This window comes from Nycticebus coucang, chromosome 6 (genome assembly GCF_027406575.1).
Source record: "Nycticebus coucang isolate mNycCou1 chromosome 6, mNycCou1.pri, whole genome shotgun sequence".
Taxonomy (NCBI): Eukaryota; Metazoa; Chordata; class Mammalia; order Primates; family Lorisidae; genus Nycticebus; species Nycticebus coucang.
This window is the reverse complement of record NC_069785.1, coordinates 112,531,064-112,673,846: the sequence shown is the minus strand read 5'-3', so window position 1 is coordinate 112,673,846 and position 142,783 is coordinate 112,531,064. Positions and strand designations below refer to the sequence as shown.

General features: G+C 38.4%; 2 protein-coding genes across 2 annotated transcripts; both read left to right on the top strand.

Moving 5' to 3' along the window:
• Window positions 1-2,643: 2,643 nt before the first annotated feature.
• On the top strand, window positions 2,644-38,005 carry POGLUT3 (protein O-glucosyltransferase 3). The gene is made up of 8 exons (XM_053595475.1): window positions 2,644-2,888; window positions 23,141-23,338; window positions 26,174-26,460; window positions 28,450-28,666; window positions 30,926-31,122; window positions 32,469-32,663; window positions 34,443-34,547; window positions 35,871-38,005. The coding sequence occupies exons 1-8, from the start codon at window positions 2,687-2,689 to the stop codon at window positions 35,994-35,996; spliced, it is 1,527 nt and encodes a 508-aa protein (XP_053451450.1). The 5' UTR covers window positions 2,644-2,686; the 3' UTR covers window positions 35,997-38,005.
• A 25,358-nt stretch (window positions 38,006-63,363) lies between these two features.
• C6H11orf65 (chromosome 6 C11orf65 homolog) lies at window positions 63,364-124,701 on the top strand. The gene is made up of 8 exons (XM_053593924.1): window positions 63,364-63,444; window positions 92,039-92,131; window positions 110,172-110,225; window positions 110,357-110,557; window positions 111,760-111,890; window positions 115,005-115,175; window positions 120,468-120,523; window positions 124,296-124,701. The coding sequence occupies exons 1-8, from the start codon at window positions 63,364-63,366 to the stop codon at window positions 124,445-124,447; spliced, it is 939 nt and encodes a 312-aa protein (XP_053449899.1). The 3' UTR covers window positions 124,448-124,701.
• The last annotated feature ends 18,082 nt before the right edge of the window (window positions 124,702-142,783 follow it).

Below are 142,783 nucleotides of genomic sequence, written 5' to 3'. Positions count from 1 at the left end.
ACATTAATGTAAAGATTACACGGGCCAGTGCGATTCACAGAAGGATATTGAATCTAGACCTCCCAGAGTCACACATTGACTACAATTCTATGTGTTTGAGACTGGCACTGAATATAGAGATGAATATGAAAGTGAGTCGTTTACTTCAGATTTTGTACATGACATCTCTCCTAACCAGAATGCTTTCCTCCCCCTTTCAAGTGGTTGATTCTTACTTGACCTTCATGGTCATCTTTTTCAGGAAGGCTCTCTTGAATTCCCCCAAAACCAGATTAACTGGTCCTCTCCTGTAGTGTATGGTATGTATAGTATGCTGTATTTACGTTGGAACAGGCAATCTACCATAGACCTTGAACTTCCCTGAACATTCTTTTTTTTTTAGACACAGAGTCTCACTGTACCGCCCTTGGTAGAGTGCCGTGGCGTCACACGGCTCACAGCAACCTCTAACTCTTGGGCTTACGCGATTCTCTTGCCTCAGCCTCCCGAGCAGCTGGGACTACAGGCGCCCGCCACAATGCCCGGCTATTTTTTTGTTGTTGTTGTTGCAGTTTGGCCGGGGCCGGGTTTGAACCCGCCACCCTCGGCATATGGGGCCGGCGCCCTACTCACTGAGCCACAGGCGCCGCCCTTCCCTGAACATTCTTGCTGGGTATGTCAAGAATGTTAAGTCCCCTACTGGTCTTTACCCAGGCCATTTCTCAGGGTACTGTGTGTAGGGATGAGATAACATCTCCCCACTCACAGAGTAGGAATGATTCTGTTTAAGAAAGGTAAATTCCCTACAATCAGTATTCCTCTCTTGTAGCCCACTTCAGGCATCCCTCATAGGCCATTTGCATTGTCCCTGTAGGACCTGGGAGGCATTGGGAACAAACACAAACCAACATAAAGCTCTGGTTACTGTTTTTGCAATGCATAGTAAAGTCCACAGTCTCTGACCCAGGAGTCTTGTGTCCTTTGACAGCTTGCATGAAACAGTAACTGACTAACTTGTTAGCTTGTTAATGCAGTTCTTGCTGCCTGTATTTTAATACCTTATACACTATTTACATTGGTCTTTGTCTTTCTTCTCCACTGAACTACAGGCACTTGGACACCAAAGTGCAGTATCTACTATAAAATATAGTAGGCATGGAATAAATGTTTGTTGAATGAATGAAATTTGACTAACGATAAAGAATTAGTAAAGGCATTGGTTGATCTGAAAAGACATGCTCTTTAAAGTTAGATTAGGATGAGAAAGAAAACAGGCTGTTACAGACTTAGTGTTGCTAAACAAGAACATGTTCAGATACAATTATACAACTTCCTGGACCTGTTCTCAAAATAAACTGGGTGGTACCCCGAGTGTATATAATTTAACAGGCCATATTTTACTATCATCCTGTACTAGTTAATGATTATTTCTCTGGAAAAGTCTCACTTTGAAAGAGTATGAACAAAATGTGTTTCATATAATTTTTTAAAAGTGATTTTTGGAACAGAGTAAAGCTTTCCAAGTAAAGCTTTCCATGCAGACACCCCCATGGAACAAAATGTATCAATGAAAGTGATAACAAATAATGCACTTTCGCCCTACAATTTACCAGGACTTGATTACCTCTTTCCAAAGGACAAAGAACACTGCCTACAACCTCTGCTCAGCATTACTAAAATAGGTCAAGAACACTGGGGCAAATGTGGGAAAAAATTTGCCCTGGTAAAACTTGGTCATAGCAAGAATGCTGAGTAGCACAATTAAAGCCTTGAGGTGGACAGAGGGCTGTGCAGTTCTGGTTCTGACATTTTTGGATTGATGTCTGCCAAGAGGGTGTAGAGACCCCGTGCTCATTCTGGGTGTAAGCTCCCTCTGGCTCACTTTGCCTGAGGACAATCTTTATTTCCTTTAAACAGTTTCAATAAGTAGATAGAAAGAAGAAAATAGTAACAAATGTGGATTAAATGGTCACAAAAGAGGCAGACAGGGCAATAAGGGCCCGTGCCAGTCTCTTCCTGGGTCCAGCGTCCAGCTCCTGGAGAATGGTGGGAATGGCCAAAATCAAACGTCACCCTCATAGCTGACAGCGAGAGAGCTCTGGGCTGCATTCCCGCGGGTCAGCGGTTCACTCTCGGCTTGGCCCAAACTCTGTCAAGGGTCAGAAACCTTTTGCCGAAAGAAGGGAAATGTGGGGGCAAGAAGGAAAGGGGAGAGGTGGAGGGAATCCTAGTGAGGAAGTGAGGGAGCCTGCTGAGCAGAAAACTGCAAATAGGCGACAGCAGGACGCGGTTGGTGCCGGCGCAACAGGGACGTGAGAGGTGGCGCGGGAGGCGGGAGGACGTGACATTAGCTCATGTGAACTGGGTCGTGCTCCTTTCGGGAAGTATTTCCCCGACGCGCCCCGAAGTTCTTCGCGGGGGGCCCTTTCTCACGGTGATCACCGCTCGGCCCGTGTCCGTTAGAAACCCTCGGCGTCTTGGCGCTGGCCCCCAGGCCCCTTTCCTCCGAGGGCCCCGCAGGCTGCCGCGGGAAGGCGCTTCCAGGCCGATGGTGCGCGGCGCCCCCTGCGGGCGAATCCGGCCCAGCCCGCGCGAGAGGCCTGGGGCGGGACCGCGGCGATCGCGCTGGAGCCCGCCCCGGTGGGCCCCGCCCCGGCCGGCCCGGCCCTTCCCGCCGCGGAGCTGGACGGCGGCGGCCGGCCCGACCATGCGCCGCCTCCTGCGGGCCCTGCTGCTGCCGCTGCAGCTCGCCCTGCTCGTGTCCGCGGAGGCCCCGGAGGCGCCGGTCAGCGCGCGGCGGAGCCTGGTGTGGGGGCCCGGGCTGCAGGCGGCCGTCGTTCTGCCCGTTCGCTATTTGTACCTGCAAGCGGTCAACTCAGAGGGCCAGAACTTCACTCGCTCGCTCCCAGGTAGCGTCGAGCTGCGGGCCTTCCTCGCCCGCTGCCCGGTCCCCACCCCGCGCTTGTCCCCGCCGCGACTGCGCAGTTCCGAATCCGCTGCGGCCTGCGTGTCCTTCCTGCCCCGGCTGTGGGGCCCTTTCTTGGGGCAGGTCAGAAAGGGGAGAGAAACCGCCACAAAAGTTTGCTAAATGAATGAATGCACAAACTCCAAGAGGTCTTCCACATGGAGAGTGCAGGGGCTGACGGCGCCGGGGTGTTCCGCGAGCGCGGTGTGAGTCGCTGGTGGGGGACGGTCTTTCCATCCCTGATCGAGTTGTCTGAGCGGTTCCCGCCTGCAGGGAGCGCCTTCAAGTGAGGAGTCATCCAGCCCAAGATTCGCCGGGATCACATTGCCCAGGCCTGCTGTGCTTGAAATTAGGAACTCGTAGGCAGAGGAAATGGCCCTGCAGAAGGCAGAAAGGAGGCGGCAGTTTGGCACACTACGCTTTTGTTTTCTTTAGAGTTTTAAGCTATTGAAAGCAGATTACATGGTTTCATGAAACTCAGTAGAAGTCATTCGATTTTCTTGGGTGGATCTCTCCCTGAACCCCGTTTTGCCAGGTCCTCCCCCTCCACGTGCTCCTTCACATCTTACCTTTGCAACTTCTTGCAACTTGTTCTGCTACTTTCAAGTCGTTGCCACTAGGATTTACTAATTTATGTCCAAGCACCCTGTTTCATCCACAAAGAAATAGAACAACCCCGTGCATGTTCCCTGCCCGTGCGGCCGGGGAAGGTCACTTAGAGGCCCGAATGGGCCCCAGCTTGGGCATGGTGGGTGGTAGGGTGGCAAAGATCGGTCCAGTCAGAGAATTTAGGAAGTAAACACACTTAACTGAATTTTGGATCTCATTTCATTCATTCAACAAATATCTATTTGCTGTATACTTGGATGTGATTGGTAATGTAAAAATAAAAAGTGCCTGCCCATGAAAAATTTTACAGTCTGAAGCAGACGTGCAAATAACAGATCACTGTACTAGGTAGTTGATGTAATAAAAGTACCTGCAGGATGCAAACACTGCCAGAGTCTGCCTGGTGAGCCCAGGAAGATTTCAAGAGCCGACATTTGAAAGATCAGACTGTTTGCTGGGCTGGCGGCAGGAGGGTGCTCTTGGTGTGTAGCAGCACAGAGGCATAAAAGAGGGTGGTGGTTGGGAAAATGAGTAATGTAATTTAATGATGCTGAGCTGAAAAGACTAGTCAAATTGTAGCCAGACATCTTCAGGGGACTTGAATGCCAAGCAAAGGATTGTAGGAGTAAATGAGGGAGAGCCGCTGGAGAACCTTGAGCTGCGGAATGACAAGAATCTTCTTTTGCTTAACCCACCTCAGTGGCTTGGACTCTAGATTTGATTCAGAACACTACTCTGAAAGTTGTCTTTGATCATCACTTTAATAACATGTCTACCAACCTAAATCCTCAGACAACTGGTCTTATATAATTTATATTCATTGGGATAAAATAATTCTGACTCTTGACAAGGACTCCTCAGTGTTTATAAGAGTTCAGCAAACTTTTTCTTTAAAAGGCCATATAGTAAATAATTTAGGCCTTGTAGGTCATACAGTCCCTGTTACATTTACTCAGCTCTGCCTTTGTAGCTGTATGTGAACAAAGAGACCTGTATGAGTTCATTAAAACAATTTATGGCCTTGTTAACGAGGCTTATACCTGTAATCCTAGCACTTTGGGAAGCCAAGGATGGAGGATCACTTGAGGCCAGGAGTTCAATACCAGCCTGAGTAAAATAGGGAGACCTGTTTTCTACAAAAAAATTTAAAAACTAGCTGAGTGTGGTGGTGTGTGCTAGTAATTCTAGCTACTCAAGAGGCTGAGACAGAAGGATCAGGTGAGCCTAGGTGTTTAGGCTTGTAGTGAGCTATGGTGACATCACTGTACTCTAGCTGGGTGTCAGAGCAAGAGACCCTTTCTCAAAAAGTAAAATAAAATAAAACTATTTATGCTGGCTCACACCTGTAATCCTAGCTTTCTGGGGGGCCAAGGTGGGTGGATTGCCCTGAGCTCACAAGTTCAAGACCAGCCTGAGCCAGAGTGAGACTAAAAATAGCCAGGGGTTGTGGTGGGTGCCTGTAGTCCCAGCTACTCAGAAGGCTGACGCAAGAGAATGGCTTAAGCCCAAGCATTGGAGGTTGCTGCTACACCATGGCACTCTACGGAGGGTGACAAAGTGAGACTGTGTCTCAAAAAAAAAAAAAAACTATGGTCACTGAAATTTGAATTTCATATAATTTTTCATGCATCACAGAATTTTTTCTCCGACTATTTTAAAATGTAAAAGCCATCCGGGCAGCGCCTGTGGCTCAGTCGGTAAGGCGCCTGCCCCATGTACCGAGGTTGACGGGTTCAAACATGGCCCCAGCTGAATTGCAACCAAAAAAATAGCCGGGCGTTGTGGCGGGCACCTGTATCCCCAGTTACTCAGAAGACTGAGGCAAGAGAATCACTTAAGCCCAGGAGTTGGAGGTTGCTGTGAGCTGTGTGATGCCACGGCACTCTACCCAGGGCCATAAAGTGAGACTCTGTCTCTACAAAAAAAAAAAAATGTAAAAGCCATCCTTAGCTCATAGGCTTTACAAAAACAGGGCAGTGAGCTGTGTTAGCCATAGTTTACCAACCTGTGAAGTATATTAAAAATCCTCAACTAAAATACAGGTGACACATGACATAAAGTTGTATGTACACATATGCATACAAATATATATATATACATATTTTTAAACAAACCAGAAACAGTTTACAGTGTCTATTAAATATCTTTTTTTTTTGGCCGGGGCAGGGTTTGAACCCGCCACCTCCAGCATATGGTACTGGCACCCTACTGCTTGAGCCACAGGTGCTGCCCTAAATATCTTTTTTTTTTGGGGGGGGGGTGGGATTCATTGTGGGTACAATAAGCCAGGTTACACTGATTGCAATTGTTAGGTAAAGTCCCTCTTACAATCATATCTTGCCCCCATAAAGTGTGACACACACTAAGGCCCCACCCCCCTCCCTCCATCCCTCTTTCTGCTTCCCCCCCCATAACCTTAATTGTCATTAATTGTCCTCATATCAAGATTGAGTACATAGGATTCATGCTTCTCCATTCTTGTGATGCTTTACTAAGAATAATGTCTTCCACTTCCATCCAGGTTAATACGAAGGATGTAAAGTCTCCATTTTTTTTAATGGCTGAATAGTATTCCATGGTATACATATACCACAGCTTGTTAATCCATTCCTGGGTTGGTGGGCATTTAGGCTGTTTCCACATTTTGGCGATTGTAAATTGAGCTGCAATAAACAGTCTAGTACAAGTGTCCTTATGATAAAAGGATTTTTTTCCTTCTGGGTAGATGCCCAGTAATGGGATTGCCGGATCAAATGGGAGGTCTAGCTTGAGTGCTTTGAGGTTTCTCCATACTTCCTTCCAGAAAGGTTGTACTAATTTGCAGTCCCACCAGCAGTGTAAAAGTGTTCCCTTCTCTCCATATCCACGCCAGCATCTGCAGTTTTGAGATTTTGTGATGTGGGCCATTCTCACTGGGGTTAGATGATATCTCAGCGTTGTTTTGATCTGCATTTCTCTAATATATAGAGACGATGAACATTTTTTCATGTGTTTGTTAGCCATTCGTCTGTCATCTTTAGAGAAAGTTCTATTCATGTCTCTTGCCCATTGATATATGGGATTGTTGGCTATTTTCATGTGGATTAATTTGAGTTCTCTATAGATCCTAGTTATCAAGCTTTTGTCTGATTGAAAATATGCAAATATCCTTTCCCATTGTGTAGGTTGTCTCTTTGCTTTGGTTATTGTCTCCTTAGCTGTACAGAAGCTTTTCAGTTTAATGAAGTCCCATTTGTTTATTTTTGTTGTTGTTGCAATTGCCATGGCAGTCTTCTTCATGAAGTCTTTCCCCAGGCCAATATCTTCCAGTGTTTTTCCTATGCTTTCTTTTTTTTTTTTTTCCTATGCTTTCTTTGAGGATTTTTATTGTTTCATGCCTTAAATTTAAGTCCTTTATCCATCTTGAATCAATTTTTGTGAGTGGGGAAAGGTGTGGGTCCAGTTTCAGTCTTTTACATGTAGACATCCAGTTCTCCCAACACCATTTATTGAATAGGGAGTCTTTCCCTCAAGGTAAGTTCTTGTTTGGTTTATCAAAGATTAGGTGGTTGTAAGATGTTAGTTTCATTTCTTGGTTTTCAATTCGATTCCAAGTGTCTATGTCTCTGTTTCTGTGCCAGTACCATGCTGTCTTGACCACTATGGCTTTGTAGTACAGACTAAAATCTAGTATGCTGATGCCCCCAGCTTTATTTTTATTACTAAGAACTGCCTTAGCTATACGGGGTTTTTTCCGGTTCCATACAAAACGCAGAATCATTTTTTCCAAATCTTGAAAGTACGATGTAGGTACTTTGATAGGAATGGCATTGAATAGGTAGATTGCTTTGGGAAGTATAGACATTTTAACAATGTTGATTCGTCCCATCCATGAGCATGATATGTTCTTCCATTTGTTAATATCCTCTGCTATTTCCTTTCTGAGGATTTCATAGTTTTCTTTATAGAGGTCCTTCACCTCCTTCGTTAAGTATATTCCTAGGTATTTCATTTTCTTTGAAACTATGGTGAAGGGAGTTGTGTCCTTAATTAGCTTCTCATCTTGACTGTTATTGGTGTACACAAAGGCTACTGACTTGTGGACATTGATTTTATATCCTGAAACATTACTGTATTTTTTGATGACTTCTAGGAGTCTTGTGGTTGAGTCTTTGGGGTTCTCTAAGTATAAGATCATGTCGTCAGCAAAGAGGGAGAGTTTGACCTCCTCTGCTCCCATTTGGATTCCCTTTATTTCCTTGTCTTGCCGAATTGTATTGGCTAGAACTTCCAGCACTATGTTGAATAGTAAAGGTGACAGAGGACAACCTTGTCTGGTTCCAGTTCTAAGAGGAAAAGCTTTCAGTTTTACTCCATTCAGTAAAATATTGGCAGTGGGTTTGTCATAGATAGCTTCAATCAGTTTTAGAAATGTGCCACCTATGCCTATACTCTTCAGTGTTCTAATTAGAAAAGGATGCTGGATTTTATCAAATGCTTTTTCTGCATCTATTGAGAGGATCATGTGATCTTTATTTTTGCCTCTGTTAATATGGTGGATAATGTTTATGGACTTGCGTATGTTAAACCAGCCTTGCATCCCTGGGATGAAGCCTACTTGATCATGATGAATGGCTTTTTTGATGATAAGCTGTAATCTATTGGCTAGGATTTTGCTGAGAATTTTTGCATGTATGTTCATGAGTGAGATTGGTCTGAAATTCTCCTTTTTGTTTGGGTCTTTTCCTGGTTTTGGTATCAGGGTGATGTTTGCTTCATAGAATGTGTTGGGGAAGATTCCTTCTTCCTCAATTTTTTGGAATAATTTCTGCAGTACAGGAATAAGCTCTTCCTTGAAGGTTTGATAGAATTCTGGATTGAAGCCATCTGGACCAGGGCATTTTTTGGTTGGAAGATTTTTTATTGTTTCTTTGATCTCAGTGCTTGAAATTGGTCTGTTCAGGAGGTCTATTTCGTCCTGGCTAAGTCTAGGGAGAGGGTATGATTCCAAATATTGATCCATTTCCTTCACATTGTCAAATTTTTGGGCATAGAGTTTCTGGTAGTATTCAGAGATGATCTCTTATATCTCTGTGGGATCAGTTGTTATTTCCCCTTTATCGTTTCTGATTGAGGTTACTAGAGATTTTACTTTTCTATTTCTAGTTAGTCTGGCCAATGGTTTATCTATTTTATTTATTTTTTCAAAAAACCAACTCCTTGTTTCATTAATTTTCTGAATGATTCTTTTGTTTTCAATTTCATTGATCTCTGATTTGATTTTGGATATTTCTTTTCTTCTACTGAGTTTAGGCTTAGATTGTTTTTCTTTTTCCAATTCCATAAGATATCTTGTGAGATCGTTGATGTGCTCTCTTTCTGTTTTTCGAATGTAGGCATCTAAAGCGATGAATTTTCCTCTCAAAACTGCTTTTGCAGTATCCCACAGGTTTTGGTAGCTTGTGTCTTCATTGTTGTTATGCTCAAGGAAGTTAATGATTTCCTGTTTTATTTCTTCGTTCACCCATCTGTTATTCAACAGAAGATTATTTAATTTCCATGCCTTTGGGTGGGGTTGAGCATTTTTGTTAGAGTTGAGTTCCACCTTTAGTGCCTTATGGTCTGAGAAGATACAAGGTAAAATTTCAATTCTTTTGATTCTGTTGATATTTGTTTTGTGTCCCAGGATATGAGCAATTTTGGAGAATGTTCCCTGGGGTGATGAGAAGAATGTATATTCTTTATCTTTGGGATGGAGTGTTCTATATGCGTCTATCAAGCACAGTTGTTCTAGGGTCTCATTTAAATCTCTTATATCTTTGCTTAATTTCTGTTTAGAGGATCTGTCCAGCTCTGTAAGAGGAGTGTTAAAGTCCCCTGTTACGATGGTATTATCAGATATCATATTGCTCAGACTGAGTAAGGTCTGCTTCAAGAATCTGGGAGCATTTAAATTGGGTGCATAAATATTTAGAATCGAAATGTCTTCTTGTTGTAGTTTTCCCTTGACCAATATAGACTGACCATCTTTGTCTTTTTTGACTTTAGTTGCTTTAAATCCACATGTATCTGAAAATAAGATTGCAAATCCTCTTTTCTTCTGAATTCCATTTGCCTGAAAAATTGTCTTCCAACCCTTGACTCGGAGCTTTAATTTGTCTTTTGAAGCCAGGTGTGTTTCTTGCAGACAGCAAATGGATGGCTTGTGTTTTTTAATCCAGTCAGCCAATCTATGTCTCTTCAGTGGGGAATTCAAGCCATTAACATTTATTGAGATAATTGATAATTGTGGTAGTATTCTATTCGTCTTATTTGGTGAGAGTCCATTGCTTAGTTTTATCTTTTGCATCAGCGTGGAGGTTAGGTTCTGTCCTTTGATTTCTGAGTTCTTACTTTGCTGCTGATCCATTGTGGTGGTCAGTGTGCAGAACAGGTTCAAGTATTTCCTGTAGAGCTGGTCTTGTTGTGGCGAATTTCCTCAATGTTTGTATATCCGTAAATGATTTGATTTCTCCGTCTATTTTTAAGCTTAGCTTAGCAGGGTACAGAATTCTGGGCTGAAAATTTTTCTGTTTAAGTATATTAAAGGTAGATGACCATTGTCTTCTTGCTTGGAAAGTTTCATTAGAGAAGTCTGCAGTCACTCTGATGGATTTGCCCCTTTAGGTCAACTGGCGCTTACTCCTGGCAGCTTGCAGAATCTTTTCTTTTGTCTTGACTTTGGACAGGTTCATCACAATGTGTCTTGGAGAAGCTCGGTTAGAGTTGAGGTGACCTGGGGTCCGATATCCCTCTGAAAGCAGGGTGTCAGAATCTTTGGTAATGTTTGGGAAATTTTCTTTTATAATATTCTCTAGTATGGCTTCCATTCCTCTGGGGCATTCTTCTTCCCTTTCTGGAATTCCTATAACTCGTATGTTGGAACGCTTCATAAAATCCCATAATTCTGACAGTGAACGTTCTGCTTTCTCTCTCTTCTTTTCTGCCTCTTTTACTGTCTGAGTTATCTCAAGAAGTTTGTCTTCTACCTCTGAAATTCTTTCTTCTGCATGGTCTAACCTGTTGCTGATACTTTCCATTGCATCTTTAAGTTCCCTAATTGACTGTTTCAGTTACTTCAGCTCTGCTATATCCTTTTTATATTCTTCATGTCATTCATCTCTTATTTGATTCTGTTTTTGGATTTCCTTTTGGTTATTTTCCACTTTATTAGCAATTTCCTTCATTGTTTCCATCATTTCTTTCATTGTTTTCAACATGTGTATTCTAAATTCCTTTTCTGTCATTCCTAACATTTCTTTACAGGTGGAATCCTCTGCAGTAGCTACCTCATGGTCCCTTGGTGGGGTTGTTCTAGACTGGTTCTTCATGTTGCCTGGAGTTTTCTGCTGATTCTTCCTCATGAGTGATTTCTTTTATCTGTTTCCTTGCCCTAATTTTCCGTTCACTTCCTCTTGCTCTTTAAGTTCTTGTGCCTGTGGACTAAGGGTTACAGGACCAGAAGGGTGAGAAGGTTGAAGAGCAAAAAAGGGATGAAAGAAAGGAGGACCGAGTGATAAGAAAAAAATGAAAGATAGAGAAAGGAGAGGGGGTGGGTATAAGGAATATTGACAAAAAGAAGAGAGGCACAGAAAGAGGGAGACAGGGCAATATCGGTGTACAGTAGGGTACTTTGACACAACCTTAAAAAAACCCCACCTGCTGGGGGTGCCCATTTGGGTGGTTCCCTTGAGGTCAGCAACTCTTTGCTAACCTGATCAGACACAGTACCCCACCTCCACCAAGTAGGGAGGAAAGACAAAAATGCTATAAATCAAACCAAAACAAGCAAACAGAAAACTTTGCAGGGATAAATTTGGGTGAAAAACCAAATGATAGCGGTAGAAACACTAGCAAAAATGAAGTTCTAGTTATTAAAAAAGGCAGCAATGGGAAATTATAGTTAAACTAGAAAAATTGAGAAAGAAAAAGGATCTGTATGGAAAAGACTGAAATTAAAAAACAAAAGAACATCAACAACGTCAAAATAAACCAAAAAAAAAAGAACCAAACAAAAAAAAAGAAAAAAATACACAACCAAAAACAAAGCAGTTTGTATATGTCATTGAATGTTCTCTGGGCAACACGTGGTCTTCTGGGGTATGAGATGTTAATCACAGTTCTGATACGACTGGAGGCTGCTGATTTCTCAAACCCCAGCAGGTAGACACCCTAAATCTCTCTTCAGCCCACTTAAAAGGCACTTTGAACTTGTAAACTTGCTGAGCAGAAGCTTTCCCAGCTTTCTCGCTGGAATCACTGCTGAAGTGGCTATCCACTTACCCAGTGTGCCAAAACCAGTCTCACTCTGCCCCTGAGGGTTAGGGCTGCAAGGCGGCTCAGACCCCACCCTTAGGCTACTTGGTTGCTGGGTTACCAGCTCCCACCGGTTTCTAGCTCTGCGACCCTGAGGGCGGAGCTTGCCGGGGCAGATCACTGACAATGGTTCCGTGTGACCCACCGCCAAACACTATTAGCTCCGTCTGGCTCAGCGGCTCAGACTGGGGCCCTAGACTACGGCCAAAGTTCTTCGCACTCCCGCTCAGGCCCTCCCCAAGGCAGTTCAACTCAGTGCCAAGTCCAAGGACACCAAAACAGTTCACAGGTAAGGCCTTTCTGGTTTGCAGTCTCGCTGCTACTGAACTTACAGTTGTGGGCGGGTTTAGAAGGATTGAACACACCCGATCACTTGCCGGTTTTCCACTGTTTTAGTCCTCCTCTTGGGGTCCAGAAGTCTCTCGCTGACTCCCTGTATCCTCATAGGAGTGATGATAGGCAGATCCCACCAGCCAGAGATGCCTGGAGTCCTATCTCCCCAGACTCACGGTGCCCAGATGTAAGGAAGCTGTTACTCGGCCGCCATCTTGCTCCGCCTCTTGCCCTAAATATCTTAATGAAAGGGGAGTGACATCTAAGTTTCTGCATGGTTTACCCTTGCAAACTATGACTTTACTTTTTTTTAGTTGCAGAAAGACTTTCCATTATCTTAAGGAACCAAAGAAACCATTCTTAAATCCAAGCTCAAAGTCTTTCACTATGTGGTGTATTTTCTTCTTTATAATTTTCTTTGTTTTCTAAAATTAATTTTATAACATTATATTGAAAGGGAAATTTAAAAAGAAGATGAAAACTAATAAATTATTATGAAAAAAGAAAATTACATGATCCAAATTAAAACACCATTAATCTTACTATTAATGAAAGGAATACAAATTCAAATAAAACTCAATTTTTTTATCTAAAAATAATTGGCAAAATTTTTTTCTTTTTTTTTTTGTTTTAGATGGAGTTTAAAATTGTTTAAAAAGTAACATTTCTACAGATTATTTAATAATCTTTATACAAGGTTAAGGTGGAATAAATAGGAAAGAAATTATATGGTCTCATTCCAATTTAGTAATGAACACCTGCACTTATCAGTGGTTATAGCCAGAGTGAGGAATTTCTTCTTTTTGATACTCTTATCCCCTCCCCCCAAAACAGTTTCCTCCAAAATGATCATGATGCTTTTAGAACCAGAAAAAAAATCATAAGAAAAAAATGTTAGTTTTTTACCAGGGCACCAAAAACTTTTCAGACAACCTTACCCTTTCATTCTTTGCAAGCCACTTAATTTCTAGCTTCCAGTTAAAAGCTGCTTTGTATATAGTTCTGAAAAGCTCATCCAACCAGTTTCTTATGTTTTCTGCCACTCATCATCTACTTGCAAGTCCTGAGATCTTTCCTTCTTCAAGAACTAACTGATAAAGAGGGAAAGTTTTCTCAAGCTGTAGTTTTTTGAACACAACGTAGGAAGATTCCTTTATTACTCCCATTTAACAGCGTGGCATTCATCTGAATATCATTATTGTGCTGCATATATCCGAATACCTAAATAACAAAAATATTGTGAACTTTGGTGGTCTAAAGCAGAGGATCTGAAACTGGGGTCCATAGACAGAAAGTATGGGGTGCTTTGACCTTGGGTAGAGGAAGAACTATATTTTTATTTTCACTAACCTCTGACTTAAGTTGAACATTTCCTTCAATTATGAATTTAGGGAGACCCTGTTGATGCTGTTAGATTCCCAGCATCTGGCACAGTGCTCGGTAGAGAGATGCTGAGCAAATGCTGTAGGTGAAAATAAAGAAGAGGTGGAAGAGAGATGGTTCACATATGTTAAGATGAAAGGATGTAAATACTGACTTTCTACTCACTCTTCTACCTTCGTCGGCAGTGATATCTTCATAAAATAATCTACCTCCTGGTTGCATAGTACTTTCATGTTGTAAACCATGCCGTATTTAATTTGTTCTCCAAAATAGTCTGGTAAGGTAAGAATGGTATCATTCTGTTCACGTTCGGCATAAGAAAGTGGGCTCCGTGGAGGTGAGATGGCTTGCCGTGGGTTCCCTGGCTAATTCGTTCTATCAGTCACCCTTAATACATTGTCATCAAGCAACCAGAAATTTTTGCAGGACTTCCATTTAAGTCTCAGGGCATAACACATTGGCCTTCTAGGAGTCTGTTCACTCGGCCATGTGGGGTCAACACTTTTGTTGCAGTTATTAAACTTCCTAAAAATAGAGCAGGAGATGACTCCCTTGTACCAGAAGTGTCAGAACTATTCCTCCAGCTTTAAATTCTGTGAAGCTACTTTCAAATATTGGCTCTGCTACTCATTACATATGTGACCTTGGGCAAGTTATTTAACTTGTTGGAGCCTTGGTTTCTTGACCTGTAAAATGGGGCTGACAGATACTTACCTTTCTTGTAGAAAGTAAATGAGATAGAAAATACATACGAAAATCACAAGCTCAGAGACTGTCCCATAGTAGGTACTAAGTGAATTTCTAGGAATGATTTTGTTTCTTTCCAAATTAATTGTGTCCAAGATTTCTGATTCTAATGATGTAAGACGTTGGTACTGTCTACCTTGTTTTTCTACATAGTTACTGCATTCGCATCCGAGTAGCTATTTCTCTTAGAGAAGTTGGAATTTGTGGAGGATAATACTCAAGCTGAGCGTCAGTTCTGTTCTATCGTATTATCCCCCGGGGCAACTAAGAATTCACATTCCTTCCATTTGAAGCAATTTGAAATTTTACTTTTCTCATTTTGTCTTTTATGAGTTTAAAATTGCTTATTTCTATTTCAGTCCTGATCAATATTATGTTGTATTGATTCTAACATTAACTTTACACCAACAATGACACAGCCATGAAATATTATAAAAATAACTAAACATTTAAAATATGTATTGCCAATGGTTACATTGTAGTTTTATACTTACATTTTGAAATATAAGCATTTGCCAGCTTATAAACATCTGACTTACGTACAACTCACACTTAACAAACAGGGGCTATTAACAGGTAAAAATACCTGTTCCAGCTTAAATACAAATTCAACTTGAGATGTTCAAACCTACAGAAACTATCTTGTTTGTAACCTGGGGGCTGCATGTATAACTTTTTTTTTTTTTGAGACTATCGCCCTGCATAGAGTGCCATGGCGTCACAGCCTACAGCAACCTCAAACTCTTGGGTTTAAGTGATTCTCTAGCCTCAGTAGCTGGGATGACAGGCACTGCTACAAGTCTGCCTATTTTTTTTCTTGCAGTTGTCATTGTTTAGCAGGCCAGGGCTGGGTTGGAACCCACCAGTCCCAGTGTATGTGGCTGGCACCCTACCCTCTGAGTTATGGGCACCGCCCTGCATGTATAACTTTTAAATGCTATTTCAGAGACCAAAAAATGTTATAAAAGGAAGCAAACATATTGATCCAGTCCGATACTCTCAATTTACAAATAATGAAGTATTTTGGAGCTAGTTTTTTTTTTTTCTATAAGTCTACCTCTTTCCAAAAAAGATCACAGAGTAATATGTCTTACATCTGTTTTGCTCATTTAAAGCAATAAACTTAAGGAGAAGAAGACTATCTGATTAGGAGATAAGCAAACCTTTTTGTACATGTCTGGTTTGGGGAAAGAACACTGGAAACAGCTTTCTAATCCTCAAATTCTGTGCTCCTGGTTATCAATCTACTGTGCCACATTGCCTTTCTGAACCCAAGTGGGAAATAATGCAAAGCTCTGATGTGTGTGTTTCATTTATACATTTCAGGTAATTGGCCAACATTTCTAATAATTTCATATTATATTATTAACTTTTATATTGCATCTCCTATGTTTACCTATTAGGGTTGACTTCTGTTAACAGGTTTCTTTCATAATTTTATCGTACTTGTTTCAAGGATCCTAAAATATATGTTTTGGGTACTTAATTATTTAATAATAACAGGGTGTCACATAATACATTGCTGTTACTAACTTGAAGAGACTGAGAAACATTCTTCCCCACCCACAAGAAAAAAAGGTGGTGACAACTTGCTATTTGCTAGCGGTGTGGATTTCACAGGATTCTCCACCTTTTGATATGGTATGTGAATATACATACCACCATGGTCCACTGCATTCTCACAAGAAAGGTTTCAAAATTTATCACTGGGCCACAGTAACATTAACACAATGGTGGTATTTTATTTTATTTTATGTTTTTCTTTTTTGTTGTTGTTAAATCATAGCTGTGTACATTAGTGCAATCAAGGGGTACAATGTGCTGGTTTCATATACAATCTGAAATATTCTCATCAAACTGTTCAACGTAGCCTTCATGACATTTTCTTAGTTATTGTATGTAGACATTTGTATTCTGCCTTTAGTAAGTTTCGCCTGTACCCATTGTAAGATGCATCATAGGTGTGGCCCCATCCATTTCCCTTCCTCCACCCTAACCTCCCCCCTTCCTTCCCCTTGCTTGGCCCTTTCCTCATAGTCTTGTGCTATAGTTGGGTTATAGCCTTCATGTGAAAGCTATAATTTAGCTTCATAGTAGGACTGAGTACATTGTATACTTTTTCTTCCATTCCTGAGATACTTTGCTAAGAAGAATATGTTCCAGCTCCATTCATGTAAACATGAAAGAGGTAAAGTCTCCATCTTTCTTTAAGGCTGTGTAATATTCCATGGTATACATGTACCACAATTTGCTAGTACATTTGTGGGTCGATGGGCACTTGGGCTTCTTCCATGACTTAGCAATTATGAATTGGGCTGCAATAAACATTCTGGTACAGATGTCTTTGTTATATTGTGACTTTTGGTCTTCTGGTTAAAAACCTAGTAAAGGAATTATAGGATCCAATGGCAGGTCTATTTTTAGGTCTCTAAGTATTCTCCAAACATCCTTCCAGAAGGAACGTATTAGTGTGCATTCCCACCAGCAGTGTAGAAGTGTGCCCTTTTCTCCACATCCACACCAACATCTCTGGTTTTGGGATTTTTTTATGTGGGCTACTCTTACTAGGGTTAGGTGATATCTCAAAGTAGTTTTGATTTGCATTTCTGTGATAATTAAGGATGATGAGCTTTTTTACATGTGTTTGTAGATCATGCATCTGTCTTCTTTAGAGAAGTTTCTCTTCAAGTCCCTTGCCCACCCTGAGATGGGATCACATGTTCTTTTCTTGCTACTACGTTTGAGTTCTCTGTGGATTCTGGTTATTAGACCTTTATCGGAGGTATAACCTGCAAACATTTTCTCCTATTTTGAGCGCTGTCTGCTTGCTTATTTACTCTGTTCTTGGCTATGCAGAAGCTTTTTAGTTTGATCAGGTCCCAGTAGTGTATTTTTGATACTGCTTCAGTTGCCTGGGGAGTCCTCCTCATAAAATATTCACCCAGGCCGATTCTGTCAAGAGTTTTCCCTGCACTTTCTTCAAGTATTTTTATAGTTTCATGTCTTAAGTTTAAATCTTTAATCCAGTGAGAATCTATCTTAGTTAATGGTGAAAGGTGTGGGTCCAGTTTCAGTCTTCTACAGGTCACCAGCCAGTTCACCCAGCACCATTTGTTAAATAGGGATTCTTTTCCCCACTGAATGTTGTTAATTGGCTTGTCAAAGATCAAATAACGGTAAGTAGCTGGATTCATCTCTTGGTTCTCTATTCTGTTCCAGACATCTACTTCTCTGTTTTTGTGCCAATACCATGCTTTTTTGATCACTATTGATTTATAGTACAGTCTCAGGTCTGGTAGCATGATTCCTCTTGCTGTGTTTTTATTACTGAGTAATGTTTTGGCTATTTGAGTTTTTTTCTGATTCCATATAAAATGAAGTATTATTTTTTTCAAGATCTTTAAAGTATGACAATGGAGCTTTAATAGGAATTGCATTAAAATTATATATTGCTTTGGATAGTATAGACATTTTAACAATGTTGATTCTTCCCAGCCATGAGCATGGTATGTTTTTCCATTTATTAACATCTTCAGCTATTTCTTTTCTTAAAGTTTCATAGTTCTCTTTGTAGAGATATTTCAGTCCTTTGTGAGGTATACTCCCAAATATTTCATCTTCTTTGGCTCTACTGTGAAAGGAATAGAGTCCTTGACTGTTTTTTCAGCTTGGCTATTGTTGGTATATATAAAGGCTACAGATTTATGGGTGTTGATTTTGTAGCCTGAGACATTGCTATATTCCTTGATCACTTCTAAAAGTTTTGTAGTAGAATCCCTAGTGTTTTACAGATAAACGATCATATCATCTGCGAAGAGTGAAAGTTTGATCTCTTCTGACCCTATGTGGATACCCTTGATCACCTTTTCTTCCCTAATTGCAATGGTTAAAACTTCCATTACAATGTTAAAGAGCAATGGAGACAATGGGCAACCTTGCCTGGTTCCTGATATAAGTGGAAATGATTTCAATTTAACTCCATTCAATATGATATTGGCTGTGGGTTTGCTATAGATGGCCTCTATTAGTTTAAGAAATGTCCCTTCTGTACCAATTTTCTTAAGTGTTCTGATCATGAAGGGATGCTGGATATTATCAAAAGCTTTTTCTGCATCAATTGAAAAAATCATATGGTCCTTATTTTTTAGTTTGTTTATGTGCTGAATTACATTTATAGATTTATGTACATTGAACCAGCCTTGAGACCCTGGGATAATTCCCACTTGGTCATGGTGTATAATTTTTTTGATGTGTTGTTGGATTCTGTTTGTTAGGATCTCATTGAGTATTTTAGCATCAATATTCATTAGTGATATTAGTCTATAATTTTCTTTTCTTGTTGGGTCTTTCCCTGGTTTGGGGATCAAGGTGATGTTTGCTTCGTAGAATGTGTTGGGTAATATTCTTTCTTTTTCTATATTTTGGAAGAGGTTTAGTAATATAGGTACTAGTTCTTCTTTAAAGATTTGGTAGAATTCTGACGTAAAGCCATCTGGTCCTGGGCTTTTCTTTTTAGGGAGATTTTGTACAGTTGATGATATTTCACTTTTTTCTGGCTAAGTCTTGGTAGGTGGCGTACTTCCAGGTATTGGTCGATTTCTTTAAGATTTTCATATTTCTGAGGGTAGAGTTAAGGATTTTTTGAATTTCTGAGGGGTCCGTTGTTATTTCATTGTTACCATTTCTGATTGATGAAATTAGAGATTTTGCTCTTTTTTTTCCTGTTCGGTTGGCCAAAGGTTTATCTATTTTATTGATCTTTTAAAAAAAACCAGCTTTTGGATATATTGATCTGTTGTATAATTCTTTTGTTTTCAATTTCATTTAATTCTGCTCTGATTTTGGTTCTTTTCTTCTGCTGGGTTTGGGGTTGGAGTGTTCTTCCTTCTCCAGGTGCTTGAGATGTCCCATTAAGTTATTAACTTCCTCTCTTTCCGTTTTCTTGAGGAAGGCTTACAGTGCTATAAATTTCCCTCTTAGGACTGCCTTTGCAGTATTCCAGAGGTTCTGATAATTCGTGTCTTGATTGTTGTTTTGTTCCAAAAATTTGGTGATTTCCTTCTTATCTTGTCTATAACCCATGTATCCTTCAGCATAAGGTTGTTTAGCGTCCATGTTTTTGTATGGGTATGCAGGTTCCTGTTGTTATTGAGTTTGATTTTTATTCCATGATGGTCTGAAAAGATGCAAGGAATAATTTCTATTTTTTTTAATTTGCTGAGGTTAGATTTGTGGCCTAGGATGTGGTCAATTTTGGAGTATGTTCCGTGGGCTGCTGAGAATAATGTATATTCAGTTTTTGGGGGATGAAATGTTCTGTAGATGTCTGTTAAGTCCAGATGTTGAATGGTGCAGTTTAAATCTAAAATTTCTTTGCTTAGCTTCTTTTTGGAGGATCTATCCAGCACTGCTAAAGGGGTGTTAAAATCTCCAACTACTATGGAACTGGAGGAAATCAAGTTGCTCATGTTTGTTAGAGTTTCTCTTATAAATTGAGGTGCATTCTGGTTGGATGCATAAATATTAATAATTGAAATCTCATCATATTGAGTATTACCTTTAACAAATATGAAGTGTCCATCCTCATCCTTCCTTATTTCAGTTGGTTTAAAGCCTATTGCATCTGTGAATGGGATTGCAACACTTGCTTTTTTCTGCTTTCCATTTGCCTGGAGTATAGATGACCATCACTTCACCTTGAGTCTAAATTTGTCTTTTAATGTAAGATGCGATTCTTGGATGCAGCAGATATCTGGCTTGAGTTTTTGTATCCAGTCAGCCAACTGTGCCTCTTTAGAGGACAATTTAAACCATGCACATTAATTGAGAATGTTGATAAGCCTTTCGAGAGTCCAGTGGACATTTTTAATCTTTTTGCAACTGTGGAAGTTGGAATTTTATCAAAATTTTCTGGGTGAGTTTACTTTTGTGGTGGAGGATTACACTGGTCTTTATGGAGGATAGGTCTGAGAATATCCTGGAGATCTGGTTTAGTTATGGCAAATTTCTTCAACATGTGAATGTCATTGAAGTATTTAATTTCTCTGTCATAAATGAAACTCAGTTTAGCTGGGTACAGGATCCTGGGTTGAAAGTTATTTTGTTTTAGGAGATTAAAAGTCGATGACCATCCTCTTCTAGCTTGAAAGGTTTCAGCAGAGAGATCTGCAGTTATCGTAATATTCTTGCCCTTGTAGGTGATGGTTTTCTTTCGTCTGGCTACTTTCAGAATTTTCTCCTTCATATTAACTTTAGTGAAATTGATTATGATGTGTCTGGGGGATGTCTTATTTGGGTTGAATAGTGCTGGAGTTCTGAAACTGTCTGCTATCTGAATTTTGGAATCTCTTGGCACGTCTGGAAAGTTCTCCTTCGTAATGTCATGGAGAGGAGACTCTGGGCCTTGTGAAGCTACTTCGTTGCCTTTGGGGATCCCTATGAGGCGAATATTGGTTTTCTTCTAATTATCCCAGAGTTCTCTGAGAGAGTGATCTGTTTTTGCCCTCCATTTCTCATCCTCTTTGAGAGTTTGGGAGCGTTCGAAAGCTTTGTCTTCAACCTTTCTTCTGCTTGCTCCATTCTGTTACTGAGGGATTCTACTGTGTTTCTCAGATCTTTGAGAGCTGCAACTTCTTGTCTCAGTGTGTCAAAATCTTTGGTCATTTGGTCTTTGAATTCGTTGAATTCTTGAGATATCTTTTGGGTTACTGCTTGGAATTCTAATTCAATCTTATTTGCTATCCAGATTCTGAATTTGATTTCTGACATCTCAGCTATTTGTTTGTGTGTGGGATCTTGTGCTGTGTCTGCCCCATTGATCCTTGGGGGAGTTTATCTACTCTGACTATTCATATTGGCAGAGTTTTTCTGTTGATTTCACCTCATGATTGTTTTTCACCATTGCCTCTGGCCATCCTCAGAGTTGGGGAGGTGTTTCTTCAAGATTAGATCTCAGCAGGATCACTCTATTGTTGCTGGATCTTTGTAGGGAGTGGCCCTGTGTAGTTCCTCTGGGGCTGCAACAGCCAGGGAGTTCTGGTTGTGGAAGCAGCTCCAGAGTGTGACACACCTGGATCCAGGAGCAGGGTGTGAGGTGGTGCGCACAGTTCTGGGAGTGCCTGGCGCCCAGTGACTTTGGCACATAGACCCCAAGGCTCCAGCAGTCTCTGGCCAGGAGAAGGGCTCTGCATAGATGCAGGAAGGGAGGGCACACAGCTACCAGAGTGCCTGGCCAGATAAGCGGGCCGGTGTGGAGGCAGGGAGGGTTCAGGAGGAAGGATGCAGGGTTGCGCAGCTCCCGCAGTTCCTGGTCAGGGCATGTGGAGGCCCGGCGGGCGTGGGGCGCAGGTCGGGAGTCACAGTGCAGCTCTTACGGAGGTCTGGGCGGCACCAAGCCCAGGAGTTTGGGGTTGCTATAAGCTGTGACACCACAGCACTCTACCCAGAGCAATAGCTCGACGCTCCAGTGTGCCAAAACCGGTCTCACTCTGCCCCTGAGGGTTAAGGCTGTAAGGCAGCTCAGCCCCCGCCTTTAGGCTGCTCAGTCACTAGGTTACTAGCTCCTGCCCTATCCTTGCTCTGTGACCCTGAGGGCGGAACTTGCCCGGGCAGTTCTCTCTCAGTGGCTCCCTATGGCCCACAGCCAAACACTATTAGCTCCATCTGGCTCAGCAGCTCAGTCTGGGGCCCTAGACAATGCCCAAAGTTCTCCGCACTCCTGCTCAAGCTCTGACCAAAGGCAGTTCAACTGAGTGCCAAGTCCAAAAACACCAAAACAGTTCACAGGTAAGGCCTTTCCGGTTTGCAGTCTCACTGCTGCTTGTACTTACGACTGCCGGCGGGATTAGGTCGATTGGACATACGCAACCACTTGCCAGTTTTCTACTGTTTTTGTCCTCCTCTTGGGCTCCAGAACTCCCTGCTGACTCCCTGTATCCTCAAAGGGATGATTATAGGCAGATCCCACCAGCCAGAGATGCCTGGAGTCTTATCTCCCCAGACTCACCGTGCCCAGTTGTAGGGAAGCTGTTACTTGGCTGCCATCTTCAATGGTGGTATTTTAAAGCCTATATAAGTCAGCTAAAGGAAAAGGGAAAGTTTCTTAGTTAGGTATTGTTTACCTACAACGGAAAACCCACAGAATGTTGGAGTTGGAAGGAATCATCACAGTATAACTTTCATTTCAAGCTGAGCAACTGAACTCAGAGAAGTTAACTCTAGTATTTACAAAGATGTGTGTTTTAGGGTATATGTACTTGTGCACAGATTCTGGTAACTAACCATAATCTTTCTCTACCTGAAGAAATGGGCTGAGAAGTATCACTTGAATTTGGGCTTAAAAAGAGGATAAATTTTCTCAGAAAATAGGGTTAATAGATATTGAAATGGCATACAAAGAAAGCTGACATAATTTTTATAAGGAGGAAATTGGATTACTGTAGAGATATGTAATGCATAGTTCCTGGATTTTAATTTTACCCAAAGCAGAAAAGATCAAATAAGTAAAAAGTTAATTTCTTCTTTGCTTTTTAGAAATGAATGGGTTTTGTTCATTCAATAAATCTTTGCCAAATGACTGATGGAGGAAATGTTGATCCTTGGTTTGAATATATGAACCAGGCATAGTTCTTGGCCTCACATGTTTTCCAAACAGAAATGTTTTCCTTTGATGTTATAGGAATATACTATAAGTATATAGTAACTTATATATTTTATATAGCCATCTATCCAATAATTGTTGAGGAATAATAATTGTGATGTGGTAGTTATTTATATTTCTTTTTATTTCAGGTCAAACATCATTCAAAGTAGTAATCAGATCTCTTTCTCCAAAAGAGTTAGTCCGGGTTCATGTTCCTAAACCTTTGGACAGGAATGATGGAACATTTTTGATAAGGTACAGGATGTATGAAACTGTCAGTGAAGGGCTGAAGATAGAAGTGCTTTATGGTGATGAACATGTGGCTCAGTCTCCCTATATCTTGAAAGGTAAGTGATTATCATAGTCTTCAGAGGCAGCCCTGTGCCTGCAGGTCCCAAGCCTTTCCTGTGCAACATAGTAAATGTCTACATACCTCCTGGAGTTCAATTTAACTTGACATTTTAAGGGAAGGCAAAGAGATTTAAATGATGAGAAAAAATCTTGTGTACTTATCCATGTACTTGCCATTTCTGGTACTCTTCATTCATTTGTACAGGTCTGTATTTCTATGTAGTAACATTTACCTTCTGCCTAAAGCATTTCATTAATGTGTCTTTTAGTGTGAGAATGCTGGTGGTGAATTCTTCTAGGCTTTGAATGGCTAAAAAAGTCTTTATTTTGCCTTTGTTTTTAAAAGACATTTTCCCTAGTTATAGAATTATAGGTTGATGGGGTTGTTTTGTCTTTTAGTACTTTAAAGATTCTGCTCCTCACTGTATTGTTTCCAATAAATCTACCATTATGCTGCCTTCTTTCTCTACTGCGTTTAAGGTTTTCTCTTTATTAGTTGTCTTGAGCAGTTTGACTATTATGTGCCTTGCTGTTGTTTTCTTCATGTTTCTTGTATTTGGGGCTATGGAGCTACTTGGATCTTTAGGGTTTGTGGTTCTCATCAAATTTAGAAAACTTTTGACCATTATTCCTTTAATATTTCTTTTTCTTTTCTTTTTTTTTTTTTTTGAGAAAGAGCCTCAAGCTGTTGCCCTGGGTAGAGGGCTGTGGCATCACAGCTCACAGCAACCTCCAACTCCTGGGCTCAAGCGATTCTCTTGCCTCTGCCTCTCCAAGTAGCTAGGACTAGAGGTGCCCGCCACAATGCCTGGCTAATTTTTGGTTGCGGTTGTCATTGTTGTTTGGCAGACCCTGGCTGGATTCGAACCCACCAGCTCTGGTGTATGTGGCTGGTGCCTTAGCTGCTTGAGCCATGGGCTCTGAGCCTCCTTTAGTATTTCTTTCTGTTCCATCCCAGCTTGCCTTCAGGGATATTAATCACCTGTATATTAGGCTTGAATTATCCCATGGTTCATTGACAACTCTTTATTTTTTAATTCTTTTTTTCTGTTTCATTTTTTATAGTTTTTGTTGCTGTCTTTAAATTCACTTGTCTTTTCATCTGCAAAGTCCAAAATTTGTCATTAATTTTATATGGTATATTTTTTACCCTTGATGCTTTTTCATCTTCTTTAGTTTTTTCCTGGGAGGCAGTTGAGTTACTTGGAAGTAATTTAATCCTTTCAAGTTTTGCTTTTATGGTTTATTAGGTGAGACTAGAGCCATATTTAGTCTCGGTCTAATTATTCCTCACTACTGAAGGAATACATTTCTATACTAAGCCCCAGGAATCAGGAGGCTTTCCGGTCTGGCTGGTACCCACTGGCACTATTCCCAGCCCTCTGTGTGCGGTAGGCACTATTCCCTCTGACCATTTTTGATGTTTCTTACCCTGCCTTGGAAAGTTTCCTCCTGGATGTACACTGATTTTGTTCTGCTAAATATTTCAGGGGGCCTTCTCCAGATCTCTGGAGTTCTCTCTCTGTGCGGTACTCTCTTTTCAGATACTCTGTCCTACAGATTCTAGCTGCCTTGGTCTCCCCGGACTGTCAGCTCTGTTTCTTCAACACACTGAGCCTGCCTGGCTTTACATCCCCCTCCCCTATACTGCAGCCTTGAAATTCCCCTAAGCAGTAAGCCATAGGAATTATAGGGTTTACCTTATTGTTTCCCATCTTTCAGACTCACTGACCTTCATTGAGTCTGAAAGACACTGATAATCCAGTGTCTTAAAAACTGTTTTGTATATTTTGTCTGGGAGATTTTTGGTTGTTTCAGGTGGGAAGAAAAATCAGTTCCAGTTACTGATGTTGGCCTGGAGTAGAAATCCTCAAAAAAGTGGTGGGCGCCTGTAGTCTCATCTACTTGGGAGGCTGAAGCAAGAGAATTTCTTAAGCCCAAGAGTTGGCTCAGTGCCCATAGCACAGTGGTTATAGCACCAGCCATGTACACTGAGGATGGTGGGTTCGAACCTGGCCCCATCCAGCTAAACAACAATGACAACTGCAACAGAAAATAGCCAGGCATTGTGGCAGGCACTTGTAGTCCCAGCTACTTGCAAGGCTGAGGCAAGAGAATCGTGCAAGCCCAAAGTTTGAGGTGTGATGCCACAACACTCTACCCAGGGCAACATAGTGAGATTCTGTCTCAAATAAAAAAAAAAAAAAAGAAAAAAAGAAATCATAAAAAAACTTAAATAATTTTTAAAATATTTTTTATATTGAAATATAGATATATCTTGAAACAACATATAAAATTTGCATAAGTTTTTTCTTAAATCAGTCTTCAGAGACGTTCCATACTTAAGTATGTCTCCTTAAAATTACCCTGCCAGACCCCCTGGGTTATACATTTCTTCCTTAGGATGTGCTGATTTTAAGGGCTCAGAGGAGACCCCCACCTTGTCTTTAAAAATCACTACCCTTACTACATTGAATGCCTGAAAGTTAATACATTCTCTTTTTCTTTGTAAGTTTTTTGTGTGTTTATCAACCATGTATACCTCACTAGAAATACATTTATCAGCCTATCGACTGAGAGTGGGTTAGATTAGGAGAGGTTATCCAGGGTGGTGCGTGTGAGACGGGGACAGCGTAGAAGAGGAGGACTCTGACGTAACCATGTCTACCACTGATTTAATGAGGGCACTGATTAGGGAGGGGAATGTAAAATTATCCTCTGTCTGGATGATCTTAGAATCTTAGAATTTGCCAAGCCGCAGGGGCAGAAACAATCCCTGTGTTGGTGCTTATTAACAGAGCCTGGCATTGTTTGTGCTTTACCTTTCCTAGGGCCAGTGTACCATGAATACTGTGAGTGTCCGGAAGAGGATCCTCAGGCTTGGCAGAAAATTCTTTCTTGTCCAACCAAGGAGCCACAGATTGCAAAAGATTTTGCTTCCTTCCCCAGCATCAATCTCCAGCAGATGCTAAATGAAGTCCCCAAAAGGTTTGGGGATGAGAATGGTGCTATTGTTCATTACACAATTCTCAATAACCACATTTACAGGAGATCTTTAGGGAAATACACAGACTTCAAAATGTTCTCTGATGAGATTTTGCTGTCACTGGCCAGAAAGGTATGAAGAATAAATGAAATGATTCCAAAAATAACATATTTAGTTGTTACATTTAAATCCTTATAATTATCATGGCAAATGATGAAAATGGATTTCTGGCTCAGAAATGTACATCTGAAATGTTTATCACCCAAGTGTTCATAAATTCTCCCTCTTTGTGGATCTCATTTCTCTGTAAAATTTAAATTAACTTAAATCCCTATCCCAGAGAGGGCAAGGGATACAGTGAGTTCCCAGATGTTTACAGCCTTGAAGTCATCTACGTTCTCTGTTCTTGCTGAATACACCCTCCCATTCAGATTTCACCTTCTCTAAGCTGTTTTCTTCTTTTTACCTCAAAATAACTTGAACTTGGAACACATTTTCTTTCTTTTACCCTAAGCACATCTAGAAGATAGTGTGTGTGGCACATTTTGTTGAAGGTTGGGGTAACACAGAGAGGTTATTTTGTATAATGCATACTGAAAAACAAAGAAAACCCCAGACATTTAAAAATAGACATCTCTGTACCAGTGAGACTCTAAGTCATCTTTGCTTCTGGGAATTTCACTGTCTCTTCTTGATCTTCCGGTCTTAACCTCTTACTAGATGTGGATTAGCCCACAGTCTTTCAGGCTGTTCACATTGCCCAACACTATCCTGCTGTTCACCCCCTATTTCCACATTTGCAGAACTCTAAATTACTCTTAAGCAGAGCAATTCAAACGACCTTTTGTTTTTTCTTATTCCTGGTCATGCAGGGGTGGAGGTGAGCAATTTTTATCTTTCTCACCCTGACAGATCATCAAGATAGTTTCTAAGCCAAGACCCAACTGTTGCACAATAATTCCCCAAGTGTACTGAATTTGTGTGTGCAATCAGTTCTTACTTCTAATGCATTCCCCTCCCCTTCCCCCAGCCCACAGAGTAACATACACATATATCACAGGCATCTGATCCTAAAGGCAGTGCTCTCCTCCTCGGCTTCCACCAGTCTACCCTGCCTGCCTCCTGGCATCTGGTACTCAAGTTGCTGGCTCCACAGTAGTAGTTCTTAACCAGGACGATTTTGCCCTGAAGGGAACAATTGGCAATGTCTAGAGACTTTTGGTTGTCATAAAAAGTCCAGTGGAAGTTGCATTTCATGGGTAAACATCCTACAGTGCACAAGACAGCCCACCGCCTCTCATTCATTCATGCCTCTCTATACAGTTTCCACTCCTGTAATACTAAATTTGAAATGCCACCTGTGGATAGAGACAGCTGATGCCTGGTTAAGTGAATTTCTCATTCACCATCCTCACCTGTGATTTCCTGATGTTACTGATAATTGAGAGGCATTCTTCTTTCCTGTCTTAATGTTTTTTGATAATCAGCTCTATTAGAAGTATGGCTCGGTGCCCGCACCTAAGGCGCCAGCCACATACACCTGAGCTGGCGGGTTCCAATCCAGCCAGGGCCTGCCAAACAACAATGACGGCTGCAACAACAACAAAAAAATGGCCAGGTGGGGCGGCGCCTGTGGCTCAGTGAGTAGGGCGCCGGCCCCATATGCCGAGGGTGGCGGGTTCAAACCCAGCCCCGGCCAAACTGCAACAAAAAAATAGCTGGGTGCTGTGGTGGGCACCTGTAGTCCCAGCTACTCGGGAGGCTGAGGCAAGAGAATCGCTTAAGCCCAGGAGCTGGAGGTTGCTGTGAGCTGTGTGATGCCACGGCACTCTACCGAGGGCCATAAAGTGAGACTCTGTCTCTACAAAAAAAAAAAAAAAAAAAAAATGGCCAGGTGTTGTGGCGGGCGCCTGTAGCTTCTTGGGAGATGGAGGCAGGAGAATCGCTTGAGCCCAGGAGTTGGAGGTTGCTGTGAGCTGTGATGCCACAGCACTCTACCCAGGGCGACAGCTGAAGGCCGTCTCAAAAAAAAAAGTATTTTAGAAAGCAAAAAAACTGAAGTATTTAGTACCAAAGACCAAAGATTTCCCAGCACTGATGTTTATACTTTTGTTTATGTAGGTCCTTCTTCCAGACTTAGAATTTTATATTAATCTTGGAGATTGGCCCTTGGAGCATCGAAAAGTCAATGAAACCCCCAGCCCTGTGCCTATCATTTCATGGTGTGGCTCTCTGGATTCAAGGGACATTATCCTTCCAACGTATGACATCACCCATTCCACACTGGAAGCAATGAGGGGAGTTACAAATGATCTTCTCTCTATTCAGGGAAATACAGGTAAAGTCAGTTTAATTCTCTAAGAATACGATTAGAAGTAAAAAAGTAAAGGAAATATTCAGTTAGAGTAAATGTGTATATATATTTTAAAACCATTCTTCTTATTTTCTTACTAGGAGTGTATTAAATGCAAAAGTGGGGTGGCGCCTATGGCTCAGTGGATAGGACGCCGGCCCCATATACCGAGGGTAGTGGGTTTGAAGGCAGCCCTGGCCAAACTGAAACAAAAAACAGCCGGGCACTGTGGTGAGTGTCTGTAGTCCCAGCTACTTGGGAGGCTGAGGCAAGAGAATTGCCTATGCCCAGGAGTTGGAAGTTGGAGGTTGATGTGAGCTGTGACGCCACAGCACTCTACTGAGGACAATAAAGTGAGACTCTGTCTAAATAAATAAATAAATAAATGCTAAAATGACTTGTTTAGGATTCATCTAATCTAGAAATTGAAGAGGCATGGTTTGGGCCAATAACTCCCAAACCTGCCTTCACTAAGTCTCCTTTGAATTGGTCACTTGTAAATAACATTTGGTATTTATAAAATATCACATACAAAATACCATATTTTGTAAAGTTATCACTTAATTCAGACTCCAATGCCTTTATATTGCTGGATGAAATGATAAAGAATTTTGAAAAATATAAAATTTTATGCAAATGAAATAGAATTGTGATAATAGTGTAATTTAGATATTCCTACCTCCAACACTTTATAAGGAATTCTCCCCTTTCCTTTTTCTGGTTCCCCTTTTTTAAATTAATTAATCAATTAACGTATGTATGAATGTATTTGTGTATTTATTTATCTTTAGAGACAAGGTCTTACTGTGTCACCCAGGCTGGAGTGCAGTAGCGTAATCATAGTTCATTGCAGTCTCAAATTCCTGGGCTCGACGTATTTTCCTGCCTCGGCCTCCTGAGCAGTGGGGACTATAGGCACTGCCACCACTATGCCCAGCTAACTTTTTAAATTTTTGTAGTGACAGAGTCTCCGTGTTGCCCAACTTTATCTGAAACTCCTTGCCTCAGGGGATCCTCCAGGTTTGGGGCTCCCGAAGGGCTAGGATTACAAGGCGTGAGCTACAAGGCCCACTTTTTCTGCTTTTCTTGATCTTTTAAAATCTGAATTCCTTTCTGCCTGTTTGACAGGTTTAGATTTATGATAATGCACATGTTTTTATTAAACCAAACTCCCCGAGTAGAAAAAAGCCTTGCCTTGTCTTTATAGACTCTATTTCTATTTACTGGGGTCTAGTGGACTTACATGGTAGAAGACCAGAGACTTTTTTTGTTGTTGTTGCAGTTTGGCCGGGGCTGGGTTTGAACCCGCCACCCTCGGCATATGGGGCCGGTGCCCTACTCACTGAGCCACAGGCGCCACCCAAGACCAGAGACTTTTTATAAGTTATATTTCGTAACTATCTATAGATAATATGAAGTGAAAACTGACTTACTTCTAATTTTATAACAGTTGAGTTTTTTTAATTTTCGTACTAAAACACCAAACAGATTAACTCCCTCCAAAATTCCTATATTTTATGATTTATTCCTTAAAACACTGACCAGTGATAACCAATGACTTCTCTCTTTAGAATAATAGCAATAGATTTAAATTAATTCTTCCAGAATATTTCCCCTCCAGGAAAGATAGGATATAAGCATATGTATATAGTGGAGTTACAGATATGTACATATTTGCATTTAAAGACATATTAGAAAAAAAGGCTTCCCTGTATTCAAAAAAGATGTGCTCAAAATTCTGAGCAACCTAAGAACTTATGGGTATTACTTTGATACATAGTTGTCTAAGAACAAAAGCCTACTTCATGTGATTGTGAAACACATATACACAAAACAATGGAAGAAGCTAATAATGCCTTTGTGAGTAAGCCAAGTTATTGAATCTCTTTTTGCTTTGAACATAGTCGGATATTATTTTGGGTTATTTCCTAGTGTTGTATAACAAAAAGCACCAATACTTGTGTATTGGTGAGCTCTCACTAGTGGGCAAATGGGTAAAATTAGAGCATTCTTTTACCTAATACAACACATGAAAAGACTTTTCTTGAAAGTCTAAACTTGAAAATATCTCTGATAAATTGAAACTCAATCCCATACTTTCAGAAATAGCATCTACTTTAGAAGATGAGTTGATAAAAGAACTTGAACATCTTCAACGATGGTGGTAGAGTAAGGATTATTATGCTTGCCATATAGAAACGTCAAATTCATAATCATAATTTTTTTGTGGCCTCAAACTTCTAGGTCCATCCTGGATCAATAAAACAGAGAAAGCTTTCTTCAGAGGTAGAGATAGCCGAGAGGAGAGGCTCCAGTTGGTACAGCTATCCAAAGAAAATCCACAACTCCTAGATGCAGGAATTACAGGATATTTCTTTTTCCAAGAGAAAGAAAAGGAGCTTGGAAAAGCCAAGTTGACAGGTTTCTTTGATTTCTTCAAGGTATGCATTTGAGTTTTCTTGTATGGATATGAAGTGATAAACTTGTATTAAAAGTATATGAAATAGGTGGACTTAGGTGAATCTATCCTGTCTTGTGAACTAACACACTTTCGCACTTTCTTATCAGACCCTAGGATCACAAAACTCTGTGTGGTTTCCTTCTTTTGTTGTTGTTGACTTTGTCTACCAAAGAGCTCAGAAATATACTCAGTGCTCAGAAAATAGAACAAGGATTAACCTGAGGTTTTGATGATTTATTTCTCATCTTTCATTCGTGTGTGTGTTTAACAAACGGAGAATATAAATATTTTTTATGTGAAGTGATCTCAGATGTCTTTTATAAATAGGAAGAATATAAATTCCATATACACAAAATAGGAGCTGGAATTGGGGTTCAAGTTCTGCTTCTGATCCTGCCTGTCTACCAGCTCTGGGACCTTTCTCTCTTAGTACCCTGGTCTCTAAACACATGTGATGTCTGCCTAGCTCCGTCAGAGCATTATCACTAGGCTCAAAGGAGATAAAGAGGTGAACAATGTGACAAAACCTGAGTGGCTAGAAAATTCCTTGGTACCAATTATTTAAGAAAAAATTAATGACCAGATCTGAGAGTACGCTTCTTCATCACAGTGTGATACAATGAAAAGAAGAAGGTGTTTGTACTTAGAATAGAGGTTTATAAATTTCTCTGAGTTTTTTCATTTATAAAAAGAAAGGGCGGGGAGGAGCAGAGGTTAATAATACCTGCTTCACATTATTATAATTGAATGAGGTTTAATGCCTAGGAAAAGTGCTTTCAAAATGTAAAACAAAATGTCCAACAAATATGCCAGTAGAGTTCCTGCTGTTTTGCCAGCATTGCTGAGTTCTTACACTTCCCCAGGATTCCATCTCCTCAGTTCTGAAACTATAAAATAGAAATGCCTTCCTATTTCATAGACTGAGTATGAAGTATAAGAAACTAGTGAAATAATGTACAAGTGAAAATATAAATTGTTATCAGTATTCAACTTTAGTAAACATAGAACTTTTGAAAATAGTGTTCCTGTTTACAAAAATCTGTGTATTCTCCATTACGTAGAGATAACTGAAATATGAATTTATTACTGTTTCCAAAAATTGTTTATCATCATACCATTAAATGTGTTATATACCTTAAAATTGATTTGCTAAAGGCTGCTTCTGATTTTAATACAAAGAAAGAACTTAAGTTATAGAATACAACTTTTAAACATGAAAGCTGGAAAATAATTTTTTTGTACGTGTATTTAGTATGACAGTGTTAATGGGAAGCAGAAGTGCAGCAAATAACGGTTAAAAGTTGTTTGTTGTCTTTAATCTTTCAGTATAAGTATCAAGTGAATGTGGATGGGACTGTGGCTGCTTACAGATACCCATATCTCATGCTGGGTGACAGTCTGGTTCTAAAACAGGATTCACCATATTATGAACATTTCTACATGGCACTAAAGCCTTGGAAACATTACATTCCGATTAAAAGAAATCTTAGTGATTTACTAGAGAAAGTGAAATGGGCCAAGGTATGTTTCCTGCAATTTTCATTTCTTTAGACAATAACAAATTCACCGGAGTTAGGTATACAAGTTCTATCACAAGTTAATTTGACATAATGTAATTTTTCAAATGTTATTTTTTTTAATTTTTTTCCCTTGAAATATTTAAAGAATCAGCATCAGCATCATCTTATATACCCTTTATCAACATTTTTGAGGATGTTTGGAAGATTTGAAACCCAGCGTTATATAAAGTATAAATTTACTAGATAAATCACTAATCATGCTTACACACACAAGTAAGATGCACAAAATGCAAATTACTGATTGAAAAGACCCAGAGTTGGCTCAGCGCCTATAGGTCAGTGGTTAGGACGCCAGCCACATGCACCAGGGCTCATGGGTTCGAACCTGGCCCAAGCCTGCTAAAAACAAACAAACAAAAAAATACCCAGGCACTGTGGCTGACACCCATAGTCTGAGCTACAAGGGAGGCTGAGGCAAGAGAATTACTTGAGCCCAAGAGTTTGAGGTTGCTGTGAGCTGTGATGCCACAGCATTCTACCAACGGCAACATAGTGAGACTCTGTCTCAAAAAAAAAGAGACCCAGAATTAAAGTGCTTTATGCCCAAGAAAACATACAAGGCAATTACAGTACTCTTCTGCAGTTAGAAAAAACACACAAGTTCTTAACGATGCATGCTATATACCATTCCAAGAATCACAAGTTTCCCAAAAAATAGGAGTTCCTTTTTTAAAAGAAAGAGTATGTAAAAGCTGATATGTTTATTATAAAACAACAAAAATTTACTCTTTTGTAATAAGAGTTTATTCTAAGTTTCTAAGAAGCAAAATGTGTTTATAGAAATAACTATGTAAGGTGGGCACAGTGGCTCACACCTGTAATCCTAGCACTTTGGGAGGCCACAGCAGGTGGATTGCTTGAGCTCAGGAGTTTAAGACCAGCCTGAGCAAGAGTGGGACCCTGTTGAAAATAGAAAAACTATCCAGGTGTCGTGACAGGTGCCTGTAGTCCCAGCTACTGGGGAGGCTGAGGCAAGAGTTTGAGGCTGCTGTGAGCTATGATGATGCCATGGCACTCTACCCAGGGCAACCCAGTGAGACTCTGTCTTAAGAAAAAGAAAAGAAATAACTGAGTGCCCAAGGCAGAATCGTTTTGTGATGCTTTATAAGAGCCGCAGTTGCTTGCAAATTGGCTTTTTTGTGGGCAGCATGATAGAATATTAACTTTTTTCCAAAAGTATAATTAGGAAGACTGACTATTCCTGGTAGTGAATGAACAGGCTCTGGGTACTGAATATTTTCTTATAAAAACATTATCATCTTTCCTAGCTACATTTAAACACAGCTTTTTGGCTCTGACTATATATTTACATGGAACTTATAAAACATGTTATAACATGAAAACGGATTCATTCTACTGTCAAGCAGAGAAGGCTAAACTGGGGAGACAAATGATGAACCCCAAGCTTACTTCCTGGATGGCTGGAAAAGTGCCAAGATAGTCACAACAGAGGCTGCATGTGGGGCGAGGGGAGGGTTTACTGGAGTGGTGGAACAGGGGTCCAAACACATATGATTTGTCTCTCACAGAGATGTCTAGGAAAGTACCCTGTCTCTTTCCACAGCTTCATTAATAAGTTATATTCCATTTTATGTTCCATCACTCCCATGCTGTTCACATTCAGCCCCACATCTGCCTTGCTTCATGCTCAGTCTTCCTTTCTTTGTGGGGTACAGAAGTAATTTTCATTCACTGTTTTGTTTTCTTTTAAACCTTTCAGGAAAATGACGAAGAAGCCAAGAAGATTGCCAAAGAAGGGCAGTTGGCTGCTAGGGACCTCCTCCAGCCACACAGGCTTTACTGCTATTATTACGGGGTTCTGCAGGTCAGTCCAGAGCGTCCGCCCTGCTGGGCGAGCATACTCAGACCAGGCGATGGGCCTGAGCACCTCCTGTCTTGCTTCCAGACGTATTCAGAGAGTCAGCCTATGGACTGGCTGGCTGAGCCAAGGCATGGGCCTGGGGACAGACAGGGCTTCTGCTAAGTCTGTGGCCTCCATGTTTTTTTAAATCTCTATTCCATATCATGCACAGCAATGCTTGGGGCCTCACAGATGCATGGTAGAAGCTCCTTCCATCTTGTCAGTGCTCTCTTTTATTAAAGGCCTCATGAAATTCCTTGTTTCGGTGTTCTTGAACCTCTGAGAACAACCTTTTCTTTATTTGGAAAATAAGAGGCTTGGCCATCTCTATCTATTAAAAATTGTTCTCCTTGATACTTAAGACCCATGCCTTTTACAGCATAGGTATTTAGCTTGCTATATAAAACAGTCAAACAAATGAAAAAAATTATAATAGTTCTAATACCTTATGGTTAATCCTGAAATATAAATGTTTATTGAGAATCAGAGGATTGGTCCTTAAGTAACTACCCTCTGTTTTACTGAGTACAATCTAGTCAGGAAGGAAAAAATAGGAAATCACATTTGTGTTTTTAATCTAAGCTTATTTTTCTATGGGCAGAATAGAAGTAAATTTTGATGCCTATGGATGCTACCCTTTCATATTTTTATTCTCATAGAAAAATAAAAATGATAAATTGTATCATTTACTAGAAGCAGCCCTTTCTTCCCTTAAATTGGTCTGTCCCTCTGCTGGTCTAGCTTGAATTTTAATAGTAGGAATTTCTCCCCCTACAGTATTAATCAGGCTTCTCTACTCATGCATAATTTTGTTGGGTCTGGCTCAGTATCAGGAATATGCAGCTAAATGGGCACAGAACCACTGAACTGAAATACCCAATTTATGGGAATATTTTAGTCAGTGGCCACTGTACAGGAACATTTCACAAACATGTCATCATTTTTAAAAGTTATGTGACTACAGGCCTAAAAATGTGAGACTACCAACTTTATTTTGAGAAGTCTATCAGCTTTGTTTGCTGATTTGGTATTCAAAAAATCAATTATTCCCTTAAAAGTGGAGGATAAAAGCTGATGATACCTATACATAAAACTGTGGATTGGGGGTCCTTGATAGATTGTGAAATATTGTGCTACTGCAGTAGGAGCTAAAGTTAAAATGTAACTTTAAGACTGGAATAAACCAGTCTGAAGATACGCAGCATGATTGGGAATGGTGGAAGGGGGAGGAGTCAATGGAAGGAAATGTGGACTAATCTTTCACTTGCCTTGAAACACACCTTTCAGAAATACGCCGAGCACCAGGCCAGCAAACCTGAAGTACGTGATGGAATGGAACTTGTTCCTCAGCCAGAAGACAGCACATCTCTCTGTGAGTGCCACAGGAAAAATCCTTTAAGAGAAGAGCTTTAAGTCATCCCAGAACCACACTCCTGTGAATACTGATGACATCTTTAAGAAAGCCTTAAGATAGAATCTGAGCTGCGAAGAACAGCACTAAAGACTCTACCCAGCAGACTGGTTTTTTCAGTGGCTTTATATAATGTGGATGGATAAAGCAATATAGGTTGAGTAGGCCTTATCTGAAATGCTTGGGACCAGAAGTGTTTCAGATATCACTTTTTTGTTTTTTAGATTTTAGTGTATTTGCATAGACATCATAAGATATCTTAGAGATGAAACCGCAGTCTAAACATGATATCCACTTACATTTCATATATATCTCATAACCTAGAGGTAGTTTTATACAGTATTTTTAATCATTTTGTGCAAGAAACAAAGTTTGTGTACAACGACCTATAAGAAAGCTGTCACTATGTCAGGCACCCATTGGATGGTGCCATGGTTTTTGGAATATTTCAGATTTTGGATTTTTGGATTAGAGATGCTCAATCTGTATTTGAATAAGTATCACCAAATGTCTTTGGATATTTAATATCTTTTGAGTAAATACTGCTATTATCAGCATCACAGTTTCTCTAAAATGAAAATTTGGGGATTATAGCAGATAGACAGACTTGCCAAAATATAAATCAGCCTCTGTGAAACTATTTACATCATACTTACTGGTTTCTTTCTGTCACCACTCACTGCCTATCTTCCACTTGCAGTTATGAAGAGACAATATTTGTGCCAGGCCCCCAGCCTGACTGCACACTTCCTCCTCTTCAAAGCTGCCTCTGGCATTCAGGGACAGCAGCCTCCTTTTGGAAGGTCTCATAAGGATACTTCAGGAAGAAGAAGATGACTCTTGTTAAAAGTAGCATTGAGACTTGTGGAGGGAATATTTTTTAAAGCAATGCTCATATCTTTTAAACTAAATTTTGCTAAGGCCTGAGACAAAATTTATGAGAAATTTTGCCTTAAGCTAGTGATGCCCACTCTACCCGTTATATACTCATCCAGGACAACGCTGTGTTGTCAACGTAGATGAAGGTGTGCTGTCAACATGATGTCCTATGGACATCTATCATTATCTACTGCATATCTACTGAATAGAAAAAAATAACTATAGTCAGATGAAGAACTTTAATTCTCTTTAACCTTTAAAAGGCATCCTTCAAAACATTGAAAACCTCTGCAACAAGCTCCAGGAAGCCTGGTGTCTTGGGAACCACTGATACACCAACAGCAGAGCCAAGCACCTCACACAATCACTCCTCTGTTTCAGTGGGTTTTGTTACTAAGATAAAGACTTTGGTAATTTCCTCTGCCTTTCAGGACAGGACCATAACTTAGGACTCTTAGCCCAGTTCATTACATACTCCTTGTAGTACCACCAATCCAAGATTCAGTTCACTATCTGTACCTTTATGATCTAAAAAGAAGAGCTAGCCACACTCCCAATTTAAAAATGTTTACTCGCCTAATGGAAATGTTTACTTAATCTGAAAAACAATGTAGCCATTTAAAAGTGGTCATACCTATTCTTTCTGAAGAATGATGAGATGATAGGGTTGTTTTTTTTTTTTTAACTGAGCAAAACCAAATTTCAGAACAATCTAATCAAAGCTAAGTATCTGAGGCAAATTTTAACATCCATCAATTGTTAAAAACCACAAGTGTACAAGTATAAAACAAAGGCCAAGCTGCTCTGAGATCACACTCCAGTGAATCTATGTCCTGTGTATATTGTACATAGTGTTTAGGGCTTGTCAAAATTGGGATTATGACAAGAGAAATTGCCTCCTTCGTTCCTCCCTACCCTGAACCTGAGGACTTCAAGTCCCCAGGCCCCAAGATGTTAGAAACACCTTAACATTTTTTAAATGTACATTGCTTTCTGCCAAACCAGGCCTAATAGTTAAAAGCAAGTTGAGTCAAGTGCAGCAGCTTTAAGGAATGGAACAGAAATGATGTACTTGAGAAATAAAGTGAAACTCCTCAAATTCTAAAGGGAGAGGGTTACCTTTTTGGCCATAGCCTTTTTTTTTTTTTTGTAGAGACAGAGTCTCACTTTATGGCCCTCGGTAGAGTGCCGTGGCCTCACACAGCTCACAGCAACCTCCAATTCCTGGGCTTAAGCGATTCTCTTGCCTCAGCCTCCCGAGTAGCTGGGACTACAGGCGCCCGCCACAACGCCCGGCTATTTTTTGGTTGCAGTTTGGCCGGGGCCGGGTTTGAACCCGCCACCCTCGGTATATGGGGCCGGCGCCTTACCGACTGAGCCACAGGCGCCGCCCTTGGCCATAGCCTTTGAAAAGACTCAGTTTTACATGGCTTTCTGGTTTGTAAACAAAAATGTATCTGTGTGGTGGAAAGTTTGGAAGGAGATTGACCAGTATCTGAGGAGAAGATGGAGAGGAGAGAATTTTTACTTGTTGCCTTATATCTTTCCATAATACTTTAGTTGCTTTTACTATAAGTATGAATAAAATTGCAAAATAAAGAAAAACTCCAATCTAAGAAAAGACAATCAATACACAATAGATACAAATAGGAAAAGAAAATGGATATTTATATGTTTCGTTATACTGTTTTTAAATATACTATGTCTAGAATTTTATATTATGGGACATATATGTACGTTATAAATAAAGTAAATTTTCTAAAAATAAATTAGAAAAAAGTACCTTTTGTTTTGTTTTGTTTTTTTGAGACCCGAGTCTCGCTTTGTCACCCTGGGTAGAATGCCATGGCATGATATAGCTCACCGCAACCTGAAACTGTTGGGGTCAAGAGATCCTCTTGCCTCAGCTTCCCAAGTAGCTGAGACCGCAGGCATGTGCCATCAAGCCTGGCTAGTTTTTCTCTTTTTAGTAGAGATGGGGTCTTGCGCTTGTTCAGGCTGATCTCGAACTCCTGAGTCAAGTGATGCACCTGCCTCTGCCTCCCAAAGTGCTAGGATTACAGGCATGAGCCTGGCTATCTTTTGTTTCTTTAAGAAAGAGATTGTAAAAAAAAAAAGAAAGAAAGAAAGAAAGAGATTGTAACTACCTATAGCCCTGATAACTGAATTGGCCTAATTTTAATTCTATCTTTATGAATAAATGAACCAAAATTTCTATCACTGCTACTCAATCCCTAGTGGGCAGAAATTGATTAGAGAAAAAAATATTTAACCTTGATATTATTTTCTGTTGGTAGTGAAAATACAAGAAGAGTAGGTAGAAGACAAATGGTCCCCTGACATGGTGTGGCCAAAGTGAGAAGAAACATAAAGTTCTTGATTGGAGGTAAAGGAAATCATCCTTGTCCTAATGAGGTATGCTTCACTTCAAATAGTTGAGTAGAAAATTAGCCCGACTTTAGGGTAAAGCCTGACTTTTATGCACGGAGCCCCAGTGTATCCTTTCCCAACCACTGCTGTCCCTACCCCATTTCAACCTCTTGTGGAGCCATTCTGGAAACTGAGATCAAAGCCAACTCTCTTCAAGAAAGAGGGAACCATTAACTTTAAGCTGATACCTTATATTACAACATTTCTTAGACACAAGGAAAGTAAGAGATGGGAGTTTCTTTATTCTATTGAAAGAAACAGCAAAACTTGAAAGTAGTAGGGAGAGGCAGCTTTGGGGCTGGTAGCATACATAATAGCGGGAGACAAGACAGTCAGAAGTGAGGAGAGGAGGGGAAGAGAATTGGAAGAAAGAAATATTTTTGCGAGACACCGCTTCTGTTTCATTCCCAACTGGGTGGACTTTGACACATTTCTGAGGCTAATTACCTGTAATAGATACCAGCTGCAAGTGAGATTCCCAGGCTACTCCCACTTCTGACCAGTTGGCCAAAAGTTCAGGAGTTCCCATGATGCCCCACGGAGGTTTGGTGATTAACTAGAATAACTCACAAAACTCAAGAAAGTGCTATACTTATTGATTACAGTTCCCTGCCCTCTCAGGAAGGAGTCAGGGCTTGTCACCTTTCCAGTACACCACTATGGTCACCAACCAGTAAGCTCCACTGAGTTTTGATGTCTAAAGTTTTCATTACTTAGGCATAACTGATGAAATCATTGGCTCTGTAAATTGAACTCACCTCCAGTCTCTCTCCCCAACCTGGAGTGTGGGTTGCTTAAAGTCCAACCCACAAATCACATGCTTTGTCTTTCTGTTGACCATCCTCCATTGGGAAGCTATCTTGGGGCCCACCACAAGTACCCCAGTAACATAAAAAGGCACTTCTATCACTCAGGACATTCTAAGGGCTTTTGAAGCTCTGTGCCAATAATCAGAGACAAAGGCCAGATGTATTCTTTTTCTTTTTTGTAGAGACAGTCTCACTTTATGGCCCTCAGTAGAGGGCCATGGCATCACACAGCTCACAGCAACCTCCAACTCCTGGGCTTAAGCGATTCTCTTGCCTCAGCCTCCCGAGTAACTGGGACTACAGGCGCCCGCCACAACACCCAGCTATTTTTTGGTTGCAGTTCAGCCGGGGCCAGGTTTGAACCCGCCACCCTCGGTATATGGGGCCGGCGCCTTACCGACTGAGCCACAGGCACCGCCTAGATGTATTCTTTATAATTGTAGTCCCCAGCCTCCCAGGCCATGGAACCCAGGCCCATGGAAAAAATTGTCTTCCATGAAACTGATTCTGGTGCCGAAAGGATTAGGGACCACTGCTTTATAATATCACAACACCCCAAGGGTTTGAGAACTAAAGACCACCTAAGCCAAGAGGCTTGACATAAGGGTATGAGGCAGCATACTTCTTACTCCAGAAGGTTTGAGACAAATACCTGAGTCTTTCAGGACAGATGCATTAGCCAAATTCCATGTAATTTAATACAGGGTATGTAGTAGGAATATTTTAAATAGGCAGAGAATAAGCCTCCCTCTATGGCCTCTAAGGGTTAGTATCCACACCTTTATTATAGAGGAGTGGGCAGTAAGACATACCAAGCTTCAGATGGCAATGAACCAGCTAGATAAACATGAAGGCTATTTCCTCTTCATACTCTACTCCGTCTGCTCAAGGTAGTATATCTTAAATGTATTTTTATTTATTTATTTTATTTATTTTTATTTCAGGTTAATGTGAGGATGCAACAACTAGGTTACAGCATTTGAGTTTGCTAGGTAGAGTCCCTCTTGTAGTAGTGTCATGCACCCAAAAGGTGTGCCATATACTCTTACATTGTGCCCATTAAGTGGAAGCACACCAATCCCCTCCCTTCCTCCCTTCTCCCCCAACTCGAATGGAATTGTCATTTATTTGTTTTTTTAGAGGCAGAATCTCACTCTGTCACCCAGGCTAGAGTGCACTGGTACGATTATAACTCAGGAAAGCTTCAAACTCAATAGCTCAAGTCATCCTCTTACCTCAACCGCCTAAGTAGCTGGAACTACTGGTCCATACTGCCATGCTTAGCTAATTTTTTAAATTTTTTATAGAGACGGGTCTCACTAAGTTGACCAGGCTGGTCTTATAACTCTTGGGTTCAAGTGATCCTACCACCTCAGCCTCCCAAAGTGCTAGGATTACAGTCATGAGCCACCTTGTGGAGGCTTCATAATGTTTCTTTCCATGACTATGTTTTTACAGTTTATTATTCATAACTACTGTGTATTAATTCATCAAGATAAATACATGAAGAGGAACTAAAGCTCCTGTTTATGCTTGTGAAAATAATTTTAAAGAACTCTGAAAGTTCAGTGAGTCACTGAATTAACTTATAGGGAATTTCTTCTGTACAAATGTTTTTATATGGGGAAATTTTTCTTTAGATTTTTTTTTTCCATTAGAAGATCTTCTTCCTTACAAACGAATTATATATATTATATGGATGAGCATAGAACGGAAATAGCAGAACCAGGCAGTTCTGAATTATTTTACATTGTTGTTAATCTGTGACCAACTAAGGCATTACCTGTCAAAGATACTCAGAATTCAAGCAAATCAAACTTGCTTTAGATACACAGTATTTGTAGAATTTGAAAACTCATTTCGTAACTCATCTGTTTTCACTTAAAAACTGGCTTAGGTGGGTGACACCTGTGGCTCAAGAAGTAGGGTGCCGGTCCCATATGCCAGAGGTGGAGGGTTCAAACCTAGGCCCGGCAAAAAAAACCACAAACAAACAAAAAAAACTGGCTTAGGCTTTACCAGCTAAAGAGACTAAATTTAGAAACAGTATTGGACTGCAGTGACTCTGTACTTATTCTTTGAACTTGAACAAGACCTGTTACATCACTAGAAAGATCCGTTTTCTTACTTTCAAGTTTTCTTATTTGCACAGAGAGCCACCTAGTTGGGATCAGCTCCTATTGTAAGGAATAAATTGGGTTAAGTAGAAAATATTTCATTTATTTCCCCTGCATCTTTAACCTTCTAGGGTGACGTGATGGGGCTTTATAATATATTGAGCTCAACTTCATAGACAATCGCTTTGGCGTCCCTTTAAAAATTTTTTGCCTCAAAGCCGTTGACAAGCCAAGCGAGGGCTCTAACAGAACCGACCCCCTTCGTAAACTGTCGTTTCACATGGCGGGGAGAAGCCGGCAGTAGAGAAAACCTCCGAGCCGGAAAGGCGGGCCCGGGGAGGCGGGGCCTGACAGGGCACGTGGGGCGGGACAGAACGGAACGAGGTTGCGTCATTTCCACTCGCTACGTGACGGAAGAATCCGGCGGAGCCGGGCCGGGGCGATCGGCAGGTGAAGGAAACGATGTCCCCGCCTTAACCCGTATCATTCCTCTTCCGCAGCTGTGGCGGTTGTTTTTAGACTCGCCTGAAAGGCATGTATCGCTGATGTCTGTGCCCTATCTGCCCAGTTAAAGACGTTGCGTTCCTTTAAAGCTCCTTCACCCCGCGAGGCCTCCAGCCGGAGATTAAGGCCTCATTTGGGGCCGCCTTTCCTCGCCCTCGGTGAAGTCGCAGCAGTCAGGTAGAGAAGCCCTCATTGCCCAGCCCCCGAGTCCTCAAATCCCTGCTGTCTGCAGAGAGGCTGCTGCGTCCATCTTCCACTGGGAGGGAAATACTTGTTAACCTGGCCGCGCGTTTTTTCTGACTCCCCACCACCTCGCCCGCTCCCCATTTCGACTCTTGAAATATCTTTACATCTTTCCGCTTAATTATTTAGAGATTGCTAAGATTTTTGTTATTTAGCAGGCCCGGGCCGTGTTCGAACCCACCGACCCCGGGGCATGTGGCCGGCACCCTAACCACTGAGTACGGGCGCCCAGCCTGATAAGGCGTTTTAAAGGAATAGGTAGTTTTTCCTCTTCCTCCCTCAGTGTAAAGGACCACAGGTAAAAAAGCGAAATTACGGAACTGATAAAAGACCACAAAACATATTTGTTTATTCAGTAAAATATAGTAGAAACAAAACAGGAAGTATAGATTCCAATTCCAGAAAATTAATTTTAAAAATTGTTACAGGCTTTTAAAGTAAGTGAAACTGAGAATCCAAACATCTGGTGGACTTCTCACGTAGCCTAAATTAGTGGAAACATGGTCTGTGATAATAAAAGCTTTCATTGATTTGGAATAGTATCTCCCAAAATAGGTAATAAGTTTGTAAAATACTTACCTTTCACTCTGCAGGTGGCCCCTGGATGTAGTAAAATACTTCCTTACCTGAACAGTGGTGTGAAAATACTTTTTAATATCTTACAACTTATGAAGTGTTTTCACATTGTTTAATTTACTTGGAGCCTAAAATAATTAGTAGGTATTGAGTTTTAAGTATTTGTTATATTTTAACGATGTAAAATCAGTCGTCTTTCTTATCCATGGCCAGCAACTCTCCTTTCTGCTCTGGTCTACACCTACTCAAAGTTTTACTTTTTATCTCTCTCCTCTGGTCTCCTACACCTACTCAAAGTTTTACTTTTTATATCTCTCCTCATTTAATTTCTCCTTCAGTTTAATTTCTTCTTCACTATTGGATCAAAAATCTTAACGTGCTTTAGTATTTCTCATATTATTAAAAAAGAAAAAGCCTGTAATGCATTCCCACCCCACTTCTAACTCCCTTACATCACTCCAAAGAATTATTTTACTGTCTCAATTATTCTGCTTCCTCTACATTCTTCAGGCTTCCTTCTCTACTAACTCCATTGACAGAGAACTTGTCAAAGTCTCTAGTGCCTTTATCTGATCAAAGCTAATACTCAATTGTCAGTTTAACCCCAACATTTGACACATTCATTCTTGAAATATGTGGAACGTCATTGTTCTTCACTGATGTGAGTGATTTGTTTCTGAATTAGATAATTTTGAACACTGGAATATATTCAACATTTTGTGCTGTTTATAAAAGTAATGGCGACATGATACACTTGTAAGTTTACCTGTATTACTAACATTTTCAACATCACTTTCTTAAATCTAGATAACCAGAAAAACAATCAAGTGCTGATTTGTAGCATTTGATGATTTCTATGATGTAAATACCATGGCCGATTTCAGGCTACGAACATGGCCTCGGAAACTGGGAAATGATGTTATTATATAATATTTCCACCATGCAGATACAAGAGAGTAATGGTTCTCAACACCTGGAGATCTTTTTATTTGTCACAGCTGTGCTGTACTAGCATCTTGTAGATAGCGGTTCTCAACCTGTGGGTCGTGACCCACAGGAACTGTATTAAAGGTCCGCAGCATTAGGAAGGTTGAGCACCACTGTTGTAGATTAAGGAGAGGAATTCTACCAAACATGCTACCTTGCACAGGGAAGTCCCCATTACAAGAAGTTATCCAGCTCAAAATATCAGTAGTGCCACTATTAAGAAACCCTGCAATCAGTGTAAATAACCTTGAGAAAATAAATAATAAACTGTAGTAAAATAATTAGTAGGTGATGAGTTTTGAGTATTTGTTACATTCATTTAATTGTAAGTTTAAAAAAATTACTGATTGAATTTAAAAACCAACTCATGAAATTTCTGAAATTTAAAATTTGACTCTGCTGAACCACTACAAGCCAGCTCCAGCAAACCTAAACCACTACAGTAGTCTGGCTCCCACCTGCTTTCTTGACCCTGTCTCCCATTAAGTATCCTCTAAGCTTTAGGGACACTGTTTTCTTCCTTTCAGCCACTTGAATGCAGAAAGTTCCTTACCTGAAGGCATTTTTATCTGCTATTCCCTATGCCTATAACCAGTTTTCCTTAGATTTTCCTGTAGTTGCTTCTTTGCAAAATGAAAGTAATGTCCATGTTAGTAAGGCCTTCTCTAACTACTTATGCTAAAATACCCCTCAACATTCTCTATTCCATGATTATGTCATAACATCTTCATACACAGGCATTTTTTGATTTTTACCTTCATATTTTAAGCAACACGTTATTCATAGACTTAGCCATTATCTGGTAACTTCTTACAATATGAAATGAAGATTTATCTCTCTTACACCAAACTAACCATAACACACACATACACACTCATCCCCTCCCCCCTTCTTCCTAGTTGAAAACAAATCCGTAACACTAAATAGAGTCCAAACTTTCCATTGCATGCAATATAGGGTTGAATTATTTTAAAATTAATTAAATACCCAGAGTGAACCTGTTTTGGAGATAGGAGCCAGTAACCAATCATACTATATCCAAATTTGGTGGTGGTGTCATGGAGCATGTAATTACAGGGTAATAGATACATTTTGGTAATATTATTAACTTTGTTATGACTGTAATTATTCATGGTTGAGCCATAGCAGTAGCTTAGGGGGCTTTTTGTTTTCTTTTGTGTCTCTTCAGAGTGATAGTTTTTTGTTGGATTTTTTTTTTTTTTTTTTTTGCAGTTTTTGGCCCAGAGCTGGGTTTGAACCCACCACCTCCAGCAGATGGGGCCAGAGCCCTATTCCTTTGAGCCACAGGTGCTACCCTTCAGAGTGATACTTTTAAAAACACAAGTGAGATCTCAGGGGGTTACAGACCATTACTTTTGTGAAATAAAGTAATGAATTACTGGAAAAAGGAAGAAAACCCCACAAAGACATAGAAACTACAAGCCAACTGTCATTTGTTTAGACACCACAGCAGTGCAAATTGCTATAAAATTTTCTAACTAGTCTCACTTTTTTTTTTTTGGTAGAGACAGAGTCTCACTTTATCACCCTCAGTAGAGTGCCATGGTGTCACACACCTCACAGCAACCTCAACTCCTGGGCTTAGGTGATTCTCTTGCCTCAGCCTCCCAAGTAGCTGGGACTACAGGTGCCTGCCACAAGGCCCAGCTATTTTTTGTCGTCGTTGCAATTTGGCCAGGGCTGGGTTTGAACCTGCCACCCTTGGTGCCACAGGCACCACCCTAGTCTCACATTCTTTATCTCTTCTGGTAACATAGAGTTTAGGGACTGGCCTGGGTCCATGGACTACCCTCAGAGTAGCACAACTTTTAGAGATCCAGTCTCCCCTCAGGTCCCAGCCCCCACCACCCAATCTCTGTTTATTTTTCAGGTCAAGTCTGCAATGTGGTGATGTCCTGCTTATGGCAAACTAATTTAAAATCCATTTTATTACTTAAATAATACATGTTCATTATAGAAGTAAGCAAAAATAAACTTTTAAATTATTCTATCATTTAAGACTCATACATACTCATACATAGATAATACACACATACACATGTATGTATGTGTATATGTTTGAATAGGGAAAGGAAGAACTAACACAAGTACCTTATTACTGATTTAATAAATTAGAAATGAAACACTGGCGTGAATTATCTTCCATGTCAACATATACATTTACAGCATCACTTTCAACATTCTCACAATATTCTATTGTATGAATTAATCATAATTTATTTAACCAATCTATTCATTCAGCTAAATAATATATTTTAGTGATCACCTACTATTTGCTAGAAATGGGAATGTAACAAACAAGAAGAATCAGTTCTGAGGGAACTTACATTATAGGTGAAAGAGCTAGATAGTAAACATGTTCAACAAATAAGGATATTATTTCTTTCCTTTTTTTTTTTTTAATAGAGACAAAGTCTCATTTTATCACCCTCGGTAGAGTGGTGTGGCATCACAGCTCACAGCAACCTCCAGCCTCTGGGCTCAGGCGATTCTGCTGGCTCAGCTTCCCGAGCAGCTGGGACCTCAGGTGCCCACCACACGCTGAGCCATCTTTGTGCTGCAGTTTGGCCGGGCCAGGCTTGAACCCGCGACCCTCAGTATATGGGATGGTGCCCTACCCACTGAATCACATGCGCCGCCCAGGATATTATTTTATTTCAAAAGGCAATATTAATAACTTTTGGCAGTCTCTAAACACCTTTTAGTCTATATTAGAAGAAGGAAGCAGGTGTCTGCAGAAAGTGGGTGGGGGAAATTATTTAGATCAAAGTGCCCAATAAACTGGTTCAGACATGTTTACACAGTCACTTTAAAGGGATTAAGACCCAGTGTTAAATTTTTACTTAGAAGATTGGAACGCATTTGTGAAATGATAAAATTTTCATGAATTAGTGCCAGTGCTACCATGTTGTTTTATACATATAAGTTGAATCTAGTCACTTTGCGTTAACAGATAAAAAAAAAATCACACAGTTCTTGGAAATAATATTAAAAGACCCAATATACTCCTAATGTCCTATTTGTATTTAGTTTTTCAGTTTTGCTTTTGCAAAATCTAGAATTAAGCACTCCCATAGAAGGTTTATGGCTATAAGTTGAAAAACATTTTTGAGGAAAGTTTGACAGTGTCAAAATTTTAACATGAGTTCTTTTTTTTTTATTAAGTTATACTTTATACACCTGAACTATATGCATTTTGTGAAAAAAAAATCAAACAGTATAAAAGAGTATATTGGAAAAAATGACTTTTTTTTCCATGAACCCAGGTCCCTCAGACTTCTGGTCCCTCTCTAGAGACAGTCCCTCTTAGTAGTTTCTTGTATCCTCTTCCAGAAAGAGTTAATGCAAATATTTATGTGCATACGTTTTGTCACAGCAGTTTCACTCCAAAAATAGTCACACATGGAGGGGCGGAGGCAAGATGGCTGACTGAAGCCAGCTTTCCACAGTGGTTCCTGTCCAGAAGGAGAGTTAAAGGACAGAAATTTAGCAAGTAACCTGGTGGATTAGAGCTGTACCAAGAGAGAAGGTTGAAGAATGCACATCGACCCTGCTGAGGCGAGCTGCGACCCCAAGGATACAAACAAATGTACAAAATCCATTGCTAAGCTTACAGGAGTCCCCTCCCCCATGAGAATGGTTCAGAGTACTCCATAAACAGACAAGCAGTACAAAACTCCTCCCATTATATCCCACAGAAGAGACCCTCTAAAAACTGGACCTACATCCCCTACAAGGGTGCCATGGCATTCTCTTGCCAGGCATAAAACTATATTCTCTACCTGCAATTCTGAGCTCCCAGCACTCCCCTCCCTCTCACTCTGAGGACTGGAAGCCTGTCTCCCAGGAGTCCAGATTCTTTTTTTTTTTATTAAATCATAGCTGTGTACATTAGTATGATCATGGGGCACCATACACTTGGTTCATAGACCATCTGACACATTTTCATCACACTAGTTAACATAACTTTCCTGGCATTTTCTTAGTTATTTTGCTAAGACCTTTACATTCCACATTTACTAAGATTCACATATACCCTTGTAAAATGCACCGCAGGTGTAATCCCATTAATCCCCCTCCCTCCCCTCCCTTTCCCCCTTCTCCCTATTCTTAGGTTGTAATTGGGTTATAGCTTTCATGTGAAGGTCCTAGATTAGTTTCATAATAAGGGTGAGTACATTGGATACTTTTTCTTCCATTCCTGAGACACTTTACTAAGAAGAATATGTTCCAGCTTTCATGTAAACATGAAAGAGGTAAAGTCTCCATCTTTCTTTAAGGCTGCATAATATTCCATGGTGCACATATACAACAATTTATTAATCCATTTGTGGATCGATGGGCACTTGGGCTTTTTCCATGACTTAGCAATTATGAATAGGGTTGCAATAAATATTCTGATACAAATATCTTTGTTGTGATGTGATTTTTGGTCTTCTGGGTATATGCCCAGTAGAGGGATTACAGGATTGAATGGCAGATCTATTTTTAGATGTGTAAGTGTTCTCCATATCTCTTTCCAAAAGGAATGTATTAATTTGCATTCCCACCAGCAGTGTAAAAGTGTTCCCTTTTCTCCATATCTGCGCCAACATCTCTGGTCTTGGGATTTTTTCACTGGAGTTAGATGGTATCTCAAAGTAGTTTTGATTTGCATTTCTCTGATGATTAAAGATAATGAGAATTTTTTCATATGTCTGAAGGCCGTGCGCCTGTCTTCTTCAGAGAAGTTTCTCTTCAAGTCCTTTGCCCAGCCTGCGATGGGATTCCTTGTTCTTTTCTTGCTAATGCGTTTGAGTTCTCTGTGGATTCTGGTTATTAAACCTTTGTTGGAGACATAACCTGCAAATATCTTTTCCCATTCTGAGGCCTGTTTGCTTGCTTTACTTACTGTCTTCTTGGCTGTGCAGAAGCTTTTTAGTTTGATCAAGTCCCAATAGTGTATTTTTGAAGCAGCTTCAATTGCCTGGGGGTCCTTCTCATAAAAAACTCACCCAACCCAATTTCTTCAAGGGTTTTCCCTATACTCTCTTACAGTATTTTTATAGTTTCATGTCTTAGGTTGAAATCTTTAATCCAGTGAGAGTCTATCTTCGTTAATGGTGAAAGGTGTGGGTCCAGTTTCAGTCTCTACAGATTGCCAGCCAGTTCACCCAGCACCATTTGTTAAATAGGGAATCTTTTCCCCATTGAATGTTTTTAATTGGCTTGTCAAAGATTAAATAATAGTAATTAGCTGGATTCATCTCTTGGTTCTCTATTCTGTTCCAGACATCTACTTCTCTGTTTTTGTGCCAGTACCATGCTGTTTTGATCACTATCAATTTGTAGTATAGTCTGAGGTCTAGTAGCGTGATTCCTCCTGCTTTGTTTTTATTTTTGAGTATTTTTGAGTAATGTCTTGGCTATTCGAGGTTTTTTCTGATTCCATATAAAACAAAGTATTGTTTTTTCAAGATCTTTAAAGTATGACAGTGGAGCTTTAATGGGGATTGCATTGAAATTATATATTGCCTTGGGTAGTATGGACATTTTAACAATGTTGATTCTTCCCAACCATGAGCATGGTATAAATTTCCATTTGTTAACATTCTCAGCTATCTCTTTTCTTAGAGTTTCATAGTTCTCTTTATATAGATCTTTCACGTCCTTTGTTAGATAAACTCCCAAATATTTCATCTTCTTTGGCACTACTGTGAATGGCATAGAGTCCTTAACTGTTTTTTCAACTTGACTGTTGTTGGTATATATAAAGGCTACCGATTTATGAATGTTGATTTTGTAACCTGAGACGCTGCTGCATTCCTTGATCACTTCTAAGAGTTTTGTAGTAGAGTCCCTAGTGTTTTCCAGATGTACAATCATATCATCTGCAAAGAGCGAAAGTTTGATCTCTTCTGACCCTATATGGATACCCTTGATCGCCTTTTCTTCCCTAATTGTGGTGGCTAAAACTTCCATTACAATGTTAAAAAACAATGGAGACAATGGGCAGTCTTGTCTGGTTCCTGATCTGAGTGGAAATGATTCCAATTTAACTCCATTCAATATGATATTGGCTGTGGGTTTGCTGTAGATGGCCTCTATCAGTTTAAGAAATGTCCCTTCTATACCAATTTTCTTAAGTGTTCTGATCATGAAGGGATGTTGGATGTTATCAAAAGCTTTTTCTGCATCGATTGAGAGAATCATATGGTCTTTGTTTTTTAATTTGTTTATGTGCTGGATTACATTTATATATTTAAGTATATTGAACCAGCCTTGAGACCCTGGGATAAAACCGACTTGGTCATGATGTATGATTTGTTTGATATGTTGCTGGATTCTGTTTGTTAGAATCTTGTTGAATATTTTTGCATCTATATTCATTAGTGATATTGGTCTATAATTTTCTTTTCTTGTTGGATCTTTTCCTGGTTTGGGGATCAGGGTGATGTTTGCTTCATAGAACGTGTTGGGTAGTCTTCCTTCTTTTTCTGCCTTTTGGAACAGGTTGAGTAATATAGGTACTAATTCCTCTTTAAAGGTTTCGTAGAATTCTGACGTAAAACGATCTGGTCCCGGGCTTTTCTTTTTGGGGAGATTTTGTATGGTTGATGTTATTTCCGAACTTGATATAGGCCTGTTCAACATTTCCACTTGATTTTGGTTAAGTCTTGGAAGGTGACGTGCTTCCAAGTAACTGTCAATTTCCTTCAGATTTTCATATTTCTGAGAGTAAAGTTTCTTGTAATATTCATTAAGGATTTTTTGGATTTCTGAGGAGTCTGTTGTTATTTCGTCTTTGTTATTTCTGATTGATGAGATTAGAGATTTTACTTTTTTTTCCTGATTAGGTTGGCCAAAGGTTTATCTATTTTGTTGACCTTTTCAAAAAACCAGCTTTTTGATTTATTGATCAGTTGTATTATTCTTTTGTTTTCAATTTCATTTAGTTCTGCTCGGATTTTGGTTATTTCTTTTCTTCTACTGGATTTGGGGTTGGAGTGTTCTTCCATTTCCAGTCACTTGAGATGTCCCATTAAGTTGCTTACTTTCTCTCTTTCTGTTCTCCTGAGGAAGGCTTGCAGTGCTATAAATTTCCCTCTTAGAACTGCCTTTGCAGTGTCCCAGAGGTTCTGATAGTTCATGTCTTCATTGTCGTTTAGTTCCAAAAATTTGGCAATTTCCTTCTTGATCTCATCTCTGACCCAGCTATCTAAGGTTATTTAACTTCCACGTTTTTGTATGAGTATGCAGATTCCTGTTGTTACTCATCTCAAGTTTTATTCCATGATGGTCTGAGAAGATGCATGGAATAATTTCTATTCCTTTAAATTTACTGAGGTTATACTTGTGACCTAAGATGTGATCGATTTTGGAGTAAGTTCTGTGGGCTGATAAGAAGTATGTGTATTCAGTTTTGTTGGGATGAAATGTTCTGTAGATGTCTGCTAAATCTAAATGCTGGATTGTTAGATTTAAATCTAGAATTTTTTTACTCAGCTTTTTGTTGGAGGATTGATCCATCACTGCCAAAGGAGTGTTAAAATCTCCAACTATTATGGAGTTGGAGGAAATCAAGTTGCTCATGTCTGTTAGAGTTTCTCTTATAAATTGAGGTGCATTCTGGTTGGGTGCATAGATATTAATAATTGAAATCTCATCATATTGAGTCTTACCCTTAACAAATATGAAGTGACCATTCTTGTCCTTCCTTACTTTTGTTGGTTTAAAGCCTAGTGTATCCGCAAATAAAATTGCAACACCTGCTTTTTTCTGATTACCATTTGCCTGAAATATGGATGACCATCCTTTCACCTTGAGTCTGTCTTTGTCTTTTAAGTTAAGATGTGACTCTTGTATGCAACAAATATCTGGCCTGAGTTTTTGTATCCAGTGAGCTAACCTATGTCTCTTTAGAGGGCAGTTTAAGCCATTCACATTAATGGAGAGTATTGATAAGTTTGGTGAAATTTTGGGTATTGAGTTTTTCAAAAGCCCAGTGGACATTTTTAATCCTTTTGCCATTGTGGAAGTTGGAGTTTGATCAGAAGTTTCTGAGTGAGTTTACTTTTGTAGTAGAGGATTGGGTTGGTTATTATGGAGGATAGGTCTGAGAATATCCTGAAGAGCTGGTTTGGTTATAGCAAATTTCTTCATTATATGAATGTCATTAAAGTATTTAATTTCTCCATTATAAATGAAACTCAGTTTAGCTGGGTACAAGATCCGGGGTTGAAAGTTATTTTGCTTTAGGAGATTAAACGTTGATGACCACCCTCTTCTGGCTTGAAAAGTTTCAGCAGAGAGATCTGCAGTCATTCTTATGTTCTTCCCTTTTAAGGTAATAGTTTTCTTTCGCCTGGCTGCTTTGGGAATTTTCTCCTTCATATTAACTTTAGTGAAGTTAATTATGATATGCCTGGGGGATGTCTTATTAGGGTTGAGTCGTGCTGGGGTTCTGAAGCTATCTTCTATCTGAATTTCAGGTTCTCTAGGCATGTCTGGAAAATTCTCTTTCATAATTTCATGCAGAAGGGCTTCTGTGCCCAGTGAGGCCACTCATCTGTTTCAGGAATTCCTATGAGTTAGATATTTGCCTTCTTCAAGTTATCCCAGAGCTCTCTGAGAGAATGATCTGTTTTTGCTCTCCATTTCTCTTCCTCTTTGAGAGTTTGGCAATGTTCAAAGACTTTATCTTCAATGTCAGAAATCCTTTCTTCTGCTTGGTCCATTCTGTTGCAATCGGATGCTGGCTTGGCCCCAGGGTATGCAGTCACCTCTCTGGCCACCGCAATTGCCTCCTATTCCCTGGAGGGGGTGTGGACTCAGGAGTCCAGATTCTTGGGTATTTTCTCGAGAGGTGGGGAAAGAGCATGGACTGCTGCTAGTCAGTGCTGATTCTGCGGCACGGGAGTGAGGAGAGGACAGTCAGCTGAGAGGTAACCACACAGGAGCGGCAATACCCCGAGGCACAGAGCAGCAGCCATTTTTGGCAACAATAGGGCTCACCCCTGGATATTCTGGAGTCACACCCCTTGTCTCTCTGGGCACCCAGAGGAGGCCAGGCATCTTCTTTGGTGGCAGCCACTGGCAGAACAGATCTGGGACAGAAACACAGGCTCTGTGAGTAAGGCGTTTGTTAGAGGCGGTACTGGCCTGGGTGGAGCACGCAGAGTAGAAGACCCACGCTCAGAGCCGGCAGATTCCCACAGCAGGGCTGACCCAGGGGACCGCTTTACTGAGCCTCAGATGCACCCAGACTTCAGGGGATCATTAGCCCAGAAAAAGGAGGGCAGGCAGAGGCTGGAAATGACAGCTAACCATGTGCCGCTGAAATACAAACGGCAGTGAGACTGGGTATCGGCACAGAAAGGGCCTGAGGCGCAGGTTCTGTGAACTCTTAACAGCCTCTCTTCTGCAAGGGAATATAACTGGGACAGAAAAAGAAGTTGTTCTGTTCTGTCAGTAACATCAATCAGCGGCATGGCTGGAACTGAGTGAACAGCCTCAGCCTCCATTAAGCACCTGAGGTTGTCAAACCCTCACCTCCCCTGCCGGATAGTGGCAGAGAGCAGTGGCCTGGCCTGAGGAGACATAGATCTCCCTGTGATTCAGGCAGGTACAAACCCCTGGAATATCTGCTCATAGGAGGCAACTGGGTCACAGCCCTGTGGGGTTGTCAGTGACTGGGTGTGACAGAGGTGCAAAGAGGGGAAGGAGGCATCAACCTTCCAGACTAATCTATTTGGTGAGTGGGTCCTCCAGACCTCACGGAGTACCAGAGCAAGTCACATTTGAGTTGTCAGCAGACCCCTGTGATCTAGTTGCCAGAGACCTTTTAAACTCTCCCACCTGAGACAGGTGCTGACTGAGACAATTGATTTGGACCTCTTGAACTGGACCAATCACCTGAGAACTATCCAAGTGGTATGCTGTGTGTGTGGTTGTGGGAAGGTTTATTGTCCTTTTCCAATTGTTGTCTGTGGGGGGCAGGATGACTTAATTACTTATATTTCTCCACAGCTGAGACTTCAACCCAGAGCAACTGATTCACTAGCGTCGGACAGAGACCAGGTGAAAACAAGACAGAGCCACTTAGCCCCACCACACCAAGCAGGTCCCCAGTTTCTGAGACCGTAGCACTGTATGGGTCCTTGGCCAAGCTCCAGGGGAAAAGGTATAGACACCAGTCCCAGCTTTTGGGCAAAGGGCTGGTTAATCACTACTCCAGGAGTCCCCAAAGCCAACTTCACTTTATCTGCTCATCTAGCCAAATGGTGTAAAATAATCATGGGGTGGAATCAGTGGAAAAACATTGGTAACATGAATAACCAGAGAAGATTAACTCCCCCAAGGAACAATAGGGGGAACAGAACTGAAGATCGCATTCATAGACAAATGGCTGAGATGTCAGAAATCAAATTCAGAATTTGGATTGCAAATAAGATTAATAGAATGGAGGAAAAGTTGGAATTAGAAATTCAAGGAGCAATTCAAACACTGTCTCAAGAATTCAATGAATTTAAAGACAAAATTACCAAAGATTTTGACACATTGAGGCAAGAATTTGCAGCCCGCAAAGATCTGAAAAATACAATAGAATCCCTCAGTAACAGAGTGGAGCAAGCAGAAGAAAGGATTTCTAACAGAGGAAGACAAAGCTTCTGAATGGTCCCAAACACTCAAAGAGGAAGAGAAATAGAGAGCAAAAATGGATCATTCTCTCAGAGAGCTCTGGGATAATTTGAAGAAATCTAATATTTGCCTCATAGAAATCCCTGAAAGTGATGAAATGGCTTTGCAAGGCACAGAGGCTCTTCTCCATGAAATTATGAAAGAGAATTTTCCAGACATGCGAAGAGATTCTGAAATTCAGATAGCAGACAGTTTCAGAACCCCAGCATGACTCAACCAGAATAAGACATCCCCCAGACACATCATAATTAACTTTACTAAAGTTAATATGAAGGGGAAAATTCTGAAACCAGCGAGACTTAAATACATAACCTACAAAGAGAAGATTATTAGAATGACTGTAGATTTCTCTGCTGAAACCTTTCAAGCCAGAAGAGGGTGGTCATTGACTTTTAATCTCCTAAAACAAAATAACTTTCAACCCAGGATCCTGTATCCAGCTAAACTGAGTTTCATTTATGATGGAGAAATTAAATACTTAAATGACATTCACATGTTGAAGAAATTTGCCATAACTAAACCAGCTCTTCAGGATATCCTCAGACCTATCCTCCATAATGACCAGCACAATCCTCTACCACAAAAGTAAACTCACTCAGAAACTTTTGATCAAACTCCAACTTCCACAGTGGTGAAAGGATTAAAAATGTCCACTGGGGACGGCGCCTGTGGCTCAGTGAGTAGGGTGCCAGCCCCATATGCCGAGGGTGGCGGGTTCAAACCCAGCCCCGGCCAAACTGCAACCAAAAAATAGCTGGGCGTTGTGGCGGGCGCCTGTAGTCCCAGCTGCTCGGGAGGCTGAGGCAAGAGAATCGTGTAAGCCCAGGAGTTAGAGGTTGCTGTGAGCCATGTGATGCCACGGCACTCTACCCAAGGGTGGTACAGTGAGACTCTGTCTCTACAAAAAAAAAAAAATAATAAAAATAAATAAATAAAAATGTCCACTGGACTTTCGAAAAACTCGATACTCAAAATTCTGCCAGGCTTATCAATATTTTCCATTAATGTGAATGGCTTAAACTGTCCTCTAAAGAGGGACAGGTTGGCTGACTGGATACAAAAACTCAGGCCAGATATCCGATGCATACAAGAATCTCATCTTACCTTAAGAGGTAAATATAGACTCAAGGTAAAGGGATGGTCATCTATATTTCAGGCAAATGGTAATCAGAAAAAAGCAGGTGTTGCAATTCTATTTGCAGATACAATAGGCCTTAAACCAAAAAAAGTAAAAAGGATAAGAATGGTCACTTCATATTTGTTAAGGGTAATACTCAATATGATGAAATTTCAATTGTTAATATTTATGCACGCAACCAGAATTTGCCTCAATTTATAAGAGAAACTTTAACAGACATGAGCAACTTGATTTCCACCAGCTCCATAATAGTTGGAGATTTTAACACTCCTTTGGCAGTGCTGGATAGATACTCCAATAAGAAGCTGAGCAAAGAAATTTTAGATTTAAACCTAACCATCCTACATTTGGATTTAACAGACATCTACAGAACATTTCATCCCAACAAAACTGAATACACATACTTCTCATCAGCTCATAGAACATACTCCAAAATCGATCACATCTTAGGTCACAGGCCTAACCTCAGTAAATTTAAAGGAATAGAAATTATCCCTTGCATCTTCTCATATCACCATGGAAATAAAAGTTGAACTCAGGAACAACCAGAATCTGCATATTCATACAAAAACATGGAAGTTAAATAACCTATGCTGAATGATAGCAGGGTCATAGATGAGATTAAGAAGGAAATTACCAAATTTTTGGAACAAAACGACAATGAAGACATGAATTACCAGAACCTCTGGGATACCACAAAGGAATTCCTAAGAGGGACATTTATAGCACTGCAAGCCTTCCTCAAGAGAATGGAAAGAGAAGATGTTAACAACTTAATGGGACATCTCAAGCAACTGGAAAAGGAAGAACATTCCAACCCCAAACCCAGTAGAAGAAAAGAAATAACCAAAATTAGAGCAGAATTAAATGAAATTGAAAACAAAAGAATTATACAACAGATCAATAAATCAAAAAGTTGGGCTTTTGAAAAGGTCAATAAAATAGATAAACTTAACCTAACCAGGAAAAAAAGAGTAAAATCTCTAATTTCATCAATCAGAAACTACAGAGACGAAATAACAACAGACTCCTCAGAAATTCAAAAAATCCTTAATATTACAAGAAACTTTATTCTCATAAATATGAAAATCTGAAGGAAATTGACCAATACTTGGAAGCTCGTCACCTTCCTAGACTTAGCCAGAATCAAGTGGAAATGTTGAACAGGCCAATATCAAGTTCTGAAATAGCATCAACCATACAAAATCTCGCTAAAAAGAAAAGCCCAGGACCAGATGGCTTCACGTCAGAATTCCACCAAATCTTTAAAGAGGAAGTAGTACCCATTTACTCAACCTTTCCCAAAATATACATAAAGAAGGAATACTACCCAACACGTTCTATGAAGCAAACATCATCCTGATCCCCAAACCAGGAAAAGACCCAACAAGAAAAGAAAATTATAGACCAATATCACTAATGAATATAGATGCAAAAATATTCAACAACATCTTAACAAACAGAATCCAGGAACACCAAATTATACATCATCACCAAGTGGGTTTTATTCCAGTATCTCAAGGCTGGTTCAATATATGTAAATCTATAAATATAATTCAGCACATAAACAAATTAAAAAACAAAGACCATATGATTCTCCCAATTGATGCAGAAAAAGCTTTTGATAATATCCAGCATCCCTTCATGATCAGAATACTTAAGAAAATTGGTATAGAAGGGACATTTCTTAAACTGATAGAGGCCATCTAGCACAAACCCACAGCTAATATTGTATTGAATGGAGTTAAATTGAAATCATTTCCACTCAGATCAGGAACCAGGCAAGGTTGCCCATTGTCTCCACTGCTCTTTAACATTGTAATGGAAGTTTTAGCCATCACAATGAGGGAAGAAAAGGTGATCAAGGGTATCATATAGGGTCAGAAGTGATCAAACTTTCGCTCTTCACAGATGATATGATTGTATATCTGGAAAACACCAGGGATTATTCTACAAAACTCTTAGAAGTGATCAAGGAATACAGCAGCATCTCAGGTTACAAAATCAACATTCATAAATTGGAGGCTGTTATATATACCAACAATAGTCAAGCTGAAAAAACCATCAAGGACTCTATTCCATTCACAGTAGTGCCAAAGAAGATGAAATATTTGGGAGTTTAATCTAACAAAGGATGTGAAAGATCTCTTTAAATAGAATTATGAAACTCTAAAAAAGAAATGGCTGAAAATGTTAACAAATGGAAAAACATACCATGCTCATGGCTGGGAAGAATCAACATTGTTAAAATGTCCATATTACCCAAAGCAATATACAATTTTAATGCAATCTCTATGAAAGCTCCACTGTCATACTTTAAAGATCTTGAAAAAAATAATACTTCATTTTATATGGAATCAGAAAAAACCTCTAATAGCCAAGACATTACTCAGAAATAAAAACAAAGCAGGAGGAATCACACTACCAGACCTCAGACTATACTATAAGTCGACAGTGATCAAAACAGCATGGTACTGGCACAAAAGCAGAGAAGTAGATGTCCGGAACAGAATAGAGAAGCAAGAGATGAGTCCAGCTACTTACTGTTATTTGATCTTTGACAAGCCAATTAAAAACATTCAATGGGGAAAAGATTCCCTATTTAACAAATGGTGCTGGGTGAACTGGCTGGCAACCTGTAGAAGACTGAAACTGGACCCACACCTTTCACCATTAACTAAGATAGACTCTCACTGGATAAAAGATTTAAACTTAAGACATGAAACTATAAAAATACTTGAAGAAAGTGCAGGGAAAACTCTTGAAGAAATCGGTCTGGGTGAATATTTTATGAGGAGGACCCCCCACCCCGGGCAATTGAAGCAGCTTCAAAGATACACTACTGGGACCTGATCAAACTAGAAACCTTCTGCACAGCCAAGAACACAGTAAGTAAAGCAAGCAGACAGCCCTCAGAATGGGAGAAGATATTTGCAGGGTGTGTCTCTGACAAAGGTTTAATAACCAGAATCCACAGAGAACTCAAATGTATTAGCAAGAAAAGAACAAGTGATCCCATGTCAGGCTGGGCAAGGGACTTGAAGAGAAACTTCTCTGAAGAAGACAGGCGCATAGCCTACACACATATGAAAAAATGCTCATCATCTTTAATCATGAGAGAAATGCAAATCAAAACTACTTTGAGATACCATCTAACTCCAATGAGAGTAGCTTGTATCACAAAATCCCAAGACCAGAGATGTTGGCACGGATGTGGAGAAAAGGGAACACTTCTACACTGCTGGTGGGAATGCAAATTAATACATTCCTTTTGGAAAGAGATATGGAGAACACTTAGAGATCTAAAAATAGATCTGCCATTCAATCCTATAATCCCTCTACTGGGCATATACCCAGAAGACCAAAAATCACATCATAACAAAGATATTTGTACCAGAATGTTTATTGCAGCCCAATTCATAATTGCTAACTCATGGATAAAGCCCAAGTGCCCATCGATCCCCAAATGGATTAATAAATTGTGGTATACGTACACCATGGAATATTATGCAGCCTTAAAGAAAGATGGAGACTTTACCTCTTTCATGTTTACATGGATGGAGCTGGAACATATTCTTCTTAGTAAAGTATCTCAAGAATGGAAGAAAAAGTACCCAATGTACTCAGCCCTACTATGAAACTAATTTAGGGTTTTCACATGACAGCTATCACCCAGTTACAACCTAAGAATAGGGGAAAAGGGAGGGGAGGGAGGGGGGAGGTGAGTAGAGGGAAGGGGATTCGTGGGATTACACCAGCGGTGCATCTTACAAGGGTATATGTGAAACTTGGTAAACGGTCTATGAAGCTAGTGAATGATGCCCCATGATCATATCAATGTACACAGCTATGATTTAATAAAAAAAAAAAGAAAAACAAAACAAAACTACTTTGAGATATCATCTAACTCCAGTAAGATTAGCCTATATCACAAAGTCCCAAGACCAGAGATGTTGGCATGGATGTGGAGAAAAGGAAACACCTTTACATTGCTGGTGGAAATGCAAACTAATACAGTCCTTTTGGAAAGATGTTTGGAGAATACTTAGAGATCTAAAAATAGGTCTGCCATTCGATCCTACAATTTCTCTACTAGGTATATACTCAGAAGACCAAAAATCACATTATAACAAAGATGTTTGTACCAGAATGTTTATTGCAGCCCAATTCATAATTGCTAAGTCATCGAAAAAGCCCAAGTGCCCATCGATCCACAAATGGATTAATAAATTGTGGTATATGTACACCATGGAATATTATGCAGCCTTAAGGAAAGATGGAGACTTTACCTTTTTAATGGTTACATGGATGGAGCTGGAACATATTCTTCTTAGTAAAGTATCTTAAGAATGGAAGAAAAAGTATCCAATGTATGAAGCTAATTTATGGCTTTCATATGAAAGCTATAACTTAATTATAACCTAAGAATATGGGGAAGGAGGAGAGGGAGGGAATGGGGGAAGAATGGGTGGTGGGAGGGTGATTGGTGGGATCACACCTATGGTGCATCTTACAATGGTACATGTGAAACTTAATAAATGTAGAATATAAATGTCTTAACACAATAACTAAGAAAATGCCAGGAAGGCTATATTAATTAGTGTGATGAAAATGTGTCAAAGGGTCTATAAAACCAGTGTGTGGTGCCCCATGATTGCATTCCTGTACACAGCTATGATTTATTACTAAATAAATAAAAAATAAAAAAATAGTCACACATGTACACATGTATATACATACATACATATGTATAAGGGTATTCCTTTTGGAATCATAACAGAAAAAAGAAACAATCTGAATGTTCAATAATGGAGGAAGGATTAAGTAAATTAATATACATCCATACTTTTGTAGAGACAGAGTTACACTTTATCACCTTCGGTAGAGTGCCGTGGTATCACACAGCAACCTCCAACTCCTGGGCTTAGGTGATTCTCCTGCCTCAGCCTCCCAAGTAGCTGGGAGGCTACAGGCACCCGCCACAACGCCTGGCTATTTTTTTGTTGCAATTTGGCCAGGGTTGGGTTTGAACTTACCACCTTCAGTATATGGGGCTGACATCCTACCCACTGAGACACAGGCACCACCCTAAGTGACATATCCTTTAGAAAGTTTTTCTTTTTTTTTTTTTATTAAATCTTAGCTGTATACATTAATGCGATCGTGGGGCACCATACACTGGTTTTATAGATGGTTTGACACATTTTCATCATACTGGTTAACATAGCCTTCCTGGCATTTTCTTAGTTATTGTGTTAAGACATTTACATTCTACATTTACTAAGTTTCACATATACCCTTGTAAGATGCACCGTAGACAGTTTTTCTGTTTAGCTCCTGGCTCTCTAAACATAATAGACACATTAGTAGATGTGTATTATGTGTTTAAATAGTTCAGAGCTTTGAGATTTATAAATCCTTCTGCATCTTACAAGCAACAATTCAGAATTTTAAATTTTTTAGCAAAGTTTAAAGCATGATAAAGCATCTCAGAATCCTATTGCTATTATAAATGCAATGAGTGACATTAGATGTACTGTGAGGTATTAGTAACTGAGATGAAGTGAAAATCCATGTTTCTCCCTTTGTTCAGTGCAGGACCTGTTCCCCAACCCCGTCTATATTTGAGTATTAGAAATTTATGTGTTTTGTAATGTAAACTCATAAAGTTGTGAAACTGGAACTTTGGAGTTAATTTACCATAATGCTTCACTTTACAAATGATGAAATTGATGCCTAAAGATGGTAAACATTTGTTCAAGGGTATATTAAGTAGCAGTATGAACTAAAACACATCTTCAGTCATTTAGTTTATTAATGCTCCTTCTTCTGTTATATGTAAGAAACTACCAAAAACAATGAGTTGCTTGCAAATCTTATTCTTCTCGTAAGAATGCTTGCATTTCTTATAAGAAGAAATATAAGACATTTCTTCTTTCATTACATATACTTTCCTTATATATACTGACAAATGAGTAAAATTGTTGTGCATAATTTATATAATCTACACAAACAGAAAATTCTTGCATATCACCCTCTGATAACACTGGAGCAATATTACATTATGTGATCTAATTAATCATTTAGTTTTGAAAGAGATGCTTCTTTAGAGTTGTAAATGCTTATGCAGTGTAAATCAGAATTTATGCTATAATTTTTTAAAGGACTCGAATTATAATGTCTTTTTGACTTCTCTATTACTAAAATCTTCACAGTATTAATAAAGAGTGTGAATTAGAATTAGTGATTTTGTTTTTGCTCTTTAATATTCAGGCTTCATCTTTTTTCAACATTTTAATGCATGATGTGTTAAGTAGCCTATGTACATAAGAGTTACAAAGAAAGAAGAAGTCTGTAATCATCTCTCATTCTAGGTTAGGGACCTGGGCAATTTTGTGGATGCAAACAGGGGTGTCTAACCTTTTGTTTTCTCTGTACCACATTGGAAGAAGAGTTGTTTGAGGCCACACATTAAATTCACAACTGCTAATGAAAGCTGATGAACAAAAAACAAAACAAAACAAAAAGTCCATGCATAATTTTCATGATATCTGCCACCACAGATAAGCAAAAAAGTCCTCACATAATCTTCATGCAGCCAATGGGCTGTAGATTGGACATCCCTGACTGAAGAAATACAACAGTGTAAGTGAAGATCATGGACTAAAAAAAGCTGACTTGATTTTAACACTAACTTAATTACTCCATTGTTTAGCCTTAATCTCCCCATCTCTAACGTAAGGATATTATAAAATCTGCTATGCAAGGTTGTTACTGGAATTAGAAAAAAATAAACAAATTGGAACATATTAAGCAATCAATAATAGATGTCTATTTTATTTTTATTTTGATACCAAATTTTATTTTCATTATTTCATTTATACAACTCTAATTTTCACTGAGTTATAGTGATAAGTTTTGTAACAGAGCACATAAAATAATTTTAAATGTGCCCTTTTTTCTTATTTTCTTTTAGAAATTTCAAATGCCTGAGAAACAGGTATCAGAATTTACAAATGGGGATAAAGCTGCCAGAGTCATTCAGCAGGCCTGGAAAAATTTCCTTGTGAGTTTATTTAGCAGTTTGAGATACAATTTACATAGCAAAAAATTTCACCTGTTTAAAGTAAACAGTTTAGTGGTTTTTACTATAAATTATACAATTTAATAGTTTTTAGTATATTTATAGAAGTTTGTTCCACCATTCACTTTACAAGCAGTGTAATGGAATAATTAATTGGAATAATAACTAATGGAATAATTAATTGTAATTTGGATTGTGATTCAAATTATAATTAATACAATCATAAATATTATTGAACCCCTAGTCTTGGCCAGGCATTTTGCTAAGGCTGCTGTCAATTAGAGTATCACTAAGGGGCTTATTTGACTTTCACCTCTAAACACTTTATTTCTTTACTTAGAAATCAGGTCTGTGAACAGGTGTTAGGAATATATTCCCTCCTTAAATATTTGTTGAGTACCTACTCTTGAGGAGTTTGAATTTTCTTTTTCTTTTTTTTTTGTAGAGACAGAGTCTCACTGTACCGCCCTCAGGTAGAGTGCGGTGGCGTCACACGGCTCACAGCAACCTCTAACTCTTGGGCTTATGCGATTCTCTTGCCTCAGCCTCCCGAGTAGCTGGGACTACAGGCGCCTACCACAACGCCCGGCTATTTTTTTGTTGCAGTTTGGCGGGGGCTGGGTTTGAACCCGCCACCCTCCGCATATGGGGCCGGCGCCCTACTCACTGAGCCACAGGCTCCGCCCCGAGTTTGAATTTTCTTAATACCCTGTATCTGGGGGTAATTTAATAGTCACTTACCATGCTCTTATATGGGTAGAGCTGGCCTCATGGCTGTAAGGAATATTCCAAGTTGACTTACTGGATTGGCTGAGAGCCAGTAGCTAAAATGACTTAATTCTTTTCTGTCTGATAGCAGTAGTACTCTGTGCCTGGCAGTTGTGTGTGAAGTGATACAGCTGTTTCTAGCACACAAGACCACCTTTGTACCAGTTAATTAAATATTGCAAAATAGCTTCCATTATTTGCCTCTTTTGCCTCTACATGCCATAAAAACCTATGCTGAGGCAAAACTATATTGATTTCTAATACTAAAATAAGAATGTTTTTCTGAGACAGGGGTCTTATTGTGTTGCCCAGACTAGTCTTAAATTCCTGGGCTCAAGCTATCATCCTGTGTCAGCCCCTAAGTATCTGGGACTATAGGTGTGTGCTACTGTACCCAGTTAATTTTCTTTTGGAACCTACTCTTCCTTGATTGGTTTCTTTCATCATACTCATCATCCAGACTGCTTAAGCTTTTCTGTCATTTGCAAGTTCTTTTTTTCTACATCCAAGTTTGAATGCCTATTATATTTCTGCCACTGTGCTAGGTATTTTACAATGCCTTTTTGTCTTTAAAGAAGTGTCAGCAGATAAGCCATTCATATAAACAAGAGTATGTGTGTATATGTGTGTATTGATAGCATGAGCACATGTTTTTGCCTTTTATTTCTACAGGAGCCCACTGAAACAACAATATATAAAATGTTAATCTATAACAGAGAGGGGAGTTGATGAGCAGATAACAATTTTATCTAATTTCTGGAAAACCAAAAATATCTGGTAGCATCTATTAGACAAAACTGTGTAGAAATACTTGCCTAGACACACCTGGGGGGGGCTCCCTCATGGGAACTAGTTTATCAATGGAACCCCAGAAAGAATATGAATTTGAAGTTAGCAATTTGAAAGGACTGGAAGGAGGTTGGAAGGCTCGGGGCCTAATTGAAGATTTGTACATGTAACAGCTGCATCAGTTATCTCCACTGTCACTTCCAGACCTAGAGCTACAGGTAGATGGATATTTACTGATAGTCAAAAAGCTGCTACTTCTCTTTGACAGTTGCAAAAAAAGAAAAAAAAAAGAAAAACGAAAAATATGCTGCTAGATATACTGGTAGGCAAAAACCAAAACCAAAAAACATGAAAGCTTATATATTTAAAAAAGAAACAGGGAAAATGGAATGAATGATCTGGGAAAGCACTTGGCACTTCACAGTAAGACCCTCTAAATTTTCATATTTGAGGGACACCCTGAGCCAGCTACTTGGCCATACCCATTAAAGAAAGCCTGCTGGTTAACTTATTCCACTCATGTCACAAAGCCCCCAAACAATCTTCTCATTCATGAGTGAGAACACTGAGAAACAGGAGAGTCACACTAAAGCACAGGATTTGGGAGGACAAGGCAGGAGGATTGATTGAGACCAGGAGTTCAAGACCAGCCTGAGCAACATAACAAGATCCTGTCTCTACAAAAAAATAGAAAGATTAGCCAGGAGAGTTAGCACATGCCTGTGGTCCCAGCTACTAGGGAGGATGAGGCCAGAGTATCACTGGAGCCAAGGAGTTCAAGGTTGCAATGAACTATTGAGCTATGATTGCACCACTGCACTCCAGCCAAAAAAAGTAGGATATTCATACTAGCTCCCCCCCAAAATTGACATAAATCTTCATTCATAAGTACTAATGAATATATAAGGTCACCAGACTTTTCCATCACTGGCAAACCGGTGATGTAAAAGCAAAAAGAAAGGGAGTAGGCAAGGTGTCTCATGCCTGTAATCCTAGCACTTTAGAAGACCGAGGCAGGAAGATTTGCTTGATGTTGGGAGTTTGAGAACAGCCTGAGCAAAAGTAAGACTCTGTCTCTACTAAAAATTAAAAAGTTAGCTAGTCATGCATACCTGCATACCTGCAGTCCCAGCTACTTGGGTGGCTGAGGTAGGAGGATCACTTGGGCCCAGGACTTTAAGGTTTCAGTGAGCTGTGATGATGCCACTGCACTGTAACAAGGGCAATAGAGTGAGACTCTGTCTCAAAAAGAAAAGGAAGGATCTATCAGAAACTCTGAAAAAGAGCTAATTATGAAAGCCTTCAAATATAAAACATTTAAATTTCCTATGATGCAAAGAGAATATATTTGATCTTGATTTTAGATACAGTATATTTCAAATGACACAGAGGTTGACTTCTAATAAAGGAAGCATACTTTTAGCACATTGCTTGGCTAAATGTTTTAGATTTTTTCATATTTACATAGTCATAGTAATGTAAATGCAGTGTTTTAAAAAAATTAAATATTTTTATCAAAATAGTATGTGTACTTCTTTAATAAGAAAATACTATATTTGGCTGCGTATAATGAACAATTTTTTTGTCTAAATTATTGAGGGAAAAATAAGGATGTACATTATACATGGGTAATACTAATTCCATACCTACATAAATGTTTTTAATTTTTTTATTTATGCTTATGTGTTAAAAAAATAATGATATCTGCATGCAAAATAATACCCTGGAATATTGTAACTGGTTTTTTTTTTTTAATTTTTTTTTTGTAGAGACAGAGTCTCACTTTATGGCCCTCGGTAGAGTGCCATGGCCTCACACAGCTCACAGCAACCTCCAACTCCTGGGCTTAAGCGATTCTCTTGCCTCAGCCTCCCGAGTAGCTGGGACTACAGGTGCCCACCACAATGCCCGGCTATTTTTTTTTTGGTTGCAGTTTGGCCGGGGCCGGGTTTGAACCCGCCACCCTCGGTATATGGGGCCAGCACCTTACCAACTGAGCCACAGGCGCCACCCTGTAACTGGTTTTGTTGAACTTCTGATGAACTTACAACAAAAGCAATTTTGGCCAACGTAGAGGGACATTGTATACTTTAGGCACATACAGGCAGAATCAAGAAACCATCCATTGCCTAGTTTGTGATTAGATCCTACAGTGATGGAACAGTGTCAAGAAGAAAGTGGTTGTGAAATCATTTAAAAAGTGAGGCAATTAAAAAATCCTATAGATGGAACTGAGGACAATGAAATTTATCATGATGAGGAAAGTGACTCTTCAGAAGACCCTGGTAATGTAGAAATTGAAAATGATAGTACTTCTGATATTGACAGTGATGAAGAGCTCTTGGCCTTTTATGATGCATAAATATCGTAAATTTGTTACCAGTACTTAAAATTTCTTGCACTTTGTATCTGTTCTTGTGTTTTATAATTATTTATTACATAAAATTTCTTGTACTATAATATGTTAAAATATAAATTCTAAAATTCCTCTATAATGCAAAAAACAAGTACCTAAATATAAGCAAATAAAAATTTGAATTAAAAATTAAAAGAAATAATTTTTTTCCCAAAAGTTTGGGGAAAAAACATAAGTACACATTATATATGGTAAAATATGGTAACATAGAAGAATTTATAATAAAAAGCAAGTCTTTCACCCCATCTGATTCTTCTCCACCCGCCGTGTAAAGGCAACCACTTTTAACTATTTTTTGTTGAAGATCTAGTAGTTATTTCCATGCTTCTAAATAATATGATTGTATAATTACTTTTTATCAACTTTAGAAGTGATAATTGAGAATTTAGTTTCTTAGCCTCTGTATCTTCCCTCCCAGTATCATATAGTGTTGTTACCATTTTAGTTCCTCTATAGGTTACTTTATTACTTTAAAGAATATTTAAATATTCTTGTTCTGTTTGGCTGACATGGACACATCTGACTCCCCATTATGTATGATTTCTACCCTTTTCTTCACCTCTTCTCTCCTTTTCCAAACCCCTAAGTTCTATTACCTGTACTATTACATTATAAATATTCATGTGGAACAGTTCTTCATATATCTTAATATCTTTATTGAGTACTATATGTGTTGCATATCTTCTTCCAGGCTGACTTTATCACTCTCCAAGGTGTTTTTAATAAAGAGAAGTCTTTAATTTTTTTTTAGAGACAGAGTCTCACTTTATCGCCCAGGGTAGAATGCTGTGGCATCACAACTCACAACAACCTCCAGCTCTTGGGCTTAGGCAATTCTCTTGCCTCAAGTGCCTGCCACAACACCTGGCTATTTTTTGTTGTGGCAGTTTGGCTGGGGCCAGGTTTGAACCGGCCACCCTTGGTATATGGGGCCGACGCCCTACCCACTGAGCCACAGGCACAGCCCAAGAAGTCTTTAATTTTAATAAAGTTTAATTTGTTGGGGTTTTATGGTTAGTGTTTTCTGTGTCCTCTTTAAGAAATATTTGTGAAACTCAAAGTCAGAAAGTATTTTCCTTATGTTTTTCCTAGAAAATTGTTTTAGTTTCAAATTGAGATTTAGTATCTATCTCAAATTATTATTATTTTTTTCTTTTTTAGACAGTGTCATTTTGGGTAGAGTGCTCTGGCATCATCGTAGCTCACACCAACTTCAATCTGTTGGGCTCAAGCTTCCCCAATAACTGGGACTACAGGTGCCCACCATAATGCCTGGCTAGTTTTTCTATTTTTAGTAGATACCAGGTCTTACTCTTGCTCAGCCTAGTCTTGAATTCCTGAGCTCAAGCAATCCACCTGCCTTGGCCTCCCAGAGTGCTAGGTTTACAGATATGAGCCACTGAGCCCGGCCTCAAATTAACTTTGTGTAAATTGACAGGTACAAAGTTTTTTTTCTTGTGGATATTCAACTTATCAAGTCGTTTTATTAAAAATACTAACCTTACCACAATATATTGTGGGGGTGCCACTATTTAAATCATGTGATCATATATGTGGTGTATTTCTGTATTCTCTATTCTTTTGCATTAGTGTGTCTATATTGCAGCCAACACCAGATTGTTTTTACTGTAGTTTTCTATAAGTATGATAGTATAGACCTATAATTTTATTCTTCAGGATTATCATAGCTATTCTAGGGTTTTTGCATTTTCATATAAATATTAAAATCAAGAAGACTTCCAACTTGGGTCTTCCCCTTTGCCAGAAGCTCTGGTACTTTTTACTCCTTCTATATTCCTTTCTGTTTAATAAAATCCTATCTTTCCACTGATTTGTGGTCCGTGGGTTCATTCTTTGAATTCCCGAGATCAAGGACCTATGAAGAAGAAATTCCAGTACATTTTAGGGCCGTCATCTTGGGTTGAAGATCTGTGGTAAGCAATGGGACCACTTACCTTTGTTTTGTTTTTCTCTATAATTGTAATAGTGGAGACAAATAATTCAGATGCCTGTCAACCCCTAAAAGTGCCATAGTGTGGCTGCTGACCTCCAGGTCATGGGTGAGAGGCTTTTGGGGAACGAATTTTCTAATTCCCCTTGGCTCCAAAAGAAAGAAATGGAAAGGAAAGTTAGTAGGCTTCTGAACCAATTCTGCATTGATTCCTTTTCTCTGGTTGAGAGCCAAGCAAAACAGAAGTAGCACCCAGAGGTCCTGGGATCCTGAGCAATAGCATTGGAGGGCCTTCTGAAAAACATGGTCTCCCAGCTCATTTACTATCTGCTCATGTCTTCCTTGGTCCCAAACCTCTACTTATCTTTATGGGCCCCTGCCACTTTCCCTCTCTCTTCTTGTAGTTTGTATAATTTGTTTTAGTGTTGGTAAAGGTTTGTTTTATATATTTAATTAAGTTTGTACTGGCTCTGGTATTTTTCAGATGTTATAAGCATGTTTCAAAAAAGTCCTTTTCATTGCCTTTCATTGCAAAATTAAATTCAATTTGCTTTTCTGCATATTTGAAAAAAAAGCTGAACTATGTTAACAGAGACCAAGAAGTTGGCTCCAAACATAGGGCAAAATGATTCCCAAACGTGGCTTTTCTTGGTGACCAGGAGCCTGGGGCACCCCATCTCCCCCAGGAAAGAATGGCCCTAAATCCTAGGCTACAGTTCAGTCTCTTCTTTAAAAGAAAAAAAAGAAAGGCAAAGAAAATGACCCTGGGTATTTAATTTTTTTCCTGGTCATTAGTGTAAATGGAAAGGTTCAAAGTCATTCTAGGTTTCTCTAAGACTTCGGCTAGTTGTAACCAATTCTAATGTAAAAATTTTAAAGTATGTCTCAATGCTGATTTTTTATGGAGTTTAATTGTTGCTTTGCTAACTTTGGGGGAGGAAAAGAAGGTGGAAAACATAGCATTTAAGACCTGCCCATGATAAAAAGCCTATTTCCTTTGTTACTGTGATTTAGAAAAAGCTTGTAAAAATTGTAAAGGGTTACCCTTGCAAGCACCACACACCAGTTTTCTTGGGGCTCATCCCCACTTTGATTGACAGATATATAGTCAATGGCAGGTGCAGAAAGGGACAGAACTTGCGTCATGTGGGACTAGGCTCCCAGATACTTGACTTCTCAGGCTGTGCTGCTGGCAAGTAATAAGCACAGGAGAGCCCACAGGTACAAAGCACTACATTGCTAATTCTGGCTAACTCCAGACAAGCGCAAGGGCTGAGGAGGCCACTCTCATCAGGGATTCTTCCCCAAGCATTAGAAGGATGCTGCCTTTTGTTTGACTGGAAGCCTTTCTGGGTTGGTCAGAGGACACGTTGACAATCCAGGAACAAAGGGTGGGTTTGATTAAACACTGGACGTTTCTTCTTTCCCACAGATGGGTAACATTCTTTCTGTAAGAGAAAGGGTAACATGTTCTCTTGCCAAAAGAACTTTCTGAAATATTCTTTTTTTTTTTTTTTTTGCAGTTTTTTGGCCAAGGCTGGGTTTGAACCCTCCACCTCCAGCATATGGGGCCAGCGCCCTACTCCTTTGAGCCACAGGTGCCACCCGGCCAAGAGAACTTTCATCAGGTGGGACCACTGTGGCTCCTGGGTACCTAATTTTTTGGCCAGTGCTGCAGGAACACTCCACTGGGCTGTATTCTGAAGTCTTGAGACATGTTCAATCCCCAGACACTGAAAAAAGAATGTATGGTTTTCTTCTGCACCCAAGCCTGGCCTTAGTATCAACTTTCCAGTGTTGAACAGTAACCACCAGAGAGGACTGTAAATTATGGTAAACAAAATGGTAAATGGTCTGAATTACCTAGGTGCGAGGTTTTTTGTTTTTTTTCCTCAGAGACAACTCCCAACTGTGTAAAACCTATCAGATAGAGTCACCTCTCCTGGCTGTTGTAACTTGCCTAAATGGCCAGGGATTCCTGAGAGAGACTCTGCCACCACTAGTTCAAACCCACCATCTACTTCTCCTGCACCTCCCTCTGTGCCTTTAGAAAACCTCCAAGAGTTTCTTCTCATCCTGTTGGGACCTCCAGAAAGCAATTGTATTCTTCTTTGTGTCCCTTGGTCAAGGTGGTGAGAGGGGGAAATGCACAAGTATTTACTTCATTTCTCTGGCAGATTTAAAACAAATTAAGGTTGATGTAGGAAAGTTTTCTGATGACCCAGATAGCTATACGGATGTTCTCCCAGGGTTAGGACAGAGTTTTGACCTCTCTTGGAGAGATGTAATGCTACTACTAGAACATTAACTTTGAATGAGGAAAATGAAGTCTTGGATGAGACTAGAAAGTGTGGTGATTTGTGGTTCATGTCAACCACTGATTGCAGCATGTCCTCTGAGGAAGGGGACAGATACCCCATAGGAAGACAGGCAGTTCCTTTTGAGGATCCCAAATGGGACCCTGAGAAACAAGGTGACTGGTGGTATAAACATTTTCTAACATGTACCCTGGAAGGTTTATGTTGATCCAAGAAAAATCCTATGAATTATTCTAAGTTGGCATATACCCAGAAGACCAAAAACCACATCATAACAAAGATATATGTACCAAAATCTTTATTGCAGCCCTATTCATAATTGCTAAGTCATGGAAGAAACCCAAGTGCCCATCGATCCACAAATGGATTAATAAATTGTGGTATATGTACACCATGGAATACTATGCAGCCTTAAAGAAAGATGGAGACCTCACCTCCTTCATGTTTACATGGATGGAGCTGGAACATATTCTTCTCAGTAAAGTGTCTCAAGCATGGAAGAAAAAATATCCAATGTATTCACCCCTACTATGAAACTAACTTAGGACCTTTACATGAAGCTATAACCAAGTTTCAACCTAAGAACAGGGGGAAGGGGGAAAGCTTGGGGAGGGAGGCGGGATGTGGGTAGAGGGAGGGGGATTGAAAGGATCACACATGTGGTGCATCTTACAAAGGTACATGTGAGCCTTGGCAAATGTGGAATGTAAATGTCTTGACAAAGTAACTAGGATGATGCCAGGAGGGCTATGTCAACTAATGAGATGAAAATGTGTCAAATATTCTATGAAACAAGTGTATGATGCCCCATGATCATATTGATGTACACAGCTATGATTTAATAAAAAAAAAAAAAAGAATTATTCTAAGTTGTCCACTATTTACCAGGAGCAAAATGAAAGTCCCTCAGCCTTTCTTAAGCAGCTTAGGGAGGCGATGAGAAAACACTCAGTTGACACCTGACTCCTTAGAGGGGCAAATTATTTTAAAAGATAACTTCATCATTCAAGTGGCCCAGACATTAGAGAAAACTCCAGAAATTGGACCTAATCATAACCTGGAGAATCTTCTTAAAATGGCCATAGTGTTTTTTTATAATTGAGACCAGGAGGAAGAAAAGAAAGCAGCTGTAGTAATGGCACTCCAACAAATGGGCACCATTTAAGGGATGAGGGAAGCCAGAGGAGCTAAGAACAAGTGCTTCCAATGTGATCAGACTGGCTACTTCAAGAGAGATTGCCCCTGGCAGCACTGCCTGTCAAGGAAGCCACGGGGCCCCTGTCCAGAATGCAAGGGTGACCACTGGAAGGCAGTGGAAGCCTGTCTCCAGAGGCAAAGGCCTCCTGGGACAGTGACCCCATCAGCCCCTGAACTGGACTGAAGGTGCCTGGGGCACTTTCTCGTGGCTCCAGCTTGTGTCATCACCCCTAAAGAGCCCTGGGTCTGCCTCATACTGGAAGCCCAGGAGACAGAAGTTCTTCTGGACACTGGAGCAACCTTTCTGTACTCTTCCAAACCTGGTCCTCTATTCCCCCAAATCTGTATACAGAGGGTGTCTGGAAAGCCAGTTACCAAATTCTTCTCTCAGCCTTGAAGCTGCAATTGGGGCAACTGGCTGTTCTCTCACACCTTCCTTCCTAATCATACCTGAAGTCCTATCCCCCTTTTGGGGAAGGATGTCCTAACTAAAGTGGGAATAACCATTTATATGAATATAGGACAAAGAACCTGTACTGTGCCTTCCCTTATTAGAGACAGAAATTAACCCAGAAGTATGGGCTACTGAGGGGCAGGTGGGAAGAGCAAAATATGCTTAACTCATTTAAATTACCTCAAGGATTTAGGGACAGCCTCACTTGTGGATGAGCCTTAGCCTAAGACTTGAGTCATTTCTCATATCCCACAGCAGCTCTTATTCAGTATGTAGATGACATTCTCTTGGGAGCACCAGATGCACAGGCATGCCACAAAGCTACCCAAGCTCTATTAAACTTTCTAGATGATTGTGGGTACAAGATTTCCAAGGCTAAAGCCAAATTATGTGTGCCTGAAGTGCACTATTTGGATCTCCAACTTTCATAGGGTAAGAGAGCTTTGAGCAACTCTGTCACTTTTGATTGAAACTTCTTAGGAATTACAGGCTTTTGCAGACTGTGGATTCCTGTATATGGTGAAATATATAGACCACTCTATTCTTTAATTAAAAATATGAAAAAAAAAAAAGTGAACTGGAGGTAGATAAGGCATTCCAACAGCTGAAAAATGCTCTTTTACAGGCTCCTGCTTTAAGTGTTCCTACCAGACAAAAATTTACTCTGTATGTTACAGATACAGAGAAGACTGGAATTGCCCTAGTCTTGACCTAACACAAGGGTCCAGTTTTACAACCTGTAGATTATCTTAGTAAAGAAAGATATCATGGCAAGGAATGGCCACACTGTCTGTGGGTTATAGCAGCTGCAGCTCTTTTAACCCCAGAGGCATTTAAGCTAACTTTGGGAAGAGACCTAATTGTTTATACTTCTTATAACCTTACTGGACTTTTAAATCGAAAAGGCAATCTTTGGCAGTCAGATGTTGTACTAATCAGATTTAGGTCTCCTAGCGATGATGTCATCAGACCAGAAATAGTGAAAAGGGTTCCAGGCCATGACCTGGTTCTGTTGTGGACCCCTGGATTACCCTTTTTCCAGAGAAACCCTTACTTCCCCCTACTATTGATATCCCCATTCAAGGCTGGGCAAGGGACCCCAGTTTCCTAGGCCTGGGCATTTTCATGAAGAGATACCCTGACATTTTGTCCCAAGCTAGAGGGATCAACCCAGATTTCCACTTACCATGAACCCTGGATCACCCTTCTCTGAGGAAACTCTAACTGCCCCTCTTAATCACTGTCCATCTTCAGCAGAAAGCAGTTTGGAGCAGTCAGTGCCCCTTTTCCCCTAATGTCAGTTAGAGCTTCTATTAGGAGAGGGAGGATTGATACAGGATTCCTCCACTCGGGCTGGACAGGTACCCCCCATTCCTTAGCTGCAGGTGAGCTCAGAAATCAGACCCCCATCTCTAGGCACAAACAGGCTGCCCTTTCCAGGCTACATCCTCTGGGCTCTAGCAAGATTATGAATAAAGCAGCCTGAAACGTTTTGCGGGTGGTTCTACCTTGAATAGGGAGCACACACCCTAATCCCTTCCCTCAGAAAAAAACTTCAAAGATCTAATGACCTTGCCCTAAGCAGAGGGACTGCATTTATTCATTTGTTAATATATATCCCTAAAAAGGACCCATGTGGAAGACTTCTGACTTGAATCTTCCCCTTTGCCAGAAGCTCTGGTACTTTTTACTCCTTCTGTATTCTTTTCTGTCTAATAAAATCCTATTTTATCACTAAAAAATAAATAAATATTAAAATCAACCTATCAAAATTTTTAAAAATTTCTGTTGATATTATAATTGGGGTTACAATGAATTAATAGATTAACTTAGGGAGAATTGAATTGAATTCATTGCTGTACTTCTTATATTGAAGGATAGTGTATTTTTTTCATTTATTTAGACCTAAATTTCTCTCTATAATTTATAGTTTACAGTATAGAATCTTATACATCTTTGATTTGATTTCTAGATACATAGTATTTGACTTTTTTGGCACTACTGTAAGTGGTATTATTTTTAGATTTTATTTCCTAATTATCTTTTTCAATTTTTTGGAAGTATAATTTATTTTTATGGTTACAACTGCTTTTTAATAGAATGCCTTTGGATTTTTCTACTTAATCTTGTTATCTGTGAATGATGACAGTTTTTTTTTTGTTTATGAATTTGTTTTAGTGTGATATTTATTTATTTATTATTTTAATAATAATAAATTATTATTAATTTAATTAATTATTAAATAAAATAATAAATAAATAAATATCTCTGCACCCTCTGCCTCAGTGGATTCGTTGAGGGTGCAGAGAACCAGGTTACACTGTATTTGTTAGGTAAAGTCCTTATTTTAACTATGTCCCGCCTCCATGAGGTATGTCACACACTGTGATGCCCTACTCCCCTCCCTCCTTCACTCTGCTTCCCTCTTCTCCTACCCCCACCGTGTACTAGGTCATCAGTTGTCCTCATATTAGAATTGAGTACATGTGGTTCTTCTTTCTCCATTCTTATGATGCTTTACTAAGAGTGGCTGAATAGTATTCCATGGGATATGTATACCATAGCTTGTTAATCCATTCCTGGATTGGTGGGTATTTAGGTTGTTTCCACCTCTTGGTGATTGTAAATTGAGCTGTGATAAACAGTCTAGTGCAAATGTCCTTATGATAAAATGATATTTTTTCTTCTAGGTAGATGCCCAGTAATGGGATTGAAGGATCAAATGGGAGGTCTAGTTTGAGTTCTTTGAGGGTTCTCCATATTTCCTTCCCAAAAGGTTGTGTTAGTTTGCAGTCTCACCAGTAGTGTAAAAAGTGTTCCCTGCTCTCCACATCCACACCAGCATCAGCAGTTTTGAGATTTTGTGATGTTGGTCATTCTCACTGGGGTTAGATGTTATCTTAGGGTGGTTTTGATTTGTATTTCTCTGATAATTAGGGATGATTAGGGATTTCTCTGATTCATATGTTTGTTAGGCATTTGTCTGTCTTCTTTAGAGAAGGTTCTATTCTTCTATTCATGTCTCTTTCCCATTGATATATGGGATTGTTGGCTTTTTTCATATGGATTAATTTGAGTTCTCTGTAGATCCTAGTTATCAAGCTTTTGTCTGATTCATAACAGCAAATATCTTTTCCAATTCTGATAGTTGTCTATTTGCTTTGGTTGTTGTCTCCTTAGCTGTATGGAAGCTATTCAATTTAATTAAGTCCCATTTGTTTATTTTTGTTGTTGTTGCGATTGCCACAGAAGTTTTTCTTTTTTTTGAGACAGAGTCTCACTATGTCACACTTGGTAGAGTGCTGTGGCATCATAGCTCACAGCAACCTCAAAATCTTGGCCTTAAGTGATTCTCTTGCCTCAGCCTCCCAAGTAGCTGAGACTACAGGCACCTCCCACAATGCCCACCTACATATATATATATATATAATATATATAAATTATATATTATAATTTATATTAAATTTTATAATAATATAAAATTTTAAATATAATTTATATTATATTTATATATATTAATTAATATATATAATATATATATATATATATTTTTTTTTTTTTTGCAGTTTTTGGCCAGGGCTGGGTTTGCCACGTTCAGCATATGGAGCCGGCGCCCTACTCCTTTGAGCCACTGGCACCACCCTGCCCAGCTATTTTTTTGTTGTAGTTGCCATGGTTGTTTGGTAGGCCCTGGCTGGGTTCCAATCTGGTAGCCCCAGAGTATGTGGCTGGCGCCCTAGCCACTGAGGTATAGGTGCCAAGCCTGCCATGGAAGTCCTCTTCATAAATTCTTTCCCCAGTGTGATAATGTCAGGTGTTTTCCCCATAGTTTTTTTGAGTATTTTTATGGTTTCATGCCTTAGATTTAAATCTTGAATCAATTTTGTGAGTGGAGAAAGATGCAGATGTAGTTTCAGTCTTTTGCATGTGGTTATCCAGTACTCCCAGCACCAACTATTGAATAGGGATTCCTTCCCACAGTGTATGTTCTTGTTTGGTTTATCAAAGTTTGGTCATTTCATTTTATGGTTTTCCATTCAGTTCCAGATGTCTATGTCTCTACCTTTGTGCCAATACCATGCTGTTTTGATCACTTTGGCCTTGTAGTACAGCCTAAAGTCTGGTAGGCTGATGCCCCTGGCTTTGTTTTTTTTTAACAAACATTGAAAGTATGATATTGGTATTTTAATAGGGATGGCATTGAATCTGTAGATTGCTTTGGGAAGTATAGACATTTTAACAATATTGATTCTTCCCAGCCATGATGTTCTTCCATTTGTTAATATCTTCTGCTATTTCTTTTCTTAGGGTTTTGTAATTTTCTTTATAGAGGTCCTTCACCTCTTTTGTTAGGTATATTCCTAGGTATTTCACTTTGTTTGAAGCTGCTGTGAAGGGCATTGTGTCCTTGATTAGCTTCTCAATGTAGTTGTTATTGGCATATACAAAGGCTACTGATTTGTGGACATTGATTTTATATCCTGAGACATCATTATACCTTTTGATGACTTCCAGGAGTCTTGTGGTTGAGTCTTTGGGGTTCTCTAAGTATAAGATCATATGGTAGGCAAAAAGGGAGCGTTTGACCTCCTCTGCCCCCATTTGGACGTCCTTCATTTCCTTCTCTTGCCTGATTGTAATAGCTAGAACTTCCAGAACTATGTTGAATAGTAGTGGTGATAGAGGACAGCCTTATCTAGTTCCAGTTCTAAGTGAAAAAGCTTTCAGTTTTACTCCATGCAGTACAATATTTATTAGCTGTGGGTTTGTCATAGATGGCTTCAATCAATTTAAAAAATGTATGCCTATACCTATTCAGTGTTCTAATTAGAAAAGGATGTTGAATTTTATTGGATGCTTTTTCTGGATCTATTGAGAGGATCATATGGTTTTTGTTTTTGCTTCTGTTGATATGGTGAATTACATTTATGGACTTGTGTATGTTAAAACAGCTTTGTATCCCTGGGATCAAACCTATTTGATCATGATGAATGATTTTTTTAATGTATAGCTGTAATCTGTTGGCTAGGATTTTATTGAGAATTTTTGCATTTATATTCATTAGTGAAATTGGTCTGAAATTCTCCTTTTTAGTTGGGTCTTTTCCTAGTTTTGGTATCATGGTGATGTTTGCTTCATAAAATGTGTTGGAAAAGATTCCTTCCTTCTTAATTTTTTGGAATAATTTCTGCAGTATGGTAATAAGCACTTCTTTGAAGGTTTGATAGAATTGTGGTGTGAAGCCATCCAGACCAGGCCTTTTGTTGTTGTTGTCATTGTTGTTGTTGTTGTTGGAAGATTTTTTTTATTGTTTCTTCCTTCTCAGTTCTTGAAATCAGTCTGTTCAAGAAATCTGTTTCTTCTTGATTAAGTCTGGAGACAGAGTATGATTCTAGGTATTGATCCATTTCCTCCACATTCTCAAATTTTGGGGCATAGAGTTCATGGAGTATTCAGAGATGATCTCTTGTATCTCTGTGGTATCTGTTGTTATTTCCCCTTTATTTTTCTGATTGAGGTGATTAGAGATTTTACTTTTCTGTTTCTAATTAATCTGGCCAAAGGTTTATCAATTTTATTTATTTATTTATTTATTTATTTATTTATTTATTTATTTTTTGGAAAACCAACTTTTCGTGTCATTAATTTTCTGAATGATTCTTTTGTTTTCAATTTTATTCATCTCTGATCTAATTTTGGTTATTTTTTCCTCTTCTACAGGGTTTGGGATTAGATGGTTCTTCTTTTTCCAGTTTCATGAGATGGTTCATGAATTTGTTGATGTGCTCTTTTTCTGTTTTTCAAATGTAGACATCTAGTGCAATAAATTTCCCTCTCAGGACTGCTTTTGCTGTATCCCACAGGTTTTGGTAACTTGTATCTTCATTGTTGTTATGTTTGAGGAATTTAATGATTTTCTCTTTTATTTCTTCTTGAACCCAACTATCATTTAGCATAAGGTTATTTAATTTCCAAGTCTTTGTGTGGGGGTGAACGTTTTTGTTGGAGTTGAGTTCCATCTTTATTGCCTTGTGGTCTGAGAAGATACAATGTATAATTTCTATTCTTTTAATTTCATTGAGGTTTGATTTATATCCTAGGATGTGTTCGATTTTGGAGTATGTACCATGGGCTGGCAAGAAAAATGTATATTCCTTAGCTTTGGAATAGTGTGTTCAATATATCTCTATTAATCCCATTTGTTCTAGGGTCACATTTAAGTCCTTTGTATCTTTGTTTAGTTTCTGTTTAGAAGATCTGTCCAATTCTGTCAGAGGGATGTTAAAGTCCCCAACTATTATGGTGTTAGGGGATATCATATTGCTCACATCCATCAAGGTCTGTTTCATAAATCTGGGGTTATTTAAGTTGGGTGCATAAATATTTAAAATTGAAATGTCTTCTTGTTGTATTGTTCCTTTGACTAGCATAAAGTGCCCATCTTTGTCTTTCTTAACCTTAGTTGCTTTAAATCCACTTGTATCTGAAAATAAGATTGCAACCCCTCCTTTCTTCTGTTTCCCATCCCTTAACCCCGAGTCTTGATTTGTCCTTCAAGTGCAGTGTGTCTCCTAGAGACAGCATATGGATGGCTTGTGCTTTTCAATCCAATCAGCCAGCCTATGCCTCTTCAGTGGTGAATTCAATCCATTGACATTTATTGAGAGAATTGCTAAATGTGATGGAGTTGTATTGATCTTATTTTGTGAAAGTCTGTTGTGTAGTTTTATCCTTTGTGCCATTGTGGAAGCTAAGTTTTGACTTTTGGCTTCTGGTGTTTACTTTGCTTGTAGTCCATTGTGGTGATCAGTGTTGAGAATAGGTCTGAGTATTTCTTGTAGCACTGGTCTTATAGTGAATTCCCTCAGAGCTTGTATAACCACAAAAGATTTGATTTCTCCATCAATTTGGAAGCTTAACTTAGCAGAATACAAAATTCTGGGCTGAAAATTGTTTTGTTAAAATTTTTGAAGGTGGGCTAAGCACTCATAGCTCAGTGGTTAGGGTACCAGCCACGTACACCAAAGCTGGCAGGTTTGAACCCAGCCTGGGCCTGCTAAACAACAATGACAACTGCAAGAACAACAAGAAAAATAACCAGATATTGTGGCAGACACCTGTAGTCCTAGCTACTTCAGAAGCTGAGAAAAGAGAATCACTTGAGCCCAAGAGTTTGAGGTTGCTGTGAGCTGTGATGCCATGGCACTATACTGAGGGTGACATAGTGAGACTCTATCTGAAAATAAAAATAAAAAACTAAACTCTTAAAAAAAAAAAAAAGAATGTTGAAGGTGGACAACCATGCTCTTCTGGCTTGGAAGTTTTCAGTTGAAAAGTCTGCTGTCATCCTAATGGCTCTGCCTCTGCAGATCAGTTGGTGGTTACTCCTGGCTGCTTGCAGGATTTTTTCTTTCATCTTGAGTTTGGACAGGTTCATTACGATGTGTCTTGGAGAGGCTCTGTTTGAATTGAGATGACCTGAGGTTCGCTATCCATCTGAAAGGAGTGTGTCAGTGTCTTTAGTAAGATTTGGGAAGTTTTCCTTTATGATAGTCTCCAGTAGGGCTTCCTTTCCTTTGGGACAATCTTCTTTCTCTTCACTAATCCCTATTATTTGTATGTTTGAATGTTTCATGGAGTCTCATAGTTCTCTAAGAACCTGCTCTGCTTTCTCTCTCTTCTTTTCTGCCTTTTTGCCTACCTAACTCGAAAACTTTATCTTCTACCTCTGAGGTTCTTTCTTCTCCATGGTCTTACCTATTTTTGATAGTTTCCGCTGCATCTTTACAATCTCTGATTGTGTCCTTCATTTCCTTAAGCTCTGCCATATATCCTTTCTATATTCTACATATCTCTCATCTGACTTTTGGTTCTGTCTTTACATTTTCTCCTCCATTCTTTTCATTTTCTTAATCATCCATATTTTAAATTCCTTTTATGCCCAGTGCATTAATTCTTTATAGGTGGAGTCTTCTGCAGTAGCTGCCTCATGGTCCGTTGGGGTAGTTCTTCTTTTCTGATTTTCATGTTGCCTGAATTTTTTTGTTGGTTCCTCCTCATATGTTCTTCCTTTGTGTTCACCTCCTTCTCCTTTTCCCTTCTCACTGCCTCCTTTGTTTTAAACAGAAGTCCTTGCTCTTTTCTTTTTTTATTTCAATTTCGTTTTAATTTAATTTTTATGCTTTTAACTTTAAGACTTATAGATTCACATGCAGGTTGGTTTTTGGTTTTTTTTTTTTTTTGAGACAGAGTCTCACTACAACACCCTGAGTAGAGTGCTATGCTATCGTAGCTCACAGCAACCTCAAACTCTTGGGCTCAAGCAATCCTCTCACCTCAGTCTTTCTTTTTTTTTTTTTGCTATTATGGGGCAGCATACACTGGTTTCATAGACCGTTTGACACATTTTCACCACACTGGTTAACATAGTGCTTCCTGGCATTTTCTTAGTTATTGTGTTAAGACATTTATATTCTACATTTACTAAGTTTCACATGTACCCTTGTAAGATGCACTGCAGGTATAAACCCACAAGTCCTTGCTCTTGATGACAATATGTTGCAATATGTCACTGGGACACCAGGTGGTGCTGTAGTTTTTTAGGAGATGGAGAGCACAGCTAGTAAACTGTATGGTCCTTATTCCAAACTTAGTTGCCTTTGGTTATCTCCTGATTGTTTCCTCAGCATTCAGACCCTGCTGGTTTGGGATCTTAAAATTCACAAGAATCCTTCAGGGGCAAGTCTCACAGTACCCTCTGACTGGTTCCTGTGAGATTCAAGAGTCCCTCAGCCTGTTCCAAGAGTGGAGTTCTGATCATGGCAGGTGGAATTAAGACCTGCTTAGACCCTGTTAAGACCTTCTCGTGACTTCCCACAATGGCAGCCCCCTGCCACCAAGTCCTTCTCAATATGGCTCCCTCACTAGCCACCAACCCTATGGCAAGTCCACTCCAACCAGCATTCACATCTGGCTGCTGTATACTGTTCAAGTCTGCTCACTCTTCCAAGCTTTTCACTCAACACACAGCTTCCCCCAATAATTGAAAACTCCAGAAAGACTTCCTCCCTTCCAGTCCTCTGTGGGAGGCCAGCTGATCCCAGCCAGTTGCAATCACTTGCCAATTCATCAGATTTCCATTACTCTGGATCATACTGTATCCAGTTTACCACTTCCTTGTTATGCTCCCTGAGCTATGATTCTGGGTAAGGTCCCTGCACCAGGTATGGCTGGGTCCTCTCTTTTTCCCCACTTGTTCTGGGAGAGCTCAGCTGAACACAATCTGTCCAGTCCACATCTTGCTCTATCTCCTGTTTGTGAATTTTATACATTCTATTTTTCTTGCTTTATTGAACTGACTGGAACTTCCAGCAAAATATTGAATAGAAATAGTAATAATTAATACTCTTGTCTTTTTCCTAAACATAAAGAGTAGGCATATAATATTCTACCACTCGGGCGGCACCTGTGGCTCAGTGAGTAGGGCGCCGGCCCCATATACCGAGGGTGGCGGGTTCAAACCCGGCCCCGGCCAAACTGCAACCAAAAAATAGCCGGGTGTTGTGGCGGGCGCCTGTAGTCCCAGCTACTCGGGAGGCTGAGGCAGGAGAATCGCTTAAGCCCAGGAGTTAGAGGTAGCTGTGAGCCGTGTGACGCCACGGCACTCTACTGAGGGCCATAAAGTGAGACTCTGTCTCTACAAAAAAAAAAAAAAAAAAAAAATTCTACCACTCATTAAGGTGTTACCTATAGTCTTTTTTTTTTTTTTTACAGACAAAGTCTCACTTTGTTGCCCTCGGTAGAGTGACATGGCATCACAGCTCACAGCAACCTCCAGCTCTTGGGTTTAGGTGATTCTCTTGCCTCAGCCTCCTGAGTAACTGGGACTACTGGCACCCGCCACAACGCCCGGCTATTTTTTGTTGCAATTTGGCTGGGGCTGGTTGTGAACCCCCCACCCTCAGTATATGGGGCTGGCACTCTACTCACTGAGCCACAGGTGCCGCCCACCTATAGTCTTCTGTAGAAACTTATCATTAGTTTGGGGAAGTTAACTTTATTCTTAGTTTGCTGATATTTTTGTTGTTATGAAAAGTCTAGGTGTTGAATTTTATCAAATGTTTTTACTGCATCTACTAGTCAATCATATAGGCTTCTTCATTCTCTTTTATGGTAAGTTACACTGATTGATATTCACATTTTAAACCAACTTGTCATTACTGGAATAAATTACCTTACCATGATGTGTTACTATTTTGATATATCTTGGATTTGATTCACTTAACTTTTGTTTAGAATTTTTGCATAATTATTCATGAATATAATTTTTATTTCTTTTTTTTTTTTTTTTTTTTTTTGGTTATTGGCCAGGGCTGGGTTTGAACCCGCCACCTCTGGCATATGGGACTGGCGCCCTACTCCTTGAGCCACAGGCGCCACCCTTTTCTTTCTTTTCTTTTGTAATGTTCTTGCCAAGTTTTTATACCAGGATTGACTTTATGAAAGTGGTTGGAAAATATTCCTTCTTTTTTGTTATCTGGAAGTTTGTATGATTAGTATTATTTCTTCTATAAATATTTGGAAAAATATGTTAGCAAAGCGATTTGGGCTATGAGTTTGCTTTGTGGAAATGTTTTAAATTATGGATTTCATTTTTCTGATAATATAGGACTATTCTAATCCATATTTCTCTTTTTGAGCCCTTTTTTGCTAAGTGGCTTTTTCAAGGTATTAATTTTAGGATAAAGAGGGGGTTAAAAGAGTCAAGATAAGGTTAAAAGAGGTAAGTGCTATGGACAGAATGACCTGAGCATAAGCAAAGAATCATAGCTGGCCCTGATTGTTAAAAACGGAAGTCACTAGACACAGCATACTGTCTCAACCCTAAATTATATATTAGTAGTGATAAGATTATGGGATGACAGAAGTACAGTTGAAAGAAAAATTACTTGATTTTTAACCTTTACTCTCTCTTTGAAGCTTGCTGCTGTACTGTGTTTTCTCATGCCTGAGATTGCAGTAAACATCTATTAGTAACTCTGGGAGCTACTGCACCCTTGTCTCTTTTTGTGGCGTGCATGCTGGTGTTGGCCTCTCAGGGCCCTCAGTTCAATGCAAAATGGACCGAGTAGGCGTTATTTATTTTGTGTGGAGTTGCACCAACAATTTATTTGTTTCACTTAAATTCTCAAATGTGTTGGCATAAAATTGTTTATAATCTCCTCCTTTTAATGTTCGTAAGATCTGTTGGGGTATTGCTAACGTGCTTTCTCTACATTTCCCTAAATCTGTCCTGCTAGGGAGTTATCAATCTTTTACTTAATTTTTATTTTTTTTTTTAGAGACAAGGTCTTAACTCTGTTGCCCGGGATGAAATACAATGGTGCAATCATAGCTCACTGCAGCCTTGAACTCCTGGTTTCAAATGATCCTTCCACATAGGCCTCTCAAAATGCTAAGACTGTAGGCATGAACTACCACACCCAGTCCATTTTAATTAATCTTTTTAAAAAACTGACCTTTTCTTTTTAGTTTTTCTATATTTTACCTCTATTTTCTATTTCATTGATTTCTATCTTTGTTGGGTTTTTTTTTCCTTCAACTTTTTGGGGGTGTTGATTTGTTATTTTTTAAAAAAATTGCTGAGATTGAAAATTAGATCTTAGATTTTCAACTTTTATTCTTTTATAGTATATGCATTTAAAGCTATTAGGTTCCTGTAACCATTTCTTTAAAGGCACCCCACAGGTTTTGATAATCATACTTTTATACCTTTCAGTTAGGCTCAGTGAGTAGGGTGCCAGCCCCATATGCCGAGGGTGGCGGGTTCAAACCCAGCCCCGGCCAAACTGCAACAAAAAAATAGCCGGACGTTGTGGCGAGCGCCTGTAGTCCCAGCTGCTCGGGAGGCTGAGGCAAGAGAATCACGTAAGCCCAAGAGTTAGAGGTTGCTGTGAGCCGTGTGATGCCACGGCACTCTACCCGAGGGCAGTACAGTGAGACTCTATCTCTACAAAAAAAAAAAAGTATTTTAAAATTTCCATTGTAATTTTTTTGGCCCATGGGTTATTTAGAAGTATCGACATATTGCTTAGTTACCAAATATTTAGGACTTTTCTATTTATCTTTCTATTATTGATTTCTAGTTTAATTCTATTGAAGGCAGAGAACATACTTTGCATGACCATATATATATCCCATCTTTGGCTCTCACTTATAAGTGAGAATATGTGGTATTTTTTTTTTCCATTCCTGAGACAGTGTCTCCAGTTTTATCAAAGTTGCTAAAAAACACATTATTTTATGTTGTTTAAGGCTAAATTGTACTCTGTGGTATATGTATAATATAGTATATTTTCTTTATTCCCTCACTGGTTGATAAGCACTTAGTTTGTTTCCATATCTTTGCAATTGTGAATTGTGCTGCGCTAAATATTCAGGTGAAAATGTCTTTTGTATAAAATGACATCTTTTCCTTAAGGTAGATACCCAGTAATGGAATTGCTGAATTGAATGGTAGGTCTACTTTTATTTCTTTGAGAAATCTCTAAACCATTTTCTACAGAGGTTTTAATAGTTTACATTCCCACCAACAGTGTACAAGTGTTCCCTTTTTGCTATATTCATGCCAACTTCTATTGTTTTTTGACTTTTTTTTTTTGCAGTTTTTGGCCAGGGCTGGGCTTGAACCCGCCACCTCCGGCATATGGGGCCAGCGCCTTACTAACTTTGAGCCACAGGTGCCACCCTGTTTTTTGACTTTTTTAATAATGGTCATTCTGACAGTGGTAAGGTAGTATCTTATTATGGTTTTAATTTGGATTCCCCTGATGGTTAATGATAGGGAGCATTATTTCATATGGTTTTTGGCCATCTGTCTATCTTCTTTTGAAAAGAATCCGTTCATGTCTTCTGCTAATTTTTTGATGGGGTTGGTTTTTATTGCTGATTTGTTTGAGTTCTTTGTAGATTCTGGATGTTAACCCTTTGCTAGGCTAATGGATAATTTGTAAATATTTTCTCCCATTTTGTAGGTTGTCTTTATTCTGTTATTTCCTTTGCTGTACAGAACTTCTTAGTTTAATTACATCCCATTTATTTGTTTTTGTTGTTGCTATAGTTATATCTATGGCCTTAGGACATAAATTCTTTGCCTCGGCCAATGTCTGGAATAGTTTTTTTCTATGTTTTCTTACAGAATTTTTATTCATTCGTTCGTTTGTTTGTTTGTTTATAGAAAGGAGTATTGTTATTGCCTAGACTGATCTCCAACTTCTACCCCCAAAAGATCTTCCACCCTAGCCTCCTAAAGCACTCATATCACAGGCATTAACTACCATGTCAGCCTGTTCTAGATTTCTTTTTTTTTTTTTTTTGAGAGAGAGTCTTACTTTGTCATCCCAGTAGAGTACTATGGTGTCATAGCTCACAGCAACCTCAAACTCTTGGGCTCAAGTGATTCTCTTGCCTCAGCCTCCTCAGTAGCTGAGACTATGGAACCCTGTCACAACACCTGGCTATTTTTAGAGATAGGGTCTCACTCTTGCCGAGGCTAGTCTCAAACCTGTGAGCTCAGGCGGTCCACCCACCACAGCCTCCCAGAGTGCTAGGATTACACTCTTCTAGAATTTTTATGGTATCAGGTTTTACATTTAAGTATTTAATCCATCTTGAGTTAATTGTTATGCCTGCGAGTTTGTTGTATATGGCTTTTATTATTTTGAGATATGTTCCTTCTATGGCTCATTTGTTGAGGGTGTTTATCATGAAAGAGGTTGGATTTTATCAAATGCTTTTTCTGCATCTATTGAAATGATCACATAGTTTTGTTTTAAATTCTGTTTATGGGGTGAATCACATTTACTGATTTGCATATGTTGAATCATCCTTGTATCCCTGGGATGAAACCTACTTGATCACAGTGAATTATCTTTTTGATGTGCTATTGGATTCTGTTTACTAGTATTTTGTTGAAGATTTTTGAATTTATGTTCATGAAGGATATTGGTCTGTAGATTTTTTATTCGTTTGTTTTGTTTTGGTTGTATCTTTTCCCACTTTGGTATGCAGGTGATACTGGCTTCATAAAATGTATTAGGGAGGATTCCTTCTTTCTCAATGTTCTGGAACAGTTTCAGTAGAATAGGTGCTAGTTTTTTGTAGGTCTGGTAGAATTCAGCTGTGACCCTGTCTGATCCAGGGCTTTTTAGTTATTGGTAGATTTCTTATACCATTTCAATCTTGCTACTTGTTATTGGTCCGTTCAGGATTTCTAATTCTTCCTGATTCAAACTTGGGAAGCTGTGTGTTTCCAGAAATTTGTCTATTTCCTCTAGATTTTCTAGTTGTGTGCATAGAGGTTTTTACAGTAGTCACAGATACTTTCTCTTTTTCTGTGGTATTCATTGTATTGTCTTCTTTTTCTTTTCTGCATGAGCTTATTTGGGACTTTTCTATTTTAATCTAGCTAGTGGCCCATCAATTTTGTTTATCTTTTCAAAGAAACAAGTTGTTTTTCATTACATTTTTTCTTATACTTTTGGTTTCCATACCATTTTAGTTCTCTATGATCTTGTGTTTCTTTTCTTCTACTAGATTTGTGTTTGGTTTGTTCTTTGTATAGTTCTTTGAAGTGTGATATTAGGTTGTCAATTGCAATCTTTTTTTTTTGATGCAGTCATTTAGAGCTATAAAATTCCCTCTTTGGATTGCTTTCTTTATATCCCAGAGATTTTGGAAGCTTGTGTTGTCTTTGTCATTCAATTTTAAAAATCTTTTGATTTCTGTATTGATTTTATTCATTGACCCAAGGATAATTCAGCAGCTCATTGTTTTATGTGCTATTTTGAGTGTTCCCCTTAGAATTGATTTCAAATTTATTCCACTGTGATGTGAGAAGATAAATAGCATGATTTTGAGAATTGTTTTGTGGGTTAACATGTGATTTGTCTTGGAAAATGTCCAAAGTGTTGATAAGAAGAATATACATTCTCAGGGCGGCACCTGTGGCTCAAGGAGTAGGGCGCTGGTCCCATATGCCGGAGGTGGCGGGTTCAAACCTAGCCCCGGCCAAAAACCAAAAAAAAAAAAAAAAAAAAAAAAGAAGAAGAAGAATATACATTCTGAAGTTTGAGGGTAAAAATGTTCTGTGATTTCTTGTTGATTTTCTGCCTTGATGACCAGTTCTGTCAGTGAAATTTTAAAGTCAATGTTATGATGTTGCTGTTTATTTTCTAGCTTAGATTGGTAGAATATGTTGTATGAATCTGAGAGCTTCTGAGTTAGGTGCATGTATGTTTAGGATTGATATATCTTCTTTTTGAATTGCTACCTTTACCATCATATAATACCTGTATCTGTCTCTTTTTACCATTGTTGATTTAAAGTCTATTTTATCTGATATAAATATAGCTGTTCACTTTTGATTTCTATTCATGTGGACTATTTTTTTTCCGCCCCTTTACCTTGAAGGTATTAGAATCTTTGTGAGTTAAATGAGTTTCTTGGAGACACAACCATATCTTTTAAGTGGGGTATTAAAACTGAATTCAGTGTTTATATTGATATGTGAGATACTATTCTGTTCATGACATGATGTTGATTGTTACCTAGTTGCTTTGTTTACTCCCCTGTTTTACTGGGTTTCTTTTTTTTCTCTTTCATTTAAAAATATTAAGGAGTTACAAATGCTTTTGTTACATGGATAGTTTTTGTAATGCTTGAGCAATGGCTATCAGTGTGCCCAGCACCCAAGTAATATCCATTCATCTACTCCTTCCCCTTCCACTCTGCTTGATTTCCAATAAACTTTACTTCCCACATGTGTGCTCACCAGCTAGTTCCAATTTAATAGCAAGTATGTGTGATGTTCGTTTTTTCCATTCTTTAGATACTTATCTTAGGATAGTGGTCTGCAGTTCTATCCAAATTGTTGTGAAAGGCACTTATTCCTATGGCTGAACAGTACTCTGTGATATACATATACCACATTTTATTAATCCACTCATGAATTGTTAAGCACTTGGGCTTATTCCACATCTTTGCGATTGCAAATTGTGCTGAAATAAACACTCGAGTGCAAGTGTCTTTTTAATAAAATGACTTCTTTTCCTGGAATAGATACCCAGTAGTGGGATTGTTGGATCAAATGGTATGTCTACTTTTAGTTCTTTGAGAAATCGCCATACTGTTTTCCATAGAGGTGGTACTGATTTTCAGTTCACCAACAGTGTGTAAGCATTCTGTTCACTCTGCATCTATACTGGCATCTGTTGGGTTTGGAATTTTTTTTTTTTTTTTTTTTTTTGAGACAGAGTTTCAAGCTGTCACCCTGGGTAGAGAGCTGTGGCATCACAGCTCACAGAAATCTCAAACTCTTGGGCTCAAGTGATTCTCTTACCTCAGCCTCTGAAGTAGCTGGGACTACAGGTGCCCACCACAATGCCCAGCTATTTTTTGGTTGCGGTTGCCATTGCCGGGCTGGGTTTGAACCTGTCAGCCTCCATGTATGTGGCTGGAGCCCTACTCACTGAGCTACAGGTGCCTCCTAGTTTTGTAATTTTTAATAAAAACTATTCTGACAATGAAAACTTTGTGATTTCAATTTGTAGATTCTTGGTGATTAATGACAGTGAGAACTTTTTCATATGTTTGTCTATCTTCTTTTGAAAAGTTTCTGTTCATCTATTTTACTCACTTTTTTTTTTTTTGTAGAGACAGAGTTTCACTTTATTGCCCTGGGGTAGAGTGCCATGGCATCACACAGCTCACAGCAACCTCCAACTCCTGGGCTTAAGCGATTCTCTTGCCTCAGCCTCCCGAGTAGCTGGTACTACAGGCGCCCGCCACAACACCCGGCTATTTTTTTGTTGCAGTTCGGCCGGGGCTGGGTTTGAACCCGCCACCCTCAGTATATGGGGCCTGCGCCTTACCGACTGAGCCACAGGCGCCGCCCTATTTTACTCACTTTTTAAGGGTTTGTTTGTTTTATTCCTGCTGATTTGCTTGAGTTCTTTGTAGATTCTGGTTTTTATCCTTTTATTCAATAAATAGCTTGTGAATATTTCCTCATATTCTGTAAGTGTCTGTTTGCTCTGTTATTCCCTTAGCTGTGCAGAAGGTTTTTAATTTAATCAAGCCCTATTTACTTATTTTTGCTGTTGCTTTATTGCCATTGAAGTCTTAGTAATAAAATCTTTCCCTAGGCCCATATCCAGAAGTTTTTCCTTCAGTTTTCTCTTAAAATTCTTATGGTTTTATGCCTTACATTTAATTATTTTATCTATCTTGAATTAACTTTTGTGAATAGTGAGAGATATGAATCATGTTTTATTCTTCTGTATGTGGCTATCTAATTTTTCTAGCATGATTTGTTGAATAGGGATTCTGTTCCCCTTTGTATTTTATGTCTAGTTCATCAAAAGTGAGTTGACTGTATGTGGAAGGTTTTATATCTGAGTTTTCTATTCTGTTCTAATGGTCCCTGTCTCTATTTTTGTGCCAATATCATACCATTTTGGTTACTATAGTCTTGCAGTATAATTTGAAATCTGGTAATGTGATGCTTCCAGGTTTGTTCTTTCTGCTTAAGATTTCTTTGGCTATTCAGGCTCTTTTATTTTTTATTTATTTATTTTATTAAGTCAAATACACATAAATCATGAATACATTTATGCATATGTGGGGTACAATGTGTTGATTTTTTTAATGTACAATCTGACATGGTTACATCAAACCAATCAACATAGTTTTCCAGGCTCTTTTCTTATTTTAGACAAAGTATAGAATAAAAATCCAGATTTTTTCTAGATCTGTCAAATATGATATTGGTAACTTGATGGGGATTACACTGAATCTATAAATCACTTTGGGTAGTATGGACATTTTAACAACGTTCATTCCATCAATCCATAAGCATAGCATGTTTTTCTATTTGTGTCATGTATGATTTCTTTCATAAATGTTTCATAGTTCTTTTTGCAGAGGTCTTTCACCTCCTTGGTTAGGTATACTTCTAGATATTTTATTTTCTTTGTAGTTGTTCTGAGTGGTATTTTGTCTTTGATTTGAATCTGAGCTTGACCTATTTTGGGTATATAGAAATGCTACTGAATTGTGCCCATTGATTTTATAAGCTGAGACTTTAATAACCTTATTGATCACTTCCCCAAGTCTCTTTATAGAGTCTTTCAGGGTTTCTAGATATAAAATAATATCATTAGCAAAAAGTGATAGTTTGACCTCCTCTTTTCCTATTTGCTCTGATTAGAACTGACTTACAGCACTATGCTGAATAGAAGTGGTAACAGTGGGTATTTTTATCTTGTACTAATGGCTGAACTCAATCTTATACTATCCTAAGTGTTCTTAACTAGTAGGCTGTATTTTGTTTTCTCCTAGATTACTATGTAGAGTATATTGAGTTAAACTAACCAAAGTTTTGGAAATTATAGTTAGTAGTGATGTCATTATCAATTTAAGAGTAAAACTCTTTGTGAGAATAGTACTAACATTACAAGGCTTATCGAAGCAAACTCTGAGTGGATAACATTTGTAAAATTGAGTCTGCCTACATAAAATCCATTTTATGCTTTTTACTCATTTTTGCCCTACTTAGGCACAAAGCTAAGTAGAAGTAGAATATCTAGGTTTGACCATAAAATCTTGTATGTTTGAACCTTTAGAATACCACTATATACCATCACATGAAAGATCTGATTGCTTTAAGAAGACAAGGGGAACCACGTCAGATAGTGAAATATATTAATCCTAAAGAGGTAAGGATGCTTTATAGCATCTTATCTTTTCCTTAAAAATGTGTGGCTGTTTTATCAATTCAGTGTAATCATATTTGTTTCTTTTTAAAACTTTTCTACTAAAGTATTATATACATGTTGAAAGTTCATAAAACAAATATATAACTCAATGAATCCTCACAAAGCAAACACCTTTGTAACCATCACCCAGATCAATGGTTTCATACTTCAAATCATACCCTTCAGTTACCCTACAATGACTGCCAAATCCCTCCTTCCAAAAGGCAATCATTATTCTAAATTCTAACATTATATGTTCCAACGGTTACCCCCAAAGTCTCCATACACGGGGAAAAAGGGAAATTGTAGCTGAGCACATCTTTGTTTACAAAGAGGTAGCTGACATGTACAGAATAATGACATGTACAGAATATTTGTTATAAATATTTCGTAACAAATATTTTGTAAATAATGTTGCTTTGAGCTACAATTCCCCATTTCCCTATGTCTGGTAACTTCAGGAGCAACCTTTTAGGATACTCTATACTTTAGTTTTGTTTTTGAACTATATATAAGTAAAATCCTATAGTATGCTTTAGGGCAGGAATGTGCAGCCCTTTTCCTTTTCTGCTGCACTTTGCAAAAATAAAGTTGTTTTAAAAATAAAAACACAAACACTAAATAAAACCAATGAGCAAAAGAAAAGGTCCATGCATACTTTTTTGATATCTGACACCACAGATAAGCAAAACAGTCTTCAAGTAAGCTGCATGTGGTCCATGGGTCACAAGTTGGACGCTCCTCCTAGCATGAATCAATAGTAATATATGTAGTAGTAAAAGGGGATAATGCATTAAAAATAAATGAAATTTAGCTATGTACCTTCAAATATAATGTTGAATGAACAAATCCATCCTGGACGGATGTCCAGGTTCGACATCCATAAAGTAGGGATGTCGAACCTGCGGCCCAAGGGTCCATGCAGATTATTTGAGGACTGTTTTGCTTATCTGTGGTATCAGATATCATGAAAAGTATGCCCAATCCTTTTATTTTGCTCATCGGCTTTTGTTTGTGTTTGTGTACTTACTATGTGGCCCAAGACAACTCTTATTCTTCCAATGTCTGGCACAAAAGAAAAAAGGTTAGACATCCCTACAGGGTATTGTTTCCACTTTGGGGCTATTACCATAACTGCTTCTAGGGAATGTTCTTATTTACGTCTCCTAGTGTAAACGTGCCCACATTTTTTTGGCTTATATTTCATTAGAAATGGAATTGCTGAGTGATGAGTTGTGCTTGTAACAACTCTAGGAGATGTTGAACTATTTCCCAAAGTTATTGTACTAATATATATTCACACCAGTGATCTCTGGGAATTCTTAGTACTCTACACTAATATTTAATATTGTCAGTTTTTTGTTTTGGGACAGAGTCTCACTATGTCACCCTCAGTAGAGTGCTGTGGCATCACAGCTCACAGCAACCTCAAATTCTTGGGCTTATGCAATTCTTTTGCCTCAGCCTCACAAGTAGCTAGGACTACAGGTGCCAACCACAATGCCTGGCTATTTTTTGTTGCAGTTGTCATTGTTTGGCTGGTCCAGGCTGAGTTCAAGCCTACCAGCCTTGGTGCATGTGGCTTGCGCCCTAACCACTAGGCTACAGGTGCTGAGCCATAATATTGTCAGTTTTTAATTTGCATTTCCCAGATACTAATGAGGTGGAAAATATTTTGTGAAGTGCTTGTTCAAGTTTCTTATGTCTGTGTGTGCATGTGTGCATATTTCCTCTATTTGTATTTTGTTTTTTTAGCAATTCTTTATATATCTTTTTTTCCCCTTTTTTGTAGAGTCAGGGTCTCCCTCACTATGTTGTCCAAGCTGGTCTTGAGCTCTTGGCCTTAAGCAATCCTCCTGCCTTAGCTTCCCCAAATTCTAGGATTACAGGGGTGAGCCACCCTATCTGGCTGTATATTCTATTTTTATTAATACTTCCTTTTCTCTAATTTATTTTATTGTGGTAAAATGCACACAACATTTGCTTTCTTAACCTTTTTTTTTTTTTTTAAGACAGTGTGTTGCTCTTTTGCATAGGCTGAAGTGGAGTGGTGGGATCATAACTCAGTGCAGCCTCAAACTCTTGGGCTCAAGCAGTCCTTCTGCCTTAGCCTTGCAAGTAGCTGGGACTACTGGTGTGCGTCACTATGCCCAGATAATTTTTCTTGTACAGGGGGGTCTCTCTATGTTATTTAGGCTGGTCTCCAATTCTTCAGCTAAAGCAATTTTCCTGCTTTGGCCTCCTGAAGTGCTTGTCTTACAGGAGTGAGTCACTATATCCATCCCCAGTGCAGTTTTGTTACATGGATATATTGTGTAATGGTGAAGCCTGGACATGAGTATAGCCATCACCCAAATAGTGTACATTGTTCCCACTAAGTAATTTCTCATCTCTCCTCAACCACCCTCTTTACCCTTCTAAGTCTCCAATGTGTATTATTCAACACTCTATTGCCATGTGTCCACATTATTTAGCTCCCACTAGTAAGGGAGACCATGTGGTATTTGACTTGATGTTTTTGAATTATTTCACTTAAGATAATGGCCTCCAGATACATCCATGTTACTGTAAAAGACATGATTTTATACTTTTTTATGGCTGAGTGGTATTCTTGTGTATACATACTACATTTTCTTTATCCTATCATTGGTTGATGGACACTTAGGTTAATTGCTATCTTTGATATTGTGAATAGCATAATTATAAACATATTAGTGCAGGTATCATTTTGATATAATAATTTCTTTTCCTTTGGGTATATACCCAGCAATTTTTTTTTTTTTTTTTTGAGACAGAGTCTCATTCTTTTATCCTGGGTAGAGTATCATGGCGTCATAGTTCACAGCAACTTCAAACTCTTGGGCTCAAGTGATCCTCTTGCCTCAGCTTCCTGAGTAGCTGGGACTACAGGCACCTGCCACAATGCCAGGCTAAGTTTTCTATTTTTAGGAGAGATAGGGTCTCACTCTTATTCAGGCTCATCTCAAACTACAGAGCTCAGGCAATCCACCTGCCTTGGCCTCCTGGAGTGCAAGGATTACAGGACCACTTCACCCAGCCTATACCCAGCAATTTTTGTATATGATGAGAGACAGGGGTCCGGTTTTATTCTTCTATATATAACAATCCAATCTTTTCAGCACTATTTATTGAAAATGGTGTCCTCTTCCCAGGGTATGTTTTTGTTGACTTTTTCAAATACCATTTGGTTGTAGATATGTTGCTTTATTTCTGGGTTCTCTATTCTGTCCCCTTCATCTGTATGTCTATTTTTATACCAGTACCATGCTATTTTGGTTACTATAGTCTTGTAGTATGATTTAAAGCCAGGTAATGTGATACCTCAATCTTTATTCTTTCTGCTTAGGATTGCTTTTGGTTATTTAGGCTTTTGGGTTTTTTTTTGGTTCTATATTCATTTTAGGATTTTATTTTAGTTCTGTGAAAAATGACTTTGGTATTTTGATTGGAATTGAATCTATAGACTACTTTGGACAGTATGATCATTTAACAATATTAAGTCTTCTAATCAATAAAAATGCTTGCTTGTGTCGTCTACAATTTCTTTCAATAGTGTTTTGTAGTTTTTTTGCACAGATTTTTCACCTCCTTGGTTAAATATATCAGTAGGTATTTTATTGATTTCTCTCATATCTATTGTAAATGTGATTACCTTCCTGATTTGGTTTTCAGCTTGATGGTTATTGGTATATAAAATTTTTTTATACCTTCATTTTGTATCCTAAAACTTTACTGAATCAATTTATCAAAACTTTCAGAGGCATCTTTAGTGTTTTCTAGGTATAATATCATACGGTCAGAAAACAGATAATTTGACTTTCTCTTTTCCAGTTTGGATGCCTTTTATTTCTTTCTTTTGCCTGATTGTTCTAGCAAGGACTTTCAGCACCGTGTGAATAGAAGTAGTGAAAGTGTGCATCCTTTTTCTGTTCTAGCTCTTACAGGGAATTCGTTGAGCTTTTCCTTATTCAGTATGATGTTGGCTGTAGATTCGTAATACATGGCTTTCATAATTTTGAGGTATGTTCCTTTTCTGCCTAGTGTACTGAGAGTTTTTATTGTGAAGGGATGGCTGAATTTTATCATGTGCTTTTTATGCATCTGTTGAGAAGATCATATGGGTTTTGTTTTTAATTCTACATAAGTGTTGGATCACATTTATTCATTTGCATTTGCTGAACCATCCCTGGAATAAAATCCCCTTGATCATGGTGTATTATCTTTTTTATGTGCTATTGAATTAGGTGCTTCTATTTTACTGAGAATCCTTACTGAGGATTTTTTCATTTGTGTTTATCTGAGATATTGGTCTATAGTTTTTTTTTTCTCATGGTGTCTGGATTTGGTATCAGGGTAATGTTGGCTTCATAGAATGGATCAGGGAGGATTCCCTCCTTTTCTATTTTGTGGAACAATGTTAGGAGAATCACTCGGGAATATGTTATTTAATAAACAAATTTATGTAGTTCCAAGAATTCCTCTTGGAGTTGATTACTAGTGTTATTTTGTTGTTGTCTGAGAAGATAACCTGGCATGATTCAATTTTTTTTTAATTTATTGAGACTTGTTTTGTTGCCTAACATATGGTCTATCTTGGAGAATGTCCCAGAAGAATGTACATGTATTCTGTGCTTTTGTATAATGTTCTGTGAACATCTATTAGGTCTGTTTTGTTCTAAAGTCCAATTTAAGTCCAGTGTTTCTTTGTTAATTTTCTATCTCAGTGATCTATCTAGTGCTGTCAGTGGGGCATTGAAGTCTCATACTATTATTGTATTGCCTATGTCTTTTTTCTAGACCTAGTAATTTTTTTTTTTTTATAGAGACAGAGTCTCACTTTATGGCCCTCGGTAGAGTGCCATGGCATCACACAGCTCACAGCAACCTCCAACTCCTGGGCTTAAGCAATTCTCTTGCCTCAGCCTCCTGAGTAGCTGGGACTACAGGCGCTCGCCACAACGTCCAGCTATTTTTTTGGTTGCAATTCAGCCGAGGCCGGGCTTGAACCCACCACCCTCGGTATATGGGGCCAGCGCCTTACCGACTGAGCCATAGGTGCCACCCTAGACCTGGTAATTTTTTTAATGTATCTTGGTGCTCCAGTGTTGGGTCCACATATATTTAGGATTGTTATATCTTCTTATTAAATTGATCCCTTTATCATTATTTGATGACCTTTGTCTTTCTATCTTTTACTATTATTGATTTAAAGTCTGTTTTATCAGGTATAACTAGCTACTCCTGCTTGCTTTTGGTTCCCATTTCCATGGAATATCTTTTTCTACCTCTTTACACTCACTGTGTAAAGATACTACCAGTAAGGTGAGTTTCTTATAAGCAGTATGTAGTTGGTTCGTTTTTAAAATCCATCCTGACAATCTTTATCTTGTAAGTGGAACATTTAACACATTTATGTTTCAGGAGGATTGAAACAAGTTCTATACACATCTGGTAGAAATTGGCTGTGAAGGCTGGGTGCCCGTAGCTCTGTGGTTAGGGTGCCGGCCACATATACCATGGCAGGTGGGTTCAAAACTGGCCCAGGCCTGCTAAAAACAATAATGACAACTGCAACGACAACAAGAAGGTAGCCAGGCATTGTGATGGGTGCCTGTAGTCCTAGCTACTTGGGAGGCTGAGGCAAGAGAATTGCTTAAGTCGAAGAGTTTGAGATTGTTGTGAGCTGTGGTGCCACAGCACTCTACCAAGGGTGACATACTAAGGCTCTGTCTCAAAGAAAAAAAGAGAAATTGGCTGTGAATCCATCTAGTCCTGGCCTTTTTTATTATTAGATGATTTTTTACTATTGATTTTATCTCACTACTTATTGATCTATTCAGGATTTTTCTTTCTTCCTGGTTTAATCTTGGGAGCTTATATGTTTAAAGAAATTTATCCATTCCTTCTAGGTTTTCTAGTTTGCAACCATATGGTTCTTGTAGTCTCTGGTGATCTCTTGTATTTCTTGTTATCACTTACAATGGTTCCTTTTTTATTTCTGATTATGTTTATTTGTATTTTCTCTTTTCTTTGCTTGGTTAGTCTAGCTAACAGTCCACCAGTTTTATTTATTTATTCATAGAACCAATTTTCATTTCATTGATCCTTTGTGATGGTCTTTTGTTCTGAATTTCATTTAGTTCTTCTTTGATCTTTGTTATTTCTTTTCTTCTGCTAGCTTTGGTTTGGTTTATTCTTGTTTTTCTAGTTCCTTAAGATGAGACATTAGGTTAATAATTTGTGATCTTTCTATCCTTTGATGTAGGTAGGCATTTAAGGCTACAAACTCTCTAAGCACTGGTTTTGCAATATCTCAGAGGTATTTTCTATGTTATGTTGAAGGTTAATATTGATGAGATTTTGTTCCTATGATAATATTGTTATCTAGTGGCTTTGTAGATTCTTTGTAGTTTTTTTCTCTATTGTGTGTGTGTGTGTGTGTGTGTGTGTGTGTGTGTGTGTGGTTTCTTTGTGGAGTTATGTTATGTTATCATTTGATTTCTTTTTCTTCCTCATTTGTATAAGACTTATGAGTTTTATACTGGTCTGGCAGTGATAAATTCTCTGAGCATTTGCTTGTCTTGGAAAGAGTTTATTTATCTTTCATTTATGAAGCTCATTCTGGCAGGATACAATATTTGTGCCTGGACAGTATAGCTTCTTTTTAAATTTTTTTTTGATTTTTTAATTTATTGTGTTTTGTTAACAGAATCAGTTCCCAAGCAATATAAAAAATTATAACATGTAGATCAGTAAAAACTAAATATCAAAGCAAAGTATTAAATTTCCACCCCCTGGAAATCAACAGTTGCTATTTAAGGGCATATTCTCTTTCTGGCTGTGTTTCTAATATATGTGTTCATACATACCATAGAACCTCTATAACTTGGCCACTCAAGGGAGTATAACAAACTGGTCAACATACAGAGGTGGTTGACATAAGGAACTAGGCCTGTTGTACTGACATGTACATGTGGTGTATGTCCTGTCTATGAAAATTAGGTCACCTGAAGGAGGTGTTCAATGTAAGGATGTGGTTAACTATGGGGGTTATTCTATATTTGCCCATATGAGTTTTAGGGTATGCATTATTCTGTAGCCCCTTTTTAATCACTGATTTTTTCTTCTTCTTTTTTTTTTTTATTTTTTTTGAGACAGAGTCTTACTCTGTTGCCCTTGGTAGAGTGCCATGGTGTCATAGCTCATAGCAACTTCAAACTCTTGGTCTTAAGCAATTATCTTGCCTCAACCTCCCAAGTAGCTGGGACTACAGGCACCTGGTTATTTTTTGTTGTTGTTGCAGTTGTCATTGTTGTTTGGCTGGCCTGGGTTTGGTTCGAACCTGCCAGCCCCAATGTATGTGGCTGGTGCCCTAGGCACTGAGCTACAGATGATTAGCCTGATTTCTTCATTTTTATTTCAGTACCTTTTCGTATCATTTAATACTTTTACTATATTCAAATTTCTCACCTCGATAACCTTTCAGCTAGCTTCTTTAAATCAGTGTCTAATCCAGGATGATTGTATTTGATTATTATGTCCTTTATTTTGTTTGTTTGTTTGCTTGTTTTGAGACAGAGTCTCCCTCTGTGCCCTGGGTAGAATGCTATAGCATCCTAGCTCGCAGCAACCTCAAACTTTTGGGCTCAAGTGATCCCCTTGCCTCAACCTCCTGAGTAGCTGGGACTACAGGTGCCTGCCACAATGTCTACCTAGGTTTTCTACTTTTATATTCTTTAAATATTTAAAAATCTAAAAAGGATAAAATGTAAAAAGGTCTCTCTTTTGACCCTGATTTTGTAAGACATCAAGCCAGTGATCCTACAGAATATCTCAGCTTCTGTATTTGTACTTAACTGCTTCTCTATCCCCTGCATTTCCTAGAAACTAATATATATATAAAAGTTTGATGGATTAATGTTAAACATTTTTGTCTTAAAAACATAAGTGATGGCTCAGCACCTGTGGCTCAAGTGGCTAAGGCATGAGCCACATACACCTGAGCTGGTGGGTTCAAATCCAGCGCCAGCCTGCCAAACAACGACAGTTGCAACCAAAAAATAGTCGGGCATTGTGGCAGGTGCCTGTAGTCCCAGCTACTTAGGAGGCAGAGGCAGGAGAATTGCTTGAGCTCAGGAGTTGGAGGTTGCTGTGAGCTGTGATGCCACAGCACTCTACCCAGGGTGACAGCTTGAGGCTCTGCCTCAGAAAAAAAAAAATAATAAGAATTCCTGAAGGAGAAGAGAATGGTCCTAAAGGTACAGATGCTCTACTCCAAGAGATTATGGAGGAGAATTTCCCAAGCATTGCAAGAGATACAGAAATTCAGTTAGTAGACAGTTTCAGAAACCCAGCAAGACTCAATCCAAATAAAGCATCTCCTAGACACACTGTGATTAACTTTGTCAAAGTTAAGACAAAGGAGAAAATTCCACAAGCAGCCAGACGTAAGAGAAGCAGCACCTACAAAGAGTGAAATATCAGAATGACTGCAGATCTCTCAGCTAAAACATTTTAAGCCAGAAGAAGATGGTCACTGACCTTCAATCTCCTAAAACAAAACAACTTTCAGCCCAGGATACTGTATCCAGCTAAACTGAGTTTCATTTGTGATGGAGAAATAAAATACTTTAATGACATACACATCTTGAAGAAATTTGTCATAACTAAACCAGCTCTCCAGGATATTCTCAGACCCATCCTCCGCAATGACAAGCACAATGCTCTACCACCAAAGTAAATTCACTCAGAAATTTTTGAATAAAACCCAACTTCCACCGTGATGAAAGGATTAAAAAATGTCCACTGGACATCTGAAAAACATGGCACCCAAAACACCCACTAGCTTATCAATTCTCTCAATTAATGGAATAGTTTAAATTGTCCTTGAAAGAGGCGCAGGCTGGCGGACTGAATATATAAACTCAGACCAGATATCAGTTGCATACAAGAATCTCATCTTACCTTAAAGGATAAAAATAGACTCAGAGTGAAGGGATGGATTTCTATAATACAGGCAAATGGAAACCAGAAAAAAGCAAGGGTTAAAATTTTAGTTTCAAATACAATTGGCTTTAAACCCACAAAGAAAAGGAAGTTCACTACATATTTGTCAAGGGAAATACCCAACATGAAGAGATTTCAATGATTAACATTTATGCACCATATCAGAATGCTCCTCAATTTATAAAGCAAACCCTAATGGATAGGAACAACTTGACATCTTCCTGCACTATAATAGTTGGAGATTTTTAACACCCCCTTTGACAGTTTTGGATAGATCCTCCACGAAGAAACTAAACAAAGAAATATTAGACTTAAACCTGACCTTAGAACAAATTGACTTAACAGATCTCTACAGAACATTTCATCCTAATAAAACTGAATATACATTCTTCTCATCAGGCCACAGATCATCCTCCAAAATTGATCATATCCTAGGACACAAGTCTAACCTCAATAGAAATTATTCCTTATATCTTCTCAGACCACCATGAAATGAAAATTTAACTCAATGGTAACAGGAATCTTCATACTCAAACAAAGTCATGAAAACTATATAATCATAGGCTAAATGATAGCTGGGTCAAAGATGAGATTAAGAAGGAAATAACCAAATTTTTGGAACAAAATGATAATGAAGACACAAATTATCAAAACCTGTGGAATACTGCAAAGACAGTCCTAAGAGGGAAATTTATAGCATTGGAAGCCTTCATCAAGAAAACAGAAAGAGAGGAAGCCAACAACTTACTGGATCATCTCAAACAGGTGGAAATGGAAGAACATTCCAGCCCCAAACCCAGCAGAAGAAAAGAAATAACCAAAAATTAGGGCAGAATTAAATGAAATTGAAAACCAAAGAATCATTCAGAAGAGCAATGAAACAAAAAGTTGGTTTTTTGAAAAGTTTAATAAAATTGTTAAACCTTTGGCCAACCTAACCAGAAACAGAAAATAAAAACTCTAATACCATTTATCAGAAACCATAAAGGGGAAATAACAACAGACACCTCATAAATTAAAAAACTCCTCAATGATTACTACAAAAATCTTTATTGCCAGAAATATGAAAATCTGAAGGAAATGGACCAATACCTGGAAGCACGTCACCCTCCTAGACTCAACCAGAAAGAATTAGAAATCTTGAATAGACCTATATCAATCACTAAAATAGCATCAACAATACAAAATCTCCCAACAAAGAAAAGTCTGGGACCGGATGGCTTCACATCTAATTCTATCAAACCCTTTGAGAGGACCTAGTACCTACATTATATAACATTTTCCAAAGCACAGAAGAAGAAGTAATACTTCCCAATACATTCTATGAAACAAATATCACCCTGATACCCAAACGAGGAAAGGATCTAACAAAGAAAGAAAATTATAGACCAATATAATTAATGATTATCAATGCAAAAATATTCAATAAGATCTTAGCAAACAGAATTCAGCAACACATCAAAAAATTATACAACATGATCAAGTTGGTTTTATTCCAAGATTACAGGGTTGGTTCAATATATGCAAATCTACAAATTTAATACATCACATCAATAAATAAAAAACAAAGACTATATAATTCTCTCAATTGATGCAGAAAAAATAATATCCAGCATCCTTTCATGATCAGAACACTTAAGAAAATAAAATAGAAGGGACACTTCTTAAACTGATAGGGGCCATCTATAGCAAACCCACAGCCAATATTGTATTGAATGGTGTAAACTTGAAAACATTTCCACTCAGATCAGGAATGAGGGAAGGATGCCTAGGGTCTCCACTGCTATCCAACATAGTAATGGAAATCTTAGCCATGGCAATCAGATAAAAGAAGGCAATCAAGGATATCCAAATAGGGTCAGAGGAGATCAAACTTTCACTCTTCACAGATTATATGATTTTATACCTGGAAAACCCCAGGGACTCAATTACAAAATTCCTAGAAGTGATCAAAGAATACAGCAGCGACTGAGGCTACAAAATCAATACTTACAAGTTAGTAGCTTTTATATATGCCAACAATAGTCAAGCTGAAAATATAGTCAAAGACTCTACTCCTTTTACAGTAGTGTCAAAGAAGATGAACTATCTGGGAATTTACCTAATAAAGGATGTGAAAGATCTCTATAAAGAGAATTATGAAACTCTGAGAAAAGAAATAGCTAAAGATACTAACAAATAGAAAAACATACCATGCTCATGGCTGGGAAGAATCAACATTATTAAAATGTCCATACTGCCCATAGCAATCTACAGATTTAATGCAATCCCTATTAAAGCACCATTGTCATACTTTAAAGAGCTTGAAAAAATAGTTCTTTGTTTTATATGGAAGCAGAGAAAACTTTGAATAGCAAATCCATTACTCAGAAAACAAATCAGGAGGTATCACATTACCAGACTATACTATGAATCTATAGTGATCAAAACAGCATGGTATTGGCACAAAAACTGAGAGGTAGATGTATGGAACAGAATAGAGAACCAAGAGATGAACCCAGCTACTTACCATCATTCGATCTTTGACAAGCCTATCAAAAATATTCAGTGGGGAAAAGACTCCCTATTTAACAAATGGTGCTGGGTGAACTTGTTGGTGACCTATAGAAGACTAAAACTGGACCCCCACCTTTCACCATTAACAAAAATTGATTCTCATTGGATAAAAGATTTAAACTTAAAACATGAAACCATAAAACCATAAAAATATTAGAAGAGTGTGCAGGGAAAACACTTGAAGAAATTGGACTGGGAGAATATTTTATGAGGAGGACCCCCCGGGCAATTGAAGCAACACCAAAAATACATTACTAGAATCTGATCAAACTAAAAAGCTTCTGCACAGCCAAGAGCAGAGTAAATAAAGCAAACAGACAACCTGCAGAATAGGAGAAGATTTTGGGAGGTTATGCTTCCAACAAAGGTCTGATAACTAGAATCCACAGAGAACTCAAAGTAATCAATAAGAAAAGAACAAATAACCCATTTCTATGTGGACAAGAGATTTGAACAGAAATTTCTCTGATGAAGACAGCTGCATGGCCTATAAACACATGAAAAAATGCTCGTCATCCATAATCCTCAGAGAAATGCAAATCAAAACCACTTTGAGATATCATCTAAATCCAGTAAGATTAGCCCACATCACAAAATCCCAAAACTACAGATGTTGGAGTGGATGTGGAGAGAAGGGAACACTTCTACATTGATAGTGGGAATGCAAGCTAATACAACATTTTTGGAAAAAAGTTTGGAGAATACTCAAGGAACTAAAAGTAGACCTACCATTTGATCCTGCAATTCCTCTACTAGGTGTATACCCAGATGATCAAAAATTATTTTACAACAAAGACATTTGCACTAGGATGTTTATTACAGCCCAATTCATAGTTGCCAAGAAATAGAAATAGCCCAAGTGCCCATCGACCCATGAATGATAACAAATTGTTTTTTTTTTTTAATTAAATCATAACTGTGTACATCAATGCAATCATGGGGTACAATGTGCTGGTTCAAATACTACTATGAAATCAATATATAATCACCTACACATTCATATGAATGGTAAAACATAACTGTAGTCCAGAAAGTAGAAGGGGAGAGGAGAGAGAGGGGACGGGAAGGGGAAGGTGGGTGGAGGGAGGATTTGGAGGGGGTACCTCACCTAATGTGCATGATGCAATGGTACATTTCAAAACTATTAAGAAAAGAGTATAATTGTGATGGATGTGTTACTTAATTCAATGTAAGCATTTCACATTGTATATCAAATCAGTACACTGAACCCCATAGATGCATCAATGTACACAGTTAGGATTTAATAAAAACAAAACAGGGCGGTGCCTGTGGCTCAAAGGAGTAGGGCCCCGGCCCCATATGCCAGAGGTGGCGGATTCAAACCCAGCCCCGGCCAAAAACTGCAAAAAAAAAAAGAAAAGAAAAGAAAGTAAGAGAATAGAAAGCCACAAAACTTTTGCAAATTTATGCACATGAAATTAAATAATGTATGGGTTAAAAAGGAAAATTAAAATATATTTTATGCTGAGTAATAATGACATCAAAGTTCATGGGGTGCACCTAAAGTAGAGTTCAAAGGGAAATATATCCTCTAAATGCAAACATTAGAAAAAGAGAAAAATTAGAGGGTGCGAGGGGAAACCAGAAGGAAGAGGAGCGGGAGGGCCATGCCCACACCACAGGGCCTGAGGGGCCCAGTGTGTTTGGGGCCCCCAGCTGGACCAGCTAGAGAATGGTGAAATCACTGACACTTTATGAAAAGTTTATAGGGACAATGCCCCCAAAGAAACCAGCAGTTTACAAATGGATAACTCACATTAAGAAGGGATGAAGGGATGAGACCAAGCTGAAGATGAAGCCTGCAGTTGCAAACCATCCACATCAATTTTCAAAGAAAAATTAATCTTGCTCTTGCCCTAACTGAAAAGTACCAACAATTAACAGCAGAAACAACAGCCAATACCATAGATATCTCAACCGGTTCAGTTACACAGTTCTGACTGAAAAGTTAAAGTTGACAAAACTTTCCAACTGATGGTTGTCAAAACTGTTTTTGTTTCCTTTTTTCTGGAACTATTATCTTTCTAACTGATGGCTGCCAAAACTATTAGTGATGGAACTAAATAGTGGTGATAGTTGTACAACTTTGTGAATATACCATAAGACACTGACTACAGTAACCTAATGACAGAAATATATCCTGAGATGGACACCATCAGGCAATTTCATCACTGGATGATCATAGATGGTATTCACACAAACCTGGATGGCACAGCCTATGGCTCCCAGTCTACACACCTGTATAGCAGGTTACTGTGCTGAATACTGTAGGGAACTATAACACAATGGCGTTTGTGTATCTGTACATAGAAAAAGTATTGTAAATGTGGAATCATAATGTTATGGGACCACTGTCATATATACAGTCTGTTGTATATCATGATGTGGCTCATGACTATACTTTAAATGGGTAAATTTTATGGCATGTAAATTATTTCAAAAAATATGGCAATTATGAGACAAGTTTAAATACTGATTTGCTGCTTAATAATATTAAAAATTATCATTTTTAAGGTTTATAACATTTAAGCCATCTTTATCTTTCAGAAATACTTAAAAAATATTTATATTTGAAATAGGATGCTGGGATTTGCTTCAAAAATAATATGGGATAGTGGGAAAATGATTTTGCAGCTATCAAAGTGTAAATATCAGGCAAGAATCATCATTGGGTGCTGTGATCATTCTAAAATATGTCAGCAAATTCTTTGATAATTCTCTCTTCAAGAGTTGGAATTCAAAAAAAAAATCTGAAGCTTAATTCTCCCCTTGAATGTGGGCTAAACTCAGTTACTCACATCTGATGACTAGAACACAGTAGAAGTGAGTGTATGTGACTTCCATGGCGAGATCACTGAAGGCCCTGCCCTCTCCTCATTCCTTGTCTGGGATCCCTCGCTCTAGGGGCTTCATGTCATGAGGACACTCCAGCAGCCGTCTGGAGAATCCCACATGATTTGGAACTGAGGCCTTCTCAGCCCCAGGGCTCACCTGCCAGGCATGTGTATGAACCATTGGAGGTGAATTCTCTAGCCCCAGGCAAGCCTTCGGCCAATCACACCTTCACGGCCACCATCTAAATGCAACTTCTTGAGACACCCTAAGCCAGAACCACTCAGCCAAGCCACTGCCAAATCCTGACCCATGAGGATTATTTGAGATTATGAATATATTTTGTTTTAAGTTGCTAAGAGTTGGTGTAATAGCAATGGGTAAATAAATACAGACCCTGAATCTAAAAGGAAAAAAAAAGAAAAAGAAAAATCAAAAGTCAATTTAGCAAGTCTCTATCACAAGAATATAGAAAAAGATAAGCAAATTAAACTCAAAGAAAGTAAAAGGAAGAAAATAGTAAAGATAAAATCAGAAGTCAATGAATAGGAAGTAGAAGTAAGATAGAGAAAATAAGCAAAGCAAGATAGAACAAGTGACTTTAATCAACAATAAGCTAGGGTATACTTTAAAATAACTAAATGATAAATGCCTAAGGTGATGGATGCCCCAATTACTATGATTTGATTAATACACATTGTATGCCTGTACCAAAACATCACATGTACCCTGCAAAGATAGAAAACTATTAGGTACCCCTAATACTTTTTTTAAGGTCTAAAAAAATGAAAAAAACAAAACAAAACAAAGCCAGTGGTTCTTTGAATAGATTAATAAAATTGATGAACCTCTAGCAAGACTGATATATCCAATGGGCAATAAACATATACAAATGTACTAAACACGATTAGTCATGAGCAAATACAAATTAAAGCTACAATGATTGGACCAAGCATGGTGGCTCATGCTTGTAATTCCTGGGAGGCCAAAATGAGAGGAAGGATTGCTTGAGACCAGCCTGGGCGACCTAGCTAGACCCTGTCTCTCCAAAAATAAAATCATTAATCAGGCATGGTGGAATGCCCCTATAATCCTTGCTACTCAGCAGGCTGAGGCAGGAGGATTACTTGAGCCCAGGAGTTCAAGGCTATAGTAAGCTACAATCATGACACTGTATTCCAGCCTGGACAACAGAGTGAGATCCCATTTCTACAAAAGAAAAAACAACTACAACGAGAATGGTATTCATCAGAATATTAAATATCATTCATCAGAATGGCTAAAATGAAAAGGTACAGACAATACCAACTGTTAACAAGGATGTGGAGCAACCAGAACCCTCATATATTGCTGATAGGTAGTACATTGTTACAGAATTTTTCTTTTTTTTGAGATAAAGTCTCATCTTTTACTTGATCACCTAGGTAGATTGCCATGGTGTTATAGCTCACAGCAACTTCAAACTCTTGGAGTTCAAGTGATCCTCTTGCCTCCACCTTCCAAGTAGCTGGAAGTACAAGTGCCGACCACTACACCCAGCTAGTTTTTCTATTTTTAATAGAGATGGGGTGTCACTCTTACTTAAGCTGGTTTCAAACTCCTGAGCTAAGGCAAGCCACCTGCCTCAGCCTCCCAGAGTGCTAGGATTATAGGGATGAGCCACCGCACCCAGCCTGTTATAGAAATTTTGGAAAAACATACTGGCAGTTACTAGTACAACTAATTACAGATGCCTCTTGACTGACGAATGATGGTGTTACATCCAGATAAACCCATTATATGTTGAAAATATTGTAACTTGAAAATGCATTTAATACACCTAACCTGCTAAACATTATAGCTTGGTTTAGCCTACAGTATGGAGAATTCATTGTTTGTTTGTTTGTTTTGTTTTGTTTTGTTTTGTTTTGTTTTGTTTTGTTTTGTTGAGATAGAGTCTCATTATGTCCCCCTTGGTAGAGTACTGTAGCATCACAGCTCACAGCAACCTTAAACTCTAGGTCTTAAGCAATTCTCTTGCCTCAGCCTCCCAAGTAGCTGGGTCCACAGGCACCCACCACAATGCCCGAGTATTTTTTTTGTTGTAGTTGTCATTGTTATTTAGCAGGCTTGGACCAGGTTCAAACCCTGGTGTATGTGGCCACCACCCTAAGCATTGTGCTATGGGCACCAAGTCAAGGAATATTAGTTGTTTACATTTGTGATCACATGGCTGATTGGAGGCTGTCACTTGCTGCTGCTGCCCGCATTGCAAATAAATAGCAAACGGCGTATCACTTGCTTGAGAAAAGATCAAAATTCAAAATTTGAAGTATGATATCTACTGAATGTGTATGGCTTTCACACCATTATAAGTCAAAAAATTGTAAGTTATACCATTGTTAAGTTGGGGACACCTGTATACAAATATCTCATGATCACTCATATCCCATTCCTGGGTATGTAACAAAGAGAAATGAATGCTATAACCTACCAAAAGAAGCATTTTTATTTATAATAGCTCAAAACTAGAAACATATCAAAATTCCAAAAATAATAGAGTTGATAAATAAATTGTGGCATATGATTACTAGATAGCATCAAAAAGTAACTTGCTACTATCTGCAACTACATGTATGAATCTTACAGTTAATCACAGATTCATGCTGAGCAAAAGAAGCCAAGCATAAAAGGGTACAATGTATTTGTAAAAATTCATGTACTTAAAATTTGACCACTTCAGTGAGGAAAAAAATATATATATATGTATTTGTGTAGTGTCATGTTTCTAATATGAAAAAATGTTTTTTTAACAGGATAGTACACACTTCATACTTGAATTCATATACTTTTTTTTTTTATTGGCAGTTTTTTGGCCAGGGCCAGGTTTGAACCCACCACCTCTGGTATATGGGGCCAGCACCTTACTCCTTTGAGCCACAGGCGCTGCCTGAATTCATATACTTTTTATTTGAAAGAAAATTATTCTGCAAAGCTAATGTCATTTTTCAGGCATTATAGATTGAACAATTTAGGATAATATCTGTTTTCTCTACCTAACATATTAGTATCAAGAAGGTTGAATTGTTTTCTGAAAAAGAACCAAGAATCTTTTTTCTACTTTTCATTTTGGTGAAGGGCACTAAAATTTAGAAGACCTATTATATACAATTCTTACAGAATATTAAACATAGATTTTTGATTTAATAAAAGCTAGTTAGGAAAGGTCATCTGAACTTAGGTTAATTAGTCACAATTTTTCCCGTGAATTTGCCTGTAAAATAATACTTTATGTGTAAATTATATGAATAATTATTTGGCATTTAAATTTTTACATTGCATAGAAAGGAAATACTTTGGTATCACTTTTTCAGTTATTATATAAGTTGTTTTAGTTGTTGATAACCCTAAGAAATTATGTCCTTAGATCTTAAAGTATTTTCTAATTTAAAAGTAATTATTTGAGGTCTGTTTACTAAAATTATTTCATAAATAATCAGTATTTGGTAACTATTTTTAAATAATACAGTGAGAAATAGTTAATTGATACATATAGAATGTTGAAGTGTAATATATTTTCTTATAGGCAGAGCTTCTAGATGCTGCTGCTGGTGTTCACGTGCGATTCAGATTAGGTGGAGTAAGTACAGATGAATCATTATTTAGTAGCTTTAAGGCACATTTACATGAGATTTAAAAGATATAATGTTAAAATCATAAACTATTTTTATAATTACATTACAGTTGTCCTTTGAATTTTTACATCTGCAGGTTAACTTTCCCCCTGGTATATACTATAAAATTTTTACTCACAGACACATTGAAGATCTGTGTGCTAACAGCCCTAGAGATTATACAAAACTGCCAGCAAAATATACATCTCAAAACAGAAGCAATCATCTTCAGGAAGAGGATCATAGTGGCTGGTATCATCGGATAGAAAACAATGGCTGGAGGCCTGTTTCTGATAGAGTAAGAAAAGAGAAATATTATTTTTTAATCTCATATATTTAGAAATTTATTTATCTTTTTGAGAATTAATTTTTAAATTAAAAAATAATAAATCCTAATAATTTAATTGATAAAATTTGCTTAAATTAATTACTCTGAGGGTACTAATAATACTTCAAGGTACAACAATTTATCTTTGTTTTTGTACATTTACTTGTATAATACTTTTACTAGTCAGCTTTGAATCCATGCCATATTTAGATACTCTCTAGTATTCAGCACATTATAAATAAACTCAGATTGTAGAATGTAGTATGTTGCATATAGTAAGTATGAAAAGTGATAACAATCAAGGTGTGAATTCATTCATTCACTAACAAACTTTATTTCATATGGATCATATTTCAGGCATTGCTGTAGGTACTGGGGGTATAGTGGTAAAAAGGGCATAGTCCTTTCCTTCAAAGAGCTTGCTTTTCAATTAGGGAAATAGTTGAGTAGACAGGGTGTCTCAGTATACTGCAGTAAATACAGTGAGTGTATAGGTCCAAATACATAACGACTAACAACCTCTCCTCCTTGTTATCTAGTGTGTATGTGGCAGGGGAGGAGGATGAATTAGAAGTGGGACAATAGACAATCAGTTAGGAGAAAGTGTCCTAAAGAGGAAACCACAAAGTCTTAGGGCTTAACAGAGAGAGTTCTGTGTTGGTGGAAAATGTGCCTCTAGGGCGGCACCTGTGGCTCAAGGAGTAGGGCACTGGTCCCATATGCTGGAGGTGGCGGGTTCAAACCTAGCCCGGCCAAAAATAAATAAATAAATAAATAAACTTAGTTTCTCTTAAAAAAAAAAAAAAAGAAAGAAAAGAAAACGTGCCTCAAATGTGAGGATTAGAGCCATTAAAATCCAACAGCACTAAGACTTGGTCAGATCTGTTCATGTGAGATGATGAGACACTTTTAGATGTCTATTTACTTAACCATTTGATGGTATGCTTCCTTATTAAGTACTCTTGTACGTTGTCAGTCTTTCTGTAGCCTGCAGTTCTTAAAGCACGCTACTCACCCATCACTTAATTAGAAATATCTTAAAAGAGCCTATCTTTCCCTCTGTCTCTATCTCGGCCTATTCCTACTGAACACCCAGAAGTTCTTGTCTATAACCAGGAACACTGAGAATCAATATTTCAACATTTGATATATTCCTTTTCATTTCACAATAGTTTTGGAGATCTACTGACAGTGTAGAAGTGGAAAACAAAAAAGAAAGTGAATTTCATTTCTCTAAACTGAAGAGAAGGGAAGACTTGGAAAAGAAAAGAAAAATTAGAAAAATAGAATGGATGAAGCAAATGTAAGTTAACTAAGTACTTAGATTTACTAAACAATTATTAATATATAGTAGTTTGGAAAAAACATATTTGTAGAACTTATATTACTTGATTTCAAGACTTCGAACACTACTATAATCGCACCATTGTTGTGTACTGGCTGGCACAAAGATAGACACATAGACTAATGGAACAGACTATCATGTTGAGAACTAGACCCACACATGTATTGTTAGTTGATTCTCAACAAAGGTGCTGAGGGAATTTGATTGGGAAAAAATAGTCTTTTTAACAAATTGGATATTCAGATGCAGAAAAATGAACCTTGACTATTGTCCCTGAAGTAACATTAACTCAAAAGAGATCATAAACCTAAATATAAGAGCAAAACCATAAGACATCTAAAAGTAACCAAAGGAGAAAATCTTAGTGACCTTAGTTCTTGCAAAGATATTTTTTAATTTTTTATTTCAAAATATTAAGGGTTTACAAAAATTTTTGTTACATGATAGCTTTTATAATGCTTAAGTCAGGGCTGTTAGTGTACCCATCACCAAAATAGTGTTCATTGTACCTAACAGGTTTTTACCTCTCATTTCCTCCCCTCTTGATTGATTATGATTTTTACATTTCTTCTTGCCCATGTGCACCCATTGGTTAGTTCTAAATATTACAGAGTACATGTGATATTTGTTTTTCCATTCCTGAGATGCTTCATTTAAGATAATGGTCTCCAGTTCCATCCAAATTGCTGCAAAGACATTAATTCATTTCTTTTTATGGCTGTATTCTGTGATATGTATATACACCACATTTTGTTAATTCATTCATGAATTGATGTTCATTTAGGTTGATTCCACAGCTTTGCAATTGTGCGGCAAAAAACATAAAAGTGTAGGTGCCATTTTGCTAAAATGACTTCTTTTCCTTTGGGTAGATACCCAGTAGTGGGGTTACTGGGTCAAATGGTAAGTCTATATTTATTTCTTTGAGGAATCTCTTACTGTTTTCCATAGAGGTTTTACTAAATTTGTATTCTCACCAACAGTGTATAAGCATTCCTTTCTCTTACAAGGATTTCTTAAATGGGGCACTGAAGTCGTGAACTATAAAATGAAAAAACTGTTAAATTTCACTTCATCAAAATTAAAAGGTTTTGTTCTTTAGCTTATTTCAGAAATAAAAATGCAAGTCATTTACAGTGATAAAACATTTTCAAAACATATGTAAATGTCTTGTGCAGGGTACATGTGGGAATACTTAAGGGAGGAGTCATATCTTTTTTTTTTTTTTTGAGACAGAGTCTCACTATGTCGCCCTGGGTAGTGTCCTGGTGTCATAGCTGACAGCAACCTCAAACTCTTGCATTTACTCCTAGCTTTCCAGAAGTTTCTAATTTCTAAATACATTTTTATTATAGCATGAGCAATAGTTCACTCAGTCTGGGCCATTGGGTACCATCATTCATTTGATCATTTATTTACTTAGTACATGTTTATTTAGTACCTATTATGCTTAGAAAACAGAGTAGAGAGTGAAAGATTGGGAGTTCCATGAGGGAATTTCACCACTGTACAAGCATCTAAAACTTTGTAAATGGTGGACACTCAACAGATATTAATTAAATAAATGAGTAATTGAATGAAAAACCATAGAAAATTGGTAAATCATGCTTTCTTATAAGTTTTGCTGCTACTAAGCTATAAACCAAGAGTCGTGCTCCTGCTTCTGTAAAATGCATTTGCTCTCATGGATCATTATCTATTTAAAGTCTGATCAAACAGAAACTTCAAGAAGACAGGAATATATCTTCTTGCTGTCACATTCTTACCACACATACTGTGTGAGCCTTCTTTTATTGAATTCTTGCTACGTGCCATTCACTGTTCTAAATGGTGTCCATGGATTTACACTTCTAAATCTCTTGAGAACACTAGAAGGAAGTAATATTATGATAACCATTTTAGGGAAGTTTACTAAGGCCAGGAAAGGCTGGGTTATATGACTAGTAAATCACACAAACAAGATTCACATCCAGGTAATGTGATACCACAGTCCTGCTCCGAACCACTATGCTGCTTCCTAATCAATGAGTGTTGAATTAATAAATGAATATAATTTCAGAAAACATTAACCATTAAAATGGCTATAGTACAAATCTTAAACTGAATAACCGAAAAAGAAAAAAATGCTGTGATGTTCTTGTAAGGACTGCTAACTTATCTTTACTCCCTCAAATCATGTTTGGTGGATACATTATTTTATGTGTTTAGATTAATATAAAACACGCAATCTCCAGAAGGAGGCTGAACTTAACAATCAGGTCTGACTATTGGCTCTGATACATATTTACCACCTATATGATCTTGAACAATTTTTAAACTTCTCCAAGTCTCAGGTTCTTTATAAAACAAAGGGGAATAAAGGGGAATAAAAATAGCTGCCACATATGACTGTAATTTTTTAAAGAGAATTAAGCAAGATAATGTGTGAAAAGTGCCTGGCACTAAGAAAATGTCAACACCTGTCATACCTTTACCTCTTCCTCCCTTTTTCTTTCCTTTTCCCACTTTACTTCCCTCTTCCTACATGCCATTAGCCTCATAACTTTATAAAATTACCAAAATCCTCCAGGATTTATTTTCCCATCTGTATAAGGAGTGGGTTAGTTATTCATTTCTAAGATCCTTTCCACTCTATAACTCTGTGATTCAGTGATTTAATAACTTAGTTTTTCTTTGTATCATAAAAATGCTACTTATTGGGCGGTGCCTGTGGCTCAAGGAGTAGGGCGCCGGTCCCATATGCCGGAGGTGGCGGGTTCAAACCCAGCCCCGGCCAAAAACCACAAAAATAAATAAATAAATAAATAAATAAAAATAAAAATGCTACTTATTAAAGGTAGATTTGAAATGAGGCCTGTCTGGTTTGTGTGGTCACGTAAATTGCTTCCCCCACCCACCCCCAAATATCCCATCACATAGATCTTGGTTTTAAATACATCTGAGTTATATAAGATGAAAACTTGATTCAATGTATAAATAGTTTTAGTATGTAAGTAGCAACAGTATCAACTGCGTCTACTTGTAGTCACCTGTTCTGAAGGATTTATGTCTCTCTTCCTTTTCTCTATTTAGGTACTATGCAGGAAGCCTGGAGGCTAAGTCAACACATCTTAGAACTCTAGGCTTCATTCACACAGCAACAAAGGGGCTACTAAGAGCTATTGAAGATGGTGGGATAGATTCTGTGATGGAATGGGAAGTGGATGAAGTGCTGAACTGGACAAATACCCTGAACTTTGATGAGTAAATATATGTTGCTATTCTTGGGGAACAAGGGCAGGCATTATATATTTTTTCTTTCTAACATTTCCCATTTCCATGTTGAATCTTGGGGCCACAAACATAATCTTAAAAAAAAAAAAAAAACCAACCCCCTAAGTATTTATTATTTGTCCAGAAAGAAAGAAAGAATAAATGAGGGTTATAAAGGAATAATCCAAAGATAACAAACAGAAAATTAGACATAGGTGTTCTTTATTTTCAGACTTTATTATCATGCCTTATTCTCTGCTTTGCTTCTTACCTTGGGGCTTAGAAACAAGTCTAAGAACGTGAAATTAATAACACAACAATTTCCTCACTATATTTTTCTGTGTAAAAGACTAAAATTATAATTTTTCAGTGATAATATATAGCCCTTGAGAAACAGTTTTAGGATTTTTTGGGGTGGTGGAAATTGAAATATATATATGCAATGAGATACCATTTTATATCTACTAAGATGGCTATAACTAAAAAAATGATAAGTATTAACAACAATATGGAGAAACTGGAACCCTTATACATTGTTAACGGGTGCAATGGTGCAGCCACTTTGAAAACAATCTGGTGGTTTCTCAAATGGTTAAATATAGAGTTGCCATATGGCCCGGCAATTCCACTCCTAGATATATACCCAAGAGAAATGAAAACATACGTTTATACAAAAATTTGTGCATGAATATAGCAACATTATTCATGTTAATAAAAAAGTAGAAAAAACAACCCAAATGTTCATCAACTGATGAATGAATAAATAAAATGTGATATGTCCATACAGTGGAATTATTCAGCAATACAAAGAAATGGTGTTCAGATACATGCCTGAAGTATTAGATAGTGATACTATCACATAGTGATAGTAATTATCTTGCTAAGTGAAAGAAGCTAATCACAGAGGATCATATATTATGTGATCCCATTTATATGAAATATTCTAGAGCAAGCAAATCTCTAGAGACAGAAAGTAGATTAGTGGTAGCCTAGGGGTGAGGAATTAATTGAGGGGATTGGGTGGTGATAGCTATGGGGTATAAGGCTTAATTTTAAAGTAATGAAAATGATTTAAAATTGATTGTGGTAATGGGCATACAACTATGTGAATATACTAAAAGCCACAGGATTATATAATTTTAAGGGGTGAATTGTATTGTATGAATTATATCTTAATAAAGCTGTTAAACACATTCAATATTTACTCAACTAAGTAATAAGGAGTATGGATACTATATGGATGAAAAGGCAAAAAATTAAAATGAAGATGGTATAAGTAAAGAAAAGTAAGAAACTAAATTAGGAAATTAGGGAAAAGGAGAGAAGAAAATGAGGTTGGTCACTGAACAATGGATCCTGAAAATGAGAGGCCAGGGGAAATAGTGAAGAGAATAATAATAAAAGGAAAGACAAAAGAATGAAGAAAAGGGGGAAAGTAATAAAAAAGGAAAATAAAAAAACATAGAAAAACAAAGATATTGATGAGGATATATTAGAAAATAAAAAGGGAAAGATAAATAAAGAACTAAGTTTCCATACATGCTCTAAAATATTTTTAAATTAAAAGAGACTGGTATGGGCGGCGCCTGTGGCTCAAGGAGTAGGGCGCCGGTCCCATATGCCGGAGGTGGCGGGTTCAAACCCAGCCCCAGCCAAAAAAAAAAAAAAAAAAAAGAGACTGGTATGATTCAATAACCCCAATATTTTATCCAGACCATAGTTTCTGGGACACTGAATAAATACACATGATACTAAGAATGTAAGAAATGACATACAAACAAAAAAAGGAGCTATAATGCCCTGCCTTTATTCCCTTTCCTAAGAGTAAAAATTGCTAGGTAGAGAAGAAAGTGAAAAAGAGAGAGGGAGGAGAGGTACATTTTAATGAGCCTCTGAGGACAGCATAGAGAATCCTCTCAGCTTTTGAAATCCTGCTCTGCCTTCATACATTTGGCTAATTCAAGAATAGACCCAGCAAGCTTTAGTGAAAGATTACAAAAAAATCTATACCAATATTCTATATTATATCATTACTAGAATACAAAAAGAATAAAACCATTAAGTTCAAAGGGAAGAAATAAATAGGCATGTCAGTCTATATAAGACTTCCCAACTATGATCTTCTGATATGACAGGAAGTGGTACAGAGCTTTAATGGCTTCCCTTTATGGAAAAAAAAAAAAAGAAAAAGAATAAACCAATAAGATTTCTAAGTGGTTTCTTCACATAATATACTCTATATGGAGCGGGATGAATATGAATACCTAGCTTTGATATGATAACAGTAACTGAAAATTCCCGTTTTTAAAATACAGATACTTCATCTTTCCAGTTATGTACTATTTCTGTCAGTTAATTTTCTGAGTTGGGCATAATCATAATTTGGCAACAATGTGGAATCTTAGAAAGCAATGTTTCTGTTGAGGCTATGGGCTATGAAGATTTCAAATGAAATCTGAAGTGATTATTTGGGTATATTTTGGTAGCACTACTGATAAGCACTAATTATCTCAGGCAGGAACAAAGTTTGAAAGACCTTCCCTACTGACCACAGACATTAGACATTAGATGTAAGTACCTCTTCCCAGTGCATTCATGGTCTCCAGAGTCTGCGCTCTTGTTAAGTCTTTGTAGAGCTCTAGATTTTTGTAACTGGCTTGACAACACCACGTTTGATGAGAATTTCATAGTCTGATTTTTCTCTTTCTGTAAAATTGGTAGCCACTAATTCCTTAAAGAATATCCTTCAAAATATATGGATAGTTTTCTACAACTGGACAGTTAGAATGCCTCAAACACTGATATTTACTGATAAAAACCGGTTTCTTCCCAAAGGCTTTTTGCTAGCCCTCTGTTATGATAGATGGATGCTTTCTGGGATGAAGCCATGTGCATCTTCAGATGTACACTGTGACTGTCAACAGAGTACATTATTATCATTTTGAAGAAGGGATAGAGCTAACTTAACTCTTACAATTCTTAAAAGTATTTAACAGATGTTAAGAGGACAGAATGATAAATTCAATGTTGAAAACCAGTATCAGATTTACAATTGCAGGCCATTTAGCATAACCAACTGCCTGGACAGCATCTTATTTGGGGGGAGCACAGCATGATTCAGAAGCAGGGTCCCAGAACAAGTCCATATGAAACAAGAAATAAACCTGCTTTTCATATGGGAAACTTACTCCCACTTCCTATCTTTACTGCCAAAGACAATGTGAGCTCTCAAGAACAAATTTTCCAACTTCACTCTTGAACTTGAGGACACTAATGACTACTATTGTGAATTTCTGCATCCAGGGATATGTTGCTGCAGATGTTTAGGATGTAAAACAATCCCCACATCACCCTCATTGAGTTACTCAGCATGCCACATAATGGCTACCAGGCCATGACTATTGCTGGCATTCATCCTTTTGGGGTTTTTTGAGACAGTATCTCACTTTATTGCTCGGGGTAGTGCTGTGGCATCATAGCTCACAACCACCTCAAACTCTTGGGTATGAGTGATTCTCCTGCCTCAGCCTCCCCAGTAGTTGGGACTATAGGCACCTGCCACAGCACCTGACTATTTTTTTTTTTTGGAGATGGTGTCTTGCTCTTGGTCAGGTTGGTCTGAACTTCTGAGCTCAAGCAATCCACCCCCTTCGGCCTCCAACTGGCATTCATCCCAATGGATATTCATTCAGATGTTCCTCTTCCAGGATCATCAGATTTTTTCAAACAGCAAGTGAATTTTAACATACCTATTATGCATTTAGCATCTAGGAAATCTAAATTCCTATTTACCTCTATGTTCATGTATATTGTGGATAGTTTCTATATCTAAGGCTGCCCCTTTGATTTCTAAGGCATGTAGTTAATTCGGCCTCTCTGGCTAAGGACTTTTCCTGGACAAATCCTTAAACTTGTACCCTGAAGGGATTCATTGTAGATTCCATATACACTTTATTCTGTAATTACCTTAAAAATTCCAACAGTTTCTTAGAAAGATCAGCTCTGATATAAAACAGCATGCTAACGCTATCATCAGACTTTTCCTTCTATTGGTAAAACTTAGATTTCTTATCAGTTAATGATAGTATGTTCTTTATGAGTTCCTTTTTTTTTTAGAGACAGAGTCTCATTTTATTGCCCACAGTAGAGTCCTATGGCATCACAGCTCACAGCAACCTCCAGCTCTTGGGCTTAGGTGATTCTCTTGCCTCAGCCTCCCGAGTAGCTGGGACTACAGGTGCCTGCCACAACACCCAGCTATTTTTTTGTTGTAGTTTGGCCGGGGCTGGGTTTGAACCCGCCACCCTCGGTATATGGGGCCGGCGCCCTGCTCACTGAGCCACAAGTGCTGCCCTCTTCATGTGTTCTTTTTAAATAATGGAAAAAATTCATGTCCTAATCTTAGATAAAGATTAATGATGGGCCTTAAATATGGTGTATGTTTGTGCCCCCGACTATCACTGTCAGAACTTAGCATATTATTCATATTATCCTTTTGTGAGTCATTATAGAAGTCTTGAGATACACACAAATCAAAAAATGTAGAATTTGCATAGACAGAAACAAACGAAGCTTTCCCATCCATAGGCCAAGCAAGTTGAAACTTGCACAGGCGAATCAGAAAGGACATTGTCAACCGGTGTTTCTTGCAAGTGAAATGGTGGATCGTAACACAGTCTGTCACAAAACTTTTGTAGTGACCCATGTGTCTTGGTTCCTTAAAGGTAAAAGGGAAACATTGTAGTATATAAATCCAAGGAAGCAAGATGGTTGACATTTAACTCTTCATAGTACTCCTAAGTATCTTTTCCATACTTTTTTTTTTGTGGTTTTTTTTTTTGGCCGGGGCTGGGTTTGAACCCGCCACCTCCAGCATATGGGACTGGCACCCTACTCCTTGAGCCACAGGCGCCGCCCTCTTTTCCATACTTTTAATTTAGAAGTTATTAACTAACATCTTTGTAAACACTCAACTGAGAACATGATTTTGCAGGAATGAAACAGGATAAAATGAGATGTGCTGGAGGGAGATGAAAGGACACTGATATTATAGGTGGTGGATGCCATTTTATACCTCCCTCAACTCCTTATCTTGGAGGTTGTCTTAGCTGCATATGAGCAACTAGGGGTGGAAAAGTCATGAGAATTAAACATTGAAACTAGTGAACTTGTAGTCTCAGAGAAGGTAACAAATTAGAAGTAGTCTAAACATGTACTATTGAATCAACTCATTACTTATTAATGAATCCATTTAATTTAACAAATGCCATATAATATGTTTAGGTATATTGCCAATTGGAAGGAAATTGCTACAAGCAACTCTTCCGATAACTTTGAAGGTAGGTGATTTTTAGCAATACTTGATGGAAAATTCTTATAAACAAAAATTATACATTTCACATATTTTTAACCATCTAACACTTAAGTGTCCTGCACAGTAATGAATTTACATGAATTTTCCAAGTCATTTTTTACCTTTGTATATAGATTGACATTTGAGAATAAAAGGAATTTTTCTGTTTTATTTAGGGCTGAATAAAATGATTTTTAAAAATATGAATCCTTTATAGAAAGTTAAATGTCTTATGGTTTTGGTAATAATTTTTAGTGAGCAAGCTTCACTTAGAAAAATAAATGCCTGAAAACGTTGAAAATATTTTTTGGCCACTGTCAGCCTGCCAGTGGTTAGCAGTACTGAAAAGCTGAAAGTAATAGGCGAGCGCTTGAAGAACACCTTCAGACCCAGAAATGCCAATATTCCTAGGATGGCCAAAGCCTAGTGTTTGTTACTGTGTGATCTGAGTGTGTAAGTCCTGTCCTGCTGACAGATAGGAGAAGCAGTAAAGCAGAGAGGTTAGGATTGGGGAATTTTGATTCAGACTGCTGGATTTGATTTTTGACTCTGCTGTTTACTGGCTGTGTGACCTCGGGCAAGTTACTAGTTCAGTTGTCTCATCAGTAAAATAAGCATAGCAATAGCACTTGGCTCACAGGCTGTGGGAAAATAGGAGATAATACATGTAAAGAGCTTACAGCATGCCTGGCACGTAGAGCAGATTTCATGAACAGGTGCTGTCCTTAGCACTAGCCGATCCACTTATTTCCAGCTCGCTGCCACCCCAAGTTGCCTCCAAACCAATACTTCTCCAGTCCATTCTCTGCATAACAGAGTAATATTTTATTAAATCAAGCCAATTGAACATTTCAATTAATTTAACAAACTCTAGCATTTCAATGAGGAAGTGCTGCTTTGAAGTGCTTTATAAAATTAACTCATTTGATTTTCAAAACAACCCAATGATTTGCATTTTACAAGTGAACAAACAGACAAAGAGATGCTGTTTTTGCTGAAGACCACACAGTGGGCTCCTGTGAGGGCCAGCATTTGAATTGAGGCAGCCTTGCTCAGACTCCACAGTCTTAAAAACAGTTACCCTCTGCAGCCTCTGGTAGCTTTCCCTCATACTTGGAATAAAATCCCAAATTTATCATAGCCTTCTGGCTCTGGCTGTGGCCTGCGCTCCAGCTTTGCGTGTCCCACTCTCCCCCTCACTCGCAAACCCAACCCCACAGTACTGGCCTCATGCCTATTCTCAAACACCACGCAGTCTCCCACCTCAGGGGGACTAACACTTTTTAGGAGTTAATGGCCTTATAGAGAACACTTTTAGGTAACTGTCATCACTAGAGAGCAGAAAGTTGTCTGTTTGCTACGAAAGCCCCAGTGTGTAGCATATACATAGCAGGTTCTCAGTGGCAGATCAAAGAATATCAGAATGACAGGTACAGGCTGGGTGTGGTGGTTCACACCTGTAATCCTAGGAGTCGGAGACCAGCTTGAGCAACAGTGAGACCTGCCTCTACTAAAAGTAGAAAAACTAGTGAAGCGTGGTGGCAGGTGCTTGTAGTACCAGCTACGTGGGAGGCTGAGACAAGATGATCATGTGAGCCCAAGAGTTTGAGGTTGCTATGAGCTTTGATGCCACAGCACTCTACCCAGGGTGACAGAGACTCTGTCTCAAAAAAAAAAAAAAAATGACAGGTACAAAAATGGAAACAGGGACGGTGCCTGTAGCTCAGTGGTTAGGGCGCCAGCCACATATACTGAGGCTGGCAGGTTTGAACCCAACCTGGGCCTGCTAAACAACAATGACATCTGCAACAACAACAAAAAATAGCTGGGCATCGTAGGGGTGCCTGTAGTCCCAGCTACTTGGGAGGCTGAGGCAAGAGAATCACTTAAGCCCAAGAGTTTGAGGTTGCTGTGAGCTGTGATGCCACGACACTCTACTGAGGGTGACAAAGTGAGTCTCTGTCTCAAAGAAAAAAGAAAGGGAACAATACAAATTACTGAGTTAAAAGGGATTACTGTGAAAAGGAGGGATACAGGATGGTAGTTGAAAGAGCATAAGAGCAAGTGAAATTATTTTTAGTAGTAGAGATCTGCATACTGGAGCCAGCAGAGCTGATAACTGAAGATACTGGCATTGGAGAAGGGGAGAAGTGTGTCAGTTCCTCAGGAAGCAAGAGAAGATAAAACACAGAATAGATTTAGAGACTTTAGCTCTAGAGTGGGAAAAGGTCTCTCTTCCTTTGTGAGTAAAACTGCTAGCTAGTAGTTAAGTATGGAGGACTAACTGAATGCCAAGCACTATACTCAGACTTTGCATTTAACATGCCACTTAATTCTCACATAAGTATGATTAGATAGGTGCTATTATTATCCCCATTTTACAGATGAGAACACCAAGGCTTCAGTTAAATAACTTGTTCCAAATCACACAACTCGTTATTAGTAGATCAATCCTCAAACCGGGTTCTCTAGAGCCATTTGTGGAGGTGGATCGTGATATATGGAATTGAAAGTATGATGAGTTGTAGCTGGGTTATAGCTTTCATGTGAGAGTCCCAAATTAGTTTCATAGTAGGGCTGTGTACATTGGGTATTTTTTCTTCCATTCTTGGGATACTTTACTAAGAAGAATATGTTCCAGCTCCATCCATGTAAACATGAAAGAGGTAAAGTCTCCATCTTTCTTTAAGGCTGCATAGTATTCCATGGTATACATATACCACAATTTATTAATCCATTCGTGGATCGATGGACACTTGGGCTTTTTCCATGACTTAGCTATTATGAATTGGGCTGCAATAAACATTCTGGTACAAATATCTTTGTTATGTTGTGATTTTTGGTCTTCTGGGTATATGCCCAGCAGAGGAATTACAGGATTGAATGGCAGATCTATTTTTAGATCTCTGAGTGTTCTCCATATATCTTTCCAAAAGGAATGTATTAATTTGCATTCCCACCAGCAGTGCAGAAGTGTTCCCTTTTCTCCGCATCCACGCCAGCATCTCTGCTCTTGAGATTTTGTGATATAGGCTAGTCTCATTGGAGTTAGATGATATCTCAAAGTAGTTTTGATTTGCATTTCTCTGATGATTAAAGATGATGAGCATTTTTTCATATGTCTGAAGGCCTTGCGCCTGTCTTCTTCAGAGAAGTTTCTCTTCAAATCCCTTGCCCAGCCTGCGATGGGATCCCTTGTTTTTTTCTTGCTGATGCGTTTGAGTTCTCTGTGGATTCTGGTTATTAAACCTTTGTCAGAGTTATACCCTGCAAATATCTTCTCCCATTCTGAGGGCTGTCTGCTTGCTCTGCTTACTGTGTTCTTAGCTGTGCAGAAGCTTTTTAGTTTGATCAAGTCCCAGTAGTGTATTTTTGAAGCTGCTTCAATTGCCCAGGGGGTTATTATAGGGGTATTTGCGAAACTTGGTAAATGTAGAATGTAAATGTTTTGGCACAGTAACTGAGATAACGCCGGAAAGGCTATGTTAACCACTGTGATAAAAATGTGTCAAATGGTTTATGAAGTGAGTGTATGATGCCCCATAATCATATCATTGTATACAGTTATGATTTAATAAAAAAAATTAAAAAAAAAAAAGAAAGTATGATGAACTCAGAAATTTATGGTTTCAGATACCTGCTCTAAGGGTGTTAAAAAGGAATGTGGACTAGACCTTACCTGGAACATAGTAGCATTTTGAATGAGTCCTACCTTAGCACATCTGGCATCTTTCTAATCATTTGTCATTCCTCTTTAGGATTCAGGTTTAAGGAACCACAGAGAAATAGACATCACTATGAAGATATAGCAGAGATGCAAATGGAGACCCCCGATGATACTTCCAGTGAAAATCTTCGTCACACACCATATTCAACTAGATTAACACCTGATTCCACTTATAGATTATAAATACAAGGTATTTTCTTTTGTGAGCTTTAGCCCTCCAACTTCTGCATCCATCAGTTATAGTTCAGGGATAGTGTATTCTGACTGGAATAACTTGTATATAAATTCTGGGCATAGGACCTAGCCCAGTTAAGTAAGGAAGATTGAACATAAATAGAACATTGGAATGAATATAGTAATCTTAAAGAAGATAGAAATTATTCCTGATATTCTGAGAAAATGTAATATTCTAACAATCACACTTAAATAAAGATACTATTTTTAGGAGCAAAAAACTTGATATTGATTATTTTTATTTGAGGCATTTAGTGCCTTCATGTAAGGCAAACCTCTTTGTCCATTTATCCTATTCCAAATGTGCCTTGCTTCTTCCTTCTCTCCCTCCCTCTCCCACTTTGCTTTATTCTTTTACATCTCCACTTTCTCTGCTATACTTTTTTTCTCTTCAGAGCCAGGGTATCACTTTGCCACCCAGGCAGGAATGCAGCAGCCTGATCATAGCTCATTGCAGCCTTGAACTCCTGGACTCAAGTGATCCTCTTGCCTCAGCTTCCTGAGTACCTGGGACTACAGGGGAGCATTACCATGACCAGCTACTTTTTTTTTTTTTTTTTTCGTAAAGATGGGGTCTTGCTAGGCTGGTCTCAAACTTCTGGCCTCAAGTGATCTTTCTGCCTCAACCTCCCAATGTGCTGGGATTACTGGTGGGGGCCACTGCATCAGGCTGTCCATTATATCTTTTTTCCCCCCTTTCCTCCTCTTGATTCTCTGGCTGTGTACACATCCTAATTCTTTGCCTTTCTCAGTTTCTTCTCAAGCATTCTCATTTACTGTGTAGTTTATGTAATAAGTTATTTCTTGCCTCTCTTGTATGATATTCCTTATCTTAGTTGCATTTTTCTCTTTAATTGCTTTCATCACTGTTGCTTTTTCCTTTTTTTATATTTCTTTTCAGATCCTTCCCCTAATCTCAGTTTTTTGGAGGCTTCAATTTGCCTTCATTACTCTGCCTGCAATACAGTTCTTCGAATTGCACCCAGGAAGGCTCAGAGGTTACAGAGCCATTCTGTAGCCCTCAGCTTCCCTTCCCAGCTTAAGGGCAGTTGTACTGAGGCAGCAATCCTATTTTTAGCTTAAGCCAGCTTATTCTTTTTTTTGTTGTTGTTAATTAAATTTCTTAATTTAATGAAGTGTCATTCTGATCAATTAAATAAATACGATATGCCCTGTAGTTTACAAATGAAATACCCCAAATAAGAAATAGCTTAAAAGAACAGCCTTCTTTCTTTGCCTTTGTTCTTCATTCAATGGTCTCACTTTAGTTTAATACAACATGATTGCTATTTTTTTATTATTATTATTCTATTTTTTAATTATTTTTTTATTATTGTTAAATCATAGCTGTGTACATTAGTGCAATCACCTGTACCCAATCTAAGATGCACCATAGATGTGGCCCCACCCATTACCCTCCGTCCACCAAAACCTCCCCCCTCCCTTCCCCTTCCTTGGCCCTTTCCCCATAGTCTTGTGCTATAGTTGGGTTATAGTCTTCATGTGAAAGCTATAATTTAGCTTCATAGTAGGGCTGAGTACATTCGATACTTTTTCTTCCATTCCTGAGATACTTTGCTAAGAATATGTTCCAGCTCCATCCATGTAAACATGAAAGAGGTAAAGTCTCCATCTTTCTTTAAGGCTGCATAATATTCCACGGTATACATGTACCACAATTTGCTGGTCCATTCGTGGGTCGATGGGCACTTGGGCTTCTTCCATGACTTAGCAATTATGAATTGGGCTGCAATAAACATTCTGATACAGATGTCTTTGTTATATTGTGACTTTTGGTCTTCTGGGTATAAACCTAGTAAAGGAATTATAGGATCCAATGGCAGGTCTATTTTTAGGTCTCTAAGTATTCTCCAAACATCCTTCCAGAAGGAACGTATTAGTGTGCATTCCCACCAGCAGTGTAGAAGTGTGCCCTTTCCTCCACATCCACGCCAACATTTCTGGTTTTGGGATTTTGTTATGTGGGCTACTCTTACTGGGGTTAGGTGATATCTCAGAAGAGTTTTGATTTGCATTTCTCCGATGATTAAGAATGATGAGCTTTTTTTCATGTGTTTGTAGATCTTGCGTGGGTCTTCTTTAGAGAAGTTTCTCTTTAAGTCCCTTGCCCACCCTGAGATGGGGTCACGTGTTCTTTTCTTGTTAATACGTTTGAGTTCTCTGTAGATTCTGGTTATTAGACCTTTATGGGAGGTATAACCTGCAAATATTTTCTCCCATTCTGAGGGCTGTCTTCTTGCTTTACTCACTATGTTCTTGGCTGTGCAGAAGCTTTTTAGTTTGATCAGGTCCCAGTAGTGTATTTTTGATACTGCTTCAATTGCCTGGGGAGTCCTCCTCATAAAATAAGCCAGCTTATTCTTTACCCAAGATCAGAAGGTACATCCCTACCTTGAGTGGCATACCAGAAGTGTATGTACCATAGTGAGAACCATTGATGTGGGCTGAGAGAGAAGCATTTGTGTGATCGATTAGGTGACAGGGATCTACTATGCTTTTCAAATCTGTGTGGGATAATTCCTAAATGTCTCATTTTCATTGTGTAATGGGTATCTGCTGGGCCTGCTAGATCTTTTCACAGTAAATAATCTTCTCCCATAGAATTTGTCAGATGTTACCCCTTTCATTCCACATAACATTTATCACCTGCATAATATTCTTCAGTTCCACTTGAAGAATGAGAAAGTAAAGCAGCTTGGCCTGTGCTCCCTTTTCCTTGTCAACTGGATCTCCAGGTTGACTAGTGTTACTTGTCAGCAGGAGAAGTCTTGTGTGTAAGTCCCTGAACAGGGTGTCCCTGAGTAAGTATTATTTAAATAAACCTAGGATTAGGCGGGCATTGTGGGGGGTGCCTGTAGTCTTAGCTACTTGGGAGGCTGAGGCAAGAGAATCACTTAAGCACATGAGTTGAAGGTTGCTGTGAGCTGTGACGCCACAGCACTATACTGAGGGCGACATAGTGAGACTCTGTCTCAAAAATAAATAAATAAATAAACCCAGGATCTATGGATTTGTGAGGCATGGCTTTCTGAAGAATGGTATGTAAGTCACAAGTCCTTAAGGTATAAAATTGAGATATTTTATAATTTAAATTCTCCTTCTCTGTGATACAAACCCACAAAACCTCAATCAGAGCCCTAATCTGTTATTCTGGGTCAGAGAACACGTGTAGCCACCCTTGATGTCCCAGACCTTTCTCTTTGAGCCTCTTGAAAGTACCTTTGAAGTATCTCCCCATATCTTTGAAAGTATTTGTAAAGCTTCATACTGGGTAAAACTTTGTGTGAGTCTGGTACCTCCCATGCTAACAGCACCTAAATATCTCTTGAATTCATTTCCTTCATCTGTACACCCATGACTATAGAACATACCAACATCGTCTTTGGCATTCTAACTGGTCTCCTTAATTCTCATCTTGTTTTCCACACCACAGCCAAAGTGATCTTCCTAAATACAAATATAATTATTTAATTTTTCCACTTAGAATACTTCAATGCCACCTCATGGCAGTCAGGTTAAATCTAAACTTTAAATATAGTTACAATGTTCTTCATGATCTTGCCCATCTTAACCTCTCAGGAGTCATCTTTCTTCACTTCCCTCTCCTGTACCACACCCCCATTTTCCTTTGCACTCTATAATCTAGCCATATTAAACTCTTCAATTTATAAATGTACAATTCTGTCTTCTTACATGCTGAGTGCCTCATCTCAAATGCTCCCTCTTCCTCTCATTTATCTATTCAATTCCTCTTCCTGAAGACCCGAGCTTACTCACTCACATCTCAAATGCACCCTCACTACTCTCATTTATCTATTCAATTCCTCTTCCTGAAGACCCAAGCTTACTCACCATTTCTTCCAATACTTTTCCCCCAGTGTCTGAGAGTACAGTTTTCCCTCAGTATCCCTGAGAGATTTGTTCCAGGATACCAAAATCTGCTTGAGTTCCTTATATAAATATGCATATAACCTATGTGTATGTATACTTTAAATCATCTCCAGATTACTTACCATGCTTAAAACAATGTAAAGGCTATATAAATAATTATTTTACTCAGTTTTAAATTTTTTTTTTGAGACAGAGTCTAATTTTGTCGCCCTCGGTAGAGTGCCATGGCATCATGGCTCACAGCAACCACAAACTTGTGGGCTTAAACGATTCTTTTGCCTCAGACTCCCAAGTAGCTGGGACTACAGGCGCCTGCCACATCGCCCAGCTATTTTTTTTGTTGTTGTTGTCGTTGTTGTTTGGCAGGCCCGGGCCAAGTTTGAATCTATCAGCCCCAGTGCATGTGGCCGGCACCCTAATCACTGAGCTATGGGCGCCAATCCTGTTATTATTTTTATTTTTCAAATATTTTTGATCTATGGTGGGTTGAACCCACAGATGCAGAACTCTTGAATACTGAAAGCCAACTGTATTTATTTGGCTAGAATTAATTAAAAATTTGATTAATATTGGTTTAAACCAAGAGGGCTGTTTTTCTCAAATAGGCTCCTCCACAAGTAGCATTTGTTCAGCTGTTTAACCATGGCCATTAAGAGGTGAAGCTCATTCTTCCTCTCTGCTTCACCATCTTTAATATGTGGTGTGTTGTTTTTGTGTTTGTTGTCTCATGTTTGCAAGATGGCTGTCAAAACTCCAGACATCGTGTCCACTATAGAAAAAGGGCAGCACAGCATGTTCTTCTTTTATCAGAAAAGCAAAAGCCTTACTAAAAGCCTCAGCCCAAGTCACCTTAGGCTCCACTGAAAAAACCTGAGTCACAAGGCACCCTTAGCTAAAAAACAAGAATCTGTATTTCATCTTCCACAGTGGGAGTATAATCCTAATAAAACAATGCTTATACTACAACTATATAAAATTAGTTGTCAGACCTAATGATTATTTAGGAAAAAATCAGATTTACTAAAATACAATTTACATGGAATAAAATTCACTCATTTTGAGGGTTCAGCTTGATAAGATTTGATGAATGAATATAGTTCTGCAATTTCCACAATAATCAATATATTAAACATTTCTGTGACCTCAAAATTGTGTGTCTTTGGATTAAATTCACTCATTCCAGCTTAGGCTCCTGGCAAGCACTGATCTTTCAATCATTAAAGTTCTGCCTTTTCTAGGATGTTACATAAATTAAATCATGCATTTGTCTAGCTTCTTTCATTTAACATAATTGTTCTGAGACTCATCCATATTTACATCAATGGTTCATTCCTTTGTTTTAACAACTAGTGTTCCATATCACAATTTGTTTATCCATTTACAAGTTGATGAACATTTGGTTGTTTCCATGGTGGGGCCATTGTAAATAAAGCTGCTATGAACAATCATGTATAAGTCTTTGCAGGAACATATTTTCATTTCTCTTGAGAAATACCTGCATATGAGATTGCTGGAACAAACAATAAGCATATGTGTAACTATTTTATAAGAATCTGTTTCTTAAAGTGGCTACGTTATTTTGCATTTCTATCAGCAGTGATTGAGTTTCAGTTGCTGTGCTTTTGTCACTTCATCTTGTCTGATGTTTTAATTTTAGCTATTCTAGGGATTCAATGGATGCATAATAGTAAATGGATTTTGTGATTTTAGTTTGCATTTCCCAAGTATCTAATGATGTCGAGGATTTTCAATGGGTTTGTCATTTGAATATCTTCCTTACCAAAGTGTGTTCACATTTCTTAATAATTTTTAGTTAGGTCATACATCTCATTGTGTAGAAAGGTATTTTTAATATATTCTAAAAACAAATCCCTTATTACATACTGTTTTTCCAGTTTGTGGCTTATGTTTTCATTTTCTTAACAATATCTTTTGATGAGAAAGTGATGTTGATGTCCAAGTTACCAGTTTTTCTTTTATGGTTCATGCTTTTAGTGTCTTTTCTAGGAAATCTTTGCCTAAACCAATGTCATAAAGTTCTTCTACAAATTTTATAATTTTAGCTGTCATATTTAATATATATGATACATTTTGAGTTAATTATATGCAGTGAGGGAAGTTTTAGATTCATTTTGTGTGTATGGATATGCACAATTTATTGGAAAGACTACCTTTTCCCTATCAAATTACCTTGGAGCATTTGATAAAAGTCAGTTAATTATTATGGGGGTCTATTTTGGCACTCCGTACCCTGTTCTGTTAAACTGTATGTCAGTCTTTATGGCAAGACCACCTTGTATTTATTACCCTGGCTTTAGTGTAAGTCTTCAAACCTTGTTTTTCTTTTACAAAATTGTTTTGGCTTTTCTAGTTCCTTTGGATTTCCATAAAAATTTTATAATCAGTTTGTCAAATTTTACAAAACCAACCAAGAGCCTGCTTGGATTTTGATTAGAATTGCATTGATTCTATACATCAAGATGAGGAGAACTACTATCTTAACAATATTTAGTGTCCCAATCTGTGAACATTCCTGTATACTTAGGCCTTTGGCTTCTTGGCAATGTATGGTAAATTTCAGTGTATAGGTAATGCACACATTTTTTTAAATTATGCCCAATTATTTTATGCTTTTTGATGCTTATTTTTTTTAATTTCATTTTTAAACTGTTTGTTGCTGGTGTATAGAAATGCTGTTGATGTTTTGTATATTGACCTTTATCAGAGGCTGGTCATCAACGTTTAATCTCCTAAAGCAAAATAACTTTCAACCCAGGATCTTGTATCCAGCTAAACTGAGTTTCATCTATGATGGAGAAATTAAATACTTCAATGACATTCATATGTTGAAAAAATTTGCCATAAGTAAACCAGCTCTTCAGGATGTTCTCAGACCTATCCTCCACAATGACCAACCCAATCCTATACCACAAAAGTAAACTCACTCAGAAACTTCGGATCAAACTCCAACTTCCACACTGGCGAAAGGATTAAAAATGTTCACCGGACCTTTGAAAAACTCGATACCCAAAATTCCACCAGACTTATCAATACTCTCCATCAATGTGAATGGCTTAAACTGTCCTCTAAAGAGGCATAGGTTAGCTGACTGGATACAAAAACTCAAGCCAGATATTTGTTGCATACAAGAGTCACATCTCAACTTAAAAGACAAATACAGACTCAGGGTGAAAGGATGGTCATCCATATTTCAGGCAAATGGTAATCAGAAAAAAGCAGGTGTTGCAATTTTATTTGCAGATACAGTAGGCTTTAAACCATCAAAAGTAAGGAAGGACAAGAATGGTCACTTCATATTTGTTAAGGGTAATACTCAATATGATGAGATCTCAATTACTAATATCTATGCACCCAATGAGAATGCACCTCAATTTATAAGAGAAACTCTAACAGACATGAGTAACTTGATTTCCTCCAGCTCCATAATCGTCGGAGATTTCAACACTCCTTTGGCAGTGTTGGATCGATTCTCCAGCAAGAAGCTGAGCAAAGAAATCTTAGATTTAAACCTAACCATCCAATATTTAGATTTAGCAGACATCTACAGAACATTTCATCCCAACAAAACAGAATACACATACTTCTCACCAGCCCACGGAACTTACTCCAAAATTGACCACATTTTAGGTCACAAGTCTAACCTCAGTAAATTTAAAGGAATAGAAATTATTCCATGCATCTTCTCGGACCATCATGGAATAAAACTTGAATTGAGTAACAACAGGAATCTGCATACTCATACAAAAACATGGAAGTTAAATAACCTTATGCTGAATGATAGCTGGGTCAGAGATGAGATTAAGAAAGAAATTGCCAATTTTTTGGAACAAAACGACAATGAAGACACAAACTATCAGAACCTCTGGGACACCGCAAAGGCAGTTTTAAGAGGGAAATTTTTAGCACTGCAAGCCTTCCTCAAGAGAACGGAAAGAGAGGAAGTTAACAACTTAATGGGACATCTCAAGCAACTGGAAAAGGAAGAACATTCCAATCCCAAACCCAGTAGAAGAAAAGAAATAACCAAAATTAGAGCAGAATTAAATGAAATTGAAAACAAAAGAATAATACAACAGATCAATAAATCAAAAAGTTGGTTTTTTGAAAAGGTCAATAAAATAGATAAACCTCTGGCCAACCTAATCAGGAAAAAAGGAGTAAAATCTCTAATCTCATCAATCAGAAATAACAAAGACGAAATAACAACAGACTCATCAGAAATCCAAAAAATCCTTAATGAATATTACAAGAAACTTTATTCTCAGAAATATTAAAATCTGAAGGAAATTGACCGATACTTGGAAGCACGCCACCTTCCAAGACTTAACCAGAATCAAGTGGAAATGTTGAACAGACCCATATCAAGTTCAGAAATAGCATCAACTATACAAAACCTCCCTAAAAAGAAAAGCCCGGGACCAGATGGTTTCACATCAGAATTCTACCAAACCTTTAAAGAGGAATTAGTACCTATATTACTCAACCTGTTCCAAAAGGTAGAAAAAGAAGGAAGACTACCCAACACATTCTATGAAGCAAACATCACCCTGATCCCCAAACCAGGAAAAGACCCAACAAGAAAAGAAAATTATAGACCAATATCACTAATGAATATAGATGCAAAAATATTCAACAAGATCCTAACAAACAGAATCCAGCAACACATCAAACAAATTATACATCATGACCAAGTTGGTTTTATCCCAGGGTCTCAAGGCTGGTTCAATATACATAAATCTATAAATGTAATTCAGCACATAAACAAATTAAAAAACAAAGACCATATGATTCTCTCAATTGATGCAGAAAAAGCTTTTGATAATATCCAGCATCCCTTCATGATCAGAACACTCAAGAAAATTAGTCTAGAAGGGACTTTTCTTAAACTGATAGAGGCCATCTACAGCAAACCCACAGCCAATATCATATTGAATGGAGTTAAATTGGAATCATTTCCACTCAGATCAGGAACCAGACAAGGCTGCCCATTGTCTCCATTGCTTTTCAACATTGTAATGGAAGTTTCAGCCACCGCAATTAGGGAAGAAAAGGCGATCAAGGGTATCCATATAGGGTCAGAAGAGATCAAACTTTTGCTCTTCGCAGATGATATGATTGTGTATCTGGAAAACACTAGGGACTGTACTACAAAACTCCTAGAAGTGATCAAGGAATACAGCAGCGTCTCAGGTTACAAAATCAACATCCACAAATCGGTAGCCTTTATATACACCAACAACAGTCAAGTTGAAAAAGCAGTTAAGGACTCTATGCCATTCACAGTAGCGCCAAAGAAGATGAAATATTTGGGAATTTACCTAACAAAAGATGTGAAAGATCTCTATAAAGAGAACTATGAAACTCTAAGAAAAGAAATAGCTGAAAATGTTAACAAATGGAAAAACATACCATGCTCATGGCTAGGAAGAATCAACATTATCAAAATGTCCATACTACCCAAAGCAATATATAATTTCAACGCACTCCCTATTAAAGCTCCACTGTCATATTTTAAAGATCTTGAAAAAACATTATGTCGTTTTATATGGAATCAGAAAAAACCTCGAATAGCCAAGACATTACTCAGAAATAAAAACAAAACAGGAGGAATCACACTACCAGACCTCAGACTTTACTACAAATCGATAGTGATCAAAACAGCATGGTATTGGCACAAAAACAGAGAAGTAGATATCGGGAACAGAATAGAGAACCAAGAGATGAATCCAGCTACTTACCGCTATTTGATTTTTGACAAGCCAATTAAAAACATTCAGTGGGGAAAAGATTCCCTATTTAACAAATGGTGCTGGGTGAACTGGCTGGCAACCTGCAGAAGACTGAAATTGGACCCACACTTTTCACCATTAACTAAGATAGACTCTCATTGGATTAAAGATTTAAACTTAAAACATGAAACTATAAAAATACTAGAGGAGAATGCAGGGAAAACCCTTGAAGAAATTGGTCTGGGTGAGTATTTCATGAGGAGAACCCCCCGGGCAATTGAAGCAGCTTCAAAAATACACTACTGGGACTTGATCAAACTAAAAAGCTTCTGCACAGCTAAGAACACAGTAAGCAAAGCAAGCAGACAGCCCTCAGAATGGGAGAAGATATTTGCAGGGTATATCTCTGACAAAGGTTTAATAACCAGAATCCACAGAGAACTCAAACGCATCAGCAAGAAAAAAACAAGGGATCCCATCACAGGCTGGGCAAGGGATTTGAAGAGAAACTTCTCTGAAGAAGACAGGTGCACAGCCTTCAGACATATGAAAAAATGCTCATCATCTTTAATCATCAGAGAAATGCAAATCAAAACTACTTTGAGATATCATCTAACTCCAATGAGACGAGCCTATATCACAAAATCTCAAGAGCAGAGATGTTGGCGTGGATGCGGAGAAAAGGGAACACTTCTGCACTGCTGGTGGGAATGCAAATTAATACATTCCTTTTGGAAAGATATATGGAGAACACTCAGAGATCTAAAAATAGATCTGCCATTCAATCCTGTAATTCCTCTGCTGGGCATATACCCAGAAGACCAAAAATCACAACATAACAAAGATATTTGTACCAGAATGTTTATTGCAGCCCAATTCATAATAGCTAAGTCATGGAAAAAGCCCAAGTGCCCATCGATCCACGAATGGATTAATAAATTGTGGTATATGTATACCATGGAATACTATGCAGCCTTAAAGAAAGATGGAGACTTTACCTCTTTCATGTTTACATGGATGGAGCTGGAACATATTCTTCTTAGTAAAGTATCTCAAGAATGGAAGAAAAAGTACCCAATGTACTCAGCCCTAGTATGAAACGAATTTTGGGCTCTCACATGAAAGCTATAACCCAGTTACAACTTAACAATAGGGGGAAGTGGGAAAGGGGGTGGGTGGGTAGAGGGAGGGGGATCGGTGGGATCACACCTGTGGTGCATCTTACAGGGGTATTTGCGAAACTTGGTAGATGTAGAATGTAAAGGTTTTGGCACAGTAACTGAGATAACGCCGGAAAGGCTATGTTAACCACTGTGATAAAAATGTGTCAAATGGTCTATGAAGGGAGCGTATGATGCCCCATGATCTTATCAATGTATACAGTTATGATTTAATAAAAAAAAAAAGAATCTGAAAAACAAAACAAAACAAAAAAAAAAACTGACTATAGCTTCTGACTAAAAGTTCCAAGTTTCAATTCAACATTAATTATATTCTATGAAATTTCCAATGTTAGGCAGAGATTTGGCTCATTAACTGGAACAATTCTGTAATGGGCAATATTATTTCAGTGGAATTATTACCTCTGCAGAATGGCATTTTATTTAACAGACAACATGCACTTCATAAATATCCATTTTCAGTACCTAAAAACTAAACATTAAAAGTTAGCAGCAGCTTCTACAAGTAAATATGCATGTATTACACAATACATGGTAGTAAAATCGTTAAGATATATCATACAAACTCCAAAGATTTTAGATAAGGCATCAGTCTAATACATATAGATTGATGGAGTATATTAAAATGACATGTAATCTGTCTTCAAGTAATATATAATACTTTACATTATTAATAAATTTCATGTTATTACAGGAGTATCTAAGGGAATGAGAGAAATGAGAGTAGGAATAGTTATTTTAAAAAAACTGCAGCCACTATTTTCTTCTATGTTTCAAATTGGGCAGATGATTTTCTACCTGCCAATATTAAAGAAAAGATGCTAGAACTGAAGCTGGGGGTGGAGCAAGATGGCTGCTGAGTAACAGCTTCTTTGCAACCTGGAGCAGTTAGATTGGGGAGAGAAGACTCCAGGCATCTCTGGTTTGTGGGCTTTACCCAGAAACACCCCTTTGGGGATGCAGGGAGCCAGTGAGAGACTTCTGATCCAGGAGGAGGACAAAAGCAGTGGGGAACTGGCAAATAGTTGCAAACAGGCTGCCACAGCTGTAACCACAAAAGCAGTGAAATTGCAGACACAGAATGCCTTCCCTGTGGGTTGTTTTATTGGTTTGGACTTGGGCATGCAGTTGAATTACCTTGGGGGGAATGGGGCGAGAATGCGAGGGACTTTAAGTGTTGTCCAGGGCATGGGACTGAGCCACTGGGCTGGAAGGGAGCTAACATTGTTCAACTGTGGGCTGTGCACAGCCATTGTGGGAGAACTGCCCCTACAGGCTCCACCCTCAGGGTTGCAGAGCAACGCCCAGGCTGGGAGACCTTGGGCGAGTGATTTAGTGACTATGACCAACACCAAAGGTCTCCAGGAAGAGCAGAAATTCCAGTGTTTGGTAGTGGGAGGGCTGCCCTGTGGCCTTAGCCCTCAGGGACATAGAGTGTGACCAGTTTTGGCACACCAGATAAGCAGGCAGCCACTTCAGAAGTGATCCCAGCGACAAGTGCTTTCCTGGGAAAGCTTTGGCTTAGCCAAGGTTAATGGTTTAAAGTGTCCTTTAATGTGCTGAGAAAAGATTTAGGCTCTCAACCCTGCCATGTTTGAGGACAAAGTAATCAGCAGAGACCTCCAATCTCAATCTCATACAGCTGTATCGGCATTGTGATTAGCATCTCATACCCAAGATATATATACTGCTTTGTTTTGGATTTTTTTCAACTTTTCCCCCCCAGATTTTTTTTTTTCCATTTCTTCATTGTTCTAGTGTAAATATAATTTTCCATTGTTGCCTTCTTTAATAATAACTTCATTTTTGCTAGTATTGCTACCCCTGTTATTTGGTTTTCCCCCCAGGTTTATCCTGTAAGGTTTTCTGTTTATGACTTTTGGTTTCATTTGTAGTATTTTTATCTTTTCTCTCTATTGGGTGGAGGTGTGGTACCATGTCTGCTCAGGCTGGCAAATAGATGCTGACCTTAAGGGAACCACCCAACCCAGCACCGCCAGAGGTTGGGGGTTTTTAAGGTGTGGGTCAAAGTACCCAACTGCATACTTTTATTACCCCTGTCTCCCTCTTTCTGTGCCTTTCTTCTTTTTGTCAATATTCCCTTTTACTCACCCGTCTCCTAAAACTAAAGTCAAAAAAGACAAAGATAGACACTTCATGTTGGTCAAGGGAAAAATACAACAAGAAGACATTTCAATTCTAAATATTTGTGCACCCAACTTAAATGCTCCTAGATTCTTGAAACAGACCTTAATTAGTCTGAGCAATATGAAATCCTATAACACCATAATAACAGGGGACTTTAACACTCCTCTAACAGAGCTGGACAGATCCACTATACAGAAATTAAACAAAGATATAAGGGACTGCAATGAGACCCTAGAACAATTGTGCTTGATAGACATATATAGAACACTCCATCCCAAAGCTAAAGAATATACATTCTTCTCATCGACCCATGAAACATTCTCCAAAATTGGTCATATCATAGAACACAAAATAAACCTCAATAGAATCAAAAGACCTGAAATTTTACCTTGTATCTTCTCAGATCACAAGGCACTAAAGGTGGAACTCAACTCCAACAAAAACATTCAACCCCACACAAAGACTTGGAAATTAAACTACATTATGCTGAATGACAGTTGGGTTCAGGAAGAAATAAAAAAGGAAATCATTAACTTCCTTGAGCATAACAACAATGAAGACACAAGCTACCAAAGCCTGTGGGATACAGCAAAAGCAGTCCTGAGAGGAAAATTTATCACTTTAGATGCCTACATCTGAAAAACAGACACAGTGTACATCAAGAAACACATGGAATTGGAAAATGAAAAACAACCTAAACCTAAATCCAGCAGAAGAAAAGAAATATCTGAAATTAAATCAGAAATTAATGAAATTTAAAACAAAAAAATCATTCAGAAAATTAATGAAACAAGGAGTTGGTTTTTTGAAAAAATATATAAAATAGATAAAACTTTGGCCAGACTAACTAGAAATAGGAAATTAAAATCTCTAGTAACCTCAATCAGAAATGAAAAGGGGGAAATAAGAGATGCCAACTGAGATACAAGAGATTACCTCTGAATACTGTAAGAAACTCTATGCCCAGAAATTTGACAATGTGAAGGAAATGGATCAATATTTGGAAACACAACCTCTCCCTAGACTTAGCCAAGAAGAAATAGATCTCCTGAACAGACCAATTTCAAGCACGGAGATCAAAGAAACAATAAAAACTCTTCCACCAAAAAATGCCGTAATCTGGATAGCTTCACACCAGAATTCTATCAAACCTTCAAAGAAGAGCTTATTCCCATACTGCAGAAATTATTCCAAAAAATTGAGGAGGAAGGAATCTTCCCCAACATGTTCTACAAAGCACACATCACCCTGATACCAAAACCAGGAAAAGACCCAACTAAAAAGGAGAACTTCAGACCAATTTCACTAATGAATATAGATGCAAAAATTGTCAACAAAATCCTAGCCAAGAGACTACAGCTTATCAAAAAAGTCATACACCATGATCAAGTAGGTTTCATTCCAGGGATGTAAGGCTGGTTTAACATACACAAGTCTACAAACGTTATCCACGGTATTAACAGAAGCAAAAATAAAGACCATCTGATCTCTCAATAGATGCAGAAAAAGCATTTGATAAAATCAAGCATCCTTTTCTAATTAGAACACTGAGGAGGATAGGCATAAGTGGCACATTTCTTAAACTGATCAAAGCTATCTATTACAAACCCACAGCTAATATTTTACTGCATAGAGTAAAACTGAAAGCTTTTCTACTTAGAACTGGAACCAGACAAGGTTGTCCTCTATTGCCATTACTATTCAACATAGTGTTGGAAGTTCTGGTCAATACAATTAGGCAAGAGAAGGAAATAAAGGGCATCCAAATGGGAGCAGAGGAGGTCAAACTTTCCCTCTTTGCTGAAAATATGATCTTATACTTAGAGAACCCCAAAGACTCAACCATAAGACTCCGGGAAGTCATCAAAAAAATACAGTAATGTCTCGGGATATAAAAGTCAATGTCCACAAGTCAGTAGCCCTTGTATATGCCAATAACAGCCAAGATGAGAGGCTAATTAAGGACACAACTCCCTTCACCATAGCTTCAAAGAAAATGAAATACCTAGAAATAAACCTAACAAAAGAGGTAAAGGACCTCTATAAAGAAAATTATGAAACCCGAAGAAAAGAAATAGTAGAGGATATTAACAAATGGAAGAACATACCCAGCTCTTGGCTGGGAAGAATCAACATTGTTAAAATGTCTATACTTCCTAAAGCAATCTACCAATTCAGTGCCATACCTATTAAAATACCAACATGGTACTTTCAAGACTTGGAAAAAATAATTCTTTGTTTTGTATGGAACCAGAAAAAACCCCGTATAGCTAAGGCGGTTCTTAGTAATAAAAACAAAGCCAGGGACATCAGCATACCAGACTTTAGGCTGTATTACAAGGCCATAGTTGTCAAGACTGGATGGTACTGGAACAAAAATGGGGACATAGACATTTGGAATCGAATGGAAAACCAGAAATGAAACTGACATTTTACAGCCACATACTCTTTGATAAACCAAACAAGAACATACACTGGGGGAAAGAATCCCTATTCAATATATGGTGCTGGGAGAACTGGATATCCACATGTAGAAGACTGAAACTGAACCTGCACCTTTCTCCAGTCACAAAAATTGATTCAAAATGGATAAAAGACCTTAATTTGAGGCATGAAACAATTAAAATCTTCAAAGTGTGGAGAAAGCACTGGAAGCTATTGGCCTGGGAAAGGACTTTATGAGGAAGACCTCCATGGCAATCACAACAACAACAAAAATAAACAAATGGGACTTAAGGAAACTTAAAAGCTTATGTACAGCTAAGGAGACAATAACCAAAGCAAACAGACAACCTACACAATGGGAAAGAGTATTTGCATATTGTGAATCAGACAAAAGCTTGATAACTAGGATCTACAGAGAACTCAAATTCACATGAAAAAAGCCAACAATCCCACATACCAATGGGCAAGAGACATAAATAGAACCGTCTCTAAAGAAGAAAGACAAATAGCTAGCAAACATATGAAAATATGTTCATTGTCCCTAATTAGAGAAATGCAAATCAAAATCACCCCAAGATATCATCCAACCCCTGCAAGAATGGCCCACATCACAAAATCTCAAAACTGCAGATGCTGGTGTGGATGTGGAGAGAAAGGAACATTTTTACACTGCTGATGGGACTGCAAAGTAATACAACCAATTTGGAAAGAAGTATGGAGAACCCTCAAAGAACTCAAGCTAAACATCCCATTTGATCCTGCAATCCCATTACTGCCATCTACCCAGAAGGAAAAAAAATCCTTTTATTATAAGGACCCTTGCACTACACTGTTTATCGCAGTTCAATTTACAATTGCCAAAATGTGGAAGCAGCCTAAATGCCCACCAGCCTAGGAATGGATTAACAAGCTGTGGTATATGTACACCATGGAATACTATTCAGCCATTTAAAAAAATGGAGACCTAGGAATGGATTAACAAGCTGTGGTATATGTACACCATGGAATACTATTCAGCCATTTAAAAAAATGGAGACTTGGGTGGCACCTGTGGCTCAGTCGGTAAGGCGCCAGCCCCATATACCGAGGGTGGCGGGTTCAAACCCGGCCTCGGCCAAACTGCAACCAAAAAATAGCCGGGCGTTGTGGCAGGCGCCTGTAGTCCCAGCTACTTGGGAGGCTGAAGCAAGAGAATCGCTTAAGCCCAGGAGTTGGAGGTTGCTGTGAGCTTTGTGAGGCCACGGCACTCTACCGAGGGCCATAAAGTGAGACTCTGTCTCTACAAAAAAAAAAAAAAAATGGAGACTTTACATCCTTTGTATTAACCTGGATGGAAGTAGAACACATTATTCTTAGTAAAGCATCACAAGAATGGAGAAGCATGAATCCTATGTACTCAATTTTGATATGAGGGCAATTAATGACCTAGTACATGGTGGGGGGTGGGGGAACAAGAGAGCAGAGAGAGAGAGAGAGAGGAGGGACCCCCTATCTCTACTAAAAATAGAAAAACCTGCTGGATATTGTGGAGGGTGCCTGTAGTCCCAGCTACTCAGGAAGGTGGGGGAAAGGAAGAACAGACAGAGGGGTGGGCGTCTTGGTGTGTGACCCACCTTTTGGGGACAAGACACAAGTACAAAAGGGACCTTACCTAATAAATGCAATCAGAAGGAAAAAAATCCTAAAATGCCATCCCTATTAAAATACCAACATCAGTATTTCTTTCATTGAGAGTTTCTTATACCCTGAATGAATCCCCAACAATAAAAAAAAAAAAAAAGATACTAGAACTATTATTTTGGAAAATAGAGAAGCAATTTCTTCCAGAAAGACACTTGAGTGAATTTCTAAGCATTTCATTTGTATCTTTCAGTTCTTTTTCTTTCTTTTTTTGTTGTTTGTTTTTCTGGTCCCCTAGGAAGGATACATATCTTGCAGTGCTGACAGTACTATGCCCTAACAGTAAGGCAAGTCCCTGCTAACTTTATATATTATACCATGAAAGACGCATATAGATACTTAAGGAATCTGGATATATGGGAGTGGTTAGTTAGAAGCTGAAATAACTTCACATCTGTAATATGGCCAGTGTTGTGAAGGAGTGCTTTGGACACAAAGAGTTCTTTACGTTAATTATAATGATCAGGGCAAACAGGGCCATGTCTCTCAAAAGTAAATAGCACCAAAAAAAAAAAAAAGTAAGTAGCACCTATATAGCTAATACTGAAATACTTCTATGTTTTTCCCTGTAACTTTAGGACAACAGGGAGAGAACATTTGATATGACCGTTTTCTTGTGATTGGTAAGAGAAATTATTGGGAATAATCTTTTATTTACTCGTCTCCCTCTGCCCCTCAGGGTAGAGTGCTGTAGCGTCATAGCTTACGCCTCACACTCTTGGGCTCAAGCGATCCTCTTGTCTCAGCTTCCTGAGTAGCTGGGACTACAGGTGCCCTCCACAATATCCAGCTAGTTTTTCTATTTTTAGGAGAGATAGGGGGTTTCAAACTTCTGAGCTCAGATGATCCACCCACTTTGGCTTCCCAGAGTGCTAGGATTACAGGCATGAACTACCATACCTGGCCTGGAATAATCAATTTTGTGGGAAAAAGTCCATTTAATGATACTAGTTTTGTGGGGAAAAGTCCATTTAATGATACTACTAAGAGATCAAATGGGCTTTAAGAAACTTCTTAGAGGTTAAATAGCTACCAATACACACTCATTTTTAGTGCCATCCCTTCATATCAGACAAAGCCTGATAATCTGTTCCTAGATGAGGAGATATATTATTATAGTTGTTGTAGTCTTAAGTCAAGAGACAGGAGAAAGGCTTATGGATAGGAAA

Coding starts and splice junctions, on each gene's coding strand:
- POGLUT3 (XM_053595475.1), top strand. CDS start 2,687: ATGCGCCGCCTCCTGCGGGCCCTGCTGCTGCCGCTGCAGCTCGCCCTG. Junction 32,664..34,442: donor AGAAAGTGAAATGGGCCAAG/GTATGTTTCCTG, acceptor TAAACCTTTCAG/GAAAATGACGAAGAAGCCAA. Junction 34,548..35,870: donor ATTATTACGGGGTTCTGCAG/GTCAGTCCAGAG, acceptor CACACCTTTCAG/AAATACGCCGAGCACCAGGC.
- C6H11orf65 (XM_053593924.1), top strand. CDS start 63,364: ATGCCTGAGAAACAGGTATCAGAATTTACAAATGGGGATAAAGCTGCC. Junction 92,132..110,171: donor AATATATTAATCCTAAAGAG/GTAAGGATGCTT, acceptor ATTTTCTTATAG/GCAGAGCTTCTAGATGCTGC. Junction 110,558..111,759: donor GGAGGCCTGTTTCTGATAGA/GTAAGAAAAGAG, acceptor ATTTCACAATAG/TTTTGGAGATCTACTGACAG.